This window comes from Crinia signifera, chromosome 2 (genome assembly GCF_055691185.1).
Source record: "Crinia signifera chromosome 2, ASM5569118v1, whole genome shotgun sequence".
Lineage (NCBI taxonomy): Eukaryota > Metazoa > Chordata > Amphibia > Anura > Myobatrachidae > Crinia > Crinia signifera.
Genome location: NC_139218.1, coordinates 36,358,127 through 36,486,919, shown reverse-complemented (window position 1 = coordinate 36,486,919; position 128,793 = coordinate 36,358,127). Strand labels below are relative to the sequence as shown.

General features: G+C 46.1%; 2 protein-coding genes across 3 annotated transcripts; one reads left to right on the top strand and one right to left on the bottom strand.

Annotated features, from left to right (window-relative positions):
- The first annotated feature begins 19,130 nt into the window (after nucleotides 1-19,130).
- On the top strand, nucleotides 19,131-107,044 carry LOC146059569 (multidrug resistance-associated protein 1-like). Its single transcript, XM_083171905.1, has 28 exons — nucleotides 19,131-19,344; nucleotides 31,467-31,528; nucleotides 33,444-33,579; nucleotides 44,441-44,568; nucleotides 45,523-45,700; nucleotides 53,735-53,989; nucleotides 56,645-56,710; nucleotides 58,653-58,790; nucleotides 64,918-65,064; nucleotides 66,551-66,635; nucleotides 66,717-66,783; nucleotides 67,567-67,693; nucleotides 68,856-69,032; nucleotides 76,636-76,803; nucleotides 84,773-84,953; nucleotides 88,324-88,381; nucleotides 88,550-88,610; nucleotides 89,502-89,721; nucleotides 90,089-90,243; nucleotides 90,444-90,599; nucleotides 90,718-90,917; nucleotides 92,563-92,689; nucleotides 93,849-93,950; nucleotides 94,039-94,182; nucleotides 99,243-99,401; nucleotides 100,573-100,739; nucleotides 100,964-101,158; nucleotides 101,861-107,044. The coding sequence occupies exons 1-28, from the start codon at nucleotides 19,288-19,290 to the stop codon at nucleotides 101,979-101,981; spliced, it is 3,837 nt and encodes a 1,278-aa protein (XP_083028031.1). The 5' UTR covers nucleotides 19,131-19,287; the 3' UTR covers nucleotides 101,982-107,044.
- An 895-nt stretch (nucleotides 107,045-107,939) lies between these two features.
- HSPA13 (heat shock protein family A (Hsp70) member 13) lies at nucleotides 107,940-119,739 on the bottom strand. 2 transcript variants are annotated; one of them, XR_014470278.1, is made up of 6 exons: nucleotides 119,577-119,739; nucleotides 117,663-118,003; nucleotides 115,947-116,160; nucleotides 115,222-115,389; nucleotides 110,227-114,174; nucleotides 107,940-110,152 (listed from the first exon to the last, which is right to left on the bottom strand). XR_014470278.1 is itself a non-coding variant. In XM_083171904.1 (5 exons), exons 1-5 carry the CDS (start codon nucleotides 119,599-119,601, stop codon nucleotides 113,534-113,536), a joined length of 1,389 nt encoding a protein of 462 aa, XP_083028030.1. In that variant the 5' UTR covers nucleotides 119,602-119,739; the 3' UTR covers nucleotides 107,940-113,533. The 2 variants fall into 2 exon arrangements, 1 of the variants encoding a protein (XP_083028030.1); XM_083171904.1 differs by having other exon boundaries at nucleotides 107,940-114,174.
- Nucleotides 119,740-128,793: the final 9,054 nt, after the last annotated feature.

Genomic DNA, 128,793 nt, shown 5'->3' with positions numbered 1-128,793 from the left:
TTAAATGATCCTCCCAGTCTTTGCAAATGTTAGTAGGTCTGACCCTTCCAGAATTCTATGCCTCAGACGTATTGACAGTGGCCCGCGCTGATGACACACATCCGCTCTTAAAACGCTTGGGAATGCCTGTGTTTTTTCGGACATTCTCGATTACTACTCATAAACGCCGACTTCCTGTAAGTCAAATTGTGAGGGGATTGTGATTAGATACCTTCACTATTTTTGTTGCTGTTTTGGTGCATGCACAGTCGTTCGATAATCAAATGGATTGCGAATTCACACATCAGCGATCAAATCTGAATAATCCTTTGGTCAGTTTGCCACCATTCTTCATGTATGTAAATAAATGTATGTTTTCTTGAAATAAGAAATCATGTAATTGTCAAAACCAGATAAAAACAGCATAGCATAACACAATATAAAGAAGCAAGGGTATGGGAAGCCATGTGTATTGACAATAATAACCAAACCACTGAAGTAAAGAGGTAGTTAAAGTACAGTACTGTAGGTACAACCAGGAATAATCTTGTTTGGGAATTGGTAAGGTGAGGGGTAATGATTAACAGGAAGACAATATGAGGGGTACAAGGGAGTGGAATCAGGAGAGGACAGGAAGGAAGGGTGGGGGTTAGGGAAGAGCATGTAGAAGGAAGGTAGGAGAGGACCTGGACTGACCAACAGGAGCCAGGCTAGGATACCCCATGGTGTGCAAACCACAAGGCCCAGACTGTATGAAATTTGCCAGTGGTGTTATTAACAAGCCCATTATTATACTCCATTTGTGACACAATTGACACCCAATTCAGAACATATTGTTTGGAGCTTGCTGTAAACAGTGTGCCGGGTGTTATAAGGTATTTGATCATTGTCCGGAATGACAAAGCACAAGACCATGTGTGGAATAAAGCTGGGTAATCACAATGCAGCCAACAAAGCTTAGACACATCTGGGTACACTTTGGAGAGGCGTTTTGGAACAGTTTACCATCTTGTGAGGACTTTAGAAGAATTTTCTTTTCAATGCGATAGAGGATTTGAGAATGATCGACTGTATCAGATCCTACTGTAAGTCTCCAGGCCTAGTTGCAACCAAAATTTCTATATATAAAAACTGAAATACTCCTCACTTTTTATGAGGTGAAATACCGTCAGTGACCACTCGATGGAACAAATGACTCCTTTGTGAAAGTGAAAGCAATTTTTGCAGGGACACAGATCTGTTTCAAACTTGCTTCGGCGAGGGGGTCCGTCGGTCAAATGACGCGAATAGCAACGTTTTAGCCCTGCCCACTGCAGTGCAATGCCATCAAAAACAGCATTGCACATCGGGAGCACTAAAATGATGCTATCGCTCTTGCCACACCCCCAACAAGTAGCGCCGCCCCTGTGTCTCTCTGCCCCCTCCCCACCCCTTTTCACTTCCGGTGGCTCCGCCTTCCCCCTGAGCTGGCTGCCCTCTCCCAGAAAGGGCAGCCAGAAAGTCGGTAAGTACGGTGCAACTAGTAAATGTATCCCATTAAAACGTCAGGATGGGACCTGATGTGCTTACAGCAGCTACAAAAATCCATTCCCTTTACAGAGAGAAAATGCTAAGAAACAACTTAAATATATCCTCTCCGCCCCTTTATATATTGGAGACTAGAGCGCTCTTCATTCTATTTCCTGTGTCCACTAGACAGTACTGTGCATGCTCTAGTAAGTCCCCTATTGACTGATCCGTGCAGGACGGAACATGTCATAGCGTCTTCCTTCCTCCATACTGAGCCGGAGAAGTGTAATGCAGCAGGGCGGAGCCTGACGTGATTTCATTGCCGTTTATACCGGTGAGTATCAGACTGCACGGCTGTGAGTCACAGTCATATACCCGGCGCATTACGTCTAACACAAGCTGCTGCACAGTCCCTGTCTTTGCCTTGCTGTGTACAGTATGTGTGGATTGTTGTGCTGATTGTCTTATATCTTTGACCACTGTTATCATATGAATACTCAATAAACCAATGTTGTAATTATGCTGTGTGTATTAACATCACTCAAACAACACAACACTATACATTATTATAATCACCAGGAGATTTTATACAAAGCATCTATTGTCTCAATTTGTTTAATACAGGGGTGGCCAACCGGTCTGAGCTAAAGAGCCAAAAAATATCGGCAGTCAAGCCAAAGAGCCGACATAATGCTCGCACCTAAAGTCGTGGTCATGGGCGTGGTCATATGACACAATGGGGAGTGGCTACATGACAAAACTTTATGCCCCCCGTGACAGATATGCCCCCCACAGTGCCAGGTATGCCCCCAGTGCCACACATATATGCCCCACAGTGCAACACATATGCTAAAAGGCCCACCTACTCTCTGAGGGGCCAGGAGGGCCCAACAAACAAATGAGCCACGGGCCAAGAGAGCCCGACTAATGCGCCCACAGGCCGGAAGGGCCTGAATGTGCCCACAGGCCTAGTGCCCGACAACCCGGTGGTCTAGGGTGGATGAGGGGTAGGTGGCCAAAGGCCTCTACCTGGTGTTGGGAGAGGCCATGGGGGGAGCTTCGTCAGTTCTATTGCATACCAACCCCGCTGGTCTCTCTGGCCGCCATCTTCTTTATTCTGCCGCTGGCCAGCGGCGACGCCGGATGTTTTCTTCTTGCAGAAGGCGCCGGAGATCTTGTCTTGATCCCGGCGTCTTCTGGCCTCTTCAGCGACCGCCGGACCTCTTCTCCCCGCCGTGGTCTTCTGTGCCGTCCTCCGGCGGCTTCTCGCATCTTCAGGAGCACTCCTGCGCTCCGCCGGCGTGGAGCCGTCTTCTTCTTCGCCCTCCCGGAGGTGTCTGACGTTAGACACCGGGGGCGGGGTGGAGTACGGCGCGGCGAGCGCTGATTGGCTCGCCGCGGCCATTTCCTATTGGCCGCCGATTCGGGAGCCCTGATTGGCTCCCGAATTGGCGCCAAATTCAAAACCCCGCTCCGTCCACCGCAGCTTCGCCACTCCCCGCTTCATTAGCGGCACAGGGATCAGACAGCTGATCTCTGCGCCAGGGGAAGCTGTGTCCCGTGGGGGACACAGCTTTGTCTCTCCCTGTCCCGGGAGCAGGGGAGCTGTCTACAAGGGGACAGGACACAGGAGCCGCACACTACAAGGGGGTGAGCCGCGGGTTGGCCACCGCTGGTTTAATAACAGTATGCTGAGTCTAATTAATGCCATATACAATGTCATACTTTAAAATTGTATGCCATTGTACAACATTGCACGATATCGCATCGCATACCATCGTATGCCTTATGGTATACGATGTGATGGGCACCGCTATAATACACAAGTACCCAAAATAACACGAAATTACCATACTACAAACGTGGAATAATTGTTAGAGCTTGCAACTTAGCAAAATGGCCACACTAGTGAAGTGTTTGAGGGCAGCAGTTGTAGTAAAGTGTACACAGAGTGGGCGGGCGGTGCAGCTGGGAGCGGGTGGGCGAGATCGGCAGAGTTTTCTGGAGGGTCCGGGACTCCCTTGCAGCGATGCCAGAACTGGAGAGCAGCAGGAAATTGAGAGCGGCGGTGCGACCAGCGGGCTGTGCAGCGTGACCTCTGGCTTCGTCACGCTGCGCAAAGCCACACAGCCGGAATGGGAGCAGCCAAGCCACATCTAATCCTGAAATTCCGGCAATTTGGGGGCCAAATCCAGGGATCCTGCCGAACCCGGTCCTGGGATACCAAACATCACAGTTGGCATACTGCAGTCAGTCAGGTAACATTCTACTGGCATCCACTAAACCCAGACTCACCCATCTGACTGTGAAACAGAGAAGCGTAATTCGCAACTCCACAGAACATGTTTCCACTGTTCCATAGTCCAACATCGTGCTTTAGACCACTCCATCCGACACTTGCTATTGGACTTGGTGATGTGAGGCTTGCATGCGGCTGCTCGCCATGGAAACCCATTCCGTTAAGCTCCCACTGCAGTTTTTGTGCTTTTATTAATGTCAATGGAATATCAGATCTCTTGCCCTATGGAATCAGCGGACTATATGTATATTTTTACTTAGTAGTCGTTGACCCTGCTCTGATTTTTCATGGTCTTTGCTTCATGACTGAGTTGCTGTTATTCCTAAATGCTTCCATTATCTAATGATATAATAATTGACTGTGGAATATCCAGCAAGGATGACATTTCACTAACAGTCTAATTGCAAAGGTGGCATCCTATCACAGTACCACAGAAAGGTGGCATCCTATCACAGTACCACAGAAAGGTGGCATCCTATCACAGTACCACAGAAAGGTGGCATCCTATCACAGTACCACAGAAAGGTGGCATCCTATCACAGTACCACGCAAAAGTGACATCCTACCACAGTACCACACAAAGGTGGCATCCTACCAAAGTACCACAACAAAGGCGGCATCCTCTCACAGTGCCACACAAAGGTGGCATCCTATCACAGTACCACACAAAGGTGGCATCCAATCAAAGTACCACGCAAAATTGGCATCCTACCACAGTACCACAACAAAGGCGGCATCCTCTCACAGTACCATGCAAAGGTGGCATCCTATCACAGTACCATGCAAAGGTGGCATCCTATCACAGTACCACGCAAAAGTGGCATCCTATCACAGTACAACAACAAAGGCGGCATCCTCTCACAGTGCCATGCAAAGATGGCATCCTTTCACAGTACCACGCAAAGGTGGCATCCTAGCACAGTACCATGCAAAGGTGGCATCCTATCACAGTACCATGCAAAGGTGGTATCCTATCACAGCACCAATTAAAGGTTTCATCCTATCACAGTACCACAATTGAGCTCTTAAGAATGTCCCATTTGGTATCACAAATGTCTGCAAATGGAAACTGGATGTCTAGGTGCTTGGTTTTATACACATGTGGCAAAGGGTCTGATTTGAACACTTGAATTTGATAATTAACTAGTGTGGTAAAAATAAATTTTTGCCCAGAGTGTAGTCTACAATTTCACCACTAGATGTCAGTACTTTAACGCTAAATGTGCACTTTACATTTGTACTAACAATTTGATTGGGACTTTTCCCATATAATATATTCTTTAATGAAAAAAGGGGAAACAAATGGGAATATATAAATTGTATAAAAATATATAGAAATAGAGTAAGTAAAAAACTTGGGATCAAAGTAAAAAGGTTCTGGTAGAATGCTGTATAGCTATCTGGATTGTGCAGGAGGAACCAACGCATTTCGCTCAATGATGGATTTCTAGGGGAGCAGGATTGCTTCTTCCTCTCAGACTATGTTAGTCCTCCTGTGGGACACGCTGTAGGAGGGTGTGGATTATTATAAAAACAGTGACTAGATAGACAGTCAATAGGTCTACCCCAAAAGCTTGACATGCAATAGGTCGACTGGGGAAAAATGTCAAAATGGCGACATAACAAAGATATAAACATGTAAAAACCTCATAAAAAAAATCATGTCGACCTTGTCATGTGCCTACCTTTTTCCTGATGACATTTTCACCCTGTTGACTTATTGCATGTCAACATTTTTACCTGGTTGACCTTTTGACCCTTTGACCTTTCAACCGGCACCACTGTAGGAGAGGGCGATGAGACTTGTATGTTTTATGACTGTTCTGGAAATGGCTGACATTGAAACACTGACATGGAGTAGGCCAATGAGTGATGTATTTCTGTATTTTGGTACATACAGATGAAGCCATCCTCATCTAGATATTTAGGGGCAGATTTATTAAGCTTGGAGAAGAGATAAACTGGAGATAAAGCGGAGAAAAGGTAAAAGAAGATAAAGCACCAGCCAATCAGCTGTGTTTGAAAAAGACAGTTGGAAGTTGATTGGCTGGTGCTTTATCTCCTTTTACCTTTTCTCCGCTTTATCTCCAGTTTATCTCTTCTCCAAGCTTAATAAATCTGCCCCTTAATTGGATAAAGTGAGTAATAGGATTACTCTGCTAATCCCCTACTGTATTGTTATACATGTAGATGTTGAAAATGAAAATACAGTTCTACTGTATGTCATACTTGCCTACTTTGGATTTCACACGTCAGGGGGGTGGGGGCAAGGCTGACATCACTTGGCCATGCCCCCCATGCCGGAAAACGCTGTGATTCGCGAGCAGTGGAGGTGGAGAGTGGTGGGGCTTAAATGACGTGGAATTTCGCGATCATGTCATTTAAACCCCGCCCCCTCCCCGCGGACCCGCAATTTTCAGGTAATTAAACCAGCGGGCAAAGGGGGGGCGGTGGCAATCACAAGAAAGCGGGAGATTTGCCCACCTTCCCGGGGGCCCGGGAGAAGGACCAGATTTTCAGGAGCCTCCCGGCCATTCCGGGAGGGTAGGCAAGCCTGCTGTATGTATTGTATTGCAGCTGAGAACAATTGGCCTTGGATAGCCATGGCTCAGCATGGCTATCCAGAGACGGCTAGATGAGGCTGGCTCCATCCGTAGTTGTATTATTCTACCTTGCAATTTACACAGATTAACAGTGGAGGACAATGGGGAAATATAAATACTGGCAATGTGTACCCGACGAATTTTATTCAATGATACATTTTTATCTTTCCCATTTTTTTTTTTTTTTAGTTCACTCATTGGTCTTAGGATCTTCTTTGGTGGAAATAGTCAGTACCGTGGGGTGCAGTGCACTGTGGGAAGAAATAGTATTTGGCCATTGCCTTCGGTTCTGCGGACTCGGGCGGGCAGCAGTGCTAGAGCAGCTTCTGGCTGGCTGCTCAGGATCCTTTATCCTCTACATTCATGACAGTGTTTATAGAATTGTATCTCTCATCTCACTTGAAAACCTCTCCAATATGTAATTGTTAATAGAGTGAACCTGTTCCTTCTTGGGTGCAAGAATCACACATTCGCACAACCATGAGCAGCTCTCTTGGAATCCCGACTCAGGTTGAAAATAATGACGGATCCCATTCCATTAAGTACCCTTAACCATAATCATCCCCTCCAACAGCCTAGCTCTAATCATCCCCCCCAACAGCCTAGCTCGTCCCTGATCTGCCTAACCCAGGTGCCTAAGGCCTGGTACACACCAGAATGATCCTGATTGTTAGTAGATCGTTAGCAGATTGTGTGATGCTCGCACGATCTGTTGGGTGCACACAATCTGCTAACGATCTGCATCCAATCTGATCCCAATCCGATCTGAGTCTGTATCCAGTTGAATGGATCTTTTACAGATCCTCACTGCAGCAGCTAGGATCTGTAAAACGACCAAACGACAGCGGGGACGCGCATCGGATTGGAATCGGATCGGAATTGGACCTAAACATGCCCAATCTACATACAATCTGCATCCAATCGGTCGGAATTGGATCCAGATTGATGGAATTGAGCCCTAATCGTTCTGGTGTGTACCCCCCCTAACCCTAACCTCATTACCTACCACTAGAGATGGCCATCAATGGTTACCATTGATGGCAAAAGTGCAATTGGCCGTCAATAGTGTATAACTATTTAACCCCTTCCTGACAGAGCCAGTTTTTGCGTTCCTGACAGAGCCCTTTTTTTCAAATCTGACATGTATCACTTAAGTGGGGATAACTTTTTTTTGCTTTTACTTATCCCAGTGATTTTGAGATTGTTTTTTCGTGACACATTGTACTTCAAATTAGTGGTAAATTTGGGTCGATACAGTCTGTGTTTTTTTGTGAAAAATACCAAAATGTCGGAAAAAAATGGAAAATTTAGCAATTTGCAAAATGTTAAATTTTCTGCTTGTGAGACAAATAATCATACCACTCAAAATAGTTAATAACTAACATAGACCATATGTCTACTTTATGTTTCCATCATTATTTCAACTTCCTTTTAATTTTTTTGGACACTAGGAGGCTTACAATATGAATAGCAAATTCTCAAATTTTCAAGAAAATTTCAAACACTGATTTTTTTAGGGACCAGTTCAGTTCTGATGTGACTTTGAGGGACTTGTATGTGAGACACCCCCATAAATGATACCATTTCAAAAACTGCACCCCTCACAGTATTCAAAACAGCATTTTGGAAGTTTGTTAACCCTTTAGGTGTTTCACAGGAATTAAAACAAAGTGTAGGTGAAATTTCAAAATTTCATTTTTTTTGCAGATTTGCAATTTTAATACATTTTTCTAAGGAACACAGTACATTTTACTAGAGAAATGTGACTAAAAATTGATTCCCCCAATTCTTTTGTTTTCATAAATATCCTATATGTGGCCCTAGTGTGCACGTTGACCAAACCACAGGCTTCATAATAGAAGGAGCACCTACTTGATTTTGGAGCCTCCTTTTTATGAGATTATTTTTTAGGCACCATGTAGGTTTCTAGGCACCATAAGATGCTAAAATTTAGGAACCCCCCCACAAGTGACCCCATTTTGCAAACTACACCCCTCAGGGAATTCATCTAGGGGTATAGTGTACATTTCAAACCCCCAGGGGTTTCACCAATTGTGGTACAACTGGGCAGTGAAAATTAAAAATTAATTTTTTTACACAAAAATGCAGTTCTGGCTCAAAATTTTTCATTTTCAGAAGGTATGAAGGATAAAAAGCACCCCAAAATCTGTGCCCCAATTTCTCCCGAGTACGGCAATGCCTCACATGTGACCATAAAATACCAGTTGGGTGCATGGCAGGACTCAGAAGGGAAGGAGTGATTTTTGGATTTTGCAGCTGAGATTCTGGTGGAATTTTGGTGGGTGCTATGTCGCATTACCAAGACCCCCCAAGCACCAATACAGTAGAACCCCCCCACAAGTGACCCCATTTTGCAAACTACACCCCTCAGGGAATTCAACTAGGGGTATAGTGTACATTTCAAACCCCCAGGGGTTTCACCAATTTTGATACAACTGGGCAGTGAAAATGAAAAATTACATTTTTTTACACAAAAATGCAGTTCTGGCTCAAAATTTTTCATTTTCATAAGGTATGAAGGAGAAAAAGCACCCCAAAATCTGTGCCCCAATTTCTCCCGAGTATGGCAATGCCTCATATGTGACCAAAAAATACCAGTTGGGTGCATGGCAGGACTCAGAAGGGAAGGAGTGATTTTTGGTGGTGGAATGTTGGTGGGTGCTATGTCGCATTAGCAAGACCCCCAAAGCACCAATACAGTGGAACCCCCCCACAAGTGACCCCATTTTGCAAACTACACCCCTCAGGGAATTCATCTAGGGGTATAGTGTACATTTCAAACCCCCAGGGGTTTCACCAATTTTGATACAACTGGGCAGTGAAAATGAAAAATTACATTTTTTTTACACAAAAATGCAGTTCTGGCTCAAAATGTGTCATTTTACCAAGGAATGAAGGAGAAAAAGCACCCCAAAATCTGTGGCCCAATTTCTCCCGAGTACGGCAATGCCTCACATGTGACCAAAAAATACCAGTTGGGTGCATGGCAGGACTCAGAAGGGAAGGAGTGATTTTTGGATTTTGCAGCTCAGATTCTGGTGGAATGTTGGTGGGTGCTATGTCGCATTAGCAAGACCCCCGAAGCACCAATACAGTGGAACCCCCCCACAAGTGACCCCATTTTGCAAACTACACCCCTCAGGGAATTCATCTATGGGTATAGTGAGTACTTTGACCCCACTGGTGTTTTGTCAAATTGTTAGGCATCGATACGTGAAAATGAAAAATGACATTTTTTCCATTAATTTGTAGATTCACCCCATAATTTTATACTTCCACAAAGGGCAATAGTAGAAAAAGCACCCTAAAATTTGTTACACAATTTCTCCTGAGTATGGCAATACCCCATATATGGTTGTAAAACGCTATTTGGGCAGACAGCAGGCTTCAGAAGGGAAGGTGCACCATTTGGCGTTTTTGGCGCAGATTTTGCTGGAATGGTTTTCATGCGCCATGTTGCATTTGCAGAACCCCTGTTGTATCAGAGCAGTCAAAAACCCCAACAAGTGATACCATTTTGTTAACTACACCCCTCAAGGAACTCATCTATGGGTATAGTGAGTACTTTGACCCCACTGGTGTTTTGTCAAATTGTTAGGCATCGATACGTGAAAATGAAAAATGTAATTTTTTCCATTAATTTGTAGATTCACCCCATAATTTTATACTTCCACAAAGGGCAATAGTAGAAAAAGCACCCCAAAATTTGTTACACAATTTCTCCTGAGTATGGCAATACCCCATATATGGTTGTAAAACGCTATTTGGGCAGACAGCAGGCTTCAGAAGGGAAGGTGCACCATTTGGCGTTTTTGGCGCAGATTTTGCTGGAATGGTTTTCATGCGCCATGTTGCATTTGCAGAACCCCTGTTGTATCAGAGCAGTCAAAAACCCCAACAAGTGATACCATTTTGTAAACTACACCCCTCAAGGAACTCATCTATGGGTATAGTGAGTACTTTGACCCCACTGGTGTTTTGTCAAATTGTTAGGCATCGATACTTGAAAATGAAAAATGTCATTTTTTCCATTAATTTGTAGATTCACCCCATAATTTTATACTTCCACAAAGGGCAATAGTAGAAAAAGCACCCCAAAATTTGTTACACAATTTCTCCTGAGTATGGCAATACCCCATATATGGTTGTAAAACGCTATTTGGGCAGACAGCAGGCTTCAGAAGGGAAGGAGTGCCATTTTATCACAGAGTTTGCTGGAATGGTTTTCGGGCGCCATCTTGCATTTGCAGAGCCCATATTGTACCTGTGCAGTGGAAATCCCAAGCAAGTGATACCTTTTTGTTACTAGCCCCCCTCATGGAACTCACTTACGGCCGTAGTGAGCATTTTGACCCCACTGGTGTTTTGTCAAATTGTTATGGGCTGTGAAAATAAAAAAAAAAACTAATTTTTTCCATTAATATGTAACTTTAGATCAAAATGTGCCATTTTCACAAGGGTTAATAGGAGAAATTGTGTAACATATTATGGGGTGCTTTTTCTCCTGAGTATGGCAATAGCATATATGTGTTTGTAAATTTCTGTTTGGACACATGGCAAGACTCAGAAGGGAAGGTAATGGCATGCGGCTCTTTGTACAAGCTGTGTGGAGTACATTAAAATTCAAGGGAAGTGTGATATATCTTAAAACAATCTTTGATACACAAGCCTGGTTGTGTGGGGCAGGTTTCACAATGGTAAGTTGTGTCCTTTCTTATCCCCTTTTTGTAGCATACTCTACATTGTTTCTGGGACCTTCCTTTCTTTCCAGTGTGGGGGACTTCACTCGGAAAATGTTGCCCTGGTACAATTCGCGAGGCCTCGCTTCCAGAAGTACTAGGGCCCCCCTGTTCCTGGTTGCCAAAAATAAGGGCCTTTATTACTGCCTCTTGGTACTCCAGGAATGTCCCCCTTTGGCCTGCACATCGATGTAGTACAAATGCGTTGTACAGTGCCATTTGTACAGCTAATTTTTTATACCAGAACCTTGTTTTTCTCATAGCACTGTAAGGCTTCAGCACTTGATCTGACAGGTCGACCCCCCCCCATGTACCTATTATAATCCACAATGCAGTTGGGTTTTGTAGTTTCCGTACTTGTGCCCCGCACTGGGACAGGGGTGCTGCTATGGCCATGCACTGTTGTCAAGATAAGGACATCTCTCTTGTCCCTATACTTGACACACAGTACATTGTCGCTGCATAATGCCCTGCTCTCGCCCCTTCTAAGTGTTTGCCCAAGCAGCGACCTAGGGAGGCTTCTATTATTTTTACGTGCAGTGCCGCATGCCACAGTACTTCTGGAAGCGAGGCTTTTGAATAGTGGGACGCTGGTATAGAAATTATCCAGGTACAGGTGGTATCCCTGGTCCAGCAGTGGGTGCACCAAATCCCACACTATCTTCCCACTAATTCCGAGTAAGGGGGGGCATTGTGGGGGGTCTATTTTTGTGTCTCTACCTTCATATATCCTAAATTTGTGTGTGTACCCTGATGTACTCTCACACAGCTTGTACATCTTCACGCCATACCTTGCCCTCTTACTTGGCAGGTACTGGCGGAATTGGAGCCTCCCTTTGAAATGTACCAGGGACTCATCTATTGAAATGTGCTTCTCGGGGATGTATGCCTGGGCAAACTTGGTACTAAAATGGTCTATTAGGGGTCTAAGTTTATATAACCGGTCATAATTGGGGTCATCCCGGGGTGGGCACTGTGCATTATCCCTATAATGGAGAAACCTAAGGATCGCTTCGAAGCGGGTCCTTGACATAGCCACACGGAACATTGGTGTATTGTATAAGATGTCTGTGCTCCAGTAGGACCTAATCGTGGGCTTCTTCACTAGCCCCATGCACAGTACAAGGCCCCAAAATATAACCATTTCATTTTTATGTACAGGGGTCCACTTGCGGGGCTGGGCATAATTAGAGGTGGGGTTTTGCTCAATAAATTGTTGGGCATAAACATTAGTCTGGGTGACCATTAGATCAACTAAATCATCACTAAAATTTTTTTTTAAAAAAGTCCAGCTCTCTGAACCCTGCTGAATTAAATTGTATTCCTGGATTCCCTGTGAACTCAGGGACCTGGGGTACGTAGTTTTCAGGGGTTGTCCATGTGGGGTCAGAGGACTCGACTACTGCAGTGGGAGTCCTGCGTTGCCTCCTCGGGGGTTCATCAGAGTCACTAGATGATGAAGAGGATGACAAACGGAAATTTGTCTCATCCTCGCTAGCAGACTCAGTTTCAGAGGCCAGAAACGCGTATGCCTCCTCGGCAGTATATGTTCGTTGGGCCATAGTTTTATTGGTGTATGTATTTATGAGGTGCTTCAACACGTGTGGGGTTTTGTAGCACTGACAATGTGCAAATGCACTGCAAAAATTATGGTGTGCGAATGCACTGAAAAATTATGGGGTACAAATGCACTGAAAAATTATGGTGTACAAGTAACGCACAGAAAAAATTATGGGGTACAAATGCACCGAAAAATTATGGGGTACGAATAACGCACAGAAAAAATTATGGGGTACAAATGCACTGAAAAATTATGGGGTACGAGTAACGCACAGAAAAAATTATGGGGTACAAATGCACCGAAAAATTATGGGGTACGAATAACGCACAGAAAAAATTATGGGGTACAAATGCACAGAAAAATTATGGGGTACGAGTAACGCACATAAAAAATTATGGGGTACAAATGCACCGAAAAATTATGGGGTACGAATAACGCACAGAAAAATTATGGTGTACGGATAAGGTACAGAAAAATTATACGGATCACAACACACAAAATTAGGTGGTGACTACAGGGAGGGTGATCACAGCACAGATGACCACAGGGAGGGTGATCCCAGCACAGATGACCACAGGGAGGGTGATCACAGCACAGATGACCACAGGGAGGGTGATCCCTGCACAGATGACCACAGGGAGGGTGATATAGGCAGGGGTGACCACAGGGAGGGTGATCCCTGCACAGATGACCACAGGGAGGGTGATATAGGCAGGGGTGACCACAGGGAGGGTGATCCCTGCACAGATGACCACAGGGAGGGTGATATAGGCAGGGGTATTGTGGTGATCAGCGCAATTTTACACAGCCTAAACTCTGACACAGCTTCTCCTTCCAAGGCTCTAACACAGTGAGAGGGTTAGAGCCCGGGAAGAGAAGCAAAACACCCCTTTTACAATAGAAAGGCTGTGATTGGTGTAGTCAGGACTGACTGACCAATCACAGCGATCGGCGGGGCGGGACCACTCTGATTGGTCCGCGGGCGCACTGACACGATCGGCTGCTGTTGATGACAGCAGCCATCTATACTATGTCGCCTTGTCACTTGACAAGGCGACATGACACAGCGGGGACGTACCTGTACGGCAAGGTGCGCGAACTACCCCGCTGCCGTGACGTACAGGTACGTCCGCGGGCGGGAAGGGGTTAATGGATGACCATTGATGTTTTTACAATGTATTTTTTTTAATGAATGGCCTATGAGCCAATCAAAATACAGGGGAGGGGCTTTCTGGGGGCGGAGCTATGCTCTGTGTCCTGGCCCCTTGGTCAAAAACCAACAACAAAACTATTTGTTTAAGCTTGACATTGATTGTCGGAAACCATCTGGTTCTCGCCCCATCTATGGCAAAACTATCCGACATCGGTCATAAACCATCAATGTTTTATAATCATCAATGGCCATCCCTACCTACCGCCAGAATGCTAATGTCAGCCTTCTGCATGCCGGCATTTCAAGCGCTGGTATCCTGACCGCATCTTGTTCTTATCATTTAAGATGCTACATGTTTGAGGGGGTGGCATGAAGTTGATGCCACCAAGCCCTGCCACAATATGCGGAGAGGGAGGCGGGGCTATTTGAGTTATATTAGCTTTGCCCCCTCTCCATGGACCCATGAATTCCGGTATTTGTTTCAGCGGGGAAAGGGGTGCAGAGGCTCTGGGGAGAATGTGGGTGATTGGACCTGACTTTCGTGTGTCTCCCGGCCATTCTGGGAGGTTAGGCAAGTATGGGCTGCAGCACAGTTCAAAATTCAAATACGGAATCCACACCCACTGGCACCAACTGCCATTCCAAACTGACTCATTGGCAGTTGGTGTTTCTCCCCTATTTAAATTTTTGAACTGTGCTGCAGCCACTCCCAGTGGCGTAATTACATTTTGGGCGCCCCCCCCCCCGCCGTTAAAGGGAGGGCGCCCAGCCACTCACCCGCCCCTCCGCCTGCCGCAACAACCCCCGCTATCTGTGGGTACCTAGGGGAGCGGCAGGCGAGGACCGCAGGCGGCGCAGATGGAGACCGGGGGCGCGGCGGGAGAATAGGAAGAAATCCTATTCAAAAGACCTGGCGGCCACTGATTGGCTGAGCTCTCAGCCAATCAGCGGCCACCCGGTCTTTTGAATAAGATTTCTTTGGTACTTCTTTACTTTCACGGCGCCAGCATGGCGCCGCGCGTCAGAGTCCCCTTGCGGGGCTCGCTTCGCTCGCCCACGCTGTGGGCTCGGTGGCTCGCTACGCTCCCCACGCTAATTAAAATCAACTCCATGCCAACATGGATAGTGGAGGTATGAACTATCCATGTTGGCATGGCGTTAACTTCGTTTTTTTTACTTAGTTTGTGGCGAGCGTAACCCGGAAGTACGCGCGGCGCCATGCTGGCGCCGTGAAAGTAAAGAAGTACCATTTCTTTATATTCTCCCGCCGCGCCCCCGGTCTCCATCTGCGCCGCCTGCCGCTCCCCCAGGTAGCCGTCAATGCAGGTGGGGGGGACGCTGCGAGGCGGCTGGGGGGACGGACGCTGCGGGGGATGGACGCTGCGGGGGACACAGAGGCGGCAATTACTTACAGCTGAGCCGGGCAGGGGGAGCCGGGAGCTGTCACTGTCAGTACGGAAGAAAAAAAAAAAAGCCCATACAATGAATCGGCAGCCTGTGATTGGCTGAGCGCTCTCTCAGCCAGTCGGCAATTTGCTGAGAGAGCGCTCAGCAGCCAATCACAGGCTGCCCATTCATTGTATGGGCTTTTTTTCCCTTCAGGACAGACAGCTCCCGGCTCCCCCTGCCCGGCTCAGCTGTAAGTAATTGCCACCTCTGTGTCCCCCGCAGCTTCCGTCCCCCGCAGCGTCCGTCCCCCCAGCCGCCTCAATGCCCCCCTGCTCCCTTCACATTTCAGCTAACGTAACTATAGCACTGCAGCCCCCGGCGCCCGCACATGCATAGCGCCCCCCCCCCGCGGTCGCGGGGGCTGCGGTGCTATAGTTACGCCCCTGGCCACTCCCCTGGAGCCGCCACTGCAGGGCTATTTTTCTGTAGGCTCCAGCAGGAACTGAGGCCCTTATTCTAGTTCACTCTTTCTGACAAAATATTTCTTAGATGGACAAAACCATGTGCACTGCAGGTGAGGCAGATGTAAAACTCCACCCAAATCTAATTATCTCTGCACAAGTAACACCTGCCTCACCTGCAGTGCACATGGTTTTGTCCATCTAAGAAATATTTTGTCAGAAAGAGTGAACTAGAATAAGGGCCTCAGTTCCTGCTGGAGCCTGCTGAAAAATAGCCCTGCGCCACTGTGTATAAGTATAGATAAATACAAAGTCCCCTAAATCAGAGCACATGATAGAATGATAAGCGGTCTCCTTTACAAGAAGTTATAATAATAATATAGCTGCTTTTCCCAATTATGCAGTTAATTATTGTAGCAGAGGCTGCTCCAGCTGGAGAGTAGGCAAGAAAAGCAGAAATGGGAAATAAGTTATCTAGGCATGCAGGTGCCATGACACAATCACATTGTATGGTGCCACTGGCTGATTACACTCACAAGTTCACAACTTTCTGTTCTGTCCCGACTCGAGCTCTCTGTACTGCTAGCTACAGTATGAATGAAGCTGGTTGGAACTAGAGATGGGTCGTTCGTGAACGATCTGGTTCTTTTGAACGGCTCCCTTCAAAGAACGAGGGAGCCCCCGATCCCAAAATGGTGATCCGGATCAGTTACGCTTTGCATTCCATACAATACAATGCATTGCTTGAGCTCAGCACTGCCACCTTTGGCAGCTGAGATATTTTCTTCTAATTGGAGACTGTGAGTGAATAGAAAAACAAGCCTGCTTGTGCTGTTCCTGCTGCTGCTGCTGCTGTGTCATGTGCAGATCTAGATTCTTTTTGAAGCCCTGAAGGAGGTCAACAGCAGAGGCATTGCAAGATTGCTTCACCATCTTCTACTAGTACAGTATCATAGAAAGGTGTGTAGAAGTATGAACACACAGACACACAGACTTTAGTTAGGCAGTGCACATGTTTTTTTTTTTTTTTTTACTAGATCTGTGTTTGCTGGGCTGTGTAGTACTTTTAACTTTAATTTGGAGGGGGAGGGGGCCTTCTTTTAACTTTCATTGGGGGGGGGGGGGGGGCTTGGCAATGAGCAAATTTAGTCCCCCTTGGCAATGAACAAATTTAATCCTTCTTGGCAATAAGCAAATTTAGTCTCCCTTGGCAACGAGCAAAATTAATACCCCTTTTACACCGCCGCAAAACCCCGGGTCTTCAGCGGGTCAGACCCCGGTCAGCGGCAGTGTAAATGGGACACGCCGTGTCCCTTTACACGGGACTTCTACCCAGGTCCTGGGAACTGGACTGTTCGTCAGACAAGCGTTGGTCAGACAGTCACTAGGTCGACATGCAGAAAGGTCGACATGGAAAAATGTCGACATGGGAAGAGGTCGACATGGAACAATGTCGACGTGGTTTTAGGTCGACATGGACGTTAGGGTGACATGAGGAAGGTCGAAAGGTCATAAGGTCGACATGGGGTTTTCGCTGTTTTTTGACCCGAATGTCAACACAGTTGGAAGTGAAATCGGACCCTCGCATCGCTCGCAATGCTTCGGGCATAGTGGCTCACTTCGCTTGCCACACTATTATAATCTCACTCCATGCCCTAGTGGATGGTAGGGCATGAAATACCGCCTGTCGGCACATGTCGGCTCAAAAAACAGTGAAAATCCCCATGTCGACCTTATGACCTGTCGACCTTCCTCATGTTGACCTATAACCATGTAGACTTTGTTCCATGTCGACGTAAAACCACGTCGACCTGTAACCACGTAGACTTTTTCAACACACCCTGTATGTTACCTTGTCATTTGTTTTTTGTTTGCTATGTACGGCGCTGCGGACACTTTGCGGCGCCTTATAAATAAACGTACTACTACTACTAACCACGTCGACCTTGTTCCATGTCGACCTAAAACCACGTCGACCTAAAACCATGTCGACCTTTCAGCATGTCGACCTAGTGTTGTTGACCTAATGTCGACCTAGTTCAGTCGACCAAACGACCGTTTCCCCAGGTCCTGACCTGGGTAGAACATGACTATGACCTGGGTAGAGGGCAGTCGGTGTAAATGGGTACACTGGGTCATCCGACCCGGCTCCCATTTACATCAATGGGGGACCACAGCATCCGCAGGTTGGACAGGGGGGCACAGACAGCCTGCGCTGCTGTCTGCTATATTCAGCAGACAGCAGCGGAGGAGGTGAATGGATGCCGGTGTGAGGCATCCATTCACCTCCAGGACGATGGCTGGAGGGGTGCACGGGGGCTGGGGGCAGCCCAGCAGCTTACCTTGGTGCTGGGCTGTCCCCAGTACGGCGATCAGTGGTCCCGGCGAGGATCACCGCGGGCCTGGCGCTTGGAGATGATGTCATTACATTTCTCTAAAATGTGCAATGTACAGAACGCTTTAAGGAGCCGCATCCCGCTGTAAGCTCCTCTTCTCCTTCTGACACCCTCCGTGTACTCCCTGGCTAGCAGCTGTACATGTACCAGAGACATGGTATCTTCTACTCTAGTAAGCCAGTATCCCCTAAATGTATCATCGGGGAACCGCAGCAGGAATCTCCGATCCCTGCTGCGATCCCCCTTTCAGCGCCGCCGGCCGCATCCCCAATTATTAGTCAATTTCCCCTGTGTGTAAAACCATAGATTCTACGGGCTAATACTATGGAGAACAATCTATGTTAAGTGCACCACCTAGGTCAGGGTTAGAGAACCTTTGGCCCCCAGCTGTTGTTGGACTACACATCCCAGCATTCCCTGCAACAGTTTTATCATGGCCAAATTGTAGCAGGGCATGCTGGGATGTGTAGTCCAACAACAGCTGGAGGGCCAAAGGTTCCCCATCTCTGACCTACGACTTTGCTCTGTTTCTGGACTTCCCTCTTAACGAATGATTGCTATTACCTGTTCTAAACAGGTAAATGGGTAAGAAAGGTGTTTCCACACAGGTAATAACAATCAAACATTAAGAGGGAAGTCCAGAAACAGAGCATTGTGTCCCTCCTGGAAAGGGTCATGTTGGGAGGTATGGTACACTAACTCAAACCATAAATAACTGTCTTTTTTACACAAACTGAGCCGCAGAGCCGCCCAAAGGATCCAGGTCCTTTCACTGACCGACCCGGGTCCGCTCAGTGAGCCGTTTTGCCCGTCTCTAGTTGGAACTGCATCTATTCTCAGTCAGCTTATCATTGGCTGAATGTGAACGTGTGACCAGCCAGGCTTACTACCCATTGGCTGGATGTCAGAAATGCAATTGGCTGCCTGTCATTAGCTCAGCCTGTGATTGGTGATGACCTGATGCACACTATAATGTGAATGAATAAACCAGGAAGGAGAGCGCAGTAATACCACCAGGGGGCGCTCTGTGCGTCAGATAGGACAGCTCAGTGTAGTGATCATGTGCTGCTGTGTGATGGGGTCTGCACTGTAGACAGGACTTTTTCTTACCATACCAGGAGGATACCACTCACAGGATATCTGCGCACAGTGAGTGGGGCTCTGCTGTATAAGGAGGATGATGCTGAAGTCATTCACAGGGAGCAGTGCTGCCTATGAGCGGATCAGAGGGAAGGTAATGTAACATCAGTAGTTACAGTGTTACCAGTTGTGTCTGAGCCCCTGCATGTCACTGGCTGATCCTTACAGCTTGTATTTGTAGTACTGTATCTATGCAACCTGTGTTCCAGAGGGATTAATCACTGATTTAATAAACTCTGATAATGTGACCTGCTTATATGTTTACTCATATTAATTTAAATACAGTTATGTTCTAGCGCTTATAATCTGCCAGTAGGTTGGGGATATAGGGGGATATGTGTCACAGCTTGCAGAGAGATACAGCGAGGAGAGATAAAGTGCCAGCCAATCACCTCCTGTCACTGTACTGTCAGCACAAGTCGGCTAAAAAAAAAAAAATCTTTGAAAAACTCAAGAAGACCTTTTTGCCTGCCCACCTTCCCATTGTGAACCTAATGTTTGTGTCGACATTCAGTCTCTGTCGATCTGAGCTAGGTCCTGTCAACCTTTAGTGGTTTAGTATGTTGACCTTCATAGGGTCGATCTAATGAAGGGGGGGCAGGGTGGCCGGCGTATGGTCAGTGTGGGGGCGTGGCCAATACGATTACGCCCTCGTGACCAAGCCTTCTGCCACGCAAGGCCGGTATTTCAGGGATTGCACAGCAGGGGGCGGGGATACCAAGCCACGAATCGTGTCACTTTCTCACACCGACCCCCCCCCCCAAATTCCGCAGCGCTTACAGAGAATATTTGAACATTCTAACTGCTATGGTAACGTGGTACGCAGGCCGCGGCCCAGCCAGGGGGGAAAGCGGCCAAATCCGGACAGGCCCACTGGAAAATGGCCCGGTTTCCCGGTAGGCCAATCTGCCCCTGATCCTAGGTCAACCAAACCGGCAGTTCCACTCTGGATATAAGGAGGGTTAATCCCGGGTCACCCTGTCTAAAATGGGTGACCCGGGCTTAATGTAAAAGTGCCGGACCTGGCAGTTATGATGTGAAATAACTAATCCCATGACCTCTCTGTGAGACAGCAATTCTAACCACTTTCCCACTGCGCTGCCTGAATGTGCTGAACAATCACAAATAATAATTATAACTTATGTGATTTATAATGGGAACATTTTCAACTGGTTATTTTCATAGCAGCCTCACCCTTGCTTTATTTATACACAGCATGATTGTACTGCAGTATATACTCCCCTCACAGGCTAGTATAGCCCTGCCACTGTTTGTCTAGGATTCGGTCTCTAGTCATTTACACTATGGGCTAATCGCCCTCAGTCCTCTGTATACACCAGAGAAAAGTCCATTTTCTTTGTTACTAGGGTACTTGTGTATTTGCTTAGTGGATAGTGGGGTTATGAACAGGTCAAAAATCGGTTCGGATCGCATTGATATATCGCAGGGTTGCCGACCCTCCCGGAATTTGCGGGAGTCTCCCGAAAATCGGGTCCTTCCTCCCGGCCCCCGGAAGGGTGGGCAACCCTCCCGGAATCAGGGGGACCCCCACTGAGCCCCCCCGATCGCGGCATTTATATGCCGCAATCCGCGGGTCTCACAGGGGAGGGGGCGGAGCTAAAACGGCACAATCGTGCCATTTTAGCCCCGCCCCCTCCATGGATATCAGTTATTTCGGCTATTTGCCATAATGGGCGGGGCTTAATGACGGCACTGTTAAGCCCCGCCCCCTAAACTCGTAATGCAAGATTCCCCTCCGGGCTTCTCCCGGAGAGGATTTTTTGAAAGTCGGCAACCCTGATATATCGGCCAATATCGCATCCGATATATCGGGCGCCATGAAAATACCGTTACTTGTCCTATTCTACTTTATGCCCTAGAGATATGTACTGCTCCTGACACAATAACTGCTGTGTTCTTTGAACCCAAAAAACTAGAATAGTGTTTTATACTTAAATCGCACAACTGTATAGAACACCTGTCAGATTCAAATTCCTTCTAAATGGACAAAACCATGTGCACTGCAGGTGGGGCAGATGTTACTTGTGCAGAGAGAGTTAGATTTGGGTGGGGTTTTACTTCAAAGTGAGATCTATATTGCAGTGTAAAAATAATGGAGTCAGTATTTTCCCTGCACAGAAACAAAATAACTCACCCAAATCTAATTCTATCTGCACCTGTTACATCTGCCCCCCTGCAGTGCACATGGTTTTGTCCATCTGAGAAGGATTTCGCCTCTAAGAGTGAACTAGAATAAGGCCCATTGTGACAAGTAACCTTCATGGAGATTTTACACTAGGACCCTTTATCAGAGATCCATGTTTACTATGTTTTGTTGCCTAGATTGGGATTTAATTGATCCACAAAAAAATGACAGGGGGCATGATAATAGGGAAAGGGTGGGGGTAAGCATACTTGCCTACTTTTGAAAACTAGTTTCAGGGAGATTATGGTTGGTAGTAGAATTTTGCACAGCACCCCATTGAGGTATCGTGTCATGCTCCTCCCAAAGGGCGTGTCTAGTTCCATATATGGAGAGATTGTGAAAAGAGATTCACAACCTGGCACCTAGAAGCGTGGGTGTGTAATGCTACATCTGAGAGGAATCTTTTAAAATGATTTATATCCAAATGTAGATGAGCCCCAAAGCAGTTAGTAAGAGATACTATACTTGCTAAAGTGCTGGGAAATAGAGCTGATTATACAACGTAAATGTATCTATCTCTCATTCCTTTTTTTTCCCCAAAAAATGTAACAGTGTAATGTGGGCTAGGTGACATGAGGGAGATTGCTAGACTAATGAGGGAGAGAGGGAGCTTGCTGTTATTTCAGGGAGTCTCCTGCAGAATGCAGGAGGGTAGGCAACTATGGGGGTAAGTGGTCAGGGTGGAGTAGTGTTAGGTAAATTTACATATAAGTGGTGTTGCTCTGCTGCAAAAGGTGTGGCCTCGCAGAACAGGAATAGAGTGTGTGGCAGTGGGTGTCAGGGAGAGTGTGAGGTGGGTGGGTGCTTTAGGGCTGGGAGCAGGGGCTGCTGTGCACTGCACCAGCAACAATGGAACATAGCGTCCAGCATAACAGGGTGTGTGGCAGAACACAGCCACACCAGGAGCAGGTGACCTGGCACTAACCATCAACAGCACTGATACCGTACTGATACCGTACTCAGAGACAGGTACAGGCAGTTCAGGCTGAGTGACGTAACCCACAGTGTTCAGAACAGAGATACACAGGTGGCTTAGTATACACTCACTATAATGGCTCACAATAATTATACCTGGAGCTGTATTATTCATACAGACGAACCCGTAGTTGATGTGGCTGAGGCTACGCAAACTCAAAACAAATATCACCGGGCCAGATGGGATTCAACCGAATGTTTTAATGGAATTAAGGGAGGAACAAGCTACCCCCTACATTATATCTTTAGCAAGTCACTATCGTCAGGTATAGTACCAAAAGACTGGATATTAGCAGAGGTAGTGCCAATATTCAAAAAAGGAAGATCCCACTAATTACAGACCCGTTAGTTTAACATCAATAGTGGGTAAACTATTTGAAGGATTTTTAAGGGATGGTATCCAGGAATATTTAGACCATCACCGTCTACTCAGTACTAACCAACATGGGTTCGTGAAAAATCGTTCATGCCAAACTAATCTACTAGGGTTCTATGAAGAGGTTAGCAAAAACCTCGATAATGGAAATGCTGTAGATGTGATAATCCTAGATTTTGCTAAAGCATTTGATACTGTCCCACACAAGAGATTGATTAATAAAATGGAGAACCTAGGATTGGGTGAAAATATCTGCAGATGGGTAGGGAATTGGCTATGTAATAGAGAACAAAGGCCCTTATTCTGATCTGTGCGGCCGGAGCCGCATACGTTGCTCCGGCCGCACAAACCAAACCCCGCCTACAAGACGGATCGCCACGGCCGTCCGTACGCGGACGGCTGGCGATCCGCATGAAAATGGTGGGGCGTACGCCTCCACCATGGTGGGAGCTGCCCCCTGCATTCGATGGTCGACGACCATCGAAGGCAGGGCCGCACGCTCCCCCCGCTCACGCAAGCTTAGACCACACGGACAATCGTCCGTGTGAAAGCTTGTATTTGGGCGGAGAGCTGACATCCGGCGATGTCAGCTTTCCGCCCCCATCACTGGCGTCATAGCCTCATTACCATGCATACGCCCCGCGTTTGCATGGGAACGCCCATGAAACGCTGGGCGTATACATAGGTAAATGAGGCTATCAAGCCCCTCACGCCCCTATACGCCCCCTTTGCGGCGTATAATTTTTGTGTGCGGCGATTTCGCCTGCACATGCGCAGAGTGACCTCTGCGCATGTGCAGAGTGAAAACATCGGCGGTACGGCCGCACGCGGGCCGTACCGCACAGATTAGAATAAGGGCCAAAGAGTGGTTGTGAATGGTGCCGTATCAGATATGATACCGGTACTAAGTGGAGTGCCTCAGGGTTCGGTTTTAGGGCCCATTCTATTTAACATTTTTATTATCGATATTGGGACAGGGGCTACTCAGCAATGTATCCATCTTTGCGGACAATACAAAACTTAGCAAAGTCATCAAATCATCAGAAGATGTAACCATGCTCCAAAATGATCTTGCAATTCTAGATGAGTGGGCAAAAAAAATGGAAGATGAGGTTCACTGTAGATAAATGTAAGGTTATGCACCTTGGGAGATACAACCAGTGTGCAAGTTACAACCTTAGCGGAGAGGAACTGGGTAATTCCATACTTGAAAAGGATCTAGGAGTCCAAATAGACAGCAAACTGGGATGTAGTGCCCATTGTAATGTAGCTACAAAAAAGGCCAACAAAATTCTGGCATGTATTAAGAGGGGAATGGAAACTAGGGACTCGAGGGTAATTATGCCACTATATAAAGCATTGGTGAGACCTCACCTAGAGTACGGAGTACAGTTCTGGGCCCCACACTATAAAAAGGACATCATAGAATTAGAAAAAGTCCAAAGGCGAGCAACAAAGCTTATTAGGGGAATGGAGAATTTAAGCTACGGGGAGAGATTAAGCAATTTGGGACTATTTACATTAGAAAAGAGACGTTTAAGGGGGGACATGCTCAACATGTACAAGTATATCAAGGGCCAATATAAGGAACTGTCACGTACCCTCTTTTCTACTAGAAAGGAATCTAGGACGCGAGGGCATGAGTACAGATTAGTAGAAAAAAAGATTTCGTTCAGCGCTGCTAGTAGAAAGAATTTCTTTACGGTCAGAACAGTCAAACTCTGGAACTCTCTTCCCAGAGAGACAAAATAACTCACACAAATCTAACTCTCTCTGCACGTTACATCAGCTCCACCTGCAGTGCACATGGGGGGTAATTCTGGTTCATTCGCTCCCCTGTGTGTTCACATGGGGAGCGATGCATTTCTGTGCATGTGCAGTTGCTGAGCGCATGCACCCAAGGCGGGGGGCGTGGGGCTGCATGCCGGGCCACTTACATATGGGAACGCCAAGAGAACGCTGGCCATTCTCATGCAAATGCCCCAACGACGTGGGTGTGGGGGGCGGCCAGCTGACATCACCGGATGTCAGCTGTCCGCCCACTTCCTCCCGAGCGTCCACGCTTATGTAAATGACTTGAGTCACTTTTATTTGCGTGCACCTTTGCCATCATTCGATAGACGACTCCCTTCAAATGTTGTGGGTGGATCCCACTAGGCTGCGAATGGATGTTACTGTGGGGGAATCGCCCTTGCGAATGGGTGGCGGCCAGACCACCATTCGCAAGGCGGGGTTTGGTGGACTCAACCAGAATAACCCCCATGGTTTTGTCCAGTTTGAGAACAAATTTGTCCTGTGATCAGGACTGAATTACACCCACAGTCCGGCTTGTCTCTGAACTCAGGGCAGGTTGAGGGTCCCCGCCGCCGCTGTTCACCCCTACAGTCACCGCAGCTTGGTGGCAGCATGAGCATGGCCTTAGTGCCCGCCGGATCCATCAAAAACCTGACGGAGACAGCACATGGTTGTTGCTCCTGCTCTCTGTTAGAATAAAGTAAAAATACCAGAAACAACAGGGGGAGCGCATGGGCCCGTGTGCCCCACCACCTGGATCTGCCACTAACAATGAATTAATAAATGAATGAGCTGTTTAGTTGCACTGTAAGACTCATTTAGAATAATACGTAATAAACATATGGACACATTTTCAACTTAAGAAATTGAAGTTTATATTTACATATACTAAAATATGGATGGTAAATAATTGAAAATGTATCTGTATAAAGGTTCCTAAATGGAAGAAAATAGAATATTATGTATCCATGGCTGTCGTGTGTGAGATCTGTATTTTCAGGCTGTCATGTATGTAATGTTTTCTTGTTTATTTGTCATTAGCGTTTCCTGTCTCCTGGGACGCAGTACTCAGTGCCCAGGGACACATTCTAGTAACAAACCTCCACCATTTACATAACCCCTGATCTGCTGTTTAGTAACTTGTAGCAATGCACAAACTATAGTCTACTGTTACCATGCAGATAATGTAGAGAAATAATGAAGAATGCTGTTGTGACCAATACCAACCAACCTGATTTCGAACTAGTAGTTTACAAAATGAAAACCACAATCTGATTGGTTGTAAATGGTACAGCAGTTTTTTAGCAGAGCAGTGGTGAACAGCAAATGTGCGCATGAGCACAGCGTCTATGCACCAAGAGAGAAAAGAATGGCAGGGGGCGTGCCAGCAGCTCATAGATCACTGGGCATGCTCCAATTGTGATGAAAATGTGGGTGTGGCTTGCAAGCACATCACTATCCACCCACTACCCCTACCCCCCCCCCCCCCCCCCTTCCCCCCTTCAAAGTCTAAGCCCCTTTTCCAGAGTGAGCAAGTGTCCATGTTTCTTGGGAGGAATGTAATTGTTCTCTGTTACATACAGTATACTGTAAAATATGTTTTCTCTGTGTCTTCCCAATGCTCCCTCTCTTTGACTCTCTATCTACATATACAGTATAAACATTTTTTGTTCATAAACCAGGCTTAAGACACCCAGTCGTGGACACCCATAGAGGGAGAAGGTGTCGGGATTTTGAACGCCGGGATTATAAGTGCATCCCGTTCACACAGAGGAGCAGAGTTTTGTTTGTGCTCATGCACAGAAACATTTATGCACATGTGCAGGCTCTTTGGGCAAATGGACGCGGCAAATTGAATATTCGCCGGTCCATTTGCATGGAGCAGTGCGGACGGGGGAAGCGGGCATGGGTATCACCCATGGGTACCCCCAGCATTTCATGGGTATCCCCATGAAGAGGCTGGTCGTTCCCATGGTGATTTGGCCATGAAGCGGGTGCCGGGGGTGGGCTGCTGACATCACCGGATGTCAGCTGCCAGCCCTGTTCATGTACCAGGACGTGGCAAATCTGATTCACCAGAGAGTGACTTAGATTTGCACGCTCTTTAGAAATCATCCGATGGTCGGCGTTTGATTGGCTTGCAAAGCTGTGCGAGTCAGCCAGAATGACCTCCTTTAGCCAGTGCACTAGTCAGACAGGTTCAAGACCATAACATACTGTAGTCCCACTGTATTCTAATAACAACAACTGGTTATAACCAGCAACAATACAGTGTGAGTGCGTCCAACCAGCCTTGCAGCAAAATTGTAACCTGGTAAATGTCATTCAGTTACGTTATGAAAACATACATACACATAAACACACACACACACCAGGGGCGTAACTATAGCACCGCCGCCCCCGCGGTCGCGGGGGGGGGGGGGCGCTGTGCATGTGGGGGCGCCGGGGGGCTGCGGTGCTATAGTAATGCCCCCGCCCCCCATCCCCCGCAGGCTTACCTGTCTGCGCGTCCCGGCTCCCCTCCTGGCTTCAATCAATTCTATGGAGACGGACCACGATAAAATGGCCACCCCATAAAGCAGACAGTTCTCTGAAACTGTCTGCGGTATGGGGGCGGCCATTTTATCGTGGTCCGTCTGCATAGAATTATTAATTGAAGCCAGGAGGGGAGCCGGGACGCGCAGACAGATAAGCCTGCGGCGATGGGGGGGAAGGGGGGGGCACCGGCAGCCGGGGGGGGGAAGGCCCCCCATTAATGGCGGGGGGGCACCCCAAACCAAGCTACGCCACTGACACACACATACCCGCTGTGCATTAGATGATGGGATTAAAGCGTACTAAGAAGAGGGGGTAATTTTACCCCCTTTGGTGGAATGGCTATAAATTTCTCAGGCGGAGCTGTGCTGCCAGTGAACCACTGGCTCCCCCCTCCTTCCCGATCCTCCCCATCGACGATCCTGTATGTGCAGGGCCGCTCGGGGAGGTTCAGCCACGCTCAGCCGTTCGTGTATTCAGGTCTCCAAACACTGTAATGCCCGAACAGACGAATGTTTGATCGCCCGAAAAAAAACCTGTGCGCTCCCAAGCCCCTCCAAACGGACCCAAACTTCTCCAAGCCACAGCCGGCAGCAGCAGCCACAGGGGTTGCCCTTCTGTAGTGAGTATTTCTTGGGCAGGACCTGGTAGGTTTGTTCTGCCCCAGGGAAACCCACCACTCAAGTAGTTAAGGTTCAGTGCCGTCGAGAGGGTTTTTTTTTACCACAGCCCCGGTCTGTTGGAGGGGCCTGGGTTCCATGCCTCCCTCCTCCGCTGCAGAGGCCGGGCAGTGGGAGTAGAAAGAAGAGGCCTCCACATATGACAGGTATATGTCACATGTGGAGGTCTGAGCGGCATGAACAAAGAATGTGGCATATCTGTGGATATATATATGAAGATCTGGGAGTATGTGAGGTCTGAGCAACATCTAATGCATATTGGTGCTATAAGAGATGCATCAGTGAATGGTGTCGCTCTGGGTATCAGACCGGATTTTCGGGAGCCTCTCGGCCTCTCTGAGAGGGGAGGCGATCATGGTTTATGACCATCTTTAGCATTTCCTATCAGCAATGCATCCTGGTATAGTGTTGTTCTAATCCTGCTTACTGTGGTGTTGGTTCTGCCCACAGTTGATTTGGTGCTGCCCAAGTGAGGCTATTTCTAGAAACTTTTCCAGGGCGACTTTTACTTCCTAATCCGTCCATATGGGCGGATCTGATAAATATAATAGTAAATACTGCTCGTGCATCGTAATAATGTACATGATTAATAACCGCAATCCACTGAAGGGAATACACCATAGGAGGGATGGGCGTGGCCTAGAGCTGTCATTTTGGGGGAGTGTCCAGCTCTCCCTGAACAGACCCTCCCCGTACCGTTAGATGTTGTGCGCATGCTTAACATCTAACATATGTGGGTAATCTATTCTGTGATCACCAGCTGAGCACCGGTGATCACTGGCTCCCATAACTGTCTCTTCACCCCCCACCCCCCCCCCCCCCCACACCCACAGGCAGGACACTGCGACTATTGAGTGAGACAACAAGGCAGTGTCCAATTAACAATGAATGCTGTCATTGGAACAGTGGGAGGTATGTATAATGTATAACTCAAGTGCACAGTCTGGAATGGGTATGGGTTATAGGGTCAATAGGTCAAATACTATTGGTCAACAGGCCATAGGCCGACACATAAAAAGTCATGACACATAAAAATGGTCAAAAGGTTCGCACACAGTAGGTCAACATGAAAAAGGTTATTTTTTTTGGTGACGATGTTAACCTAGGTCGACATAGACACCGTATAAGTGTACTGCGTCTCCTCCCATGGCTCGCTTCCCTCACCACGCATTCCGCTCGGAACCTTATCCTTAGAGAAGAAGGTGGGCCCCCAGGCAGTGTTGACCATCAGAGGGTTCCCCGGTACTTCTGTGGGCCAGTCCGGCCCTGGTTACGATCATGTGAAAATAAACATCGGAGCTAATTGATCACAAATATTGTATGTTACGGGCCTCATACTCTACAACGATATGTCTGACCCTGAAATCGGATTTAATTTCCCTTGAACTCCCCCTGGACCTTCCCGCGAGTGATTCCATCAGATTTTGTACTTTGGTGTCATTTTTGCATAAGATATATATCTCATACGATTGATCAAGGCAAGATAAATCGCAAGAGATATTTCTTATGGTATGCAATGTTACCATAAATTATATCTGATGGGCTGGATTAGGGGGCTAGAGGGACTGGAAACGTCAGTCAAACTTCCTGCGCTATATCGCATACGATATATTGCATGCACAAAAAGCACTCCATTTTCCATCCGATTCCGATAAATCAAGGGTGCAGTACGACCGATCTAGGGGTTCGTATTTGACACTCACAGGACCGCGCATCAGATCGGATGGAAAACACATACGATTTGACACTTTATAAACTATATATATTGGCCGGAACGATCGTAATCGAATGAAATCGTGCAAAATCATTGCAGTGTATGGGGGCCTTAAGTGCTGCATATTACAGTTGGTAATACGCGCCTGATTTTTGTGTCATAGTCTGTATTGCTGATTGAGTTTAAAGTGTTACTGGCAGATTGCAGTCATACACATTAAGAAAATGCACAGTACAGATTAAAATGATATGCGTTTCAGATACAGGAGAAACTAGTATAAACCTATCAATATAAATGTAGTTATATCAAATACAAGAAAAAATATTTACTCTAATATTCTGGCAAAATAAATTATATATCATGGAAGAAAATTCTGGTGAAATGGGAAATCCAGAGAATGCAAAACTGGCTATAAAGTTGCTAATGAGTCATTTATAAACTGCAATAAAACCCTGAATGTAATATTAACCCCTTCAGTGGTGGGTTTTGCTGGGGCAGGACAAACCTACCAGGGCAGGTTTGTCCTGCCCCAGCAAAACCCACCACAGATCATTAGCTGCTCCGCCCCCCCCCCCTCACCTTCGCTCCCCTGCCACCGCTTCCCCCTGCCGCCTGTCAGTCATCACAAAGGCGGCAGGCTCGGGGATGTTTCGCGGCGGCTCGGGAGAACTCTGGCGTCTGAGTGCTCCCGAGTCCCCCGAGCCGCCCAAACATCCCCAAGCCTGCCGCCTACATCACTGCGACATAATGACTGGTGGCTACAGGCTGGGGGAGCGGCAGGGGTTAGAACAGCTCCGGCGTACGTTTGCCGGAGCACAGGTGATTGGAGGGGGGGGGCTGGAGGATGCAACGGGGGGGGCTCTAGAGGTGCATATTTGTGGTATGCCCAGAAATTTTCCAGGACAGCCCGCTGCATCCCGGTCTCTCGGCGGCTGAGCAGCGGGACCCTGCCCGTCGCCGCTGCAGGCACGGGCGGCAATGGGGACCGTCGGGGGATGCGGCGGACGGCGGCGGGGAGCTCCATCACCACAGGGCACGCGAGTGTCTCGTGGCGGCGGGGAGCTCCTTCGCCACGGGGTGCGCGTACGCCCCCTTGCAGGGCTGTCGATGGAATCGCCATCCCCCACTGAATGAAAAGTGCCTATCACTAAGTCCTCCACTAATGTCCAGAGGAGTACCTCCCAGAGGCAATGGAGCCGTCTGCCTCTGGCCTCCAAGCCCTGAAGGGGCACCTGCATGTACAGCAGCACCTGTGTGGCTCACAGCGGGAGCCAAGTGTGACCGCTGCTCTTCCAATGGAACTCTGCAGAGCACCTGCATAGTTAATTGGCTCTATACCGGGAGCCCTGCTAACACCTGCAATAGGGCTCAGGATGACTCACACCTGGCACCGCTCAGCCTGTGCAAGTGACAGTCCACCCACTACTGAAGCTAAACTGTCAGATGGGACTCACTGGTGAACACTGATTCTGAATGCTTGTGAGTCTGACCCAGTCCCACCGGCCATTCTCACACAGCACACACACAATATTTGCTTTCCCTTTTTTTAAGGATTGGGGGGGGGGGGGGGCACAAAATTCCAACTTGCTTGTAGGCAATTGGGATGAACTTATGCCTCTGCTAGTGCCTGAACCTAACATCCCTCAGCATAACCCTAATTTGCCCCACATACATATTATCAGGATGCCGGCAGTTGGGATTCCAGTGTCGGGATCTCCATGTATGTTGGTTCTTCTGACCACAAGTTGGGATACCGGCATCAAGATTCTGACTGCTGGCATTCCGAAAACCGGGACACTGGGACATCCCTTAAATAAAATTCATGGTGTGGTTTGAATATGGGTATCCTTTTAAAATGAATCAATACCCAAAACCTATAAATGTGTTTGCTCCTGAATGTAGTAATAACAGTATTTTTTAAATTCTGTATTTCCAGAATGACAATCCTGAGAACAGAGCGTCCTTCTTCAGTAGGGTGACGTATTCGTGGTACAGCAGGTACTGTATACGACTTATACAATACATAATGAGAGAGTGTGATGCATTTCGCACGATGGAAACATTACTCGGTAGTGCTGCTTTTCCAAAATATTGCAATAGACTTCGTTCAGGATTGTTAAGGGTGAATGGGGGTCTCATGATGGGCCTGATTGTCCATCAAACTCATGGCATGGATGTTCTCAGACTGGACATGTGCTCCGTCATGCAGAAGTCTTAGGAATACTATAATTAACATAAGGCTGGCATCCATACTTGCTCAGATTGAGGCTTTTTTTGCGCAATGCCTACATTATTTGGGGATGTTCCTTGGGCAACGTAGTCAAGTACTTTACTCTTGACTTGTAGAAGGCAGCACCTAAAGGGAAAAGTTATACAGTATGCTCAGCCCTTTATGCAATAGTGTCAGGTACGCTACACTAAACTATGGGCCTGGGGCATGTGTGTAAGTACAGCAAAAAAGCAAGCAACTGTACAAAAGCATGCTGCACTGCAGGTGGGGCAGATGTAACCGGTGCTGAGATTTCCGCAGGGCTGTGAGGCAGCAATGTTAGCTGTCACACCATCCGTGTTGCCAAGAGCCAGGTTAAAGAAGGAGACCAATGTCCGTACACCTGATACACCTTTTGTTGGATCATTATGTCTCAGCACACTATATACACTGTACTAGATTAAGTTTATCTTTACACACTAGACCAGGCATGGGCTTATGTATAGTGGGTGCACAATGTGCAGTGCATGGGGGTAATTAGAGCCAAAGGGGACAAGATTGAACGGATTCAGTATTGAATCCCGGCGGTCGGGATCCCGGCGTTCAGAATCCCAACGCCGGAATCCCGACAGCTGAAATGCCGACAAGGGGGGGACGTGGATCGCCCCCCCTTGCGGGCTCGCTGCGATCGCCACGCAGCGGGCCCGGTGCCTCGCTACTCTCGGCACACTAATTTATTCTCCCTCCAGGGGTGTCGTGGACACCCCAGGAGGGAGAATGTGTCGGCATTTCGGCGGTCGGGATTCCGGCGTCGGGATTCTGAACGCCGGGATCCCGACCGCCGGGATTTTAACTGCATCCCGATTGAACACCCTGCACCCATACACAATACTTCTCTCTCCGTCATGCCACAGAAAGAACTGGAAAAATGGCGTCCACTCCGTTCTACTGAACACCTGCATACAAGTAGCACAGAAGTCACCGGGAAAATGGCGTGAGTGCCATGTTCCCGGAGGTCTGCTTATGCTCAGTAGACTCTGGCACTAGAGACAGAAGAGAGGGTGCCGAGCTTTGGTTGGAGGAGCTCAGCATATGCTGATTAGAAGAGCCCCTGATTGGAGGAGATTGTCACCTCTGGAATACTGAGTATACCACTGCATGGCCCATATCTGTGAATGGTTATCCTGCCTCATCTGTCCCACTGCTATTTCCAACCTCTCCCAAGCATTGCCTCTCTTTCTTTCTTTCTTTCTCCCCCCCCGCTCTCCACAGCATCTGGCTCCCTCCACCCTCCCAATCCATCATCTGTTCCCCTCTCTCTCTCTACAACATTCCCTACCTCTCTCCACTATCTGCCCCCCTCTCCCCAATATTACCTCCCTCTCCACAGTATCTGCTCCCACCCCCCAACATCCCCTCCCTCTCCCCAGTACATTATGTCGTTTCCCATATGTAATGACCACAGCAGATATCCACAACATTCTCTGCAGTGTAATGTGTGTGCGCCGTATACATACCTGTATATAAATACATTGCACATGTGTGGACGTCAGTGTACAGTACTTGGGTAAATGATGTGTCAGCTGTTTGTGTAGCGACCTTTACTCTCCCACACCTGTAGCTTATGGGTTGGTCTGATCTGTGTACGGTTAGTAAATTCAGGCATTTTACACTCTTCCTAATGGTTTTCTGTTGTTTTCCCAGAATTATAACACTTGGTTATAGGAAACCTTTGGAAAGAGAAGACCTCATTGACCTGAATGACGCAGACTCTTCATACAATGTTTACCCCGCATTTGAAAAAAACTGGAGAAAGGAAACCTTGCAACAAGGCAGAAAGGTGATTGGCAGTGGTGCATTATGGGCCTTAGTCAGAGATGGGCCCAAACATGATTTACCTACATTTCTAGAGGCTAGACGATCTGCGTATATATGTGCAGAATCTCTACACATCTGTTTCTGCAACTATGGTTACAGTTCCCCCGAATCAGCAGCCGTGTGTCCATTCGGGGGGAAGTGAATGGGTGGCGACGGCCAGGGTTTCAGGAAAGGGAGCATGCCAGCCCTGGGGATGCCGAAGTCATTGGCTGTGGTGTGGTATGCGCCTCCGACAGTGGGGATCCCGACAGTATCCCGACATCAGAATCCCGACTGCTGGTGCTCCAACAGGGGGGCAAGCACAAAGAAGTCCCTTGTGGGCTCGCTGTGCATGCCACTCTGCGCTTGCCATGACTGACTGTTGGGATCCCCACTGACGGTGGTTATTCTGTTTCACTCGCAAAGGCAAATTCCTTCTCAAATGGATTAAACCATGTGCACTGCAGGGGTGGGGGGCAGATGTAACATGTGCAGAGAGAGTTACATTTGGGTGAGTTATTTTGTTTCTGTGCAGGGATAATACTGGCTGCTTTATTTCTACACTGCATTATAGGGCACACTTTGAAGTAAAACCGCACCCAAATCTAATTCTCTCTGCACACGTTACATCTGCCCCACCTGCAGTGCACATTGTATTGTCCATTTGAGAAGGAATTTGCCGATGCGAGTGAACCAGAATAAGGGCCAAGTAGCCTCCTGTGACATTAGCATATTATTGCACAGCTACTACTTCTAAAAGCTGCTGTGCAATAACATTCGTCTCTGAATCAGGCCCTATAATTGTTGTCATTACAATTACTTTATAAGAAAAAAATAGCAGATTCAGCTTAGATTTTTGCAATCTTGGATCGCATATTCATCCCAACAGTGAGATAGGAGGGTGCAGAGGGTTTAAGCAACAGTTGGGACCACAATGGAGCAACGTGACTCTGTAAATCAATGAATATGTCTTCTACTTTTTTCCCAGTTCTTTTTATTGCTCTGTTCCTGGATTTCCCTGCCAGTGGCAGTTACAGAGGTTGCACTCCAGCACAGTCCAAAATTCAAAGAGGGGGGTCACATCAACTGTCAGTGAGTCCAGGACAGTGATGTTTGGGGTGGCATTAGGTGTGGCTCCCCTTTTTGAATATTGGACTGTGCTGCAGCCCCACCTCTGCAACTGCCACTGGCAGGAAAGTCCAGAAACAGAGCATTTTGTACTTAGTGGAATGGGTCATGTTGGAGGGTATGTAATATGAGCCTCTCACATGTGTAGACAAGGGGGATCTGGATAATCTGTTCCTAATCCTCGTTAGACAGAGCATCATTTTCAACCTCTCATTTACCTTCAAAGGCAGCACCTCATCTGGGAGAGACAGAGGGCCAGATGTACTAAGCTTCAAAAGTGATAAAATGGAGAGTGATAAACCACCAGCCAATCAGCTCCTACCTGCCATGTCACAGACTGTGTTTGAAAAATGTCAGAAAGGAGTTGATTGGTTGGTTGTTCGTCATCTCTCCAAGATAATGTTACCCATAGCAACCAATCAGATGCTATCTATCACTTTCTAGGATGCAATTAAGAAATCATAGACAGAATCTGATTAGTTGCTATGGGCAACATCACCTCTTTTTATTTTTAGACGCATTAGTAAATTTACCCCTGTATGTATCATACTTTACTGATGTCACTAAGATTGTCAGAAAGAATATTGGCTCAGCCCATAAATGTTCCATCTTAGCTATTGCTCTTTGCCAATGCTGAGATAGCCGACGGCCAGTCCCAAAGGTTAAGAAAGGGCAGGTGTTCCCAAGTCAAAGCATAGTATTCCACTAAAAATAATCTATCATCCCACATATCGCACCATTGATCTTCTAATACCATGTTCTCATTACCACCCCTGCAAAAGCCTAGGCACATATCATCTCAGCTCACAGACCCTGTTTATACTGCACCTTAGACCTGGGAAATTCCCATGTCTGCCCCGTTCACACTGCTTCCCTGGTCTGCCCTGCCAACTGGAGTGAGGATTCTAAGAGCAGCTAATATTGGCTGTTGAAAGAGCAGCTTTGATTGTCCTTACAGGCACGACCACTCTTCCTCCGGTTGAGATCATGCACCTTGGATTACTTATTACGAAGTGCTTTAAGTTTCTTCACAACCTGTTGCTGGGTTTTATGGATGACAAGACTGTAGAAGCCAGCTTGTCTGGCTGAAAACAGCATAAACTCACCTGGCTATTGGCAGGAATCCTTAGCTCACACACTTGATCTGGGCTTGAGGGTTCGGCTTGTCTTGATTGACGGGTTGGCTGATTTGAATGACGGTTCAGGATAGGCTGGTTGAGGTCAGAGGTGGAGATTGATGGGGTGATGTTCTTGGTTCCAGAAGATTCTGCCTCTTGCTTCAGGAAACGTTGGGACTGTTAAGTACAGACAATTATTAGCCTGTGTAGAGATTTGTTATTTCTATATAATTTTCTCTCCCTATCGCTCTTCTTTCTCACCCTATTTCTCTCTCTCTTACTGCTAAGCTATAATCCTATTACTTTAATCTATATACTACAATATCTATACCCCTTTTCTATACCCCCCTTAAACTAGCCTCAAGCCCTGTGAGGATGCCAGCTAGGCCTAAGCGCGCTGCGGGGGCTCCTGCCAGATATACCGCGCTAGGCGAAGCTCCAGGCTCCTACAGGGCCAGAGCCAAGCCTCCTTGCAGGGGTGACGAGCGGGGGCTATCCCCCTCTCCTCGTCGCAGGACTGCCGGAGCGCAGGCCGAACCGCCCGCTCCGGCAGTTAACATAAGTCTGCCCGGCAGGTCAGGGCGGCGTGGCGGTGCTGCCGGAGGCTCAGGAATCCCTCCGGCAGCCCGCCCGCGTCAATCAAGGGTGAGGGGGCGATCAGATGGCGGCGCCCGTCCCCACTGTGAGCCGGCGCCGGTCCCCGCTAGGCCTCGCCGCGTCACGCGGCGGAGCTCAGGCGCTAGGCCTGAAGCATCCGCCGCAGCGGGGGAGGCGGCTGGGGCTGGGCGCCGAGCGGGCAGCAATCAGTTGAGGGCAAGGAAAAGGGGGAGAGCGGCGGGGACGCCGGCGTCAGTGCCGGCGTCCTTCTCCCCAGACGCAGCAGCCAGCACGATTAATAAGCGGAGCACAGGCGCTAGGCCTGTCGCTGCCGCAGTAGATGCAGGGAGGGCTGGTGTAAAAGAAGGGGCACAGCGCAGCGGTCAAAGGACCGCTGCGCGCCCACTTCAGAATAAAGGTAAAGCAGTACCTAGAAACAAGCTAGCTAGGGGGTTAGACAGAGGCAAGAATAGAAATGGCCGCAAGGGTGATGCTTACCACTGTGAGGAGGGTGTTGCAGGCACTTCTGTGCCTGGAGCGCCCTCTGCTGGAGGAAGGGGAAATTGCAGGAGGTCCCATAAAAAAGGAAGAAATGGCAATGCAGCAGCAGCGCCATCTGGTGGCAGTAATAGTAATAGCAACCCCAGGGGGAAATTTATTGAGGACATGAGACATAAGTTAACTCATGCCGAATTTGAAATGTTTAAGTCTGCCGTAGCTACGTGGCAGGATAATAGCGAGGATTCGGATGAATCCTTATCCTCATGCGGCGAGTCAGACGAAGTGGATTCGCTGAGCAGTGAATCCGGTACGCAAGAGCAAGCCCCATTGTCCGGTTCAAACGAAGAAGGCGGGGTTAGTGAAAGGGACTTGCAAAATGATGCAGGAATGAATCCGGTCGAAGAAGTTAGAAAATCTAACGCCAGATCTAGACGGACAGCGAGGAGAAGGGTGGTCGCAGAGAAGGCAAGGGAGAACAATATGGCGCCACAAAGCGCCAGAACGCAACCGGGTCGCTCATATGCGGACGCGGTTGCCGGGAGAAACACGGAAGGTGACACCGTGTCATTAGGGACATCGGCGCTTACATCTATATGCGCAGCGGTAGTGTCGGCAGTGGCTCCTCTGTTAACCACCGGAACAGGTGGGCAGGGAAAAACTGACCCTCCGGCAACTTTGGAGTCAGTATCTGACCTCATAGCCAAAGCAATAGCTCCAACTATTGCTGCGGCACGAGGGGACAATGTTATTTCCTCTGCTGAAAGGGTATCGCCGAATGTCCCAACCGTGATGGGGGTTGTTAACGAACCTCTATTGACAGGTCAGGATTCCGCCGAGCGAACCATGGAAGGACATTCTTCAAGCCGAGGAGGAAGTGATCGTAGAAGAAGGAGGGCAGCATCGTCTGATACTGGTGAGTCCACAAATGATCCTGACTGGACTGGGGAAGACAATACAGGGTCCAGCAGTGGGGGGTCAGAGGATTCATCGGTAGAGAAGAAGGCTAAGCGGAAAAGATCTGCAAAGTCTCGTAAGAGACGGCGCCGAAATGAAACCTCTGATTCCTCATTAGCATCGACGTCTTCCGAGGATAAGTCATCTTCGGACGGCGTCGTGAGGAGACGAAGGCGGAAGAGACGTAGGGAATATAGGTCCCATAGCTCCGGGTCCTCCAATGTATCGGTTGAGTCTGATGCAGTGCAGTGCGCGAACACCGCTGTTAAGCGGGGTTTGCGTCCTAGGGCTAGAGATAGGATCAGAAAGGGGCGCTATGTAGATATCTTTGCTTTAACAAGCAAGGATAGGCGGGCCCTTCTAGCCGCAAGGAAAAAAGGACCCGCTAGCGAGGATGCATTTCGCACTTATAACAACTGGGTAAGGGGCATACTAATTTTTGCGGCCTGTTATTTAGAGACACATCCAGATGAATATGTGAACCTGGTGAGATACCAGTTCCTTATTCATAAACTCTACACCTCTTACGTCGGTCCCGGTTGGCGGGTCTATGACGAAGAGTTTAGGAGAAAGCAGCATGGCCGGGAGGTGTACGATTTTGGTAAGAAAGACGTGGAATTATACGGCGAAGTTGCCGAATCGGCTACGCCTATTAGGGCTCCTGAGAATAAGGGGTGGGTAAGGCAGTATGGGAGCAGGCCTTACAATAATATTAATAAGGGAAGTAATACGAAACATGGCCATGGTAGGTGCTACTCATTTAATAATGGGCAATGCAACCTGGGTAACCGGTGTCGTTTTCGGCACCTTTGTATCAGATGCGGAGGTCAACACGCAATCAAGGATTGCACAAAACCTTCAACTGGAGGGGGAGGTGGGGCTCAATCCACGACAAAACAAAGCCGCGGTCCAGCGGCACCTGTCGTTGGATAGAGCCCCAACTCCAATTGTATTGGTCAGGATGTTACCATGGCTGGAACGGTATCCGGACAGAGATGGAGCAATATTTTTGCAGTCCGGATTTTCAGAGGGTTTTCAATTACCTGTTTCCGCTCCAATTAGTACGGGTAGTAAGGGAAACTTACGCTCGGCCATGGAACACCCTGACATAATATCACAAAAAGTCGAAGCCGAGGTAAAACTAGGTCGCATGGCAGGCCCGTTTGCAACACCACCAGTTGAGGGACTAATTTTGTCCCCTATTGGGGTGGTGCCCAAAAAAGTTAAGGGAAAGTTCAGGCTGATTCAGCATCTTTCTTGTCCTAGAGGGTCGTCTGTCAATGACGCCATCGATGATGAATTATGCACTGTTAATTATTGTTTATTTGAGGATGCTATAGGCATCATTAAAAAAATTGGTCCTGGTGCCCTCATGTGCAAATTGGATGTTGAATCAGCTTTTAGACTATTACCTTTGCATAAGAACGCATTTCGGTACATGGGATTTAAATTAAATGGGGGCTTTTACATAGATAAATGTTTGCCCATGGGTTGCTCCATTTCATGCGCTTATTTTGAGCGCTTCAGCACATTTTTGCAGTGGTGCCTGCAGGAAGTGTCGGGAGTTGACAGCATTACTCATTATTTGGACGACTTTCTTTTAGTGGGTCCTCCGAATTCTGACCTGTGCCTTACTTTACTCGAAGCAGCGCTTGAGTTATTTAGGGATTTCGGGGTTCCCGTGGCAGGGGAAAAAACCGAGGGACCTACTACTGATTTGGTGTACCTCGGAATTGAAATTGATTCCGATCGAGGTCTGTGTAAACTTCCAATAGATAAAGTACACCGGTTACACGACGAAATAACTTATGCCATCGCGGCTGCTAAGTTAACACTTAGACAGGCTCAATCTTTATTGGGCCTGTTTAATTTCGCATGTAGAGTAATACCCATGGGCAAAATATTTTGTAGAAAGCTGCAGCGAGCGACCGTCGGGATTCGCAAACCCCACCATTTTCTACGTCTATCTTCAGAAATGAAGAGGGATCTGAAAGTGTGGGAAATGTTTCTGGATAATTTCAACGGCATATGCATATGGCAAGCTCCAGCCGTTGCAAATGCGGAGTTGGAATTATATACGGATGCAGCAGGATCTTTCGGATTCGGCGCATTTTATGCGGGACGTTGGTGCGCAGAGGCTTGGCCCGAATCTTGGGCACGAGACGGCATGACCAAAAATATGCTATTATTGGAAATATTTCCAATAATGGTAGCCTTAGAGCTCTGGGGCGCGGAATTGGGAAACAGGGAGGTTGTCTTTTGGTGTGATAACTTAGGGGTGGTCCAATCCATTACACAACTAAGGTCAACCTCTCTCCCAGTTTTGCGCATTCTAGCACGGATAGTGTTGATGTGCTTGGCGAACAATATTACGTTGCGAGCCAAGCACGTCCCTGGCGTACTTAATGAAGTCGCAGATGCATTGTCCCGTTTCGAATGGGGAAGATTCAGGCAACTTGTGCCGCTAGCCCAGAAGTATGGTGAACAATGTCCATCTTTTTTATGGCAGGTGCCTCTGGAGGGGTAGAGGAGCTGGCCCTGCGGTCGCTAGCGCCAGCAACATTTAGAGCTTATCTGGCCTCATGGGAGCGCTGGAGCGAGTTCTTGCTGGAACAGGGTGGCACAGGTAAGAGCTATAAGCGTCTTATTAATGCCTATGTATGGAGCCTGTACACAGAGGGTAAGTCCAGAAGTTTTGTTAGACGCTCTCTGGCAGGCATATCATTCTTTTTGCGTCTGGGTGGGAAGAGAGACATCACCAAGTCTTTCTTGCTTTCCAGGATGCTAAAGGGATGGGCCAGAGCCAGGCCGGTTTTGCCCGACAGGCGACGGCCGATTGATGCCAGCCTGTTGCGTCGAATCTCGAGGTCCTTAAGAGTGATTTGCTCAAACGATTACGAGGTTCGACTTTTCAGGTTGGCCTTTGCCATGGCTTTCCATGGGGCGTTCAGAGTAGGCGAGTTGGTGTCCGCAACCAGGGCATCTCCCTCGCCTATGCTGTTCGGCCACGTCGACGTGCACCACGACGGTTTATGGTGCAAGATTCAGCGCTCAAAGACCGACGTAGTGGGCAGGGGGCAGTGGGTCCATTTGGGTCGGAGTGGCGATCGCCGGATTTGTCCGGTGGCGGCGGCTCTGGCTTACGTGGAATTGCGGCCTCAATTGCCCGGGGCCTGGCTGATGCACATCGACGGGTCCCCACTTACTAACTTCCAGTTCAGGTCGGTTTTCAGGCGCTGTATATTGCATCAGGGTCTTTCTCCAGCCGATTTTGGGACACACTCTTTTCGTATCGGCGCCGCTTCGGCAGCCGCTGCGGCGGGTTGGTCTCAGGTCGACATACGAGCACTCGGAAGATGGCGGTCTGGTGCATTTAAGCGATACATCAGGCCGACATAATCCAGTGAGCCCATTTGAGGAGTAGCCGCTCGCCCAAACACGCTTTAGTGTTTGAGGGGCCTTGAGGAATTTTTTGTGTTATCACCAGTCTTAAATTAGGCTCTAGCCAACTGGTGGAAGATTTGTGTTTTTTGCCTCAAGTCAAATCGGGTGACCCACCCCCCCCCCCCTCCCACCGTAGATTAAGGTACAACAGGTAGGGATTATACATAATTCAAGTGGGTCAATAATCAAATTAGTCTTAAATAGATCACCTAAATCACATTCCTAATAGTTATCAACAATTTAATATAGAACTGCAAAATCACCTTTAAGGGAATCTCACGGGCCCCCCTTTAAAATGTTGCCAGATGTTTGCCATTAATTCAAATTTTCTAACGGTATATATCATTTCAACTTACAGGTCAACGCTTGGACACCAATATGATTTGGATGGTGGGACATTCATTTATTTATTGGTTGTCCTTGTCCCAGGTCACCACGGATACGGAACGTTTCCCTGAGACGCGATTTATCCGTTGGCTGGGACGTAGAGGTATGAGGTGGTCCGCGTTGAGGGGTCTCTTGGATGAGTCAGTTAGGGCGTTTGGTTACCCAATGTTTGTCATCATCCACTTGGGGGGCAACGACCTCACGCATAATTCCGGTCTCAATATTCGATTTGAGATTAGGAATTTATTGCTGGACCTGATCAGAGAATGGAGATTTTGCCGTTTCTTCTGGTCAGAGATTATACCTAGGAGGGTTTGGAGAGATGCACTCAGTCCGGGCGCCATTGATTTGGTACGTAGGCGGATCAATTCCGTAGTCGGCAGGGCTATAGCAACGGAGGGCGGAGTGGTCGTCAGGCACGAGGCCATTTCCTTTAGGAACGAGACCCTGTACAGGCCGGATGGGGTGCATCTCTCTTTAGTCGGGATGGATTTGTTTTTCCAGAATTTAATAGACGCATTGAGAAGTTTAGAGGTTTAGCTGAGGGAGTATTCGAAGTTAGGTTGGTGGCGGGTCAGTTCAAGCTGAACTGATATGGCGGAAAGAACGGTAATTAAATTAGAGCTGTATTTACACTTAGATGCTGGTTGATGTCGGGATCTGGGCATCACCGACCCAGGTGGGCCCACATCTGGACCTTAACGATCATCTACTTCGGATAGCGTAAATTCTGGCGGACATTTGTAGTTTAGGGCAGGTGGCCCAATTTTTTGATGACTCGGGCAGAGTGGTGAGCTCTGCCTTAGTGCTATTTGCGAGGTCAGGGGCAGAAGCAGAAGGTCAACCCCCTGGCCTTAAGGGCAATTGGCCCCTTTTGAAAAGTCCGCTTCATAATTGAGCCGTTGTCTTGGACGCTGGCAGGTGGCCGGTCCTTGGCAATTAAGGGCAATTGGCCCTTAGATCCGGAGTTTGTTATTTTTATTACTTTGTTATTTTCCAGCAATGTTATTTATTTTGCATGCCGTTCTTTGCCCGCCACCTTAGTTAGAGCAGGGACATAAATTTTAGTTAGATTCAAATAGGCCGCCCCTGCTCAAAATAAATAAGCCGTCCCCTTTAAGCCCATTCAGTTGTACGCGTCTTTATTTCTTAGATAAGTGGGGTGAGTGTGGATGAATGCCTATGTCTGTGTGGAGTTTAAGACTGTAGAAGCCAGCTTGTCTGGCTGAAAACAGCATAAACTCACCTGGCTATTGGCAGGAATCCTTAGCTCACACACTTGATCTGGGCTTGAGGGTTCGGCTTGTCTTGATTGACGGGTTGGCTGATTTGAATGACGGTTCAGGATAGGCTGGTTGAGGTCAGAGGTGGAGATTGATGGGGTGATGTTCTTGGTTCCAGAAGATTCTGCCTCTTGCTTCAGGAAACGTTGCCCTCCCGCCCGCCCCATTTATTAGTCAGAATTAGTTGTTGAGAAGTCGTTTGCATTATTCGTTTAGTTGTTGTCGGCTTATTTTGGGTTGGCGGAAAGAACGGTAATTAAATTAGAGCTGTATTTACACTTAGATGCTGGTTGATGTCGGGATCTGGGCATCACCGACCCAGGTGGGCCCACATCTGGACCTTAACGATCATCTACTTCGGATAGCGTAAATTCTGGCGGACATTTGTAGTTTAGGGCAGGTGGCCCAATTTTTTGATGACTCGGGCAGAGTGGTGAGCTCTGCCTTAGTGCTATTTGCGAGGTCAGGGGCAGAAGCAGAAGGTCAACCCCCTGGCCTTAAGGGCAATTGGCCCCTTTTGAAAAGTCCGCTTCATAATTGAGCCGTTGTCTTGGACGCTGGCAGGTGGCCGGTCCTTGGCAATTAAGGGCAATTGGCCCTTAGATCCGGAGTTTGTTATTTTTATTACTTTGTTATTTTCCAGCAATGTTATTTATTTTGCATGCCGTTCTTTGCCCGCCACCTTAGTTAGAGCAGGGACATAAATTTTAGTTAGATTCAAATAGGCCGCCCCTGCTCAAAATAAATAAGCCGTCCCCTTTAAGCCCATTCAGTTGTACGCGTCTTTATTTCTTAGATAAGTGGGGTGAGTGTGGATGAATGCCTATGTCTGTGTGGAGTTTACGGGCAGACAGTATTTTTGATATGTTGTAGTACACTGTCGAATCCTTGACAGTGCCAGTCACTTGCTTCTTTATTTCCTCCTCCCCTCACACAGCCAGCAGCTCCAGCATCTCCTCATCCCTCCACATGTCACCTGATCTCATTCCCCAATCAGCATGCTTTTTCATATCCTGTATGAAAAATCCGGGTCATGCCTGTTCCCACTGGTGGACACCCGTGTAATTCCCAGAAATAACCCTGCAAAAAAACCATGTGCAGTTACAGGAGCATTACACCCGGGAATTTCACTCACACCCATTCACACTGAGACACGACACTAGAAATTACTGCTCGCCCTGGCAAAAGCACGGGTTTTTGCGGCAGTGAGAACGGGGTATTAAATCTGATTTTGTTCAATCAAGAACTTACTTGTTTACTGTCATTTATACCCCTTTCACATTGCAAAAGCAGGGTCGAACTCAGGATCGCGAAATCGGGGGCCCTTTATACGAAAGATAATGAATGGGTTTGAATCAGCCCCTTTATAAATAGTGTGAGGTAATGACTGTGAGGTAATTAATTGGCTGCTGTTTATGTCCTATTTTCACAGGATCCTGCTTCCAGGAGAGTATCATTGCTGCAGGCATTGTGGAACACATTCAAATTTGCGCTTATTCAAGTGGCCTTCATGAAGGTAGTTGCTGATGTTCTGGCGTTTACAAGCCCCCAAATATTAAAGTGAGTGAATTTTTCAACTTGAGAAGAAACTAAACTGATGAAATGTTAACATGTTTGTCCTAATAGTAGGTTTCAGAGGGATATTTGTTTATCAACAATTAACAATTTGGTTTAGAGCCATGGTTTATACCAAGGTGGCTTCAACCAGCCAACCCTGCTAAATGGAAATCATATGCTTTCTAACATCAAGGCAAATAGCTGATCTCATTACATTATAGACTAGCGACCCGCCCCGGCTTCGCATGGGAAGCACTAATTATTTATATCCAGGTGACTTCGGATTTGTGTAATTGGTTGTTAGATTTGGGAATGCCGTGTCGACAACGGCTTGAATATTCAATTGCATCTCATTCGTGGCGCGATCAATTAATTGCCAAAACCCCACCCAAAACAAATTCTGTTGATCCGATCGCTACCAAACTTCACAGGATCGGCCACTGGGCTAATTTGAAGATTGCCTGAAAATTTCATCAAAATCGGTCACGCCGTTTTGGAGTCCATAGGGAACATACACACATTAGGCGTTAGCAAATAAAAATCATTTTAGACTGACTTTTTTTATTTGGCTCGTAAATGGCCGCGAATGGGCGGGCGCCGACATCATGTTATGTCAGACGCCCGCCCGGTGCAGGCTTCGACCCGCCTTTTTTCGTATGGGGACGGCAAACATTTTTATGGGCACACCCAACGTTCTTTTATGGCCACACCAAGGAAACGCTGGCCGTCCCCATGCGCCAGAAATACACTTATTTTTGACATTTACTATCCCGAAAATACAGCAATTCGTATTCGTATTGATAGCACATCAATACGAATACGAATTTCCGTATTTTCGGGATAGTAAATGTCAAACATAAGTGTATTTCTGGATACAAATACACCTATTTTTTTTACAAATTTCCTTTAGTAAATTTCCCCCTTTATCTTTATCTGAAGTGTTGTTCATTCCCTCAGACAAATGATCTTTTTCTGCGAGAACCGCTCCGAAGGCGCCTGGAATGGCTACGTGTTTGCCCTCGGTCTACTTGTGGTCACGATCTTGCAGACACTGGTCCTACAACTCTACCAACGTTTCAACATGCTGACGGCAATGAAAATCAAAACCTCCATCATAGGAACCATATACAAAAAGGTAATACAAACCTGATGAAGAAATCTATTACAGTAAAACTAAAGCACAAAGCACTTTATTATTTAAACAAAACAATAAAGCTGCAGTTTTGTGCTTTGGCGAGTTACACACTCACCGGGCCGTTCTCTGTGGTGGGGGAGGGCAGGGGGCGGGCGGGGTGTACTCTGGCCCGGAGCAGCATTTTATGGCGGGTAGCCAAGAAAACACAGGGCGTTCCCCTTGGAACACAGTTGGGCCGATGCCTTCTCGGGGTGGGCGGTTGACATCACATGACGTCAGGGCCCGCCCCGTCTTCGGTGATCTGCGGAGAAAATAAAAGTCGGTTTATAGTGACTTTTATTTCCGAAGGTAGGAGAAATCATTTAATGGCCGGCATACACACGGGGAGATTTTAGCCCTATTTCTAAGCAATATGACTAGATCACTTAGAAATGAAGCACAGATCGCTCCGTGTGTACACCCTATAGCGATGCCGCTCCCTCGCATCGCCATCACCCGCAGAGATTGACTATGTCTATCCTGCTTAGATCGCAGGGCTCTGCCTATAAGCATAGGGAAAACACTGTTCTGCACAGATCGCTCAGCAGGGCCATCTTAATGCATGAGCTTACTGGGCAGCTGCCCAAGGGCCCCCTAATTTTTGGGTCCTTGGAGAAGGGGCAGGTCGGGCCGTAGTTATCTGCCACTAAGGTTGATGTTTTCTCAGCTTCAGGGGAGACAGGTAGAGAAAGCTGCACATACGCTCTCTATTTGCCTCCGAGCCTGCAGTGTGACGCTGCATGCTGATTGGTGGATGGCTGGAGCTATCCACCAATCAGTGTTGACAACCATTCACCCTTTGGAAGCATGTGGAGAGATGGTTAGGACATTTAAAGAAAAAAAAAAAAAGCATTTGCCTGTGAATGGGTGTGTAGGGGCCCCAATACATCGCTTTGTCCAGGGCCTACAAAGCCGTTAAGACAGCCCTGTCGCTCAGCACACATTGGATGTGTGCAGCGATGTGTGCTGATCGATCTTTGCTTAGGCAGACCGCTCAGCACGGGGCACTCGTCCCCCCGTGTGTATGGGCCTTTAGTGACAGTGTCTCAAAGATTAGCCTGCAGCAGGTTCAACCAGTTCACCACTGTGTGACACACCCAGGCAGTGACCATGTGACAGACACTCACACTGGCAGTTGTGTAATCTGTAAATGATAGTTACTGCACACATCAATCATTAATGGCTCCAGCCACACACAGTTACATAAAACTGTGGGTTTGGCATAAACATTTTACAATCAGGAGTTGATCATTTCACTTATATTAAGTGTAAAACTTTAGTACAGTTGTGTTAATAAGATATTTGCTGATGGGCGTTATATATCATTCTGATTCACTGAGGTGCAGGCCTTATTTACTTGGAATTCATGTGAAGGTTATTCACCGTTAAACAATAATAAGGCTGAATTTACATAACGCGGGTTGCCCATTGTTTAGAAACTGACAGGCAGGTGCTTCAAAAGAATGACACAGGTTAAAGTACATCGCCATCTAGTGGCCTAAATAAGAAGCCAGTTCAACGATCTAGGGAGGTGTACTAAAGCCTTGGAAAGTGATAAAGTGGAAACCGATAATCTACCAACTAATTGGTCACTTTTCAAAAACAGCCAGTAACATGGCAGTTAGGAGCCGATTGGCAGGTACATTATATCTCCACAAGTATTAAGTCAGTATATCTGCCCCATAAAGTAGAGAGACAATCAGCTCCTAATTGCCATGTTACAGGATGTGTTTGGGAATTACAGGATACTAGTATTACACTAACTGTCACCTCCCGAGGTTCTTTAACCTTTTGCAGTCTAAATTTTTGTTTAAATGAATTGTAATTTTTTTTATTATTATTCAAAAATGGTCTACACTGAATGTTGAACAACAATAATGTTCTTATTTTAAAGTGGCTCCCCATTGGATCTGCTATTCGCGTTAGGGCTGTTGAGCCTGATTAGACGTTGGAACTGAAAGGGTTAAGCCATATTTGTGGGATACGGTCGGTTGGTCAACCTAAAGATGGTCGACAGTCATTAGGTCGACACCATTGGGTCGACATACTGCAAGGTGAACAGGGGTCTAGGTCGACATGGGTCAAGGTCGACAGGTCATTAGGTTGACACAAGCATTAGGTCAGTCAAAAGGTCGACATGGGGTTTTTCACTGTTTTTTTTGAGCCGACATGTGCCGACAGGTGGTATTTCATGCCCTACCATCCACTAGGATGTGGTGGGAGAAAAAAATAGTGTGCCGAGTGCAGCGAGGCACCGTGCCCGACGCATGGCAAGCGCAGCGGTGCACTTAATCATGTGTCCATGTCAACTGTGTCGACATTCGGGTAAAAAAACAGTGAAAAACCCCATGTCGACCTTTGGACTGTTGACCTACACCATGTCGACCTAATGACCTGTCGACCTTGACCCATGTCGAACTAGACCCCTGTCGACCCAGTGGTGTCGACCTAATGAATGTCGACCATCTTTAGGGCGATCCATATTATTGGCTGATACTTTATGACTATTGTGTTCCTTATTTTTTTAATAAGTAAGTTTATATTTTGTCAGTGTCTGCAGTTATTTGGCAATGATGAAACTGTTGGTTCTCTATTAATTTGTACTATTTATCTTTTTTGTGTCCCCTCACATGTAAACACGCAGTGTTCAGTACCATGTTCATGTATCAAGTTTTTTATCTCTATAGACCTTATTCAGACCTGATTGCAAATTTGTTCTCAAAATGCGCAAAACCATGTACATTGCAGGTGGGGCAGATGTAAAATGTGCGGAGAGTCAAGTCCCCCATTCACTAGTGTGATTCTGGCCCAATTCCGAAGGATTTAGGCGAGAAATTGGGTGAAACCTGGCCAAATCGCATGTGTTCGGCATCCACTCCGACCCAATGCGTGGTCCTATGTGCATCATGTCAGAGTCGGAGGTCGGATGGGCTTTTCCCCTTAAGGGAAGTCGGACTAGTGTATGGGGGGCCTTTAGATTTGGGTGGGGTGTGTTCAAAATGAAATCTAAATTGCAGTGTAAGAATAAAGAAGCCAGTATTTACCCTGCACAGAAACAATTTAACTCAGTGCCGGCTACTGAGGCTAATTGGGTTCCCCCCCTTGGGTATTTATAAACCGTGGTAATTACAGTACACAAGTCATTTCACAGGTAGGGATGCATTTAGTATCCCGATGGTGGGGATGCCAGCGGACACAGGCATCCCAACTACCACCAGAAGACCAGTGACAGAATCCCAACATCAGTTAGGATGCCAGTGCCGGAATCCTGGCTATGTAAGAATGCGAGTGGGGACTTAGAGTTAGGCTGTGGGGGGATTCGTGTTTGAGGAGAGAAGGTTAGGCACTGAGAAGGGAGAGTCAAGGTAGGGCTGTGGGGTGGGGCGTTAGGTTTAGACAGTGGTGGTTAAGGGGGAGCATGGAGAAGGTAAGTATACTCACCTATTCCCTGTCGAAATTCCCTCCATTGTGATGATGGCTTCAGTATTCTGAATCCTCATACCGGTCATCCGTATGTAACCCCGCAGGCATATGCCTTGTTTTGTGTAGCAGTACAAAAATTTAACAGCATTTTAGGAGACCAGCTGAGTTTGGGGTGAGCATTCAGTTTACCTTATTAACCCCTTCCCGACATTTGACGTACATTTACGTCATGGTCGGGATGTACTTCCCGACACATGGCATAAATGTACGTCATGCCATTAAACTGTCACCGCGTCTATAGACGCGGTGACAGAGGGACGATGTCTGCTGTCCCTGACAGCAGACATCTTCCCTCATTGCCCAGGGGGGGCAGCGATGCCCCCACCCATCGGCGATCGCTGTGATTGGCTGTTCAATGTGAACAGCCAATTACAGCGTTTTCTGTGTACCGGCGAATAACGTTCGCCGGTGACACAGGGATCGGTGGTGATTGGTGCTGTTAAGTACAGCACCAATCACCACCGGGTGTAAGGGTGTCACTGGTGGTCACCCCACCTCACCCCACCTTCCCCCAAAGGCTGTGATTGGTCCGACGGACCAATCACAGCCATTTCACCTCAAATGAAATAACGGAGACAGCCCTGCAGCCGCCATTCCGGTCAGGAACAGCGTGCAGAGCGGTCTCCGTGCCCATCTGTGCCTATACTGACCTGATCAGCGTTGGTGGCATCCGTGCTGCCAGCTCCTGCTGTGACTTCCTGGTACTTGTGCTGCTGCTGCTGCTGCTGCAGCAGCAGCGTCATTGTGTCAGAGATTTAAATTGTGTGATATAATTTTGTATCTGCTGCCCCCTGCTGCCCCCCTTTTGTGCTGATCAGTGTAAACTAACTGATCAGATTTTTTTTTTTGGGGTGCAGGTTTTTTTTTTTTTTATATATACCCTGTCAGGTTGCACCCACAGCTGTGTGCCTTCTGCCCCTCACTGCTAATCAGTGTTGCATCACTGATCAGCAGTTTTTTTTTTTTTTGAGGGTGCTGTGGGGGTTTTTTTTAATTTTTTTTTACACCCACGGTGATTTTGTGGGTGTCCTGTGGCCACAGAGCGCTGATCAGTGACGTACATCACTGATCAGCATTTTTGATCTAATTTTTTTTTTTTTTGGGATCAAATTCCTGTTGTCTTTGACTCATCAGAAGTTTTTTTAAATTTTTTTTTTTGGAGGGTGCTGTGGAGTCTTTTTTTAAATTTTTTTTACACCCACGGTGCTTTTGTGGGTGTCCTGTGCCCGCTGAGCGCTGATCAGTGACGGACGTTACTGACCAACATCTGTGCTCAATTTTTGGCGCAGGAGCTTTTTTTTTTTTCTTTTAACTTACACGTGTTAAAGCACTACATACACACTACATACCCCCCGTGTTGAAATAAAGTTTGTACCCCCCCCTACACTATACACGCCTACACAAAAATAATAAAAATGTCCCAATCATCGCAAAGACTGTTTTCAGCGGAGGAGGCATATGCCCTTATTGCCTCTGACACTGACACAGCCAGTAATGCAAGCGATGAATTTGCATTCGCCTTAAGCTCCTCTTCCTCCTCTAGTGATGAGGGACCCCCTCAAAGACGCCCCCGTAGAGCAGCTGAGACCCCCCCCCCCAATGATTGATCTCGTATGGACCCCACCACCAGACAATTTTGAGCCCCAGGTTCCTGAGTTTTTGGCCAACCCAGGAATCCAATTTGATACTACAGGCCTCAAAGAAATTGACTTTTTCAAAGTCTTTTTCTCTGATGATTTTATAAATTTAATGGTGGACCAAAGTAATTTATATGCCCAGCAGTTTATTGCCCAAAACCCCACGTCATCATTTGCTAGGTGGACCCCTGTAGATGCAGTAGAGATGATGACGTTTTGGGGTCTGGTGTTACATATGGGCATAGTTAAAAAGCCAGAAATTAGGCAATATTGGAGTACAGATGTTCTGTACAGCACCCCACTTTACCGTATGGCCATGACCCGGACTCGTTTTGAGACGATCCTTAAATTTTTGCATTACAACGATAATGCACAGTGCCCACCCAGAGATGATCTCACCTTTGACCGGCTATTCAAAGTCAGGCCGGTCATTGATCATTTCAGCGCCAAATTTGCAGAGATGTACATCCCCCAAAAATTCATTTGTGTAGACGAGTCACTTATACATTTTAAAGGAAGGGTTAAATTCCGCCAGTACCTTCCCAATAAGAGGGCAAGGTATGGCATAAAAATGTATAAGCTGTGCGAAAGTACCTCAGGGTACACCCACAGGTTTAGGGTATATGAAGGGAAGGACACAAGAATTGAACCGCCAGAATGCCCCCCCTCCCTCGTAGGTGTTAGTGGAAAGATTGTCTGGGATTTAGTGCACCCCTTCCTGGATAAGGGTTATCACCTCTATGTGGATAACTTTTACACCAGCATCCCCCTGTTTAAGGCCCTTGGTTCAAGAGGTACAGCAGCTTGCGGTACTGTGCGCAAGAACCAAAGAGGCCTCCCAAAAACGCACATTGCCCAAGTAATGAGAAGGGGTGAAAGCAGGGGAATATGCACCGAAAATATGTTGTTGGTCAAATATAAGGACAAGAGGGATGTCCTTATACTGACAACAATTCACGGAGACAGTACCACCTCCGTCCCTGTACGAGGTACCAGTACCCACACCTCAAAACCTATTTGTATCCTAGATTACAATAAGTACATGGGCGGAGTGGATCTTTCAGATCAGGTACTGAAGCCGTACAGTGCCCTGCGGAAAACAAAAATATGGTATAAGAAGCTGGCCGTGTATATCATCCAGATGGCACTGTATAACGCTTACGTACTATTCCGTTCTACCAGCCAGACGGGGACATTTATGCACTTTCAAGAGGAAGTCATAAAGGGCCTAATATTTGGGAACCAGCAGGCAGAGGGCCCCAGTACTTCTAGTACTGGCCCCAGTACTTCTAGTACTGGCCCCCGTATTGTATCAGGGCAGCATTTTCCTAACGAAATCCCCTCCACTGGAAAAAAGGGCATGACACAAAAAAGGTGCAAAGTTTGCTATAAAAAGGGAATACGAAAGCAAACTATTTTCCACTGTGAAACTTGCCCCGACAAACCCGGCCTATGTATGAAGGAGTGCTTTAAAATATACCACACATCTATGGATTATTAGGTTCATCATTTCACCGTGCTTCGGGGGTCTTGCTAATGCGACAAAGCACCCACCATTCATTCCACCAGAATCTGTGCTGCAAAATCCAAATATCACTCCTTCCCTTCTGAGTCCTGCCATGCACCCAAATGGTATTTTTTGGTCACATATGAGGCATTGCCGTACTCGGGAGAAATTGGGGCACAGATTTTGGGGTGCTTTGTCTCCTTCATTCCTTGTGAAAATGAAAAATTTTGAGCCAGAACTGCATTTTTGTGTAAAAAATGTAATTTCATTTTCACAGCCCAGTTGTACCAAAATTGGTGAAACCCCTGGGGGTTTGAAATGTACACTATACCCCTAGATGAATTCCCTGAGGGGTGTAGTTTGCAAAATGGGGTCACTTGTGGGTTCCTAACTTTTAGCATCTTATGGTGCCTAGAAACCTACATGGTGCCTAAAAAATAATCTCATAAAAAGGAGGCTCCAAAATCAAGTAGGTGCTCCTTCTATTATGAAGCCTGTGGTTTGGTCAACGTGCACACTAGGGCCACATATAGGATATTTATGAAAACAAAAGAATTGGGGGAACCAATTTTTAGTCACATTTCTCTAGTAAAATCTACTGTGTTCCTTAGAAAAATGTATTAAAATTGAAAATCTGCAAAAAAAATGAAATTTTGAAATTTCACCTACACATTGTTTTAATTCCTGTGAAACACCTAAAGGGTTAAAAAAACTTCCAAAATGCTGTTTTGAATACTGTGAGGGGTGCAGTTTTTGAAATGGCATCATTTATGGGGGTGTCTCACATACAAGTCCCTCAAAGTCACATCAGAACTGAACTGGTCCCTAAAAAAATCAGTGTTTGAAATTTTCTTGAAAATTTGAGAATTTGCTATTCATATTTTAAGCCTCCTAGTGTCCAAAAAAATTAAAAGGAGGTTGAAATAATGATGGAAACATAAAGTATACATATGGTCTATGTTAGTTATTAACTATTTTGAGTGGTATGATTATTTGTCTCACAAGCAGAAAATTTAACATTTTGCAAATTGCAAAATTTTCAATTTTTTTTACGACATTTTGGTATTTTTCACAAAAAAACACAGACTGTATCGACCAAAATTTACCACTAATTTGAAGTACAATGTGTCACGAGAAAACAATCTCAAAATCACTGGGATAAGTAAAAGCAAAAAAAAGTTATCCCCACTTAAGTGATACATGTCAGATTTGAAAAAAAGGGCTCTGTCAGGAAGGTGAAAACAGGCTGTGTCGGTAAGGGGTTAATGAGGTTGTGTTATATTTAAAGTTTAGTAGACATTGGGAACCAGTCATTTAGATTTTTAACATTATTTGTGAGCCATTGATGTTACTATCTTTCTTATCTAGTCATTAAATTTGGCCAACTCTACTCGGAGGAATTTTACAACGGGGGAACTGGTGAACTTAATGTCGTCAGATGCACAACAGCTTATGGACCTGACTGTCAACCTGAATCTGCTGTGGTCAGCCCCGTTCCAGATCCTGATGGCGATCGTCTTCCTGTGGCAGGAGCTGGGGCCATCGGTGCTGGCTGGTGTGGCTGTGCTGATTTTGGTTATTCCTTTAAATGCATATATTGCAGCCAAAGTCAAGCAACTGAAGGTACAAGATAAATAATATTGTGTTACAGAGTCTATACGCACATTTACGTTGTACTGTATGTTCTCAGAACTAAAAACATAAGAAGGTTTTATTTTAACTGTGCTCTTGTACCCATAGCAAACCAATCACATTCTAGCTTTCATTTTTTAGAATATAAAATAACCTAAAAACATGCCGGCCCACTTTCTGGCTGCCCCCTCTGGGAGGAGCCACCCAGGCTGGCGTAGCAGGGGATGGTGTGGAGGACATAGGGCCAGATGCACTAAGCTTCAAAAGTGATAAAATGGAGAGTGATAAACAGCCGGCCAATCAGCTAAAATGTCAGGCAGGAGCTGATTGGTTGGTTGTTTATCAATCTCCATTTTATTACTTTTGAAGCTTAGTGCATCTGGCACATAGCCTGATAAAATAGAGAGTGATAAACAGCCAGCCAATCAGCTCCTACCTGTTATTTTTCAAACCCAGCCTGTAACATGACAGGTAGGAGCTGATTGGCTGGCTGTTTATCACTCTCCATTTTAGCACTTTTTGAAGCTTGATACATCTGGCCCCTAAGGTGCAGGGTGGGGGTGTGATGCAACAAAAGGGGGCAAATGCATTGAGAGCATCCAAGCCACTCAGTCCATGGTGGGGTGAGGCAGGTGAGACACAGCCTTTCCTGTCATACTAGCACATATGCCGGCATTTTGAATTGATAAAGTATGTAAAAAATACAAATAATTTAGGTACTCTTTACTTAGTTGGGCGCCCATCGTGGGGATCGCGGACATCGCGGCCAGTACATTAACGGCTGCGACGCGATGCCCGCGATCCCCGCGATTTCCCATAGGGTTCAATGTTAAATTTAGTGCTGCCCGCGATTTTACATTCAATGCTTCAATGGCCGCGATTTGGCCATAGGAATCAATGTTAAATGGGCCACAGAGCCCAAATAGGCACAATTAACACTTAAATGTCCCCCCAAATTTGTAACGCCACCCCACGATCCACGCCAACCCGAAGCGTGGCGAGCGCAGCGAGCCCGGGAGGGGCAGCGGTACGCGTCCTCCGACCTTTTCATACCCCCACTATCCACGTCGGCGTGGAGTTATTTATTATTATTTATTATTTATTAACAGTTTCTTATATAGCGCACACATATTCCGCAGCGCTTTACAGAGAATATTTGAACATTCACATCAGTCCCTGCCCCAGTGGAGCTTACAATCTATATGACCTACCACATGTACACGCACACAGACATTCTAGGGTTAATTTTTGTTGGAAGCCAATTAACCTATCTGTATATTTTTGGATTGTGGGAGGAAACCGGAGTACCCGGAGTAAACCCACGCAAGCACAGGGAGAATATACAAACTCCGCACAGTTAGAGCCATGTTGGGGATCGAACCCATGGCCTCAGCGCTGTGAGGCAGTAATGCTAACCATTACACCATCCGTGCTGCCCCGTTGAGTTGAGAATAGAATAGTGTGGCGAGCGCAGCGAGCCACCGAGCCCGAAGCGTGGTGAGGGGACGCGGATACCTGTGAAGCCCGCGTAGGGCCACGTTTACCTGTGAAGGTATCCGCGTCCCCTCGCGGGGCTCGCTGCGCTCGCCACGTGGGTTAGGGAAGCAACATATGGCAAAGTTGCAAAATAGGGGGGTGGAGGGCATTGATTTGGTCCGGATTCAGTTCACAGCCAAAAACACCCGCAATCCCAACACCGCCGGGGGGGGCTCAAAAAGGGGTCCGACCAATATAAAGTTGTTCAGGGATGCAAGATATGGCAGAGTTGCATAACCTAAAGGGGGTAGAGGACATGGGGTTTAAGAAAAAAAAACGGTCAGATCCGGGAGCCCACCACAGACAGGTGTATGCCCATAGGCAAACGCAGAGGGGATTTCTGGTTGCCTTGAAACCCCCCCTCCTCTTGACAAGTGGCTCAATATGACACCAATGGCTATGGTATATAAAATGATTACTATAGCTTCCGCTACATAATGAGGTATACGGGACAGAGCGGAGCCGCTGCACATGCCCAGTGGTAGAAGCTTCTTCTGCAACGTTTGCAGTGTGTGGACCAATGTTTACATCACTGCCCAGGATCTCTACTAGGCTCTTCTAATGCTCCCCGACTCCTGCACTTGCACCAATGAGATTTTTATATAGATATGAGACAGGAAAAACCCTGCAGCAGCGGGCATGATAACTAGCAGCCTAGTGCATGATAACTAGTAGCCTACTGCATGATAACTAGTAGCCTACTGCATGATAACTAGCTGCCTACTGCATGATAACTAGCTGCCTACTGCATGATAACTAGCAGCCTAGTGCATGATAACTAGCAGCCTAGTGCATGATAACTAGCAGCCTAGTGCATGATAACTAGCAGCCTAGTGCATGATAACTAGCAGCCTAGTGCATGATAACTAGCAGCCTAGTGCATGGTAACTAGCAGCCTAGTGCATGGTAACTAGCAGCCTAGTGCATGGTAACTAGCAGCCTAGTGCATGATAACTAGCAGCCTAGTGCATGATAACTAGCAGCCTAGTGCATGATAACTAGCAGCCTAGTGCATGATGGGTCCAAAATTCTGGTTACTTGGTAATCTGCTGAAACCTGGAAATGTCGATGTCTTGTCTGCAACTTTAATAGCCAATACTTTTCCCACAGAAAAGCCATTTGAAGAGTAAAGACCATCGCATCAAATTACTGAATGAGATTTTACACGGAATAAAGGTAATTCATGCTGCAGCTTTTTTATTATTTACATTGATTGCAAAATACATGTGATGTTATCAGTAAATGTATTACCAGACTGTATGTATAAGTCATGTCTGTGTCTTGCAGGAAAATATAGTCAGAAATATGATTCAATTGTACTGACACCACTAAAGTACTTACTGTAGAATCTACCATAAAATGGCTTGGGCGTAATACAAATATATTAACAATCCTGAGAACCAAATTCTGGATGGGTGACACCAAAATGCCAGCTTTTGCTTAATGACAGGAACTGGGTGCTAGACTGTTACATTGTGTGCAGCACCTGGCTCTTGTCACTATGCAGGAGCCAGTACTGAAACAATACACTGACCGGGGCAGCCAGCCGCTCAGGTACCCCTGGAGTGTTGTAAACAGGGGTTTGTGATGTGACGCCACGCCCCTCACATGAAGCCACACCCCCTAAGTGAAGCCAAGTGTGCCTCTGACTCCAATTCAACCCAATGAGTGCCTCTGCCTTCCAACTCCACATGTTCACCTATCACCTCCCCTCACCATATGTACCACTGCCTACTGCCTTACCAAGCATGGCTCTACCTTCTCTGCCCCATAAGTGCCTCTGACCCCACTCGTCATGAGTGCTTCTACCTCCTACCTTCCCACAAGCACCGGTCATCTACTCTCCCCATATTTACCTTTGTCTCCTGCCTAAACAATCGTTCCTCTGCCCCCCCCCCCCCACACACAAATGCCTCTGCCTTCTACCTCCCTATGTGCACCTATACTCTCCCCTTCCCATATATACCACTTTCCTCCATCCCCATGAATGACCCTGACTACTACCTTCCCAATTGTGCCTCTGACCGCTTTCCCATGAGTTCCTCTGCCTCCTACCTCCTCATGTGTGCCTATGATTTCCCCTCCTCATATGTGCCTCTGGGTGCCGGATGACTCTCCGACAGGGGGGATCCCGACAGTCAGTATCCTGATGTCGGAATACCAACTGCTGCTCCTCCGACAGGGGGGATCCCGACTCACAGGGGCTATTCTACCTTTTAGGGGTCCACGACCCCCATAGAGGGAGAATAGAACCTGTAGCGAGCCACCGAGCCTGCAGCGTGACGAGCGCAGCGAGCCTGCCAGGGGGCTTCTTTGCGCTCCGACATTGGGATACTGACCATCAGGACCCCTCGGAGCACCATACCACACCCATCTCTCTGACCCCCCTTCTCCATATGATCCTCTGACCCCCTTTGTCCGTGTGTTCCTCTCACCCCTATCTGTAACTCTGCTGCTGAACAGAAGAAGCATGGATATTAATCTATGACAAAAGGGAGCCTAGCAATGAGGATTTTAGTGAAGCAAAGAAAAAATGTCCTTCCAAGCATGTGGCGACCAAAGGCACATGCAGGCCGGTCAGTGTGACTTACATGGGGCTTACCCAGATGCATCTGTTTTGAGGCGCTCTTTAATTAAAATGTAAATCCATTATGCCAAGACAGGAAGTGAATGTAGGCTGTAGTACTGTACATCAAAATTCAAAATTGTTCCTGTGCAAACCTGAGGCGGGTCGGTCATTTTATTGATATAATGCTGAAATATTCTTCAGGCCTTCTAAAAGTATAATTCTAGTCCTACCCTAGCCTGGTAAGGATTTACAATTCCCGGAATGCCCTATATTACTCATCCTCGCTGATGCTAAGATTGTGGAAAAAATAATTTCACTGTGGTTGAATCAGGTTCACCCAGTTCAGAAAGACCTTCACAGAGTAACGGTAAGTACATAATGTGCCTAGAAACGGACAAAGGCAGCCTGAAACAGGGGTTACCCAGGACCAGGGCCCAAGAGAGCTTGTAAGATAAAGGGTCTTCACGAGTTCAATTCCTACTACAGACTGAGTTTCTCTGATGTCTTGTTTTTGCCGATCTGTTGATGACCAATACGTTGTTCTTTCAGATCCTAAAACTGTATGCGTGGGAGCCTTCTTATCAAAGGAAAGTGGTTGATATTCGGGAAAGTGAAATGGAAGTTCTAAAATCTTCAGGTTACTTGACCACATTCTCAATGCTGACATTAACCTGCATTCCTTTCTTGGTAAGATATGGGACTGGGGACTGGTTTTCTGGTATCAGACCATCAGTTTAGTTGCCATGGCAATGCGTTTTGTATCATCAAGGCCCCACCCCTGCGGCGTAATCACCAGGGAAGTGGGACGGAACTCGTAAGGAGTCAGTTTAATACTTTACTTTCTCTTTCAATGGTCCTGGTGACACAGCTCAACACTGGGATGTAGGAGGGTCCGAAGGAGCCAGGCACCTATCCTAAAGTTTTAGAGGGTAGGCTCCTCCCCTACTGCATCCCTGGACTCTTCAGTTCGTGTTAGGTGCCCACTGGAGTGGGTGCTATTCTAAAGGGCTGCAGGAGCAGCCGAAGAATTAGAGTAGTTAGGGGATTTTTATTATTTTATTAACTTTTACCCTAGCTAGGTAGGCACAGTGTGAGGATTCTCATAGTGAATCCTCACACTGCTTGCGCAGCAGGAGCTGACAGAAGCGCGTCCTGTCAGCTCACTGTGCACAGGGGAGACACTGTCTGGTCTCCCTGTGCAGCGCTTATAGCCTTTTCTAAAAGGCTGCCTGGGCTCCGGAGTACCCTGAAACCGGCTCCACGTTTAGGTGGGGATCATGGGGGACAGGCGCTCCGTGATGGCGGCAGCCATTTTATGCGGAGCTTACACGCTGAGCTCCTAGATGAGAGGACAGCAGCGTTGTGACAGGCATGTTCCAAGTGATCCCCATTTGAGGGGGAGACACTGGAACTAGGAAATCCTACCTAAGGAGCGGCTTGCTGGGGGTGGTTGGCGCCAAAAGGTCACGGACCCCGCAGCAGCAGGGACCTGTGGTCTCTTCCTTCACTCTGACTTTGGCGCCTTTCAGAACGCTTGCAGCGGAGCTGAGCTGGCTTACTGATCCTGGCAGAGTGACTTGGATTTCCTGGGCATCGCTTCCCCGCAGTTGAAACCAACAGACAGATAAGTGACTGGGTGCATTGCTCTGTATAAACGCTTGTACATTGTTTGCACTGTGTATACTGTTAGATATACATTTATCACTTGCATCATGTCTGAGCATCAGGCTGTGGTTTTGGGGGAGGGAGCCCTTAATGCACTGAGCGCGTGCAATGTTTGCACACAAAAGTTTGTCCCTGAGCAGATGGCCAAGGGGGGCTTAAGTATTACTTGCGCTGATGTGAGACCCATGGGCAGTGATCCCCATAGGGCAGAGCAGATGGAACCTGCGTGGGCCAGGGCCCTAGGCAGGTCAGTAAACGCTTTGGTGCAGCTTTTGGACAGGCAGAGTGATGGGCTGGTAGAATCACAGAGACCTATGCCATCATCTCAGCAGTCGTCAGGCTCCTTGCCTCTTACCCAGGCAGATCCTGCACTTATCCAGGTGATGCAGGATACTGCAAAAGGGATTAACAGGTTCAGTGAAATGCTGGACAAAATGGATGATGTGGCAGGGACCCCTAGAAGGTCTTATGCTTTAACTACTGTGGTAGATGAAGAGGAAGGAGAGTATACTGACATCCCCTGGGATCAGGGTGATGATTTGGAAGAGAACTCTGCTGCTGGTATAGAGGATCTCATTGTAGCTGTGAAGCAGGCTTTAAAGCTGACTGTGGAGGATAAGACTCCTGTTAAAGGTGTTTTTAAGCGACAGCGGAAGGAGGCTGTTACTTTTCCTTCAGATGAGGGGTTACAGGAATTGTTAGAAGGGGCTTGGAAAACTCCTGATAAGAGGCTTCAGATGCCAAAACGATTCCTTAGTGTGTACCCCATGCCAGAGTCTCATGCGGAGCTCTGGGAAAGGGTCCCAGTTGTGGACGCTTCAGTGGCACGTTTGTCCAAGGCTACTGTATTACCAGTACAAGGCGGTGCAGCTTTTAAAGATTCTGTGGATAAAAAGCTGGAGGGAAACCTCAAGGCTATCTTTGAAGGGGTGGGGTTTACCTTACGACCCCTTATTGCTTCAGCCTGGGTTTCTAAGGCCATGATAGAGTGGGCTGGTGAATTATGCACCATGCTGCAGGCTGACCCGGGTGCATTACTGCTTGCAGAAAAGATTAAGGCAGCAGCAGAATATGCAGTTGAAGCAGAGGAGGAAGCTATTAAAATGGCAACCAGAGTGTCCACAGTCTCCATTAATGCCAGGAGAGTGCTTTGGCTTAAAGCCTGGGAAGCAGACAATGAGTCCAAGAAGGCTCTGGAAACATTAGCCTTCAAAGGAAAGGTACTCTTTGGTACCGAATTAGAGGAGATTATAAAACAGGCCACAGGCGGCAAAAGTACATTTCTGCCGGCCTCCTCAGCAAAGCAGACATCCAGATTTTCTGCTTTTAAGCCGTCCTTTCGGCCCTCCCCTAGAGGTGGTGCGTCCTTTCGAGGACAGTCTTTCAGGGGAAGGTTTCAGCCCTCTAGAAGCAAGACACAAAAGTCAAAATTTGGCTCTTTTCACAAGAAGCCTGCCAATAAAGGAGAGGATAAACCCTCTGCATGACTGTCAGGGGCTTTGCCCGACAGTGACAAAAGTGGGCGGGCGTCTCACACTCTTCAGGGACGCTTGGGCCTCTCTAGGCCAGGATGCCTGGGTGCTAGACATCATAACACAGGGTTACAAAATCCCTTTCAGAGGGCCACCTCCGAAGAGGTTCATTCCCACATCCTTACCAAAGGAGGCACGGCTGCGTACAGCTCTTGTGAGAGCAGCGCACTCCCTTTTGGAAAAAGGGGTGGTTACACCAGTCCCCAGGGCAGAGTGGAAGAAAGGCTTTTACTCCACGCTGTTCCTGGTGCCCAAACCAGACGGGTCTTTCAGACCAATACTAAATTTGAAGTCTCTAAATGTTCATTTATGGGTAGACCATTTCAAAATGGAGTCTCTACGGTCAGTACTCCTGAGTCTGGACCAGGGAGAATTTTTGGCGTCCATGGATGTCCAGGACGCATATCTGCACGTCCCTATACACCCGGAGCATCAGACCTTGTTGAGGTTTGCCATAGGAGACCTGCATTTACAATTCCGGGCGTTACCCTTTGGGCTAGCAACCGCGCCAAGGGTATTCACAAAGATAATGTCAGTGATGGCGGCGGTGCTGAGGCTCAGGGGAATCACAGTAATACCCTATTTGGACGATCTCCTGTTCAAAGCGGAGTCAGCAGCCATGCTGCAGAGTCACTTGGCAGAGGCCATCAGTTTTTTGCAGGCTCACGGCTGGATTTTAAATTTGCAAAAATCTCAGTTGGTACCGTCACAAAGACTCCAATTCCTGGGAGTTATAATGGACACCCATCTTCATCGGGTTTTCCTCCCGGAGATAAAGGCCAGGGATCTGGTCACCCTAGTCCAGGAGATTCTCAGGGCTCAGAGCATTTCAGTATGGAGGTGCCTCAAGCTCCTGGGGAAAATGGTGGCGTCATTCGAGACGCTTCAATTTGCCAGGTTCCACTCTCGGAGGTTCCAATGGAACATTTTGTCAGCCTGGTCAGGAAACACTTTGACCATGAAATCCGAGATGATAGTGCTGTCTTCGGACACTCAGGAATCCTTGAAATGGTGGACAGAAGTAGATTCCCTTCAGTGGGGTCGGTCATTACAGACCTGGGACTGGTTGATAGTAACTACCGACGCCAGTCTCAGGGGCTGGGGGGCAGTAGTCCTGGATCTCAGGCTTCAGGGCTTGTGGACGGCAGAGGAATCAGCATTACCGATCAACATCTTGGAGCTGAGAGCTGTCTGGAAAGTGATTTCCTTGGCGGGAGACAGGTTACAGAACCTCCCTTTGAGGATTCAGACCGACAATGCCACAGCTGTGGCGTATCTGAATCACCAGGGAAGTACACGCAGCAGATTGGCCATGTGGGAAGTGTCCAGAATCTTCCTATGGGCGGAACAGAATGTTCCAGCTGTATCGGCTATATTCATTCCAGGAATAGAGAACATAGAAGCCGACTTCCTGAGCAGGGAGGAGCTCAAGGAAGGGGAATGGAGCTTACACCCTCAGGTGTTTCACCAGATCACCTCGAGGTGGGGAATCCCGGATGTGGACCTGATGGCATCCAGGGTCAACCGTCAAGTGCCCAGGTTTTATGCCAGAACAAGGGATCCACTGGCGGAGGCAGTGGATGCCATGACTATTCACTGGCAGGGAGATCTCCTTTATGCATTCCCACCAGTACCAATGTTACCGAGACTTCTGAAGAAAATACAGGGGCAGAAGGTTCCAGTGATCTTAGTGGCCCCAGATTGGCCAAGGAGGTCCTGGTACTCGAGGCTTCAGAGGTTGTCTGTGGACTCATGGCGACTACCTCTGAGACCAGACCTTCTAAGACAAGGCCCATTCAATCACCTGGATTCCGATCGATTGATTTTGACGGCCTGGCTATTGAAACCACCATTTTGAAAAGAAAAGGGTTTTCTGAGGCAGTAGTACAGACGATGATAAAAGCCAGAAAAGCTGTATCTTCGGCAAATTATTATAGAGTCTGGAAGACTTACATTCGATGGTGTGAGAGAAGAAAGGCTCATACATCTCATTTTAAGCTATCAAGAATGATGGAATTCTTACAAGATGGTTTTTCATCGGGCCTAAGCCTTCAGTCACTGAAGGTGCAGATTTCGGCCTTGTCCATCTATTTCCAGAAAAAGATAGCCATTTTGCCGGAAATTCAAACCTTTTTACAAGGAGTATCCAGGTTGAAACCTCCATACAAGCAACCAGTAGCACCTTGGGATCTATCACTGGTTTTGGAATGCCTTCAAAAGGCACCTTTTGAACCTTTAAGGTCGGCTGACTTTAAGTTTCTCACGTGGAAGCTAGTGTTTTTGTTAGCAGTAGCATCTGCTAAAAGAGTTTCAGAATTGGGAGCTTTGTCATGTAAATCTCCCTTCTTAATTTTTCATGATGACAGGGCTGTTTTAAGAACAGTGCCTCAGTTTTTACCGAAGGTGGTATCTACCTTCCATTTAAATCAGGAGATAGTTCTACCTGTGTTTCAACCCCCAGAGGGTTCTAAGAAAAGGGACAAGTTGAGAACTTTGGATGTTGTGCGTGCCTTACGCATATATGTGGACAGAGTGAAGAGTGTCAGGAAGACTGACACTTTGTTGGTATTGTATGACGTACACAAAATTGGTTGGCCTGCATCTAAGCAGACTATTGCTAGGTGGTTGCGGTCTGTGATAGCCTTTGCATACACCAAAGTGGGTAGACCAGTACCGGCCAAAATAAATGCGCATACCACCAGGTCAGTTGCCACCTCTTGGGCGGTTCGACATGGGGCCACAGCTGAGCAGGTTTGCAGAGCTGCCACTTGGTCATCTGTTCACACATTTGCCAAATTCTATAGATTCCATGAGTTCGCGTCGGAGGACGCATCATTCGGGCGAGCAGTGCTGAGAGCTGCAGACCTGAGCGTACCCTCCCAAAGGACCGGCTCTGGAACGTCCCAGTGTTGAGCTGTGTCACCAGGACCATTGAAAGAGAAAAAGGGATTTTTGTAAGAACTTACCGTTCGAATCCCTTTCTCTGATATGGTCCTGGTGACACAGCGATCCCTCCCTTACGCTCAGTAAGTATGCCAGAAGTTTCATGATGTTCATGTTAAAATGGTTAAAAGTTAACAGTTTCTGTTATAAAATGTGCATATAATATGTGCAGGCGTTTGTACTGAGTTAATGTATTCCAGTGGCTTTGAAAGATGAACTGAAGAGTCCAGGGATGCAGTAGGGGAGGAGCCTACCCTCTAAAACTTTAGGATAGGTGCCTGGCTCCTTCGGACCCTCCTACATCCCAGTGTTGAGCTGTGTCACCAGGACCATATCAGAAAAAGGGATTCGAACGGTAAGTTCTTACAAAAATCCCTTTTTTTCACATTTTCACAGGGATGTGAGCTTAGCCCGCAGATCATTTCTGCTAATTATATTTTGGGGTTAAGTGCAAATAAAATTATTAGACATATTTTCTAATTAAATCAATTACCAGTCAAGTTTCCGTTTTTTTTTGTTTTATTTTGCAACTATATATGTGAAACGCGTTTTTTGCACCTGTACATATATTTCCTTTAACTTACAGTAGTTATTTATACATTCATTAATTCATTCATCCCTTCATTTGGGTTTAAAAACTGTTTATATTATTTGTTCTTTTGTGTTATTTACAGGTTTCCATAGCAACGTTTGGAGTATATTTCTTGGTTGATGAAGATAATGTTTTAACAGCATCCAAAGTCTTTACAACAATATCACTGTTTAATATACTGCGTCTTCCACTGTTTGACTTGCCCACAGTGATCTCATCAGTGGTACAGGTATTAATATTTATATGGTTTTATGTGAGATACATATATTTTTTTCAATCATTTAAATAAAGAGGAGTTTATACAGTTATGTTACTTTGTCTAAAACACAAACAAGGATTCAGCGCTGTACACAGCACCCACATCTCACCGCAATGTTTCCCACTACACGTTTCCACAAGGCAGACCCAGGTGAACATTTGCATAATCGCATACTTACAGGACCATTCAGAGTCATGCAGATGGATCTCCACTTGTGGTTAAATGGGTGTAACTGGGTGGGAATGGAAGTTTTGTAATTAGCATAAGCTTATCGTAAGCCAGAGGACCAATTCATTGTGTGCAAATATCTTTTAATATGGGTCTCTTGCCGCCAGGATAGGACTGATACATATCTGTGTATAGGGGTGGTGCTGCTATACACAGCTAACTTCAGACTTGCAATTCAGCAGCATATGGGACCCTTTGCATCTATGGTTATGGTTTAGCGGGTCGTCCGGTTGTAGATTGACCATGTTACTGTATGGTCGGCCACCTACTGTATAGTCGATCCCACTAAATTAGATGGCTGAAGACAGTTGGTGGTCGCTAGAGCGGCAGCAACACTAGTTAGACGCCAGCGGGTGATCAGCGGGACCATGGTCAACGTTTTTCAGGATGTTTTTGTGAAAAAGTAGCTATATGTGAATTGTGTCTCAATTGCCGATCCCTGCTGCGATTCCTCCTGCTCTGCTCACAGCCCATAGGTTTCCATGCGATTCCAGCCAGTAATATTCCGCCCAGATCACATTATATAGGCGAACCTTCTTAAATGGGCCCGTAAGCAACTAAACACCATTGCGGTACCATTTATCAAGCACAGGCTATAAACTGTTAAGGCCCCCATACATTGATGCTACTTCTCGGAGGGAGAAGTCGCCTAAGAATTTCCTTGAACCACCCGGGAGCTTCCAGGAGGTCCTTTTTAATGCTATATTTCGCATGCAATCCCATTCCCTGCTGTCGGTAGGCTGCCCGCGTCGGAGATCTCCGACGTGCACGGGGTCATTCATCGGATCAGATATCAAAACAAATCCGATTTGGACACTTTTCACCCGATTTCTTGGCCCAATCTGTCGGAATTGGGTGAAAAGTGGCCAAATTGGACAAGTGTATGGCCAGCTTTAGGTAGAAGATGATTGGTTGCTATGGGCAACTTGTCCACCTCTTCAGAAGGGGTGTGGTATAGGGGTCCGACAGTCGGGATCCTGACAGTCATTAGCCCGAAGTCGGGATCCCGACTGGCCGGACTCAGACAGCATGGTGAGCGCAACAAAGCCCCTTGCAGGCACGGTGGCTCGCTACGCTCACCACCTATTCTATTCTCCCTCTATGGGGGTCTTCTCCCTCTATGGGGGTCGTGGACAGTTTGGTACCTTTTTTTGACCAAGTCTGCAATTTGTTTTTACTGTGTGGACTGTGTGGAAAGAATCTAACCAATCACTGGTTCCTTTCCCAGACTAGAGTTTCTCTCACACGACTGGAAAATTTTCTGCACGGTGAGGAACTTAAACCTGAAAATGTTGAAACCAACTACAAAGGAAGTAAGTGGATATGTACATGTACAGTAAGCTATTGATTTCTTTTTCTGTGATGGTTTTATGTATTTCATTTTATCAATACAGGTCATGCTGTGGGATTTCAAGGTGCATCTTTTCAATGGGAAAAAAATGGTCCATCCATTTTAAAAGAGTAAGAGAAATGCTATTCTTTGCTATAGTAAAATGTAGCTTGTTCTTTTAGTAATCTTGTAGGGGTCCGACTCCCGGCCACCATTTAGCTTGCAGCCGCCTCTGGTGTAGCAGCAGAAGACACTCCCTTGTGGTTACCGTTTCAGTCTTACCTGGTGGCGCCACCTCCCTGTCCTTAGAGGACTTTAAATACATTGTTTTAGGGAGATCACAGCTGTCATTATGATGTGACACGCAGAGCGCCGTTGATGGGGCGAGTCACATTCTGCCCAAGGGGCGTGTCTATCTCCACCTATGGGCGCATCTATTGTCATTTCTGGGTGTGTCATGCAGTGACGGGTAAAAACAAAAGTACAAAGGGCCTGATTCAAACCTGTTTGCTAGGCTGCGTGTCTTGACTCGGATTCGGCATAAAAAGCCGGCGGTCGGGATCCCGGCGTTCAAAATCCCGACGCCGAAATCCCGACAAGGGGGGGACGTGGATCGCCCTCCCTTGCGGGCTCGCTGCACTTGCCACGCAGCGGGCCCAGTTGCTTGCTTATTTGCTTTACTTATACATACACTTTACAGCGCTTTATTGTCCGATGTGTGTGGTTGTAGCGTTTAGCACTATTACTACTGCTATTTTATTACAGACAGCTGTAATAAACTTCTATTCATTTATTACTGAGATTACTATAATCCTATGTCATGCTGTATATCAGGCTGCCCATCACTGCTGTATATAGACAGAATAATGTCATGGTAAAACATGGAGAACTGTAACATTTGTGTGTGTATTTAGTATTCACCTTAAGGTACCTGAAGGCTCCTTGGTCGCAGTCGTTGGCCAAGTTGGGTCTGGAAAATCATCGTTACTTTCTGCTATCCTTGGAGAGATGAATAAACTGGAGGGAACAGTCCAGAGAAAAGTAAGGTCACCAATATACTGGGGCATACATACCAAACCCTAGAGAGAGATAAAGCACCAAACAATCATCTCCCAACTGCAACATTACAGCATGTTTAAAAAATGACAGTTAGGAGTTGGCTGGTTGGTACTTTATATCTCTCTCTCTCCAAGCTTTGACCCATATACCCCCCCAATGCATTGTGAATAACATAGGATGGGGAACCTTTGGTAGTCCAGCTGTTGTTGAACTACACATCCCAGCATACCCTGCAATGGTTTTAGCATGGCTAAATAGCAAAACTGCAGCAGGGCATGATGGGATATTTAGTTCAACAACAGCTGGAGTGCCAAAAGGTTCCCTATTCCTGCTCTATAGGCCAAAGAGAAAAGTGAAGTATACTGTAAAGTACTGTTACTTTAAGTTGTGATATTACATTCAGTCCTATGGTGTTGTTTATGCCTTTCTGCTGCTCTGTTATATCATGGAAGCGTTGGGCTAAGTCTAATGCTGCAGCTGGTTTATGTATTTACATCACTAGTAAATGTAAAATTGATGTTGCCCATAGCAACCAATTATAATTTTCTAGAACGCCCACCCCCTATCACTGCACGAATGTCCGTGCCGGCGCACGACTCGTGTACTCTTACACATCCATTCACAAGCGGGCGTACGGGCAAAAAATCATTCGATGGTCACCGACCATCGAATGATTTTTTTTTTACCTGTTTGCAAGTAAGTCCATCTAGACTAACTTTTATTTGCTCAGAAAGGGCCGAGAACAGGGCAGTGGCTGACGTCATGTGACTCAGCCATCAGCCCCTTGCAGGCTTCACCACGCTTGTGTTCGCATGGGGACGCCCAGCGTTTTTCTGGGCACACCCACCGTTTTTGTGGGCATGCCCAGGAAATGCTGGGCGTTCCCATATATGCAGAACCGCACCAACGGTCCCAGGATGAATGCAGATTTTTACCAGCCAACCTGAATCACCCCTCATGGAAAAATGTATACTTTATATGGGCTCCAGAACACTCCAGGTCCAAGCCTTCTGGAAAATGGCATTTGCCTTGTTTCTGGATTCAAACTTGGCAGGAGAACCGAGCTTCTCATCTGTAGCTGAAAGTAACTGCACGATATAAACATAAATACTGTATATTATAGATTTGATGTCTTTGCATGCAGGGGTCAGTGGCCTACGTGTCCCAGCAGGCGTGGATCCAGAACGCATTATTCCAGGAGAACATCATGTTCGGACAACCCATGAATAGGCAGTATTATGAGAGTGTTCTAGAGGCCTGTGCGCTGCTGCCCGACCTGGAGCTCTTACCATATGGGGACCAAACCGAAATCGGCGAGCGGGTGAGTGACCGATAATGTTGGCAATGCCAAGCTAATCTGGGGATCTCTGCACTCGACGTCATGAACTTCGCATCATGAACATTTCATATGTACATCATTGAAATTCTAGAGCAGGCTTAACCAGTGTCAGAAATGTGGGGCGCTCTTGGGTATCGGGATGAAAGGAAGTTGAATCAACACAATGTTTAAAAAGTATCACAAATATTTTACACAATAATGCATGTAAAACACATACCAAATGGTACTAAATGACTCTAAACATATGAAAAAATAAATGAAATAAAAATAAAAATAAAACTTAAAAATAAAAAATGAACAAATAAAAATAAAAAATAACAAATTAAAAAATAATGGATAAAAAAGAATTGCAGAATAAATAAAAAATTTAAGATTGGACTTTGCAGGTAATAGATGTCAGCACATCCAACTTTTTAAGGTGCAATTGATAACTTAGCGCAATCCACCAGTGTGGATTTGATCTCCTTTACCCTTTGATGGGGTCTGGCAAGTGGATATATGTGAAAATCTACTGGATGCAGTTCCTTGTAAAGGTTTATAAGTCCAGTTGTTTAATTGCGACCGGTTTTTATATATAGCGCTAGTGTGCACACTCAGTTTTCATCAAACTTAACTTTGCAAAGCAATGATACAATTGAAGCGAGATTGGGAGCAAGGACTTCTGTTTGTTGTTGTTGCATGTGAAACAGTGTCCGTCCTGTCCCCTTTCAAGCTCTTACCAGTGGTTGATCAGCTGGCGTATTTTTCAATGTTGCGCTGAGTGGAAAGAACAACACTGCAGCGCCCGCTCTCTCCGTCCTCCGCTCGGCTTTAAGGTGTGTAGCGCCGGTCAGCTGGAAGTGGTATCTGACAGTGACCGCTTTCTCCTGCCTCTTTCTCCGCTTAAGGAATCACACGGCGCTCTGCCACAGCGTCCGTGGACAGTGATGTATTGGCGGCTTGGAGGGGGTGTCAGCAGTCGGCTCAGCGTCAAGCAGGTACTGTGGAGATAAGAGCGTCTTTCCTGGGTAATACTGGAACGCGTTTCGCCGCGCACTGGGCGGCTTTGTCAACCAAGTGTGAGGTGTATCCTCACAGGTCTGTTTAAATGCTGGTCTCTTAATTCAGCTCAGGTGTCTCTCATTATCTAATCACCTGTGTGGTTTCTCAAGCTGTATTTCTCCCATTAGGAGTGCATAGTATTGTTTCTTATGGGTGAAGTTTTGTATCCCATTAATAGCAAGTGCGGTTTTTCAATATTATTGGACTAGTAGTTGTGACAATATATAAAATATGCAATTCTTTAAGATAAACAGTGAATAATAAATAATGAAAAATAAATAAAGAATAGAACATAAAAATAAAAATAAAAATAAAATAAAAATAAAAATAAGAATAAAGTATAATCTATAGATGTAAGTAATAAACACTAGAAATTAGAAAAATATATATATAGAGACAAATAGATAAGGAATAAATGTATAAATAATAATATTAATAATAGTAGTACATAATAATAGTAGATGGAAATAAACTTTTTTACATATGCAGAATTAAATAGTTCAATTTCTGGACCAACAGATAGTTGGTACTTCTTGCATGAGCCGCTTTATCGGCTTTCCTTTCTTTTAACTTTTGCGGACAGACATGTGGTGTTCCCTTATCTAAATACATATATGTACATCCTTATGTGAAACCAAATGTCTCAATATATCTTGTGTTTGCAGTCCACCTACATTCTTATAGTGTCGACAGACTGCATGTCCACAATTAGTTAAGGACATTACTTCTTTAAGGGAAAAAAACCCACTATATAAACGCAATGAGTCGCGTCTGGTTATTGCAAGATAATCTATAAAAATGAGAGGTAAACAAATATTCCTATACATCTAAGCATATAGTAGGAACAGAAAGACAAAGATAGCAGGTGAGATAAGATTAAATGTATGCAAATCTCACCTTACCTAAATAAGGGGAGAGGGAACCAATCACTAGTATGTTCAAGTGACATGTATATAGTACACACTCACATATAGGGGCACATGCTGATGGAAAGGAGAACAAATGGGACCACAAGGATGATTTTATACTATCCAAATTAATACACAAATAAATAAATTCATACTGTATACTGGTCATTGATATAAATTAAATAATTGGGTGAACTAGGGAGAAGGAAGTTTTATGGAATAGAGAAGGAGTTCGAAACCGGGCAGAACATTTCAGAGTATGCATATCAAAATAAGAGACCCATAGTTGGTTCAGATGGTAAGCCGAATGGCATCTACTTCGGGTAAAAAATTTGAGATAGAGACATTTATTAACTGTGCCACACAATACGTGATTTATCTCTTAATATGTCCATGTCACATGTATTATGTTGGACGCACCACGCGACAACTTAAAAACAGAGTGACAGAACACCGAAGGAACATCCTGAATAGATGCACTAACCATAGCATCCCAAGGCATTACTCTGAGATGCATAATAGCGATCCTAAAGGGATGATAGTGATAGGATTGGAGCACATCAAAATAACAAATCGGGGTGGGGACCGTTTCAGGACCCTGTGCAAGCAGGAGGCGGCGTGGATCCTGAAACTACAATCCCTTAAACCCCAAGGCTTGAATGAAAACATAGATCTAGAGTTCATTTGAGCTAGTATCCACCATTCGGCTTACCATCTGAACCAACTATGGGTCTCTTATTTTGATATGCATACTCTGAAATGTTCTGCCCGGTTTCGAACTCCTTCTCTATTCCATAAAACTTCCTTCTCCCTAGTTCACCCAATTATTTAATTTATATCAATGACCAGTATACAGTATGAATTTATTTATTTGTGTATTAATTTGGATAGTATAAAATCATCCTTGTGGTCCCATTTGTTCTCCTTTCCATCAGCATGTGCCCCTATATGTGAGTGTGTATGATATGTAAGCACACACATGTACGGGCGCAATAGCTGAGATATTAGATGAGTAAAGAACTATATACATGTCACTTGAACATACTAGTGATTGGTTCCCTCTCCCCTTATTTAGGTAAGGTGAGATTTGCATACATTTAATCTTATCTCACCTGCTATCTTTGTCTTTCTGTTCCTACTATATGCTTAGATGTATAGGAATATTTGTTTACCTCTCATTTTTATAGATTATCTTGCAATAACCAGACGCGACTCATTGCGTTTATATAGTGGGTTTTTTTCCCTTAAAGAAGTAATGTCCTTAACTAATTGTGGACATGCAGTCTGTCGACACTATAAGAATGTAGGTGGACTGCAAACACAAGATATATTGAGACATTTGGTTTCACATAAGGATGTACATATATGTATTTAGATAAGGGAACACCACATGTCTGTCCGCAAAAGTTAAAAGAAAGGAAAGCCGATAAAGCGGCTCATGCAAGAAGTACCAACTATCTGTTGGTCCAGAAATTGAACTATTTAATTCTGCATATGTAAAAAAGTTTATTTCCATCTACTATTATTATGTACTACTATTATTAATATTATTATTTATACATTTATTCCTTATCTATTTGTCTCTATATATATATTTTTCTAATTTCTAGTGTTTATTACTTACATCTATAGATTATACTTTATTCTTATTTTTATTTTTATTTTATTTTTATTTTTATTTTTATGTTCTATTCTTTATTTATTTTTCATTATTTATTATTCACTGTTTATCTTAAAGAATTGCATATTTTATATATTGTCACAACTACTAGTCCAATAATATTGAAAAACCGCACTTGCTATTAATGGGATACAAAACTTCACCCATAAGAAACAATACTATGCACTCCTAATGGGAGAAATACAGCTTGAGAAACCACACAGGTGATTAGATAATGAGAGACACCTGAGCTGAATTAAGAGACCAGCATTTAAACAGACCTGTGAGGATACACCTCACACTTGGTTGACAAAGCCGCCCAGTGCGCGGCGAAACGCGTTCCAGTATTACCCAGGAAAGACGCTCTTATCTCCACAGTACCTGCTTGACGCTGAGCCGACTGCTGACACCCCCTCCAAGCCGCCAATACATCACTGTCCACGGACGCTGTGGCAGAGCGCCGTGTGATTCCTTAAGCGGAGAAAGAGGCAGGAGAAAGCGGTCACTGTCAGATACCACTTCCAGCTGACCGGCGCTACACACCTTAAAGCCGAGCGGAGGACGGAGAGAGCGGGCGCTGCAGTGTTGTTCTTTCCACTCAGCGCAACATTGAAAAATACGCCAGCTGATCAACCACTGGTAAGAGCTTGAAAGGGGACAGGACGGACACTGTTTCACATGCAACAACAACAAACAGAAGTCCTTGCTCCCAATCTCGCTTCAATTGTATCATTGCTTTGCAAAGTTAAGTTTGATGAAAACTGAGTGTGCACACTAGCGCTATATATAAAAACCGGTCGCAATTAAACAACTGGACTTATAAACCTTTACAAGGAACTGCATCCAGTAGATTTTCACATATATCCACTTGCCAGACCCCATCAAAGGGTAAAGGAGATCAAATCCACACTGGTGGATTGCGCTAAGTTATCAATTGCACCTTAAAAAGTTGGATGTGCTGACATCTATTACCTGCAAAGTCCAATCTTAAATTTTTTATTTATTCTGCAATTCTTTTTTATCCATTATTTTTTAATTTGTTATTTTTTATTTTTATTTGTTCATTTTTTATTTTTAAGTTTTATTTTTATTTTTATTTCATTTATTTTTTCATATGTTTAGAGTCATTTAGTACCATTTGGTATGTGTTTTACATGCATTATTGTGTAAAATATTTGTGATACTTTTTAAACATTGTGTTGATTCAACTTCCTTTCATCCCGATACCCAAGAGCGCCCCACATTTCTGTTTTTGGTTTCTGTAATTTTGGAGGTTGGCAACCCTCCTACGTGGTGGCTGCTGGGCATCGAGTTACATCACAGTCATCCCCAGCGCCTAAGGCAAATCTCTCTTAACCAGTGTCAGGCCTGGATCTGGCATGGGACCCTGAGAACTCCGACTCCGGACTCCGAGAACCAGCATTTTCTGGCAGCCTCTGGATCTAGCTATCAGGGAATGCTGGAACTTGTAGTTCCACAGGGACTGGATAAATGTAGGCACACAAATAGGAATGCAAATTCAGGCTTTAGAGCAGGCCTGTCCAAACTATGGCCCACCAGCTGTTGTGAAACTACAAGTCCCATCATGCCTGGTCACAGTTTTGCTATTAGGGAATGCTAAAACTATGGCAAGGCATGCTGGGATGTGTAGTTTCACAGAGGGCCATATTTTGGACATGCCTGGTCTTGATGGCCTGCTGTAATGGGTCAGGAAAACATTAACTTCTACGGTACTTGTTTCCTATCTGGGCGCCCATCGCGGGCATCGCGTGTACATCGCATGCCATTATAATGACATGCGATGCGACCGACGCGATTACCGCGATTTTACATAGGGACCAATGTTAAATGTCCCAATTGACCCGCGATGACCGCGATTTAGCATAGGAAACAATGTTAAATGGATCAATTTCCCCAAATTATCATAGGGAACAATGGGAAATGGGGCAAAAACACCCCTGAACATAAAAATGTCCCCCCAAAAGTAGTTGACGCCACCCCGCCATCAACGTGAACCCGAAGCGTGGCGAGCGCAGCGAGGCCGCGAGGGGCGGCGGTACGCGTCCTCCGACCTTTTCATGCCCTACTATCCACTAGGGCGTGGAGTGAGAATAGAATAGTGTGGCGAGCGCAGCGAGATACCGAACCCGAAGCGTGGCGAGCGGACGCGGATACCTTCACAGTTATACGCGTCCCCTCGCGGGCTTCCCAGGTGTCCATGGCGACGCGGACACCTGGGAAGCCCGCGAAGGGACGTGTTTACCTGTGAAGGTATCCGCGTCCCCTCGCGGGGCTCGCCACGCTTCGGGCTCGGTGGCTCGCTACGCTCGCCACACTATTTTATTCTCAACTCCACGCCGACGTGGATAGTAGGGCATGAAAAGGTCGGAGGACGCGTACCGCCGCCCCTCGCGGCCTCGCTGCGCTCGCCACGCTTCGGGTTCACGTTGATGGCGGGGTGGCGTCCACTACTTTTGGGGGGACATTTCAATGTTCAGGGGTGTTTTTGGCCCATTTACTATTGTTCCTTTGCTGATTTGGGTAAATTGATCCATTTAACATTGTTTCCTATGGTAAATCGTGGTCATCGCGGGTAAATTGAGGCATTTAACATTGTTCTCTATGGGAAAATCGCGGGCATCGCGTCTGGCCCATCGCACCCGATTTTTTATCGGCCGCGATGGCCCCGATTTTACCCCCGATGCCCGCGATTAAAATCGTGGGCGCCCAGATAGGAAACAAGTACCACTTCTACTGTAATATAATAAGCTGTAATATGTTAACGTTAACCTATTTTATGCCTAACAATTTATGGCACCTATGTATGATCCCTATACATCTGTATGTGCAATTCTTGACAGCATTAAAGACCGCTTCCGTCAAAACAGATCCGATCATTTTTTTCCCGAAACAGCTGTGGATGGATGAATTCACGGACGTTTTAAAACAATCCGCGGCCGTTTTCGGCACTCCTCGGACTTTCCAACAGTCGGAAATCAATGTTCCAAAACGAAACGGGAGAAATTGAAACGGCCTGGGATTCCAACTGTCGAGACGTTCCGACAGTCGGAATCCCAAATTGAATACCCCCATAAACTGGATGTAGATAAAGCATCAGACAATCAGTTCCTAACTGTCACGTTACAGGCTAGCTTTGGAAAAAGGAAGGAGCTGGTTTGTTGGTTGGTTGGTACTTTGAGGTAAATTTACTAAGAAGGGAGTTCTATTGACTCATAGCAACCAATCAGAATCTCTCTATTTAATAGAAGGTGCTAAATAAATAAGAAGAATCTGATTGGTTGCTATGGACAACCTCCCATCTTCAATAGAACTTCCATCTTAGTAAATGTACAGATAGAGCGCCTCTCAGCCAGCGCCGGTGCTCGCCAGATTGCCCCTGCTGGCGAGCCGGTGCTCCATCTGACTGGGGCGCGAGCATCTCACACACACACGCATCCCAGTTACAGTGCGGTGTGGGAGGCGAACCCTGCCTGTCTCCACTTCAGGGAGAAGGGCAGGGTTAGGGGGAGAGGGGGGAGGGGGGGACTGCGTCGAGGACCCGGGGAGATATCCGTTAGTAGTGGATGTGCGCGTGTCTCGCTTGTGCACATCCCCTTTCGACAGGGGCTTGCGGTTGGTGATCCGACCTCCAGCTCCTGGATAGAAGAGAGGCGCTCCATCTGTACCCCTTTATCTCTCCCCACATTATCTCTCTCCAAGGCTTAGTAAATAATAGACACCTATGTTGCTTATCTGAAAGCAGGGATCTCTAGATAATTTCTGTTTCCTGTGACTGTATTTCTGTAAGATGCCAGTGCGTGCCAATAGTAAGATGCCAGTGCGTGCCAATAGTAAGATGCCAGTGCATGCCAATAGTAAGATGCCAGTGCATGCCAATAATACTACAATAAGTATTGGTTGCGAGAACCGTTCAGCAACACACCGTTCTTATTCTGTAATATTACTATGTATACAGGGCGTGAATTTAAGCGGAGGCCAGAAGCAGCGTGTGAGCCTGGCGCGGGCAGTATATAACAACGCAGATATCTACCTCCTGGATGACCCGTTGTCTGCAGTCGATGTGCATGTTGGGAAACATTTGTTTGATAAGGTCATTGGACAAACTGGGCTATTGAAAAATAAGGTATGTTTCTAAAGTAATGTCTTTGTGGAGTGCCCCAGTTATCCCGTGGTAATACCACATGGGAAACATCGGCCTGGTACTCTATAGGCCTGGTCATTTATTCTAGAGAACTGGGCTGGTCACTGAGTAGCCCTGGGCTTGTAGAAAATACTTTGGTACTTATGTAATATCTGGGCTCCCGTTTTTCTTATGAGACCGCGTCCGCTCGCCACGCTTCGGGCATGGTGGCTCGCTGCGCTCACCACACTATATAAAATCTACTCCATGCATTCTTTTATCTCCCATTCTAATAGGCTAAACAGCTCAAACCGCTTTTAATATACGGAATAGAATGGCAGATTATACAGAATGTCATCAGTTATGTGAATGCGGTGGATTTTGGTTGCATCCTCTGTAGGAACAACCTATAAGGACTGGCCTTGGAAGCAGGCCTGGCTACTGCCACAGCAAATCGTGCCAGTGTCAGTGGTATAAATTGTACAGTGTGAAAAAGCTATTTGTGCTACTTAACAGTCCAATTATGTTAGTAAGGGCCCCCATACACCAGCAAACAATTGGGCCAATCTCCTGTTTCTCCCAGAATTCCTCACCTGTAATACAGTTTTGCTTAAACGTCACCTGTAGCTTATTTCTTCCTCTAGCCCTTTTCCTTCCTGCTTACATCTTACCTGTAACATATTTCTTTCCTCTACCTTTATCGCATGTATTCCTCCTACCTCGCACCTCTATTACATTTCTTCCCCCTACCTTTAACCAGGGAATATTCCAGAGGAGGGGCTGCAGCTTAGTTCAAATTTTAAATAGGGAAGCCACACCCACCAACTGCCATTCCAAAATGATTACCTAGCAGTTGGTGTGGCTCCCCTATTTGAATTTTGGACTGTGCTGCAGACCCTCCTCTGGAGGCGCCACTGCCTGTAACACCTTTCTTGCCCCTTAGCGCTTTTCTCCAGAATGTTACATAGCTGACCTGTATTGAGGTTGGGGTGGTTCCGGGGCAGTGAACTATAGTCTAACATTAGCACTACAGTCCCAGTATGTCAGATAATCAGATTGCAGATGAGTATTCTACTAGGCAGGTCTCATATCGGCCCTCAGGAATGTTGGCCTGGAGATTCCTTGTTCCCTGGTGCAATGCAAGACAGGAAGTATAAGGGGAGGGGAAGTGGAAGATGGATCAGAGCACAGGTAATAGTAGTAGATAATCGATATGGGTGTATGTTGACGAATCCACAATTCAAAGTAGTATTGGAGGCCTTTTTAAAGGAATCTCACCAGGTAGTTAGCGTGGAGGTGCACCCTAGAGAGTAATTGTATGTAAGAGAAAAAGGAGAAAAAAGACTCTCTCTTTGTTGGGGCACTCTTTGAAAATGATTACTGTTCAGTAATCGACAACTTGTAACAGTATGTTATGCGCTATTAGCAATAAATCATGAGTTACAACACAAACATGAGTGACAGAGTATGAATGGCAGCTCCATGTGGCCAATGTGACCAGGATATAATCGGCGAGTTAAAGAAACTAGTAACGCTTGAGGGAGTAGGTTGGATTAACCCAACTCGAAATATGGTATAAATTAAAATTTAGCATTTATTAAATCTTTTTAAAATATACACTAGACAAGAACGTTTTTTAGGCGCTCACACACAGACATATAACATGTATAGTAATTGTATTTAACAAGTTCAGAGATTCACACTAACTTGTGTGTGCCCTGTGGGCAAAACGTCCCCTGGTTTTGTGACACTTAGTATTATTTGCTCTACCGAGCGCAGACATGTCCCGAAAATCAGGACTAAAAAGGTATCACAAAGAGTGGGTCTATGAAGTAAGACTAGTTTGTTCTAGCTTTCCCCACCACCCGGTGAAATACCCCCGCACAATCAGTGCATTAGAGGGGATCGCCTGCGTGTCACTAAAACAGGGTGTTAAGCTGTAAGACTTTCTGGGATTCGCTTAGTCAGAGTCAGAGCCAAGAGTAGGAGTGTAATGGATAGTTCAATACATGAAATTCCACCACAGTAGTTGATATGTATCAAAATGCTGTTAGAACAGTGAATATTTCAACATTGTATCGATGAGGTAACAGTCCCTCAGCTGAGTCTGTTCTTGAATGGGTGAAAAAATGTGGGCTGACTAGTGATCCTCTTAGTTCTTTTGCCAAAAAAGAGAAAATATTTTTTTAGAATTAAGATTCCGCAAACTTAGGAATCTGAATAATAATAATAATAATAATAGGCTTGCCTTACAAGCCGGCGGTCCTATCTAATTGTAACCGTCTAAAACAGTGCCTGTCAACAGCAATACATTTGTAGATAAGCTAACACCAGAGTGTGTCTCATTTACTACAGTAAGACAATGATTCGGTACTCTACCGGCACACACAGTGTTGAATAGGGATTATCACAATCTACCCGCCACCATGTCGGCAGTAACACATGTGTTAGAAATGAGAATTGATATAAATAATGGCAGTTGGCTCAAATATACAAATAAACATATTAAACAAATTGATCTTTAATCCAAGCTGCCACAGCCTCTAGTTAGTTGTATTCAGCCGACCGCTGTCGTGTCGACATAACAAATTATACTGTCTGTTTTTTTCTGATGATATCTCGAACAGTCTCTAGTCAACAATAGTGTGTGTAGTGCCAAATTAGTATTCCAGATAACATTTTTTATCAATGACAATTAGTATCTGAGAATCCGTCAGCAGCTCAGGTGCTGTATTTGTATTCAAATATCTGGGTCACAGTGCGTCTGGAAATAATGTAGACGTTCCCGCTAGGTAGTTGGATAGGGATAGGGGATATTAGGGTGGGGAATGGGGAAGGGGATAGTTGTACACACAAGGGAAAAGGGGAGAGGAGGATCACAGCAAGAAAAGATAGAAAAGGGAGTTTGAAAAGGAAAGTAGAGACCAGTTGGAGATAAGAGTCTGACTATATCCAAAGGGTATGAGTGATCCCACCAACTTTATATACCCTTAACAAAGGTGGGGTAGTCTGGTTGGAGGATTGGAAAGTCTCCTTTTCCCCTCTGGCAGGCTGCCCACATCCAAATGTCAGCTGCCACCTATAGTAGTGGGCTTTTATGGGTATTGTGGGGGAAGGGCTCTGCCCAAAATGGAGTCAGAGATAAAGATAGGTGTTACCCTTTAGTGCGAAAGCGGCTACTGCCCACCTGATATACCTATCACTAGGGGTGGAATACTGTATGAGACTAGGAGAGGTCTCCCTTCTCCTGTCATACCTTCATACGCCCCAAGTAAGCTGCCATCTTAGAATAGATGGGCTTTTTTGGGTATGGTGGGTGAGCGGGCTTGTTGTCACACTGGGGGGATTTATTACACCTGATAGGAAAATAAAGGGGTGAGGGGAGAGTTGTTTGAGGGGGGACGGAAGGTAGCAGGTAGCAGGTAGGAGGTGAGGGGAAGAGTCGGAAGGGAGAGGAGGTTGAGGGGAGAGCGGGTAGACGAATACCTGTGAGCGCACCCACTGCGCTGAGCAGCTCTGTGTCTGTCCCGACGGATGTGCTGTAGCTGCTGCTGGATATGCTGAGACGGCACTGTGGCTGTTGTGGCTGTGTCCCTCTTCCACAATGCGCGCGTGGAGAGGGCTGCAGGGCTGGAAGTCTTGGAAGCGCTGGGATAGCGCTAGAGCCGGTCTGTGGCCCGATTGCTGCTGCTGTGGCAGGTAGGGGAAAGTCGGGCTGCCGGTGTCCGTAGCGCTGAGTCAGTCAGCAGCGCGGCTGCTGCTGGATTGCTGCTGCTGTGGCAGGTAGGGGAAAGTTGGGCTGCCGGTGTCCGTAGCGCTGGAGTAGCGCTGAGTCAGTCAGCAGCGCGGCTGCTGCTGCTGCTGCTGCGGCTCGTAAGGCAAAGTTCAGGAGGCGCTCAGTGACTGCGTCACTCCCACTAGAAACCAACGATCGTTTCACCTTTCTGGCTTCATCAGGGTTAAAGGTGTGTGGTACAGGCAGGTGCCTGTGCTGTCTGTTTATCGCGCTAATGCTGGTGCCTAATTGGTCCTCCCTGCTGTCAATCACGCAGTGGGAGAAAGTTCTGTCAGTCCTGGCAATGCTATCAACAACTATTTAATAGACTGAGATGGTATGGGGTTTGGGAGACCTTTAACTGGGTGTCAGTACACCTTGTATATGTATATTGATAATCAGTATATCTGCAGACTTTTTGTACATAGGTTATGTAAAATTGTAAAATTGTAAGGTGAGTGAAATGCCAAGGGACATGGATTACTAGATAAAAGAGCTGACAGTTCTATATACCTTGTGGGAATAAAGTGTAGGAAAAAAATGTAGAAAAAAAAAAAAAAAAATGATGATGAGGTGTGCATCCCATGGGTGCAACGGGTTATGCATATGAGGGTAAAATAAAAGAAAGAGAATAAGGACAGTACAAGACAAGACAAAAGGACCTGTTAATATATGTAAGAATATGGGGAGGGGATAAGTTTCCCCGTGTGTGAGGTACAAAGGATAGAGACGCTATAGAGTGACCTGTGATGGGGTGCGGTGTGTGTTCCGGGGATTCTAAATTACCTGATGGTGGAAGTTACATAAAATAATGTGAGGTGGGTATGGTGTGTCATAGCGACTAATAGGACTGTTACACCTGCCAAGTGTGACAGTGTGTGAAATAAGGTGCTGTGACAATATCGAAGCAGTTTGGCTCATAGTGAGTGATATGGGGATATGTGTCTGAGATTGGGTGAGGAATTTAAGGTGACCTTAAAATGTGTAAATTGTGCAAAATTCAAATGAGAAAACTATATGTGTAAAATAGGTGCGCATGGTGATGGAAGTTCATATGGGTGGATAGTGATATGACATTAAGAGTGTTGTATCTTGGGGCAGTTATAAAGTGGTAATCATCTCTACATATGTTGTGAGTGGTAGATGAGGAAAAATTAAAGGAAGGACCCAAAGCAGTTGTTCTCATTTAAGCCGAAAGGATTGACGGTGTTCAGGTCAAATATCCATCTGCTTTCTCTTTGTAGTAGTGCTTTTGTCAGGTCTCCTCCTCTTATGCCCAGTTTGATTTGTTCTAGCCCGAACACTTTAAGGTCCCGTGGTGATCCTTCGTGTTTGGCCAAAAAGTGTCTGGCCACTGACGTCAGCTTTTTAAATTTCAGTACATCTGATTGGGCATTCCTGATGTTCCCAGCATGTTCCAGAATCCGCAATTTGAGTTTCCTGCTCGTCATCCCCACGTATCGTAGGCCGCATGGGCATTCCAGGCAGTATATGACTCCTGTAGTTTCGCAGGAGATGTAGTGTTCCACTGTCATTGTTTTGCCAAAGCGGTTGGTAACTTTGTTTAGTTGCTTCATGTGGGGGCAAGCTTTGCATTTTGTGCATGGGAAGGTGCCTCTGATCCTGGGTTTAATTTTTGGTGTCCGCTGGAAATGGCTTTGGACTAGTCTGTCCCTCAGATTCCTTGCCCGTCTCCAGCTGAATTGTGGCCCTCTGTTCGTAATGTCTTCTAGATCAGGGTCCATCTCAAGGATGTGCCAGTGTTTGCGGATGATGCCCTGTAAGTCCTGCCACTGGTCACAGAAGTTCGTGATGAACCTGGTGGCTGGTTCTGCTGTGGTTGCTTCCTTTGAAGAAAATAGAAGATCATCCCTCTGACATTTCAGGGCTAGATGTTTAGCATTTTTGATGGATCTTTGGCTATACCCTCTCTTGCGCAGTCTGGAGGCTAGGTCTACGCTTTGGCTGAGATACATCTCTTTTGTGGAGCAGTTTCTCCTCAGACGGAGGAATTCCCCTTTCGGGAGGTTTCTGATGGTAGGAGGGAAATGTGCACTTTCGGAAACCAAGAAGCTGTTTGTTGCTGTCTCTTTACGGAACATTTTGGTGAGTAGGAGGTTGTCCTCTGAACGATAAATTGTCAAATCCAAGAATGTAATTTCGTTAGGATGAATATAGTATGTTAACTTGAGGTTCAGATCGTTGTTGTTGAGGGTCTGAATGAAATGGGTCAGACTCTCTTGATCCCCTTGCCAGATAACCATAATGTCATCTATATACCTCACCCAGGATATTATCTTCTGGGTGTGTATATCATTTTGTTCTGAAAAGACCACCTCCCGTTCCCACCACCCGAGGAACAGGTTGGCATATGTGGGTGCTCTGTTTTAGACGGTTACAATTAGATAGGACCGCCGGCTTGTAAGGCAAGCCTACTATTATTATTATTATTCAGATTCCTAAGTTTGCGGAATCTTAATTCTAAAAAAATATTTTCTCTTTTTTGGCAAAAGAACTAAGAGGATCACTAGTCAGCCCACATTTTTTCACCCATTCAAGAACAGACTCAGCTGAGGGACTGTTACCTCATCGATACAATGTTGAAATATTCACTGTTCTAACAGCATTTTGATACATATCAACTACTGTGGTGGAATTTCATGTATTGAACTATCCATTATACTCCTACTCTTGGCTCTGACTCTGACTAAGCGAATCCCAGAAAGTCTTACAGCTTAACACCCTGTTTTAGTGACACGCAGGCGATCCCCTCTAATGCACTGATTGTGCGGGGGTATTTCACCGGGTGGTGGGGAAAGCTAGAACAAACTAGTCTTACTTCATAGACCCACTCTTTGTGATACCTTTTTAGTCCTGATTTTCGGGACATGTCTGCGCTCGGTAGAGCAAATAATACTAAGGGTGAGATTTAATAGGATGAGAGATTCAGAAAAAAAAGAGATTTGGTAAGAAATCTCCAGTTTTTTTAAAGCGGCAATCATTTACACTGCAAAATCAAACTGGTTTTGCAGTGTAAATGATTGCCGCTTTAAGAAAACTGGAGATTTCTTCCCAAATCTCTCACTTTCTGAATCTCTCATCCTATTAAATCTCACCCTAAGTGTCACAAAACCAGGGGACGTTTTGCCCACAGGGCACACACAAGTTAGTGTGAATCTCTGAACTTGTTAAATACAATTACTATACATGTTATATGTCTGTGTGTGAGCGCCTAAAAAACGTTCTTGTCTAGTGTATATTTTAAAAAGATTTAATAAATGCTAAATTTTAATTTATACCATATTTCGAGTTGGGTTAATCCAACCTACTCCCTCAAGCGTTACTAGTTTCTTTAACTCGCCGATTATATCCTGGTCACATTGGCCACATGGAGCTGCCATTCATACTCTGTCACTCATGTTTGTGTTGTAACTCATGATTTATTGCTAATAGCGCATAACATACTGTTACAAGTTGTCGATTACTGAACAGTAATCATTTTCAAAGAGTGCCCCAACAAAGAGAGAGTCTTTTTTCTCCTTTTTCTCTTGCAATGCAAGACAGGACAGGTTCTATAGGATCCTACTGTAATCTGTCTGCTTGGTGTCCTGGGTCTCCCTCTATTTCTGGGCCTGAAAATAATTGGTGGGCTTCACATGGCCCACAGGTTGTGCATTGCATGCTATTCTATTGGTGAGAAGAAGTAGATGTTCTTTAATATGGGAAGGCAGAACAGGTGTTCCACAGAGCATTTCTATATCAGGGTTGCCTACACTCCCGGAATGGCCGGGAGGCTCCTGAAAATCTGGTTCCCCTCCCGGTCCCCCTGAAAGGTGGGCAACCGTCCCGGATACCGGTGGCCCCCGCGGCAGCATTCATTTCCCACGATTCGCAGCTTTTCGGGGGAGGGGTGGGGCTAAAAATGCAAATCACGTAATTTAGCCCCGCCCCCTCCCCTCCTCGAAGACCTGCGAATTGCGGGATTTGCAGTACTGGGGGTTGGGGCTTGGTGACGTCTACATCAACAGCTGCCCCCCCCCCCCCCCAAGTGCTTCTCCCAGAGATGAGGCTTTAAACATAGGCAACCCTTTTCTATATGCATACTACCAATAATGTTGACCTCATTTTAAGTGAAATTGTTGCTTGTAGAATTATTTTTTGGTAAAATCTAACTCCATTTCCATCTTTGTTATAAAGACAAGAATTTTGGTGACGCACAGCCTCACGGTTCTTCCCCTGGTAGACCTTGTTATCGTCATGGAAGATGGGAGAATAGCCCAAATGGGGACTTATGGGGAACTTCTATCTAAAAGACAAGACCTGACGGACATCATCCAGTCCCCAGGAACAGAAAAGCGGAATCGCAATGAAATCAAACGTAAGCGCTTCCACCGACATACAGTATTTCCCTCGAATTTATTCTCTAGGTATTGTTATCTAGAACACTTTAGTGAAATCTCTGCCGGCTGCGGGACGCTCATTTACTGATTTCAAAGTGCAGCTGTGGTCACAGGTTCTGACCATCCAGATAACAGATCAGAGGCAATTAGGGGAACGTCGCACAACCACTTTAACCCAAGTGCTGTGAGAGCAGGGGCGTAGCTAAGGGTTCATGGGCCCTGGTGCGAAAGGTCAGCTTGGGGCCCCCCTACATACAACAAAATTAAAATCTTGCACCTTATATGCAATACCTCACAAGCCAAAATGGCTGTAGCCTCCTCTTGATCACAGTGATCAGTCCATATATTTAAACAGCGGGCGGGCGCAGTCAGGATCTGGGGTAACAGAGATGTGCCCGGAGGGCTCCCCCACCACCACCACAGGCAGCCAGATCGGAGTAGACGTCTCAGTATGTACTACTATCAGAGAAGGGGTCCTGGATCAGTGATGTCAGTGCCAGTGTATTCCCCCTCTCAGGAGCCTCTGAGCTGTCTGTCACTGCTGCACCGCTGTAAAGTACCCCAGCAATAACCCAGTGCAGATCGAGCCCCGCCGTGCCTCCGGTCACACTGCTGTAGTGCAGGAGTTGTTACTGTGAGGGAGTCACTTCCCCGCTGAGGTGCGGCGCCGCTGCTGGAGAGGGGAGGAGGAAGCAGCCGCTGACAGCGATGTGCGGCCGAGGTGTGGTGTCTCCGGTTGTCAGGCTGCGGCAGGCCAGTGCAGAACGGGAGGTAGCCGGCGTGGAGACCCGGACAGGGCAGAGCGGGAGCCTAGTTACAAGGAGCTGTGATGTGCGGCATCCACATGAGGCAGGAGCGATATGCAGTAACAGCAATATGGCCGCCGGCGTCCGACCTCCGCTCAGGAGCTGTGCGGCGTCAGGCCAAATATCACAGCAGCGGGTGGTCTTGTCTTGTAGTAGACGTGACAGGGATGTGCCAGGAGGTTTCCCCCACCACCTCAGGCGGCCAGGTACAGGTGAGCGATCACAGGATAGGTGTACAGGATGGCTGTAGCGGGGAGCAGCGGGAGAAAAGGTCTACTCACATATATCGGCTCTGGTCTCTTACTGCAGCCTGCGCAGGCTGCACAATCACAGACCGCATACTAGACAGCCGTCACAGCCCGCACTTCGCCGGTGGCTGTGACGGACTCGCCTATGGCTGCCCTATTATAGTGGCGGGGGTTACAGTGGCGGGGGTTGGGCCCCCTGGCTCAGGGGCCCGGTCGCAGGTGCGACCGCTGCGACCCCTGTAGCTACGCCACTGTGTGAGAGATCCTCAAAATATCAGTTGAAAATGCCAGCGCCGCTCACACCGACTGTTTTTTTTTTTGGGTGCAATATTTAACTTAACTTCAATTAATGGACTTGGCTGTATTTGTATTTATTGATAATAAAAGAACAGTCGCTGTGAGCGACGCTGGCATTTTGAGAGGATATTTTGAGGATTTCTCGCAGCAACGTTCAAAGGGTTAAAAGTCGGCTTTTACGTCTGGCACTTAATTGTCGAAGCAGTGACGTACAGGAGTGAATACCTGGCCAGTACAGAGTTTATAAATGCTGAGTCTGTACCCATTATAACGTATTGCTGATTTGTAGAGATCTGTCCATTTTAAAACGCTGCATTAGATCACTGGTGCGTTAATTGGCCTTGATCTTCTGTCATACTCTGGCTTTTTAGAACACAGAAGCACAACTGAACTCGTAAAGCACCAGTTCCGCCCCAGAGCTGACTGTGATGTACTCATCAAGCACGGTCTTTAAGTGCTAACTAACCTAAAAACTAAATTGAATTAAAGCACAAGGGAACTAACAGGTCTCTCTTATTTTCTTGTATATGTTATGAATCATGAAGAATATTCTATGCATGGCAAGCTAAAAATATTATAATCATTTTTAAATAAGGCGCTACAGTAAAGGGGTTCCACAGCGCTGTAGCTGGGGAAAAACTGCTAATGAGATACATAAATATTGGCTTTAGATGCCCGTACACGGTACAATGTTTGAGTGTGCTGAGATGCGCGCTCCCGCACACATCTCAGCGCACAGCTCAGAAAGTATGTGCTGCACATACTCTTTGTACTAGATTGCATCTCATTGCATTGCAAAACGTATGCGATGCAATCTAGTCCAAGGTGCATACAATAATTGTACCGTGTATGGGCACCTGACAATATTTAGTCATATAGATATGAATACCCTGCTTACAATCTATAGGGAATATGGGTGGGCACAATGGGGCAGAGATGGGGGGACGGGGACTGAAAGTGAGTTTTAAGAGTATGGATGATGGCTGGATTAAAATATAATGGATTGAGGGATGGAATTGCAGAGTTTAGGCAGAACCTGGGAGAAATGATGAATGGAAGAGAACGGAATCTGAGAGAGGTGAGTCTTTAGCTGGGGGGGGGGGGAGGTTACTAGTTAGACATATTGCTTCCTCCTTGGATGGAGTTACCTGCTGGGAACAGGAGATCTGATCCATGGAATGTTCTGTTTGATGTCAGACCAGCATTTATATCATCATATTGATTAGATAGACACATCCTGTCCTGTGGTAAATACAGTAAGATGAGCACATATACATGCAAATTAAGAAAGCTGAGATTACTGGTGTTATGGTAATGAAGAGGAACATAAGGTTGTGCACAGGTCACGTAGAGCTATTACTGAGTGTGTTTGCACAAGTAATTACCTGTTCTGTGCTCTTTATTTGCTGCTCCCAGTTCCTCCAGATCAGAGCCAAGTGCAGTGATCAGACTGTGGGCCAGATGCACTAAGCTTCAAAAGTGATAAAATAGAGAGTGATAAACAGCCAGCCAATCAGCTCCGGCCTGACATTTTTTTCAAACTCTGCCTGTAACATGTCAGGCAGGAGCTGATTGGATGGCTGTTCATCACTCTCCATTTTGTCACTTTTGAAGCTTAGTGCCTCTGGCCCTGTATGAGAGAAACACAAAAATAAGTACCAACTGTTCTGCGCCTCAGAGTCATCATGGCTGGTTACCATACTCTAACCTATGACTGTTCTTTAGTCCCGGCAGCTGGTACTCGGCTGTATAATCTGTGCCAGAAGGCTTTTAGACATGAATAACATTTTGTCTTGACGTAACTGTTTGCTAAAAGCAAACAAATATTAAAAAAGTAATTCATCACACACAGTGCCGGAACGTTTGCTGCCCATTAGATGACGCACCTGCGACACGGGGAAAGAACAGATCTACCGTGCACTTATTTCTAACAGTAGTGATCTAGTAGGGGGGATGTGCTTTAAGATTAATTACATTTATTCATGGTCTCTTTGCAGTCAACAGCCAGAAGGAAACTATGAAGAGACAGCCGGAAGTTGTGGCTCAAAGGGACAGGTAGGGAAGTTATATACCATACACACATTTACTAGATATTAATAAAGGTTCTTAAATCAAACGCATTTCTGAAATGAATGATAATAATAGAATTAGAGTGTTTATCTTCCATTTGTGGGCAGCGGTTGTTGCTCTTATGGGTAATTTTCTGTTACCTGTCTTCCCCAGGGCAATGTTCAATATCACAAAGGCCCCACGGATCAATAAAGAAAAAGTTGCCACCGGAAGCGTAAGTCATTCATTGGGTTTATATAAAGGTCTGTAAATTAGACCTACAGAGGCCTTAATAGTGCGTCAATATGTCGGACTTAATACAGTGCTGCTGTGCACTATATCAGCCGCTGCCCTCGGCAACCCAGCTGTGTGCGGCGTGACATTAGGAAGTTCACGCCGCACACAGCCAGGGCCAGGCAGCCAGAGCCGGGCAGCGGCTGAAGCTGAGCTCATCGCTAGCTCAGCACAGCAGCGTTGCCCGGCGCCAAGGAGGGGGAGACCGTGGCAATCCCAGAAACTTTCCGGGAATGCCAGTGTTACCACTGAAGCATGACCCGGAAAATTTCTGGGATTGCCAGTGAAGGGGTTAAGGAAGCAATTTTTTTCCCCTAAAGTCTCTGTTTCATAAAATCAGTTATGTTAGGTGTGTTCTGAGCAAGGTCAGATCGCCTTTAGATCTTCATGTGCAAACACCGGCACCGAACGGCTTCGGCGGGTTACACACTCGTTGCGGGGAGGGAGGTCCAGGGGCGGAAACGGGGGTGGACCATGGGAACGATGGCCAATGCTGATGTCACATGACGTCAGTGTCCGCCCCCTCTTCGGCGTGCACCGACGGAAATAAAAGTCAGTTCAGACTGGGGGGGGGGGGTTTGCAAACGTTCAGCAGGATGGCATGCAGCATTTCAGGGCTCGCTAAGCAGCGGACAACTAATGCTAAGTGAGCCTTGCTGAATCAGTCCCAGACTTATAGTGCCACCAAAGCTTAGACGGCCACAGCCCCACCCCCTCCTGATTTACAGTATGTAGTCTTAGAGAGGGATGTGCCCAGTACTGCCCTCATCAGATGACGTCTGCCGGTTCTGGGATCTTAACTTGTTTCATGTGCTGATCGATTGTTTTCCAGTTGAAAGTGTCAATTGTTATGAAGTACCTACGCGCGTTTGGATGGTTCTGGGTCTGCTTTACCTTCATAGCGTATGTTGGACAAAATGCAATGGCCATCGGACAAAACTTATGGCTTAGCAGGTGGACAACAGAGACCAAGCAAATTAAAGACCCAACGGAATGGGCAGATCTCAGGAACAATAGACTCGGAATCTATGGACTTCTGGGATGTGTGCAAGGTAGGGTTGTGTTTACTGACTAAAACTGGCCATACAGTCTACAGATTGATTTTGCAGATTGGGCTGGTTGGAACAAAGTCCTGGTAATGGATGAGCAGATGACAGTTGACCATTTGCTTTGAAATGCTTGAAAACTGCCAAAAACTGTCACTCAGATATTACCAGTTTTTTGTCCCAACCAGCCCAATCTGACAATCAATCTGTAGATGTGTGGCCAGCCCAATCAGCTGTGTAATAAAAATTATAATATGAACGTCTGCGGCCAGTAAAATTAGATTGGTACCTAAGTAATGTAAGGGGGTGTAACTGTATTACACTGAGTTTAATCTCAACCTCGTTGCTATTCCAGTTCTGTTCTTTGTTTTAGGTTTCTTTGTCTGCTACGGGGCCTATGTGATCACCAGAGGAACAATCTGTGCCTCCCGTACTCTACACAACCAGATGTTAGATAATGTCCTGCACCTCCCGATACAGTTTTTCGAAACTACGCCAATGGGCCAGTTACTGAACCGGTTTACTAAGGTGGGACTTGGTTTGAATAAGATAACCCATATTACACGTTGTCCCTCAAATCCTGGTTCCTCCTAAATCCATCATGTGAAGGACTACAAACAGTAGACCAGATAGACAGTGTGACTTTTGTATTGCATTTTGAATTAAGTTTTTCTTATTACTCACATTTCTGCATCCTATAAATAACATCAATTCTGTTTCTTTTTCAGGATATATATGTTATAGATGAGCGCTTCCATTACTATTTACGTACCTGGTTAAACTGTATGCTGGACGTCCTGGGGACCATTCTAGTTATTGTGTTCGCAACACCCCTATTCCTTGTGGCTATTGTTCCACTTGGATTTCTGTACCTGCTCATCCAGGTAAGTGGTGATCTACCATAGCAAATAATTAGCAGGTTATAAACATCGGATCCCCATAAAAAGCATGTTGTTAATTATTGAAACAAAACCCATCTATCTGCGCTCTCCTTGTGTTCAGAGATATTACATCGCTAGCTCGCGGCAAATCCGGAGGCTTGATGGCGCCTCGCGTTCTCCAGTCATCTCTCACTTCAGTGAAACCTTGTTGGGAGCATCCACCATAAGAGCCTATGGACATCAGGAGAGATTCATTGGCCAGAACAAGGATGTGGTCAATGAGAACCTAGTTTGCTACTACAACAATGTGATCTCCAACAGGTACTTGGATATTATGTATTTCCTCCATAGTGACATGGGCAGCAATATCTCCTTATCTGGTAATTAGATGCTTCCCGTTTACCTCCTCAAACGTTTCTTTTGTAATATCAATTCCATATCACTCCTTTTGCAACCAGCTACCTACGGTCAACTTTGTCCCTCTGCCTGTTTAACTTTGTGTAAGCTGATGGTAAAGTAGGACAGGATGCGAAGAGTCATTATCAGCATTTGTATAATAGTCTAGCCACATTGCAAAGGTTCTAGGTGGGCTGTAGGATATGGTCATTCAGCAATGTTGGCCAGGGGTACAGAAGATGGAAAAGTGAGAGAGAGAAAAGGTGAGGATATGTGTGGGCTGTACAGTTGGAATGTAATTCAATGGGGAAAGGTTTATGAAGGTTAGGTGGGCGGTTCTGGAATTTGATAGGCTGCATGAAGAGGTGAGTTCTGCTTGAAGGATTGGAAACTAGAGGAGAGTCTTATTGTGCGTGGTAGGGCATTCCAAAGAGTAGGTGCAGCCAGAAGAAAGTCCTGCAATCATGAATGGGAGTGAATATTGGGCATGATTCACACCATTCACTGATAGGCAATTTTGCAGAGCCCTGCGATCAGATAGCCACCACCCAATGAAAACCCACCCCATGCAAGTCTGCGAATGGCTTGCGAAAATATTGCCAATCGTTGGCCAGCTGCAAATCCATCAAATTTTCCCAGTCTGTGTGTAACCCAGAACCGACTCTAGCTGTGGGACAGAATCAGGCTAATCAAGACCGGAGCTGACGTCACACAACCTCCCTGAAAACTCTTGGGCACACCTGCGTTTTTCCTGACATGCCCAGAAAATGGGCAGGTGACCCCCACAAATGGCGGCTTCCTGTCAATCAACTTGCGAACGGCTTAAGAATAGGGTAATCGCTGAATTTATTCGCGTGATAGGATCCGTACTCTGTCCATTGATCAACCGGCTTGCGAGCTCGCACAATAGCGAGCTGGTCTGAATAACACCGAAGGAGTGGAGATGAGACATAGTTCTTGTGAGGAGCGTAGAGGTTGAGATGGGAGATATTTTGAGATAAGCGAAGAGATGTACGTGGGAATAGTGGCTCCGCAGATGATAAATATCTTCAGAAATGATTGTAGTGGTGAGAGTCTCAGGAAGTCGATTGCAATAATCAGCGCGGGAGATAATGAGAGCATGGATTAGAGTTTTTGCGGTGTCCTGTGTAAGATGTTTTCTAGATGCATGTAACATGATTTTGAAACATCGAAGATGACAATTCTGGATTTTTGAGTTCGGCGATACACAACCAATCGCATCTGGCTGTCAAGCACCAGTTCTTATCATTATACTGTGCACAACACATTCCACACAACAAGACTGCATCAGTGTTAAGGTGCCCATACACGCTGCGATTTGCGGGTGCGATGCGTGCTCCCACGCACATCTCATCGCACAGATCAAAAAGTGTGTGCTGCACATACTTTTTTAAATAGGTTCCGATCGCATCACACGCAATTGCATGCGACTTGTGTGCAATGTGATATGATTGGGACCAAAACGGATGCAATAATCGCAGCGTGTATTGGCTCCTGTTGCTATAACGTGCGGTATGATGTGTGATTTATGTCCCCTCTCTCCCTACAGGTGGCTAGCGGTGAGATTAGAGTTTTTAGGAAACCTGATGGTTTTCTTTGCTGCTTTATTTGCTGTCCAAGCTGGTGAGAATATGACATCGGGCACAGTGGGATTATCCATAACGTATGCGCTAAATGTAAGTACTGTACACAAGTTGTAGTCTGTATATGCATCCATAACCTATAGAGGGCAGAAGTTACCTTTCATATAGCCTGGATAAGGATTACCTTGGGCCCAGTGCTATTACTAGGGGGGTGCGGACCACTCCCTGGTTTCACCTTCTGTGGGCTGACATGCTGGCTCCTCCTCAGTGATAGGAGCCTGGTGCTGCACTTTAACATTACTTGCAGTTCTCGGGGGTGTGGATCGTATTGTCGACCAGACTTAGGTCGACAGTCATTAGGTCCACAGGCAGCAATGTCGACAGGGTTCTAGGTCGACATGGGACAAGGTCAACATGGGTTTAGGTCGACAAATGCGTTAGTTCGACATGGGTTAGGTCGACAGGTCACGAGGTTGGCATGGATTTTTTCACTGTTTTTTTACCCGAATGTCGACCGCAGCCCCTCACATCGCTCGCTTTGCTCGCAATGCTAGGGCATGAAATACAGTGAAAAAAAAAAACCTAACGCATTTGTCGACCTAAAACCATGTCGACATAGACACCTGTCGACATTGCTGCCTGTGGACCTAATGACTGTCGACCTAAGTCTGGTCGACAATACGATCCACACCCCCGAGAATTGCAAGTAATGTTAAAGTGCAGCACCAGGCTCCTATCACTGAGGAGGAGCCAGCATGTCAGCCTCAGAGGGTAAAATCAAGGAGTGGTCCGCACCCCCCTAGTAATAACCTTGTTGCCTGTCAACCCAACGGTGTCGACCTAAGTCTGGTCGTCAATGCGACCGTATCCAGTTCTCGGCTGCTGTAACGGTGAAGGAGTCTGTTTTGCAGCCAGTCAGTTCCTGTTTGCAGCGGGACATCTCCCACCCCTCCCTACAGTGATGCTCCACACAAGGCCATTCCCCTTCTGACAAGGCAACACCCCTTTTGTTGCCAGCATTTACCAGTGGAACTTAAAGTACACCGGGTGACACAGAGTATAGGGACGCCCATTCTTGGGCCTCCATATAACATTTTACCCCCAGTCAAAGTCCTAAAAGACACTTCCTAGCTGGCTTCAATCTGTAGATGCCAATAAGACCGAAGATACAAGCACAACGTTGTTCTTGCCAATTATATTTTGTAGATTTAAATTAGTTCCATGGCAAATAAACCTGGCATTTCCTCCCCAGATCACACAAACGCTGAATTTTTGGGTGCGCAAAGCTTGTGAGATAGAAACGAACGGCGTAGCCATCGAACGGGTTTGTGAATATGAAGAGATGGACAAAGAGGTACAGTATGAGTATCTTTTATTCAGTGATGTCCAGGTATAGCCAGGATATTCTTATTATTGGTAATGTAATGTGTGTATATTTACAGGCGCCGTGGATCACCACCAGAAGACCAGCAGCCGAGTGGCCAGACAGGGGCGTGATTGAGTTCATAAATTACAAGGCTCGGTATCGGGAAGACCATGACCTGGCGCTCCGGGATGTCTCCTTCCGGCTAAATGAGACAGAGAAGGTAAACTCTTATACATTCTACTACATGGAGAACAGTGGCCCTCATTCTGGTTCACTCGCAAAGGCAAATTCCTTCTCAAATGGACAAAACCATGTGCACTGCAGGGGGGGGGGCAGATGTAACATGTGCAGAGAGAATTTGACATGGTTTTGTCCATTTGATAAGGAATTTGCCTTTGCGAGTGAACCAGAATAATGGCCAGTATGTAGTGACAGGTGTACTCCTCCCCGGCTCAGTCCACAGTCCGCTCACTTGACTTGTGTTAATTCTGCAGCTAGCTAGGATTGGGGGCAGGAGTGGGTGGGTTATCACTACACACTACCTACCCACATTACATCATTAGTTTTTGGTTTTACGTGGAAAAATTACATTAACACAACTTTGGTACAGGATCCTAACCATTATAACAGTGGCCCTTACTCTGGTTCACTCACAAAGGCAAATTCCTTCTCAAATGAACAAAACCACATGCACTGCAGGTGGGGCAGATGTAACGTGTGCAGAGCAAATTCGATTTGGGTGGGGTTTTACTTCAAAGTGAGATCTATATTGCAGTGCAAAAATAAAGCAGTCAGTATTTTCCCTGCACAGAAACAAAATAACTCACCCAAATCTAATTCTCTCCGCACATTTTACATCTGCCCCACCTGCAGTGCACATGGTTCTGCCCATTTGAGAAGGAATTTGCCTCTGCGAGTGAACCAGAATAAGGGACAAAGTCTGTTGGTTATAATCCTGACACGTCAGATATGCCATACTTTTTATTAGGCACTTAGGGTCCAAGAACTGTGATACACTGGCACCTGGAATCCAACGTAATAGGACATTGACACTTTGGGACAAATGTAACAGGGTGTGAGAATCAGAAAGTGAGAGATTGTGGGAGAGTTATCACATTCTTTTAAAGGGGCAATCATTTACATGGCAAAATCAACCTGTTTTTTTTTTTTCAGTGTAATTTATTGCCGCTTTAAAAAAAATGTGATAACTCTCCCAAAATCTATCACTTTCTGATTCTCACACCCTATTACATTTGGCCCTTTGTGTCCGAAATAACAGTGACACAGACAATTAGAATCCCAAAACACAGGCATTTGGGGTCTCAGAACAGTGGCACGAATGCACTTGGGGGGTTATTCTGTTTGGTACGGTGCGACCGTATACGGGCGGATCACTTTTTTTGGTACTTATGTAGTATCTGGGCGTCCGATTTAGAAATCGGATCGGATCGCATCGCATCGCATGCGACCAAATCGTATGCGATGCGATGGTCAAGATTTTTCCATAGGATTCAATGTTAAAATGGTCTGAGTCCATTTTAACATAGAATTCAATGGGAAAAAGGGGTCCTTTTCCTTTCCCCACTATCCAAGTGGGCATGGAGTTGGATATAAACCTGTAGCGAGCCACCGAGCCCGAAGCGTAGCGAGCCCCGCAAGGGGACACAGAATACTTTTTAAGAAATATGCGTCCCCTCGCGGGGCTCGCTTCGCTCGCCACGCTTCGGGCTCGGTGGCTCGCTGCGCTCGCCACACTATATAAAATCAACTCTATGCCCACTTGGATAGTGGGGAAATGAACAGGACCTTCTTAACATTGAATCCTATGCAAAATCACATCGCATCGCATCGCATCTGATTGTATGCCTTAAGGTAAGGCATACAATCACAAAATCGGCAGCCCAGATACTACATAAGTACCCTTTTTTTTTATCTGCGCGTGCGTATCTTTCGCAATGCGCATGTGCGGCGACCTCACACCGCTCACGGACGGGTCTCTCCGTGCGAAAAAACCTGTCCGCAAGAACATGGTCATTGTGGGTGGCATGTGGCATTTTTATGGGAACGGCCAGAATAATGAGGAAAACTGGGCGTACACGGGGGTGTGCACACAAAATGTACGGTGCCACAACCGCCTCGATCGCCGAACGCACCGTGCATTTTGGGCCAAAAACAGGCGGATGCCAAAGATAGCTCCAGACAACCCCTAGAGATACCGCATGAGAGCGGACGCCTGGGTCTGCTAATTAACGCTGATTACTACACAAACACATACACCTGAATGTAATAAGCAATGCTGCAGGCTATTAAATGGAAGCCATGATTTCACTACCTGCAAGCCACACACAGCCCTGAAACACATTGGAACCTTAACTTTCTACACTTCTCTACATGTAAAGGTTGGTTTAATTTTAGGTAAGATTCATTCTAAGACCTGCTTATATATGTCAAGGTAGTTATTTTATAACCATCTACACCCATTCAGTAAGTGTTTTTGTATACTTTAAAAAGCAGGACACTCAATTCACAGAAGTCGACATGTGTCAACTTTTTCACTGTAACACAAACATACCAGTTTTTTCTTAGGAAAAAGACACATAAACCACATCTAAGAGCAACAATGATGTTTTTGGACTCAATTTCTACTTGCAATGTGGTGTACGCTCAGATTACTGAAGGTGTCGGTGGGAAAACGGACGAGATCCGTCCGTGCACTTTGGCGTATGCTCTGACGTACGCCAGGTATCGGTGGCTAAGAGGGAGATCTGTCTGTACGCGGTGGTGTACGCTCAAGTGTACGCCACTCCCCATTGTCGGTGTTTGAGACCGTCCGTGTGTGGCTGTTCTGTGGGCGAACTTTTGCTCACCGCGAGTGTACGCAAAACGTACGGTTTGACGGACCGTACGTATGTTTCACAGACCGAACCAGAATAAGGCCCTTGGTGTCCTAGAACAGTAGTATGCAGGCACTTGGGGTCCCAGAATAGTGGTATGCAGGCACTTGGGGTCCCAGAATAGTGGCAGGTAGGTACTTGGGGTCCCAGAATAGTGGCAGGCAGGTACTAATGGTCCCAGAATAGTGGCAGGCAGGTACTAATGGTCCCAGAATAGTGGCAGGCAGGTACTAATGGTCCCAGAATAGTGGCAGGCAGGCACTTGGGGTCCCAGAATAGTGGCAGGCAGGTACTTATGGTCCCAGAATAGTGGCAGGCAGGTACTAATGGTCCCAGAATAGTGGCAGGCAGGTACTTGGGGTCCCAGAATAGTGGCAGGCAGGCACTTGGGGTCCCAGAATAGTGGCAGACAGGTACTAATGGTCCCAGAATAGTAGCAGGCAGGTACTAATGGTCCCAGAATAGTGGCAGGCAGGCACTCGGGGTCCCAGAATAGTGGCAGGCAGGCACTCGGGGTCCCAGAATAGTGGCAGACAGGTACTTATGGTCCCAGAATAGTGGCAGGCAGGTACTAATGGTCCCAGAATAGTGGCAGGCAGGCACTTGGGGTCCCAGAATAGTGGCAGACAGGTACTAATGGTCCCAGAATAGTGGCAGACAGGGACTTATGGTCCCAGAATAGTGGCAGGCAGGTACTTGGGGTCCCAGAATAGTGGCAGGCAGGTACTAATGGTCCCAGAATAGTGGCAGGCAGGTACTTGGGGTCCCAGAATAGTGGCAGGCAGGTACTTGGGGTCCCAGAATAGTGGCAGGCAGGTACTAATGGTCCCAGAATAGTGGCAGATAGGGACTTATGGTCCCAGAATAGTGGCAGACAGGTACTTATGGTCCCAGAATAGTGGCAGACAGGTACTTATGGTCCCAGAATAGTGGCAGACAGGTACTTATGGTCCCAGAATAGTGGCAGACAGGTACTTATGGTCCCAGAATAGTGGCAGGCAGGTACTTGGGGTCCCAGAATAGTGGCAGGCAGGTACTTGGGGTCCCAGAATAGTGGCAGGCAGGTACTAATGGTCCCAGAATAGTGGCAGACAGGGACTTATGGTCCCAGAATAGTGGCAGGCAGGTACTTATGGTCCCAGAATAGTGGCAGACAGGTACTTATGGTCCCAGAATAGTGGCAGGCAGGTACTAATGGTCCCAGAATAGTGGCAGGTACTTGGGGTCCCAGAATAGTGGCAGGTACTTGGGGTCCCAGAATAGTGGCAGGCAGGTACTTATGGTCCCAGAATAGTGGCAGGCAGGTACTTATGGTCCCAGAATAGTGGCAGGCAGGTACTTATGGTCCCAGAATAGTGGCAGGCAGGTACTTATGGTCCCAGAATAGTGGCAGGCAGGTACTAATGGTCCCAGAATAGTGGCAGGTACTTGGGGTCCCAGAATAGTGGCAGGCAGGTACTTATGGTCCCAGAATAGTGGCAGGCAGGTACTAATGGTCCCAGAATAGTGGCAGGCAGGCACTTGGGGTCCCAGAATAGTGGCAGACAGGTACTAATGGTCCCAGAATAGTGGCAGACAGGGACTTATGGTCCCAGAATAGTGGCAGGCAGGTACTTGGGGTCCCAGAATAGTGGCAGGCAGGTACTAATGGTCCCAGAATAGTGGCAGGCAGGTACTTGGGGTCCCAGAATAGTGGCAGGCAGGTACTTGGGGTCCCAGAATAGTGGCAGGCAGGTACTAATGGTCCCAGAATAGTGGCAGACAGGGACTTATGGTCCCAGAATAGTGGCAGACAGGTACTTATGGTCCCAGAATAGTGGCAGACAGGTACTTATGGTCCCAGAATAGTGGCAGACAGGTACTTATGGTCCCAGAATAGTGGCAGGCAGGTACTTGGGGTCCCAGAATAGTGGCAGGCAGGTACTTGGGGTCCCAGAATAGTGGCAGGCAGGTACTAATGGTCCCAGAATAGTGGCAGACAGGGACTTATGGTCCCAGAATAGTGGCAGGCAGGTACTTATGGTCCCAGAATAGTGGCAGACAGGTACTTATGGTCCCAGAATAGTGGCAGGCAGATACTAATGGTCCCAGAATAGTGGCAGGTACTTGGGGTCCCAGAATAGTGGCAGGCAGGTACTAATGGTCCCAGAATAGTGGCAGGCAGGCACTTGGGGTCCCAGAATAGTGAAGTGGCTGGTTACCACTCCAAAAGCCGGCTTCCTGTCAATCACCCTGCGAACAGCTAGGGAAGGAAAGTCAGTAGGATTTCATTGCTGGCCGGAGTTGTGCATGCACGAGTTCGCACAGCAGCAATCCGGTCTGAATCGGACCCACCATTTCTTGTCCAAAGGAGCCGAAGAAATATTCTCTTCATAATATGTTTCAGCTTGGGATTGTTGGAAGAACCGGAGCCGGGAAGTCCACACTCACCAACTGCTTGTTCCGCATTGTGGAGAGGGCGGGAGGGAAGATTGTGGTGGACGGAATCGACATTGAAACCATTGGCCTGCATGATTTAAGGAGCAAACTCAATATTATACCACAGGTGAATATAATCCAACTATCTAAGTATGTTCATTTCTACGTGTTCCCCATGTTCCCAGCCCCCATCTGTACATACACAATACATTTACTGTACGTCCACCCAATGTTTACTGGATTGATAGGGTCCATGGTACTGTAGATGGACTTTGGTCAATGTAAGAGATGCTTCAAAAACATTCATGTCCCAGATATAATGGGGTAAAGATGTGATGTTGCCGATAGCAACCAAGGAGATTCTGTATTCTCTATCGCATCCTAGAAAATGATAGACAGAATCTAAATCCCCTTTTGTTAATTTTTAGAAGCTTTAGTAAATACTGTATACCCCTAATTCTCAGATAACTGCTGCAGATCCTAATAATACATATGGGGATGTGCCAATCCGTCTGATACATTTGATACATCTCCCCATAGGGAGAGGAAAGGAAGGGGGTGTAATGCGCCCTACACACGTAGCGATGTGCGCCAGCGATGGGCGATTTAGCAGGGCAATTCCCTGTGAGCTTCCCGGATCGCTCAGAAAGTGGAAATTTAAATAATGGGTTGGTATAGTTCGTACATCGCTCATTGGACACTACAAAAAAAAACGGTAGGCGATGTGCAGTCTCTTCTGAGTGTGTTCAATAGATTTAACCAGCACCCTGGTTATACATTTCCCAGGGATAGTGCTGCACTTGGCTGCGCATCGCTATGGTCCCTACACACACATCGGTGTAGGGGCATTTTCTGAGCAATGTAGGTAAATTAAGTAATGTTGCTCAGAAAATGCTCCATTTTTTTTAAAGCGGCAATCATTTACACTGCAAAATCACTGCAGTGTAAATGATTGCCGCTTTAAAAAAAACTGGAGATGTCTTACCAAATCTCTCACTTTCTGAATCTCTCATCCTATTAAATTTCACCCAAGAAATCTGTTAGTATAGAAAGTAGTAACTGTCCCTTTAAAAGGCTTCATGTAGTATCCATGTCCGTTGTTAATTGCAACTTTTAGGTAACATGAAATCATTTAAAGGGACAGTTACCACTTCCTATCTCTTTGTTTTTGTGCTATTAGGGATTGAGTAGTCCCATTAGATGCCAGTTTATAAGGTGATTCCATTAAGTCCCTTCTGTGCTCAACCATTTTCTTCTTCTTTTTTGACGGTTTTCCACTGAATATGTTTTTTTCCCAGGACCCAGTTTTATTTTCGGGGAGCCTTCGAATGAACCTGGATCCATTAGAGAAACATTCGGATGTAGATCTCTGGGAAGCTCTGGAGATGTGCGATTTAAAGAACTTTGTGCAGTCTCTTCCCAAGAAACTCTACCATGAGATCTCAGAAGGAGGAGAGAATCTTAGGTAGGGTCTGTGCCCATAAACATTAAGGCTCGCTACTGTACACTCGGCCTGATTCAGGTTGGCTCGCTAGGCAGTGTACATTCGCATCGAGCGGTCCTGAACCGGCCCCACTTTGCAGGAAACATTTGCAACCTTGTGAATATTGTAACATTAACAAAAATCTCAGCGGTTGTAATCCTGCCTTTCACTTCTGCTTTGCACTATACTATACTTTTTCTTTGCAGTGTCGGACAAAGGCAACTCATCTGTCTTGCTCGAGCCTTACTTCGGAAAACCAAGATACTGGTATTAGATGAAGCCACAGCCTCTATTGACATGGAGACGGATAATATAGTTCAGAGCACGATTCGCAAGGTGTTCGCTGACTGTACAGTACTGACGATCGCCCACAGGCTCCATACTGTCCTCGACTCTGACAGGTACAAGACATCTTACAGAACCTAGTAACAAATTGCTCTGATTTCCACCTAAAGTGGGCATGGTTTAGTTGTCAGCTCCGCCCCTTTCAGCTTTATAGGACCCTATTCTGTCCATTCTCAGGGCTGCGTTCGTCCGCACAGGGCCGGTATTTGTTGCATGTGCTGGGTGCGTGCGGCCACGGCGGGGGGGTGTGCAGGGCGGTCCACCAGCATCCGATGGTGCGGGGGGAGCGCAGCTAACGTCACCAGCTGCCCCCCGCACCATTGACGTCAATGATGTGGGTGTTACCCCGCAGGCTGTAACAAGAAGGGGTTTGGTGGACTCACAAGGCTGCAGTCGGCTTCCCAGCTGAAATAGCTAATGCTAAAGGTCATATGGGATTAATGTAGACCCATTTATCTTTTGTTCCTATTATACTGCCACTGAGTTAGTCAAGTGGCCAAAATACAGGGTGAGGAGCCAGCACTAGAAATAGCATACAGTGTGGTAGATGTATGAAGCAGTGATAAGGGAGGAATAGTGCTCCATGGCAACCAATCAGCTGCCCTGTGTCATTTTATATTATGCAAATCATATCAGTTGATTGGTTGCCATGGACCACTTCCTTTCTGGCTCACTTCTCCTCCCTTATGACTGCTACATGCATCTACCCCATTATAACTGGCATACATTATTAATAACAGTTCTGTTTCTCTCCGCAGGGTGCTTGTTCTCGATAGCGGCAAAGTTGTTGAGTTCGATGAGCCCCAACGACTGATACAGAAGAAAGGCGTCTTCTCTAAGATGGTGGCCGAAGCCGGGATACTGCAGAAGACAGACTAACCAATCAGATCGTTCCTGTTCATTTCACACTCCCTTGCAATGGGGTAGATGGATGAAGCAGTGAGAAGAGTAAAGAAGTGGGATGTTGACCCAATGCATGTCAACCTAAATACGGTCAACCCAGTGACCCATACCCGAAGAAGTAAAGGTGCGTACACACTATATTGTTAAAACAATATGCACGATAGCAATATTGTTAACGATATTAAGGTGCATATTGTCTAGTGTGTACGTACTATATCGATATCGAGCCCCGCCCCCTGTCATCTGAACATCCAATGAAATTCTGACTATATGGTCATCCACTGTGTGTTCTGAGCTGGTGATGTCGCTGAACGATATTCTTAGTGACATCTTTTGCCTGGAAGCTCCATTGATATAGGTAAAAATACCAGGGTGGATCAATAAGTTCCTGTGTTAAGAATGAAGACGGAAATGTTTCTCCCCTCACGGCAATACACCTTTCCCAACTTCCCTGCCACTTCTTTAAACCCTCTAAAAAAATGGAGTATGATTTGTCAACCTCACGTAGGCTTCTGTCTCGGCCACGACCTCCTTGTTTGAGCTGAATGTTTTTCCCCGCGAGCCACATTTTCAGGTTAGGGAACAGAAAGGAGTCGCAGGGAGCCAAGTCGGGCGAGTACGGTGGATGCAGCAACGATTCATAGCGCAATTCATGCAATTTGGCAGCAGAAATTCCGGATAAGGGAGCTGGTGCCTTGTCGTGGTGGAAAAAAAAACCTAACCTATTAATCAATCTGAAATTTGGTATGGCGTGGTTTGGTAGACGGTAGTACACAATAGTAATACCAACTTTCCTCAGCAACGCCGCCTGTCTTCAAACTTATTGACTCGTATACTTTTAGTGAATGCACTTGATAAATGTTACTTCAAAGCTGATTGGCTGCCGCAACACACTTCTCCACTGGCCCACTGCATACATCTCCCCCACTGTTCTGTATTAGGACATTGTTAATGCATTTTCACCTATTGATTATCACAATAGGCGGAAGGTTGACACAAGCATTAGGTCAACAATGGGAAGTTCGACAGTCAAAAGTTTGACACTCAGCAGTTTTATTAAGCCGACGTGCTAACAGGCGTTCTACCATCCACTACGGTGTGGTGGGAGAATGAAATAGTGTGCAAGGCACCGTGCCTGAAGCATGTTGACTGTGTCGACATCCGGGACAAAAAAACTTGAAAAACTCCAGTCGACATTTTGACTGTCGACCTTCCCAGTGTCAATGTTTGCATCAACTGTCCAACGCTATCGACCTTACTGCGTCGACCTGTTTCTAAGGCCTGTCGACCTTCAGTGGCCGATCCAATGACCCGTACCCAGTCAGGACATGATTATCATATCATTGTTATGCTGTCCAGTTCCCTATGACACAATCACAGGAGAAACAATCGGGATGCAGTTAAAATTCCGGCGTTCAGAATCCCGACCGCCGAAATCCCGACACTTTCTCCCTCCTTGGGTGTCCACGACACCCCTGGAGGGAGAATAAATTAGCGTGCCGAGCGTAGCGAGCCCGTAAGGGGGGGCGATCCACGTCCCCCCTTGTCAGGATTTCGGCGGTCGGGATTCCGGCGTTGGGATTTTGAACGCCGGGATCCCGACCTCCGGGATTTCATACTGAATCCAAACAATCACTGCAGGAATTAGTGCACTTATCTTTTTTAGAACACACAATACAAAAGTCTACCTCAAGACCATTCATTATATGTTTTACATCTTTTTTAATTAATGAAATTTTTTTAAGCTTTTCCAATACATTCCATCCATCTTATATAATAAAAGGCTAATGCTGCTTCTCACCTCTAAAGGGGGAGTTTTCGTGTTTTGCGCACCATCAGCCACTAGATGGCGCAGACCCAGCAATTCGAAGCATTGCCGCACCCTGTCGCAGGTGCCGATTAGCTACTGTCGCTGCCCTTGTAGCGCCCTCCTCCCTATATTCCGCCTCTACCATCTTTGCAGGAATATATTTGGAAAGATGCCTCGGAACAACAGCAGACAATGCTGACAATGTGCCAGAGTATTCTGCTGTCTTGTTTGCATATACGATCTATCATAATACATCACAGCAAAGATGGTGGCGCCAGGAACAAACTGTCCCGGATCCTGCGGTTCTATTTAAACTAATGTTGTTGACAAGTTTTATTCTATTTAATCTGCACTTTTCTTGGTGGCAGCTATAACAAGAGTTTTGTGTGATTGTGTGATGATCCTCTTAATGCACAGCATTTTATATTATGGTGTTTTATAAATAATGGTTGATAATTTTATAAATTTATTTACAGTTTCTTATAAAGCGCAGCAGATTCCGTTACAGCGTCTTGTATAGCGCAGCAGATTCCATTACAGGTTCTTATATAGCGCAGCAGATTCCATTACAGGTTCTTATATAGTGCAGCAGATTCCGTTACAGTGTCTTATATAGCGCAGCAGATTCCGTTACAGTGTCTTATATAGCGCAGCAGATTCCGTTACAGTGTCTTATATAGCGCAGCAGATTCCGTTGCGCTTTACAATAGTAGACATTGATAGAACAAACTGGGTAACAACAGACAGACTTGGAGGTAGGAGGGCCCTCTCTATCCACACTCCCTCCCGTCCTCTTCGCTCCATCGCTGACCGCCGACTGACCTCTCACCTAATCACCTCCTCCCACTCCCGTGTCCAAGATTTCTCTCGCGCTGCCCCCCTGCACTGGAACCACCTCCCGCCACCCATCAGGCTATCTGATTCCCTTACCTCCTTCAAGCGCTCCCTCAAAACCCACTTTTTTCGACTAGCCTATCCCTCCTCCTAACCTCTTTTGATCCTCCTATCCTGCCTCCGTTCCCCTCCGTTCCTACTTATCCTATTGTATTTCGTTCGTCCACCCACCTATTTTTAGTATGTTAACTCTTATGAGCAGGGCCCTCCTTCCTCACGTACTCACCCTACCTCATTGCCTCACCTGTGCTCCTGTCCTGTTCTTCCCTTCCTCTACTTCATCTTCAGTCTCCTTGACAATTTTGACACCTACTTCTGAACTGATGCTGATTTTAGTTCTACCAGCTATACCCCTATTTATACTGTATCTTTCAACACACCCTGTACGTTACCTTGTAATTTTTTTTTTTTTTTTGCTATGTACGGCGCTGCGGACACTTTGCGGCGCCTTATAAATAAACATACTACTACTACTACTACTGCTGCAAGCTTACAATCTATAGGGACATAGGAGGGAAACACAAGGACAGGCATCAGTGATAGCATAGCAGTCCCACCAAGTTACAAGTCCAGAAGGGAAGCTATATAATACATAGGTGCCTCAGAGGGTTATGTGCGTGTGCATTTGCCCTTCCCTAATTGCTATGGGCAGCTGTACTTCACCACTATGGCTGATGTTTCTGACAGAGGGAGAGATTCAATTCAACATCATCATGCACCTGCAGATCGCAGCCACCCACACACATCCCAATATTGGCCACGTGCCAAATAGCCGTGGGCAGGAGAAGGCAACTGGATGACGGGTGCAACCAAGGGGTATGGGTCATACTATGAAGGTTGGAATACATTAGGTTGAACACTAAAGGTGGACAGGGCTTGGGTAGAAGCATGAAATAGGTCAACAGGCCTAAGGTAGACAGGGTTATAAGGTCGACAAAAGAATTAGGTGCCGAATTTCACCGTACGTCAACATGGACACCGTATCAGTGTACCGCGTCTGCCCCCCATGCTTTGGGCACGGTGCCTCCCTGCGCTCGGGACACTATTCTATTCTCCCTCTACGCCGGGTGGTAGGGTATGAAACACCGCCTCAGGCCGACCTTTTGTCCGGCTATTTCATGTGTCATCCTTTAGTGGTCGACTGAACCTATATACTGTTGACCTAGCGACCACATCCCCAGCCGAGCACTTATGCAACCTTCAATAGCACTTCCCATCACAGGAGTACATTTATTAAGATAGGGGTCCTATTCACAATAGCAACCAATCAGGTTCTATTATCTTCTAGAATGTGCTAATTAAAAAAAGTTTAATCGATTGGTTGCTATAGGCAACATCTCATCTTCAGTAGAACTCCCATCTTAGTATATCTGCCCTTTAGAGTCCAAGTCACTTTCCCTATGTTGTGCGTGGATGGATTGCTAATGTCTGCCGTCACACTATAGAACATGGGTCTTAAACCTGTGGCCCTCCAGATGTTGTGAAACTACATGTTCCAACATGCATTGCCACATTTTTTCCAATGAGAGCATGCCAAAACTGTCAGGGCATGCTGGGACATGTAGATCTACAACATCTGGAGGGCCACAGGTTGAAGACATGTGCTATAGAATGAAGCTTCAGTTGTTGTAACTTCTTTCCAGGGACCAAACCTGCTTGAAACAATATAACACACATACAATATATGTATATACAGTGCATGTATGTATTTTTCTATAGTATATTTATTTATATATATATATATATATATTGGCATATGTACAAAGTCATCTGCATATAAAACAAATGTTACTGTAAATTGAAGGTGCTGTGACTTTTAGACAATTGTTTGACATGTTTCTTTAGGGTTACTAAAGGGGTGTACACACAGTGAGATTTTGACTAAATAGTCAAAATCTCCTAGGTGGTTAGCCAGTTATCTCCTGCTTAGTCAATATTGTCCAGTATAGATTGCTTAGTATACTGTAGATTGACTGTGCAGGCAAGGCAATTTTGATTAGATCATAGAATATCATTACAAAATCTCCAGTGCGTCTTGCCAAAATCACTCTTACAATTGCTTAGTCAAAATTGTCCATTAGCCAATATCTCCCCATGTGTATAACCCTATCATCACTTCTGAAGAGGACAAGGGGAGATTTGGCTTCTACAAGCTTTTACCAATCATGTAATAGAAAGTACTGAAGCAGATTGCTTGCTATCGTCTATTGCCATGTATGTAAAGTTTCATCTCTCCACAATGTCTTGTATATTACCCATAACACACTCTCGTTGTCAGTCTCAGGGATTAGTCGCTGCAAACAGAATCTAATAAATGTAAACGTTTTCTACATCCGCCATGCAGTGAGTGTGTATTTTTTCTGTGTGTCATAGAATTTAGGGGGAGACATGCTTGCGATATCGCTCATTTTGGCACTTCTGAGCGATTTTGTTCATTATATCGCCCAGTGTATACTCTCTGCCTGACGGACGTTGGACGCTCCTGTGGGTCCTTATCGACCGGTTCCATCGTCTGTGAATGTACAGACGAGGGAGTGCCCCCCGGCATTGACAAATGTGCATGCACTTGCCAATGCTTGCACCCCACCAGGTCCTCTCGGCAGCCGCTGCAATCGTTAGGTATGTACACATCTTAAGAACCAACCAATCAGCTCCCAACTGCCAGTATTGCAGGCTTTTTGAAAAATGAGTTAAGCTGGGTACAAACTGGAGCAATGTCAGGCTACGCTACACAGTTCAGTTTTTGGGTGATTGCACGCTCCCATGGTTGGGACGCATGGTAGGTTTGATGTGCTGCAATATCACACTTGTAGGTGCATAGAATCTGAGCTCAAGGCCATTCGTTCCAATGTCGGAATGAATGCCCGTTGCTCCAGTGTGTACCCAGCCAACCTATTCACTGTCTCCCTTCATTGTGATGATCATGTGACACATACCTGAAAATGTCACCTGTCCCTGAAGCACTGTGTCTAAAGCAGGGATGGGAAACCTTCGGCCCTCCAGCTATTTTTGAACTACACATCCCAGCATGCCTTGCTACAGTTTTGCTATTTGCTAATCCTAAAAAAGTTGCAGGGCATGTTGGGTTGTGTAGTTCAACAACAGCTGGAGAGCCGAAGGTTCCCCGTCCCTGGTCTAAAGGGTAGAAGATATCACAGTATATTTGTCTTTAACGATAGGAAACAGGCAAAATAAAGCACAGGACACATTTTGTTAAATAACTTTTACTTATACAGTAGATCTACATATAAAGAACAAAAGGAAAATACGGATTGATACTCAATATGAGTAAGTGATCTTAGCAGAGATAACATGTCTTTCTGTATAAGCTTAATACTGCCACAGCTGCACTGGAATGTATGGAGGGAACACTACATATGGCGGTATTCACGGCTCAGTCTGCAGGAATGTTACCTCAGGCTTTTCCATTCTGGTGCTAGACGAGTAAATAACATTTATCAATAAAAAGATAGTAGTTTGACTTGTTTATCTTTAATATAGCACAGAATAATTATACTCCGAGACAACCCTGTGTTTGAATCCTTTTGTAAGCCTACAGAGGACCTGCTCCCTATACAGAGGCGGCAGCCATTTTGTGTGGCACCAATATGCAGGAGAATGCTGGCAATCAGTCTAAAGCTGGAAGAGCGAGCTATTCATCCCGACATTGGAACATACGTTAGTCAGCGGGAATCGCCCATACACACGGACAATGTTAATAAAGTAGAGAAGGATCATGTTCCGTACAGGGGGAGACGCAATGCTCCGGTACAGACAATATGTCATTATGAGGCTGGAAATTGCACGGACGTCGCTCCAGTGTGTACATGGCTTTAGAGGAACTGGTGCCTGAGAAATGTATGACACATATGGGACGCCTTCACTATGTACAGGTTTCAGGCCTACTTTAATAATTCCAGACAAAATTATATTTATATCCAGCATCCCTCCGCTCTCCCTGCTGCTTGACAAACCGACAGAAAAGTAGGCGCAAACAGCGCCATTTGCTGAGTTATAATATGGCAGTGGTGTGCACTAACAAATCACAGGGGTTATATTACCTGAAGGGAGGGGTGAGGAGATATTATAATGAAAATAACAAAAAGTTATTGTTCAAGAAAACAAAAACACCCCCCCTCCCACCCAGATATTTGCCTTTCATGGTGGTGCAAGTTATAAAGGCCAGTATGCAGTTTTTCTACCAATGAACTTCCACGCAGAATGCATAATAACTTGGTACCCTAATATCGGTGATTTATATATATGGGGTGGGAGGGAAAAATGTCAATGCTGGTGGTTGGCAAAATGCCACCATTCCGATCATTGTGGCGGCACTTAGCAGACATGGCATCTAATGTAATACATGTCATAGAAGAAATCCAATGTCAGTCAAGTTCAGAACATGGGGTCTATGCAGCATTGATTATTTAAATATCTATCGTAAAAGTTTATTTAGGTTATATGATTTTTTTTTTTCCCCCTTAGCCCAGGCTTGTCCAAACTGGCCCTCCAGGTGTTGTGAAACTACACGTCCCAGCATGCCTTGCCATAGTTTTAGCGTTTCCTAATAGCAAAACTGTGGCAAGGTATGCTGGGATGTGTAGTTTTACAACAGCTGGAGCGCCATAGTTTGGACATGTCTGCCTTAGCCCTTCTACTCCACAGGGGGTTTCTGTCCTCCCTGATGACACCTACTATACGTTACGGTTTGACATGTGTATCACCCAAGTCATACTCCCCACCATCCAATGTCCCCGCAGCAGGTCCCTATGTTCTGAACTTTAACCTTGATGTTTAAGTTGCAGCACATCTGTAATATTTCTGAAATCAAGTGGAAATTTGTCACGTGCTGATAGTCACAGACCATGGGCCTGATTCACTAAACAGCATATTTTCACTGATTAGCGAGTCGGTAGACTCTCCTCCCGAGTGAACTTCCGCTTCTCCCACTGTGGGAATCCCCACATTTGTATGTGAGGGAATGTGCACACTTACACATCCCCTCGTCACATATAAAAGTTAGTCTAGGCTGCCTTTTATTTCTGAAGGACATGGGCGAAGTTGGTGCGGGCGCTGGCGTTCGCAGGAGGACACCCAGCATTTTTCAGAGTACACCCACCATTTTTGCAGACATGCCCAGGGAAGGCAAGGGCATTCCCCCTGCTCCAGCCCCCTACCCGCCCTTCACATTGTGGACGCCTCGGCGATATTAACCACAAGCTTTCGCACAGCAGCTCCTCACCTGCGTATTTTTTCTCATGCGCAGACCCTCAACATTGGTCACTTGGCATATATCGGACCATAAAGATCCAACCTGAATCCGGCCCCATGTACAATGGTGACCGTAAACCACCTGCTCTTATTTCAAAACTATTAACGTCTAAGGCCAGATGCACTAAGCTTCATAACGTGATAACATGGAGATAATCAGCCAGCCAATCAGCTCCTACCATGTTACATGAAAAATGACAGGTTGGAGCTGATTGGCTGGCTGTTTATCATTCTCCACTCTATCACTTTTTGAAGCTTGATATATTTGGCCCCTAGCGTTTACCATATTAAAATAATCATTATCTGTAATGGACAGCCGCCAATATCGACTCCATATCATGACCATTGGGACCTGGCGGGGTGCCGGCATCGGTTGTCATGGATGGACGGCGCGGGAGGAGGGGTTAGGGGAGCAGGGGCTATACTGCATTGAGTAGCATGGCCCTCATTCCGAGATAGTAGAAATAGACTGTGCTGCGCAGTCTATTTGTACTTTCGATTCCAATGACGCGCATCACCACCTGCACTAACTTTCTATTGATTTTTCACTATACTGTATAAATAGCCCAAATCGCACCGTGTGTGCACAGCTTTACTGAGCTGCCAATTGCATTTACTATGCTGGACAAGAAGCTAACTCTTCGCCAATGGCCTCCATCACTGTAGTCATTACACGACAAATAATTGTTCACCATTTTACTCTTTTATAAACACAGTATAGTGCACCAATGGAGATTATGTGATATCTGACATAGAGATGTGTCCTCATACGTTCCGTCTCGATGCGCCACACAGTGGGAGATGTCTGGCACGAGTGAGCCGCCAGGTCTCGGGCATCTATGTTGGGCATCTTTTGTGCTGAAAATGTGTCTTTGGGGTGTATGCAATGTGGGATCACGGCTGTCGATTCTCGCCGACAGCCGTGATCCTGTCCCGCTTGCGGTCAGATCGACCGCATAACGACAGACAGGATTCTATGTCCCGCCTTCTGATGGGCGCAAAGGGGGAGTGGCCGCGAAAATGGCCGTGGATTGTCAATCTGCAGCCCGGATAACGACAATCCATGGCCGTTATCGGCAGAACTGGCCCGACGGCTTCTGAAGTCGGGCCCGTTCTGCCGTGATCCCGCATCAATGCTGTTGTTAATGACAGCATTGAATAGGGAGCCGCCGCTATTTCCAACATCAGAAATAGCGGCGGCACATTGCATACCCCTCTTAGTGGCAACACAATAAGACTGCAGAGGAAATTGATATGCGACTGTCGGGGTTACTAAGACCCGACCGGAGCTGTGCGATTTTTGTAAAGCCCTCTATTCAGATGAGTGAACACCCGCCCCGTTCAAGTCTGCAAAAATCACGCCGATTGTCGGCCAGCTGCAAATTGATTTACAACTCACTATTGAATGATTTCCCCTCTTTGCCTGCAGTCTGTGCGTAACCCAGAACCTACTGTTCCTGTGCGATAGTATCCGGCTGATCGAGGCTGGTGCTAGCGTCACAGGTCCTCCCTGAAAATGCTTGGGAAGGGGGTGCGTTTTTACGGACACACCCAGAAAATGGTCGGGAGATACCCACAAACACCTGCTTCACGTCATTCAGCTTGCGGAGGGCTAGCAATCAGAATAATCACTGGATGCGCGTTATGATCCGTACACATGCGCAGTTTTGCACAGCAGCGATCAGTTCAGAATAGGGCCCGGTTTCTGTATACTGCATAAAACAAGACGGAACTTGGCAATAGAAAACATGGGTTCTACATCGTGGGGAGGCGGGCTGGCCCATTAGCATATGGGAACGCCCAGCGTTTTATAGGCGTCCCCATGAGAATGCTAATGGAGCCATGACGGACATGCAGAGGGCGCGCCCCCCCCCCCCGAGCATACACGCATATGTAAGGTTGCTCAGGGCAACCTTACATATGCGTGCACCTTCCACATCTTTCGATGGTCAGCGACCATCGAAAGATGTGGAACGGTCCCAGTGGCATGTGAATGGATGTTTATGGAAAACATCCGTCCGCAGCGAGTGCGAACGTTTGCACCTTGCGAATGGTGCACCGGGGTACCACCGTCCATAAGGCGGGATATGGGTCACTCACAAAAATGCAAATTCGCATCGGAGGGAATGACCCAGAATACCGCCCATTATTAAGTGATAAAAAATGAATCAGCACCGTCTCCTGGTGTGTTCTAATTGCATCACTTTTGGCAAAAAAAGATGCCCAACGCTAGCAAAGTCTCACGGGACCCAGCGAGCTGGAAGAGGCTGTAAAGCGCGACAGCAGCATAGATGTGCGAGGACACATCTGTATGCTCTTTTAGTAGGAATGTAAAAACAAGATCATACATATATTACTAGAGTCTGTCAAGGTAAAAAATGGAATATAACCCAAAATTCTTCACTTAGCAGCAATGCATTGCCAATAAAGAGCTGGTGAACATTCAAATTTAGTAGAGGGTCTGTAAATGTTATACACTATTGCGAGTGGGCCCTTTTCACTCAATTCCGACTCATCGTGCTGAGAAATCAGGGTGAAAAGTATCAAATCGCCTGTGTTTAACCCCCGATTCCAATACGCAGTCCTGTGCACAACGGATCGGAGCTGGGGATCGTAAGGGCTGCCATCAAGCTTAGTCAGATCCAGCAGCCCTTGTTGGGATCACATACGATATATTTTATGCCAAAAGGATTGCATACAGGGTATCGTATGTAATCCTGCCACCCGGGAACTTCAAGGGAAATTTTATGCAACTTCTACCTCCGAAAACTGTATGGGGGCCACATTAATCTGCACCAGGGCTTTGTTATTTCACATTGTGACATTTTTATGCTGCAAGATGTCACAAGGCCGCCACGAGGCAAAGCTACACCAAACACCATTCTTTATAACCATTATTAAAACTTGCAGGAGAACAAATGGAAAGAGGGAATGTTTTTTGTTGGCATAATTTAAATATCGCATATAACAATGCAACTGTATAATATACATATACACTGTCCAAAAGGTAGGAAAAAATAAAAGCCGAAGTACAAAGCTAATGTACACTAAATATAGGAGCCCTGTTTACATTCAAGTAAGTTACGAGTAGACCATGGGCGGAAATAGTACAAAATATAATAAATAGACCAGTGGATTCTTTTACCCACGCAAAATAAAGTGACTGTAATCTCCAAAAACATCTTACTTAGAAGTCCATAAAAAATACAAATAAATAGATCTCTTAAGGGCCGGTGGAAGAGTTACGGGGACCCGTACATTTGGAAAGAATCGGGGCAGTAGCTCGTTTTGCCGGTGAACAGGCAAGCAAATTGGGGAAATCCAGCATGTTGGAAATCCACGATTCTCTGAGGCTGACCAAAAATATGGATCAGCGAGTGAGGAATTTTTATTTGTAGATTCCCAGTCAGACCGATGTCCACCAATGGGTACAGCAGATCGGATCAACAGAGCGGTGACTCATGGCTCAGGTGTGGGGCCTACATTTGGCAGCAGGCCGCCGCTTTACAACAGCTAACCGGAACCACTAGACAGAAGTGATCATATGGACTGTTTAATTGAAGTTAGTTTTCCGTAGGTGTCTATTGGGTATTTCTACTGCACTGACTTGCAGAGGCCAGGAGCCCCCCATGATCCCCGCTTGTATTGCCACCCCGATCACTACAGCCAGATCCGGGTCTACCGATGTATTGGGTTCTTTGCCGAAAAAGTCTCGGATGACTTGCCGTATGCGGGGTATCCGAGTAGACCCGCCAACTAGAACTATTTCGTCCACTTCGTCCTTCTGAATGTGCCCTTCCTTTAATACGCGCTCTATGGGTATTAAGATTTTCTGGAACAGATCGTCATTTAAATGTTCAAATAGCTTCCGTGTAATTTCGGTTTTAAAATGGATCTGTTGAACATTACTCTTCCCATCTTGTAGCTCTTCCTGATGTAGACTTCCCTCTTTGGTGTTCTCCCCTTGGTCGCCCTCTTTGGGATTTGTTGGAGTTTGTACAGGCAACGATAAAGGCACATGCACCCAGGAGGAATTATACAGTGTGAGGTTCAACTTGACCGCTTCCACAGATTGCCTGAGCCTATGGATTTCTTCCTTAAGGGATGGCAGGGACCCGTATGTAGTATAAATATCATCATATAAGTACTGTAACAGTCTTTGATTGAAGTCTTGGCCTCCTAGTTTATTGTTACCTATATATGAGCAAAAAGTGAGAGAGAAATTGAAATTCAACAAACTCAACAGTTTAAGTGAAAAATCTAATGTTTGTAAATGTCATAACCAATAGTAACTAAAGGGGTGTACACACGGAGCAAATTTGTGCTATTTTCTAAGCAATCTGACTAGATTGCTTAGAAAATAAGCACAGATCTCTCCGTGTGTATGCTCCGAGCGATTAAATATCTCTTGCTAACTAAGTCAGTGCATGCAGTCAAAATCTAGTCAGATTGCTTAGCAAATGACTGCAAATCTCTGTGTGTACAGAATGAGAGATACTGATCGCAATCTCTTATTCTGAACCACTACCCGGCCTTTTTTTGCTTAAGCAAAATTGCTTAGAAAAATAGCTTAGCACAAATCTCTGCATGTGTATGTGCTCTCCATGGGAGATCTTGACACCAGCAAATTTGCTTAGCAAAATTGCTTAGCACAGATCTCTACGTGTGTATGCCCCTTAAGACTGCGAAGCACATGACACATTTACTAACAAATTGCAAAAGGACTGTAACAAAATGAAAATAATGCTACAATAACTAGCCAGAAAATGCCTGCATTAAAGTGTATGAAATAATTTACAAACTATGGGTCCGATTTAGCATGAATCAGTAATTTGCGGAAGTCATAGAAAGCGATTTTTGCAGATGTGCGCGTCCGCAACATTCTAAGGTGTGACCGAGCGATGACAGATCATTGAGGTGGTGGAAATGCGGCATGATCCATACACAGGGATCAGCCAGGAATGTGCTAGTGCTCTGCAGTGTAGCGTAGCACTTACAATATATAGTTGCGCCCGCAAAAAAACATCAGGTTGTATTTCCGCAAATCCTTGCAAAACTACAACCCAAGCTGAATCAGATCCTATATCTTATAAACGATTCCCCTTTAATGTAGGAATGAGAATATGGAATAAAAAGGTACAATTACAAAAAAAAAAAAAAAATAGATGTCTACAAAGTCTCTTAAATTGCTGAAATATTAGAGGATTCTGCTGAGAACGAAAAAAATTATCGTATCATTACCTGCCATAGCTCGTGTTAGGAACATTCCCCCTTGTTTATTCAGCAGGGATACGTCCAATGTGCCTCCTCCCAAATCCACTACCAGGACATTAAACACGTCAACCTTATGAAGCCCGTAGGCCATTGCCGCTGCTGTTGGTTCGTTGATGACGCGGAGAATATCTAGACCTGAGTTCAGAAAGCACAAGGATAGAATGACAATTAATTCAGACCATAGTTTAATATGTATCTCTGCAATCAATTGCTGTAATTCGGTCTCACATTTTAACAAGCAATTCCAAAAAATAATGTTACCTAATCAAATTAACTATACTGAACAGTTTACTGGAACAACTAATATTTAAAAGAAGACTTCAGCCTGAAACCATCTGTTAAAAACTCAGAAGCATTTCAGAAATAATTGTAAAAAAAAAAAAAATGCTGCATTTGAGAATAATTAGTTAAGATCTGGACATTCCACCAAAATCTATGACCGACAATCAGTACAGTGCAAAGTCTGTCAATTGGCAAGAAAAGTGCACTTCCTAGATTTCAACAGGCAATTTCAGGTAGTGGTTCTACTGAGCAACCATACTATCAAATGATTATTAATCATGAACGTCTAAAGGGAGGGGAAAAAAAAGCACATACACACAAATGGTCTACGACGCAGATCATATTAGTTGTCTACAATATCTGACTCACACAAAGAATTTTTCCCCCGTCACACAAGCTGAATCACGTACCGGCAAGATTAGCAGCTTTGACTGTGTAGTTGCGCTGTCTCTCGTCGAACTCGGCAGGCACTGAAATCACTGCCTTGGAGACAGGAAGACCGAGGTACTCCTCTGCCATCTTCTTTAGCTTTAGAAGTAGCTGAGAGCCGATGTATTCAGGAGTGACTGTAAACGTTTCATTGGTGGTAATAGAATAAACTGCTTCACCATCTTTACTCAGGACCTACAAGCACAGCATTCAGCACACAGTTAGTATATCCCACACAGCGTGGAATGCAGAAGGTATGACCAAGGAGACAGTCATGTAAAGCATCCCGCTGATCCACTGCATAGGTAAAGGGCTTTAGTCTGGATTATTATTATTGTCTATTATGGGATTTGGCTAACAACATAAAATAACTTTTAAGTTTTCGCTGATCAGAACTAAATACTAAGCAGCAGAAATTTGGGGCTATTCAGAGCTGATCGCTAGTGTGCAAATTCGCATGGTGATTGATTACAGAATGACTGCACATGCGTACAGGTTGTAGTGCGCATGTGCGAGGCCGAACAGCGACAAAAAAACTGCGTAGAAGCTAATCGCAATTCCCTCGCAACTTGACTGACAGGAAATTCTGCAAAATCACCCAGCAGCGATCCGGCCTGAATCAGGACCATTGCAGCAGATGTATGAAGCAGTAGTAAGTGAGTCAGTGGAAAAGTTTCCCATGGCAACCAATCAGCACTGAGGTAACAGCTATAAGTTATATAATATAAAATGATACAGAGCAGCTGATTGGTTGCCATGGGCCACTTCTCCTAACTTATCTCTTGTTCCCCCCAGTAACTGCTATGCAATGGCTGTTACTCCCTTTTGATAGCAGAACAACAACCTGACAGCAAGTGGATGGTAAAGACTTGCGCTGACCCATCCATCAATTTACATAGCGTTAATATCCAGGAACCGGTGTGTCGGGATTAAATGAGGACACAGAACATATCAGCACTAAAAAAAAAAGGCACTTAATAAAAATAACAGTGGAGATTGCTGCAGCCCAAGGACTGGAGTGAGAGAACAACTTAGCCTGGGTCCACATTAGGATGACACCCAGTTATTGCAATGGTCGCATCAATTGCCCTTCAGCAATCAGTCTTTTGTAACTAGGTCACTATTTAAAGTAGCTTAGTTTGTCATTTATCATACAATGCTATATCTATATATGTATACCACCACGCACATCGACCCAGGTTTTTTGCTTTTGGAAACGCAAAATTGGTAGTAACCTGGGTTGGACCAGGGATGCTCCCGGGTCCAGGGGCAGTGGAAACTGGTAACCCGGGTCCCATTCACTGTAATGTAAAGGTGCTGCTGGGAAATGCTCTCATCTCCCAGCGCTGCCCCGGCCCCGCCTCCCAATGACATAACCCACCCGGCTTTATGCCAGATTGGGAGACTAGTGGGAAAGGGTCAGCAACCCAGGTGCGACCCAGCTTGCCTTGTGGAAAAGGAGTACAAGAAATCACAGCCATGCACTCTCACCCTAGACCAGTCGTCTGCTGGGGAGCAGTTTAGTAGTACTGCATATAAGCAGTGCACCAAATAATACCAGAGCATATATATATATATATACACACACACCGATTACGGGCTTTATGATTATATAAGATCAAGATCAGTTTAGGAAAAAATAGAACCCATGTCATTTTTTATAAATATATCTGAAATATATATCTATATATACTTACTTTGAATGGATATCGGTCACTTTCCCTTTCCAACTCCTCAGGAGTAAAGATTTTTCCAATAAATCTTTTGGCATCATATATGGTGTTCTGGGGATTGGAATCGGCAAGCTCCAGACTTTCGTATCCCACGTACACGTCTTCCTCAGTAAAAGAAACTATACTTGGTATACTCTGGTGACCGCCGCTGTCCGTAATGACTTTTATATCTCCCGTGCCAGGATGGAATACGCCAACCGAACAATACGTTGTCCCAAGATCTATGCCAATCACCTTTGGGGTAGGCATTGGCAAATACTGTTGTGCCAGGTATCCGGCTAACAGGAGAGCCAGAATAGCAGAACCTGATTTGCAATTTGGAAAAAAAAAAGGAACCATGTGTTAAAAAAAAAAAACACAAATAAAAACCTCAGTTCCGCAGCATTTCCATTTTATGTCATCAGATTACAACATGTACTAAAGCTTCATTTAATTACATTCTAGAAAGAAATGTGAGTGAATAAATATTTCCCCTCAGTGATTATACAGACATAAATACAGTCATTGGTGACAATTCAGTCTGCCTACATGCGGTCACATTTCAGGACAAACGTTTTAATATTGCTTTGAATGATTTTTCCATGTATTTTTATTATAAGGCCAGTTTTGGCAAAATATGGCCTGTAATGCTTAACGCCTCGGCAAATCCAGAAAGGAGTGAATTGCAAACATATGGTAACAGGTTTTTTAACATCGCATTTCCCGTTCTCACTGCACCGCGAATTACCAGGTCAAGCATTTCAAACCGGTAATTTGCCGTTCCTAGTGTGAACAGGTTAACATGGCTCAACGTTTCTTTCACCCAGGAATAACAACCTGGGTTGTCCTGGTCACACTCGAAAAAAAGACCCCTATTGAAAGTCAAATTACAGGGTCAAAATGCTTGACCAGATAATTTGCAGTGCATCGAGTATGGGGGCTCAGCCTGCACCTGGCAAAATTGAAATGCCAGGTTAAAAGCTGGGTAGTTGACAGTGTGAACATAGTATTAGTTGACTTAAGCATGGCTCAGATTTGCCAGACATATGGACACCTTACTTTAGGAGAATTTCAATACTTGTAAATGCACCGTATATATTGCCAATATAACTGCATGCCCTCTAATACACCTTTCACACCGGCCAACCGGCAATTACCGAGCATTATCGAATGCTGGGTCACTTTCCCAGGTGAAGCCTGACCCCAATTCACACCAGAAGCAAATTCCCGGGTTTGCTGAAAAACCAGGTATTTCTGTGGTGTGAAAGGGTCAACACGGGTCAAGAGCAGGGTCTGAGTGCCGGGATTTAAGACCCGTGTTGACCCTTTCACACCACAGAAAAACCCGGGTTTTGGGGAGGCAGAGTTTGGGAAAGGGGGGTTGCTTATTTTTTAATGTCAGATTGTAGATTTTAGCACATGGACCCCAAATTTGTGTACCAATTCATTCGCCAAGCTTTGTTTCGCTATCGCTCTGCTACGCACACTTTACCATCCCCAATTAGAGTCTGCGTGGATGGTAAAGTATGACAAAGTTCAGAAAAAGAAAAGTCAAGTCGACCTTTTCATGTGCTGAGGACTGCCATGTCAACCATTTGGCCATGTCGACTGGATACCGCCGAGTGGTTCTAAGCTGCTGTCAGTGTATGTGAGTGTAGTGGTTTCCTCCAGGAGAGCTGTAAGTGATCAGTCTGCTGTACAGTGTAACCCACTTCCTCTGCTCTGTCACATGGGATGCCCCCAGCCGGCAGTGTCATCACAGCAGCACACAATGGCCAGAGATGTACTCACATGTACTATGCTGTGTTGCCATATGGATGTGACCCTCTCCTCCCCGTACAGCAGCGCACACTATGCTGGCAGCCACTACAATATGTTTCCCCTTCGGGGGTCACTCACCCAGTATGGTCATCTCCCCGGCCATACTCCACTCTCTGTGCTGTCACACACCGGCCGCCGCTTCCTGCTGCTGCTGCTCAGTCTCAGTCTCAGTGACACTGTCACAGACAGTCAGTGTGTGATGACTGTACACTACCTGCTGCCGGCCGCGCAGCATGCCGGGAGCAGCAGCCTTGCGCCTGCTCCAAACATCAACACTGTCCGGGCGCGCTCCCGGTGATTACAAGGGAGACTGGTGCATGCGCAGAACGTCTTCTCGTGCCCGCGCCTGCATCCGGCCCTGTCTGCGCGGCGATGGCTGTGACGCACTGTCTGTGTCTGTCAGGCCAGGGAACATTGCGGGCACCTCTTTCTGCGTCTTTGCTGTGTTGCTCATTGTTAAATACAGTACATAAAGGGAGATTTCTTGTGCGCCGCAACGTTGCTCAGCTTTTATATGAAAGAAGGTTGGAAACAGCGCTCTCTAGTGTATTACTTTTGTATTTCAGTGGTGGTAGAGATGGGCAAAACGGGTCACTAACGAGAGCTGGGATCCAGTAGATCAGTCAGTGAAAAGATCCTTATCTTTTAGGCGGATCAACGGTTCACTTTGAAAGAAGGGGTAATTTGAGAATAGCGAAGCATAAATTGTTTTACAATCATTTATTGCCATTTTTTTTTACTTTCTTTTTTTTTAAAACAGTGACCTGAACAAATAAGAACATAAATGACCGAGTAAAACACTGACTGGGTGCAGAATCGCCATCGATGGCAACCATCAATGGCGTCTGCACCGATGGCCAGGCTTCCGCTGGGGTGCCATTTAAAGAGTACCACAATGAAGCAGCCCTCCCAATGTAATACCAAATAATCCCAGGTACAGTGGGGCAGAGGTATTGACCAGCGTTAAGTGCATTTCTGCACTTAATGCTGGTTAACTGGGGGGGATTAATTTTTTTTTAAGTGTATGAACAGCGCTAGGGATAGCCCCGTCAAGTTACAATCGGCGTGGCTGTCCCCTGCAATCCCCTCCAGTATTTCCAGGCCAGGGCGATGTATTAACAGCCGCCTAGGTGTTAAATCACCCAGCCTCCTTCGCCAGCTCAGGGCTAGCGTTGACCTATCCCCACTGCGGAGATAACGCTAGTCCTGCTGTGGCTCTGGGCTGCACTGAAGATCTCACGGTAATAGCAGGATCTCGCACATGCCCATTACAGCCAGCCAGGGGACACCGGGCTGGCTGTAATGTAATGTGTAGGGACACCGGGTGCACCGATAAGGAGAGCTGTTAACGCTGGACATAACGGCTCTCCTTATCGGTGCTTGGGGGGGATTAATACATTCGGCCACTACAGGTGCCCGCTTCACCACGTTATGCAGGAGAAGTGGGACCCGTTATTTTAAAAACGTTAGGGGCAGAATAATACATATGCCCCAGTATGTGAAAAACAGCACTCACCATTGTTCAGCAACCACTGGCCTCAGCGCATGCGCCGGGAGCAGGAAAGAGCAGTTATGCGCATGCAATACCGGGCCAGCCATCACTCCTGGCGGCACGCACAGACAGCGCATCTCACTCCGTCAGCGGCCCACATCTGAGGCATAGCAGCATGTAAGTGGCGGCGGAGCTGCCGGTCTCTGCCTGTTCCCGGACATTGCATAGTCTCCTGTCTGGACTCCTGACCCTGGGCTTAATTACCAGACTGTCTGGTGTAATCCTGGATGGGTGGTAACCCTAACACTGCATGCTAGTACAGTACCCTGCCTGCCAATACCCCAATTCCCAACACCCTCTAGCAGGGTTGGCAATAGAAATCCCCATACATAGATCTCTCAGGGCCCCCCTCCCCATCAAGCACGGTAGTGGTGTGGAGCAGGGAAGGAGAAGTGTTGCGGAGCATGGTAGGAGGATGGGAGTAGTGGTGCAGAGCAGGGCAGGGGGATGGAAATTGTGGTGCTGAGCAGATATGGTGGGTGGGAGTAGTGAGTGGTGCGGAGCAAGGGTGGAAGGTTGGAGTATTGGTGCATGGAGGGTGGGAATAGTGTTGCATATAATAGCTAAGCCCATCGCAGAGTACTTCTTCATTGTACCCCCACCCATCAGTACTCGGAGGTCACTTCACTGGCGACCAAACATCTAAGGCTTGGGTCTGAGCAGTTGGGTTCTGGGCACCTGGGTGGTGGAGAGGCTGGGTGTCTGAGTAGCAGGGGGTCTCAGGGCTAAGCAGCAGCAGAGTCAATGTCTAAAAGCTGTGAAAAAATTCAGCCAATCAGCATCTGGCTAGTGTTTTCTAATTCAGCAGCATTTCCCGCGCCGCCGCCCAGCGAATAGCGCTATTCACTCAGTTCCCATCCTCCAGAACGCTGACCAGTGCTGCAGGGATTCAGAACCCCGCTGCCCGCCCCACGCCGCTTCCCAGCCGACATTGCCCGCCCCCTCCACCCAACCAGCTGGCCGTACCCCGCAGGCCACCCCCCACTGCACGCGTCAGAGGTCCCAGGAAGGGTTTTTGGACGGCCCGCAGGTCTGACCACCTGCTCGGGTCCAATGCACACAGGACCGTGCATCGGACCTGAGGGGACATCAAACCGAACTGATTTGGGCCGTTTTCACGGCCCGATTGGTCGCAATCGGCTTTGTGTATGGGCACCTTAATTGTTTGAGGGCGTGTCTTTTATACAGATAGTGCAATTAATACAGTTAACGAGTGGAGGATAGAATGAGCTTCTTAAAGAAGAAGTCATAGGTCTGTGAGAGCCAGAAATCTTTCTAGATGGTAGGTGTACAAATATTTATTTTCCGCAAGAATATACCACAGGGTTGCCTACCCTCCCAGAATGGCCGGGAGGGTCCCGAAAACCGGGTCACCCTCCCGGCCCCCCGGAAAGGTGGCCAACCCTCCCGGATTCTGGGGGACCCCCGCTCCCCCCCCCTTTGATTGCGCCCCCCCCCTGACCGCGGTGTTTAAATTACCTTATGTCTGCAGATCTCCGGGGAGGGGGCGGGGCTAAAGCATCACAATCGCGTCATTTAGCCCCACAACCTCCACGGAGATAGGCAAACTAAGTAACTTTCCTTCATGGCGGCGGGGCTTAATAATGTCACGTTTAAGCCCCGCCCCCGAGCTCCTGCTGAAAGTCTCCTCTCCGGGCTTCTCCCGGAGAGGAGCTTTTAAAAGTCGACAACCCTGATATACCAATAAAAACTGTTTACAAATCATACAATATTATTTCCTCGTTTTTTCCCCCACATTCTGTCTCACACAGCTGAAGTGTACTTATGATGGAAATGAAAGACCTCTTTTCCAAATACTTTTTTGCCCCACTGTGTGTATAAATATATGTACGTTAACGTAGTGAAATCGCATCGCATGGGCCATTTTAGTGCCATGCGATGCGATGCGATTTTTTTATGTAATTTATTTACTGCTCTGTATGCCCCAGGGGATCGCATCGCACCTCCCAGAAAATCGCATGTGATCGCATGCGATTTTGTAGGGTGTGCGATGCCATTACATTAGCTATACAATAATATAATTGTATCACATACAATGATGTTTTACGCACCCTCCCCCCCCCCCCCCACTATCCACACCACCCCGAAGCGTGGCGAGCGCAGCGGTGGAAGGCATCCTTCGACCTTTTCATACCCCCACTATCCATGTCAGCGTGGAGTTGATTTTATATAGTGTGGCGAGAACAGCAAGCCACCGAGCCAGAAGCGTGACGAGCGCAGCAAGCCCCGCGAGGGGACACGGATTACTTTACATGTATTCCGCGTCCCCTCGCGGGGCTCGCTGCGCTCGCCGCGCTTCTGGCTCGCTGTGCTCGCCACACTATATAATAATTTGAATCGCATCGCACAGCACTAAAATGGCCCATGCGATGCGATTTTCCTATGCAGAATAGCCCACTAAGCAATTTGCTTAGTGGGTGCCGTGCTAGGTAACAAGTATCATATATATATATATATATATATATATATATATATATATATATATATATATATATATATATATATATATATATATATATATATGAAAAGCACTTACCCCCCTTGGTTGTAGAAGGATAGGAACCGGCACACGGGTGGATGGTGAAGAAAAGTTGATTTATTGTACAAACATGATTGCACACAACGACAGCTGTACACCTGACAGCTGTTTCAACCGAAATAAACGGTTTTCATCAGAGGTTTATTTCGGTTGAAACAGCTGTCAGGTGTACAGCTGTCGTTGTGTGCAATCATGTTTGTACAATAAATCAACTTTTCTTCACCATCCACCCGTGTGCCGGTTCCTATCCTTCTACAACCAAGGGGGGTAAGTGCTTTTCATGTCCTAAAACTTTATGTTCCTGGCACCGGGATTTTTTTCTATTTAGAGTGCCATCCTGCAAACCAAAAGTCTCTATATATATATATATATATATATATATATATATATATATATATATATATAGCATTTTAGAGAGAAGTAGGCACTCACCAGCACTGAGATTGTGCAAAAGCAAATAAGTTTTATTCGTCAATTCATCGGGACATCAAGGAAGTCAACGTTTCGGCCCTCAACAGGGGCCTTTGTCAAGACCAAACACAGGGATACAGTGGATTTCAGAACAAGTTCTTTATTCGTTTTTTCAATGATAATGTAAACAATGTCCCAGCACATTTCGTCTTACAAAGACTTCATCAGGGGAAATAGTTTATATTCTTCCAAAAGCTTCAAGATATCGTAGATTAGCTTCTAAACGGCTATCGCGAATGTAAAAATTCCTGGAACTTGAAGGACATGTATAACTGTCCACTTATGATTATAAGGTGATTTCCAAGGTAGAAACTTCATAATTGAAAATATTAGCTTTAAAGAACAGCTGGATTGAAAAAAATGCTAAGATAATTCCGGTGACTATCCTGTGTATCCAACACTGGACCAATTCTTACAGATAGGTATCAAAAGAATGTCCTGAATTGGTGTCAGCGGATGAAAATCTCCTATTAGGACTCCTATCTCCTGCAGAGAAAGCCACTAGAAACTAGTGTGTGTGTCCTCTCTAGAGGATGGATACCAAGTTGCCTGTCTGACGTTATGCCTTGGAAAATTGTGCCATTTCCTGATGATGGATGATGATGATGTTCAAGACCGAAACGTTACGTCGAAGGTAGATATGATGGTTCTATTAATGCAATAAAAACCCTAAAGTTAAAACCTTGAACTTGGTGAGTGCCCATATTATGTTCTCTATTTACTGATGTTTGTTTCATCTGGTGGAGCACCCCCTTTATTTGCCAAACAGGAGAGTAGAGCGCAGTCTCTCTGGATATGTATATATATATAGATATATATATATCTATATATATCTATATATATAGATATATATATATATATAGATATATTTATATATATATTGGATACAATATATGTGAGACAACTTTTATCGATATATGCACTATAACATTTTGATTTTGGTGGCCACCAATGTATTTTTTTACTTTGTATAACATTTAATAAATGTATATTATTTTGAGATAACAATCTGTGTCATTGAATGATATAAATCTATCCCTAGTGCTCCACAGTGTTTCCAATCATTTTACATGTGACATTTACTGTTTTATTGCTATTGTCTTTTTTTTCATAAATGGTGTTGTGATTGGTATGATTTTGGGCATTTATATCGAAAACAGGCATGAAAAAGGCAAACAGGCAAATTGATTCCTCTCACAAAATGTATGAAAATGTGTAATTATTTAAAATTCAGATCAATTGACTCATATCCAATATTTTCCTGCGTTTCAAAGCATGCATCGATTTATCTGAACCAGTAGATGGCACTCACAGCTAACTGAGATTTCCAAGCTTTATGACTAAAGTCCTATTTACACTGGGCAACTTTGAGCTGAAAGCAGTTCAGTTTACTCTTTTGAGCTGTGTGTGCGGGACAGCAATGAGCGCTGAAGCGCGCTCAAACATCATGACTGGCCCGACCGTTCATCTGTTGGTATTACCAGCAGATGAGTGACAGGGTGGACGGTTCTCCACAGCGCCCTACTATGGAAAGTCGTATAATAATAATAAATTCATGCGCTCTGAAAACCCATTCCTTCATGAGGCGTAAATAATAATTAACATGCAAAGAAAACATGTAAAACTAAATAAACGTGAATCTTTATAAATTAGCATGCAAAAAGATTTACTAATAATGCTAGTTACATTTAGGGAAAAAGGTGTTATTCTCAGTGTTTTCATTCTCTTATCCCGCATCTTCTTTACATGTCTGTGTATCGTTATCAGATACGACACATTCTCAGCATCATATTTGTATTACAAATGTATCCAATCTTCTGAGTAGAGATGAATGTGCAAACCTGGTCTGCAAAAACTCATTACCTTCTAGATTTGGCTGTGAACATTTGCTTGGTTTCCAGCGCAATTTGGCTTAATAATTTATTTACAGTTTCTTATATAGAGCAGCATATTCCGTTGCGCTTTACAATTGGAAACAACAGTGTTTAAACAAACTGGGTAGATACAAACCGACATGGAGGTAGGAGGGCCCTGCTGGCAAGCTTACAGTCTACAGGGATAATAGGAGAAATACATAAGGATAGGATTCCATAGCATGAATGTTAGGTTATGTGGGGGTTCCGGAATATAATAAGCTTGCCTGAAGAGGTGCGTTTTCAGGGAACGCTTGAAAGTTTGAAGGCTAGAGGAGAGTCTAAAAGTGCGTGGAAGGGCATTCAATAGGGAGGGTGCTGCCCGACAAAGGTTCTGCAAGTGTAAGTGGGAGCGAGTAATTAGTGTGGATGAGAGACGCAGATCTTGTGCAGAGCGGAGAGGTCGGGTGCGGATATATTTTGAGATTAGTGAAGAGATATAAGTCGGAATAGTCAGAGGGATGGCCTTGTATGTAAGTATAAGTATTTTATATTGAATACGGTAATATACAGGTAACCAATGGAGGGACTGACAGAGCGGATCAGCAGACATTGAACGTCTAGCCAGGAAGATCAGCCTTGCATCTGCATTCAAAATGGATTTTAGTAGTGAGGGTGTTTTCTTAGGAAGACCGGTGCGGAGGCCACTGCAATAATCCATGCGGGATATAATGAGTGCACGGATAGCCTACTGCCTAGTGTTACAACTCCATATAGCAAAATAAAATAAACATCAAAACTTCGCTCACTATGCTTTGGGCAAGATGCCATGCTGCGCTACAGCTACGCTTGGCACCTGGTTACTATTCTGAATAGTATTCACGTGGATGGTAAAAGATAAAAAAAAAAATGAATAAAAAAATATATTGACCATATTACTATTATGCTTTATTTATGTGGCACAAGAAGGGATCTGCAGCGCCCAATTACAGAGTACATACACAAATAGGCAAAACAGGAACACGGTGAGTTAAAGTTAAGGACAATATGTGCCACTTACAGGGTATATATATATATATATATATATATATATATATATATATATAAAATTAGGATTAGATCTTGAGAGTCCGTTTGAAGTTTTGCATAGACCATATGTGTGTAAACTATTGTCACCTCGACCTTTTGACCTTTGGAACCTTTTGTACTGTCAACCACAAGTTGACCTTTTGTCAATATTGACCTTCTATACCTATCGACCTAATGCATGTTGACTATTTGGGATTAACCTATTGACCCCTGACCTTTTAACTGGCAACTTATCAAATGGACACCGACTGGCACTGCTAGCTCATCACTGGGAACCCTGGCTTATTCTCAGCGGCACAACAAGTGCAGGTACAGTACTATGCACCTCTCTGTTCTGTGAAGCTGGGAAACAACGTTATACATTTGTAGTTCTCGTTAGTGATCCAAGTTGCATTGTAGTTTTATTGATCTTTAGATGTGTCAATGAGAATCGCCCTTTTGCAGCCAAATATTAAAAATAAAAATATTGTTTCTAATATTGTTATAATATTTGTAATAAAGGTTTTTGGGTTTTGCCTAATATGTCCCATTTTTATTATGGGAAATATTTAATACCCCTTTTGCACCAAAAATCCAGAATCCGACTAGGCATTTGTAAGAAGGATCCAAGCCGGGTCGGATCCGGGATTTACTCCATTTACACTGCGGTGCCTACCCGCAGTGTAGACAGAGGCGGCGCTTGGAGATTACATCATCTCCAAGCACCTGGACCGCGGTGATCCCCACCGGATACACCGATCACCATGCTGGGGGCAGCCCAGCACCAAGGTAAGCTGCTGGGCAACCCCCAGCCCCCGTGCACCCCCCAGCCGTCGTCCGGGAGGTGAATCGATGTCGCACACAGGCATCCATTCACCTCCCCCGCTGCTGCCGCTGCTGTCTGCAGAGTGTAGCAGACAGCAGCGCAGGCTGTCTGTGCCACCCCGTCCAAACTACGGATGCTGCGGTCCGCAGGTTGTACGTCCCCCATTGATGTAAATGGGAGCAGGGTCATCCGACCCAGCGTACCCATTTACACTGCCCTCTACCCAGGTCAGGACCTGGGTAGAAGTCCCGTGTAAAGGGACACAGCATGACACATTTACAACGCCTCTGACCCGCCGAAGACCCAGGGTTTTGAGGCGGTGTAAAAGGGGTATAATTTATTATGCTGTCAGTTGCATTACTGTTCCAGTGTTTTCTTAGTATTGATTAGAAGCAGAAATTTTTATCAAGTGCTGGTTTAAAAATCCACCGTATACCACTTTTACCTCTTTCACACCGCACCCGGGTCCGACTCGGGTTGTTGCCAGGTTGACTCGGGTCTCTGCACAGTGTGAAAGTGCCATTTTGAAAAGCCCAGGTCCGTCCCGGGTTAAAAGAAGGGTTTTGCTGGGTAGTGTAAACGTATAATCTGAATCAAGCGACCCGGGTCCTGTTTACATTATAAGGAGGGGGCAGCGTGGCCTCTTCCCGCCCACCGATTAAGCACCGCCACCACACCCCGCCCACGTATGACATCAGTGACCCAGATGCGACTTGGAATTTGTGATGTGACCTCCTTACAACAGAAATCTACATGGGCAATCAAGGGGAGAACTTCTAATACACTTTTAATGAAGACAATTATTATGTAGGGATGAAGGAGGAAAGTAACATTAATACCAGTCTTATGGGGACAATATTATTTTATTACTATAATTGGTTGCAAAAAATAATGTTTCGCTTGTGTAAGTCACAATATTAATTAATCATTAACATAATTACTAAATTACATTACGGATTGCAGTG

Excerpts from the sequence above, each read along its gene's own strand:
- LOC146059569 (XM_083171905.1), top strand. The coding sequence starts at position 19,288 with ATGATGCTGAAGTCATTCACAGGGAGCAGTGCTGCCTATGAGCGGATC. Across the intron at positions 19,345-31,466 it reads ATGAGCGGATCAGAGGGAAG|AATGACAATCCTGAGAACAG; the intron begins GTAATGTAACAT and ends CTGTATTTCCAG. Across the intron at positions 88,382-88,549 it reads GTTGTGGCTCAAAGGGACAG|GGCAATGTTCAATATCACAA; the intron begins GTAGGGAAGTTA and ends TGTCTTCCCCAG.
- HSPA13 (XM_083171904.1), bottom strand. The coding sequence starts at position 119,601 with ATGGCCGGGGAGATGACCATACTGG. Across the intron at positions 115,390-115,946 it reads CAAAGCTGCTAATCTTGCCG|GTCTAGATATTCTCCGCGTC; the intron begins GTACGTGATTCA and ends TTCTGAACTCAG. Across the intron at positions 114,175-115,221 it reads CCTAACACGAGCTATGGCAG|GTAACAATAAACTAGGAGGC; the intron begins GTAATGATACGA and ends GCTCATATATAG.